Raw genomic sequence first — 144179 nt, forward strand, 5'->3', positions numbered from 1 at the left:
AATAATGAGAATGTACCAAAGAATTTTGTGAGACACTTTTATTGTTATTTGATCTGATCGATATCTACTAATATGATAGTTAGGGTATTATTTTGCAAATTCATGTTGTTTATGATATAGAATATGATAATTGGGACATGCATGTATTGTTTGATACTTCATTCCAATTTGACTCATAATGGTAGATAATTCTCAATACAAATGAGGTAGAATGTTTGATGGTGGTAATAAAAAATCATCTATCAACGTACAACAACAAATATGAATTGTTAATATAATGAATAGTAATGGTATACTAAGATTGAAGATGAAAAAAATGACATACCTTAGCATACGTGACATTGCTACATTAGATCAATCACTCATAACCTTCAAGTTCACCAACAACATTATAGCAAAGAGAAGAGTTGTTTAGGAGCCTTGGTATAGGGGCTTATATGCCTTCACAATTATAGGTATATCAAGACCATCTTCATCATCATTATCAGATGTGCTAATACCATCATCATGAGCATCTTCATCAGTTGTGCCAATACCATCTTCTTCAATCATGTCCTCTGACATATTGTCATCTTCTTCCATGGGAGTGTTACCCTCACCTTGGATATTCACACCTCCATGTTCCTCTAGTTGGAAATCCACATTCACCAATCGACAAAAATTGTAGCTCCCTTCAATGTGACCATGTTACCTATAGTGACTCTGGGCTATTGTGATTAGAATTCTTTGATTCTTTAGGTCGTTGCACTTTTTGCAAGGATAATTATATTTATCATTTTTTCTTTGGAACTGAGACCATAATCTAGCAATTGTCTCATTATTTTTTGGGGGTTCATGTTTTCAAGTGTGGTCTTTCTTCATAGGAAAGTATATATGCAAAATTATTGGACATGATTTACTTAATGTTTATATTTACACATATGGTTTTGAAATAAAAATTTGGTGTAATTAATGTGTATGTATGCAAAAATATTAGATATGTCTTACTTAATTTTTATATCTACACATATGGTTTTGAAAGAAAATTTTGGTCTAATTAATATGTATATCTACAAAATTATTGGACATGTTGTACTTAATGTTTATATTTGCACATATAGTTTTGAAAGAAAAATTTGGTCACCTTGCTCAAATTCACTCATATTATAATTGTTGGTGTAAATACGTATTTACTATTTACACTTACTTAAGTTTACATAGGTTAATGTATTACTTTATTATTTTGCATTATTTTTTTTAAAAATTTTGTGAGACACTTATGAGTTTGTGTACCTTTTTGAGTTGTCATGTTGAAAACATAGAAGTATGCAAATCAATTTTAGCACATGGTGTCTACAACACTAGTGTTTACATCATTCACTGAGTTGTCATGTTGACAACACAGTTATTTGCACTCTCTTTTTAGCACATGTTGTTTGCAACACTGATTTGTGTGTTACACCCTTATAGGTTTATTCTCTCATCATCATACTAACTTCCGTGCATAATGGAGGATAACCCATATTCGGTGGACATGTGCCTAGTTGTATGACTTATTATGTAGTTGATTTCAAGGCATTCTAGATGCATCTCAAAGGCCTTTATATACAGGCACTCCTAGTGTACTCTTAATGCGTATATTGAATTGAATACATTGTTATTTTGATCATACTCCTTTCTAATCTATAGTTGTGCTTATGTTTGAGTTCTTAGTTCTTGGGTGAATTTTCCCTAAGGCAAATTCTTACATGGTATTAGAGCTATATCAAATTTTTATATGGTATCAGAGCTTGGAGATTTTCTCTTCACATAGTTGTTCGAGACCATTATTGCTTTAGCACCTCGACCCGAATCTGGAGTACTACAAAAATTGGGAGCGTCTAGAGTCAGATCTAACCTTGCCATTGCATTTGGAATGTTGATTTAGTGATGATTGACTATAAATTCGGCTACCTTAGGCCAAAGTCGATCGTGAGGCGATTTTTTTTTTGCAAATCAAAACTCAAAGGCCCCAATTTTCAATTTGGGTTTAATCCTTTAGATCTGCAATTTTATTTTAATTCAGATCTATAATTTTTCTATTTCTCTACATTTTTGAATTCTTCATTTTTCAAAAAAAAATTGCTTAGTCAGGCTAGCAAACAATTTTTTTTCTAGAACCAGGCAGTGACACCTCGACTCTGCAAGGTGGAATATTCATATTTGTTGTAGGGCATAATATTCCATTTAATCACAATCAACATCACACTATACTAATTCTGACAGGTTGTACCACAAATTTTGGCTACAAGGAGGGCATTATAATTATGGCTGCAACCCTTGACTACACCGACCAAGCACTAGCGGCCCAATCTTCAACTTTGAGTTGTCTTTGTTACTTACAAATTGCTAGTTGGCATTATTAAACTACTCATATAGCAGTTTCTACATGAATGTGGGATTTATCTCAGCAATTTTTGGTAGATAAAATAGCTCCTATCGGCTGCATAACTAATCTAGCCCTTGCGTTTTCTCCCTCGGCAACAAGTTAATTTTGGTGTCGGCATTATGATTTCAACCATTGCACATTGAGTATCTAGCACCCAATCCCATTGTGGCACATGGCATTTCTATAGTGACAAACACATTTGGACACCGCAACAACTATTGCCCATGTGGCTTGATCCAATTGGAAACCACCTCATTCGAGCTAGCTTGACATACACTACTAGCCAATAGTGACTGTACATCTAACCTACACCCATGTCAGTAGTGATTGGACATACACGTTAGTGTCTAGTCAACCACCATACTTACACAGTGACCTAGACACATCTACATTTTCCATACAGTCTATATAGTTCCATATAGCCAACTTAGTGACTGTATTGCCACGTCACTCAAGTAGTTATTTTTTTGCTAACATTACCATTTCATGAGGTTAAATTTTATAGTCATCTTACTAAGTGCTAAGTGTTCCATTTATTCTCATGAGAGATGGATTCATGTTGAATCACTACTCATGAAACATGGGTCATCGAGTTTGACTCAAAAATCACACAGTTAAATCCTAATATTCACATCACAAGTCGTCTTACTGTCAAAACAAGCCTTTTATAACAAATGTGATGACCATTTGACCCTCAAATTTAAGCACATAGTTTTCCTCCTAGACCCCTCTCCACATTACTTTTTGATTTGGTAGCCTAACTTTGCGAGTCCATAACTTGTCCATCCAAACTCCAAATCAAGTGCAATTATTTTTTAAATTATGTAAAATTTCCTGAACTTTTTAGTGGCAGTGTTCTTTTCTAGTTTTCGTGCAAGGATTTTTCAAAAATTGCATTTTTGGTGACTGTACCTATTCAATCCTACATTTTACAACTTCAAATGCTCCGTATGGGCTCATCTAGTCACCTTTTTAGATTCCATTTATTTTGAAAGTGTGTTATTTTTTGTCTACTTTCCAGATCTACAGTCAAATTCTAGGGTTGTATGGACAAAAATCTCACTTTCAGAATTAGGACTTTTTCTACATTGTAATGCTTTGATTACTTTTCAAAATTATTGTACATCTAAGCTACAATGCTTAGTGACAGATTTGGGCCTCAAAAGGTGGTTGTAAAAAGAAAAATTAGAAGTCCATTTTGTTCATTTTGACAAGTGGCCTAACGTACACACACTACATATAAATTGCCAAAAGCTTCTTATTTTTTTGGGGGGGCGAGGGGGGGGGGGGAGAGGGTCTTTTGATTGAGTGCAAAAGGGGGGGTGGGGGGTGTACTATGTTCTTATGTCCCTCTTGTATGCTCTTTTCATTTTCTACATCATGGGTTCACTTGAATGTCCACTTCTAACTTCACATAATTATTCTATATGGAAAGCTATTACATGGTGTAGATTAATGGAAAAAGGTTACAATCTTTATGTTGATGGTACAATTACCAAACCTACTAATGCTAAAGAACTCATTGATTGGGAAAAAAAAAGACCAATAGGCTTTAAGAATTATTAGGATTTGTGTACATAGAGATCTCTTCTTCCACATTGCCAGTTTCACGAAATCCAGATCTGCATGGAACAAACTTGAATCATTGTATGGTAAGTGGATGAAGAAAATGGATTTCAGATTGAGGATGATCTACTTCTCTTGGATCCAAAGAACTTTGACACAATTCAAGACTACATTAACAGAGCCAATGAGTATAGGGCACTACTTAAAGATTGTGGAAATCCCATGAAGGATGACAAGTTGATTCATTACATTCTGAAGAGGCTACCTTTAGAGTATGTTTCCTTTGTTTTGAGTTTTAATACTCATAGGTTGAACATGGGAATTGCTTACCAGAAGCCTACATTTGATGCATTTGCAGAGATGTTGATTGTTGAACAATCTTACTTGATGGATTTGAGAATTCTTACGACATCAAAGACCAAAGCATTGGTGGCTAGTGATGAGCACCAATCAAGTCAAGGAGGGAAAAGTTATAGCAACAAGAAGAAGAAGCAGTGGAAGCAGAAATCACAATCTAAGACACAACAATCCTCCACACAACAAGGAAATTCTTCTTCCAACAAGAAGGGAAGTAATGAAAAGAAGGACAAACTTTTTTGTGCATGTTGCAAAAAACCAAATCATGATGAGCATCATTGCAAGACTAAAATAATTGATGAGAGCGAAAACCTAATCAAGAAGAACAAAATTCAAGTGCTAGGTACTCCCAAGGATTCAACATCAACCTCTTCAAAGGGAAAAGGCCAAGAATTTATGGCAAACACAAGTTCTTCTTTGAAATGGATACTTGACTCAAGTGCCTTCTATCATATGGGTTCTTCAAAGGAAGAATTTTCTTCATTGATGTAGTCAAAGGTACCACACATCTTCATGGGAGATGATATTAAAATGGAATTTGAAGGGAAAGGACATGTTGAAATGGACAATGGGGAATTTACAGATGTTCTCTACATTCCAAACCTTAGCTTCAATCTCCTCTTAGTTTACCAAATCACTCACCTTGGAGATGGTCACAAAGTTGTGTTCCTTCTAGATTCAATGATGGTGCATAGTCTAAAAGATGATTCATTGGTTGTAGTAGGGAAAGTCAATGATGACAAAAGGCTTTATTCCTTCTCCCACTTTGTGCCTAAATCTCCTTCTTAAGCCTTGTTGAATCACTCTAATTCACAAATCATACTATGGCATAAGTCGTTTGGTTATCTTATCTTTCACTACCTTCAGCAACTTTGCTCAAAACACATGATCACAGGTCTACCTAACATCAACTTTTCTAAGGGTAAGTGTTCATCATGTTTAATGGATATGCATCTTGAGGAGAAGTATGATAAAATCTAGTCTTCTAGAGCACCAATTTTTCTTCAGTTGGTTCACATGGTTTTAGTAGGACCTTTTGTAGTAACTTCAGCTAGCCAAGGTAGCTACATCCTTACTTTTGTTGATGACTTTTCATGATTCACATGGATCTACTTCCTTGATCATAAGAATGAAGTGGTTGATAAGATTCAAGCCTTTAAGACTCATGTTGAACAAAAATCAAGGAAAGCCATCAAGGTTCTACAAATGGACAATGAGAACACATATGTAAACAAAAGACTTAGAGACGTTTACAAACATGAGGGAATTAATCTTTAGAATCCACCAGCATTCAATCTGTACAAGACATATGTTGCAGCACTGAGGATTAGGAATCTTAACTCTATGACAAGTTGCATGATAAAGGCCAAGTCTCTTGATCCTACATTAGAAGTCAAAGCCATCAGTAGTGCTACTCACATACTTAACATGTCTCCTCATAATGCCTTGGATGGTAAGACTCCTTTTGAGGCATAGTGTGGTAGAAAACCAATTGTGAGTCACTTTAGAGTCTTCAGTTGTCTAGCATGGGCAAACCTATCTTCCAAGAGATGCAAGGCACCAACACTTAGGCTGTGTACTTTCATTAGGTATGAAGATAGAATGAAGGAATACAGACTCATGGATCCAGAGACACATGAGATTTTTGTGGAGAAGGATGTAAACTTTGAGGAAAGTTCACCCAACTTATCCTCTACTCCTCTCTACATTTCATATACTATGGAGACTAATAGTGACACCAAAAATAGTGCTTCAATAGATTCAAACATATGGAGTTCTATCAATAGTTGTAGCGAGAAGTCATGACATCAATATGGTCCACATGCATACATTGCCACAATGAAAGGTCCAACATAGTAGGGTATACATTGTCTTCTAGCTCCAGCTTTAGTTGATGACTACATGGTAGACATTGCAGGTTTGTTTGTGGAGTCACACACTACAAACTTGGGAGACAACCTTGATGATTTACATCTTCTCGTTGATGAAGATGATCTTTCTATAGCATTTGTGAGGGCTCATTGTGACCCTCATATCCATTCTCTACATGATCGATCTTTACAAGTTGACATGATTGTGGATTCTTATGAACAATAGTTGTTGGAGGTCTCTTTATTAGTTGAGGAGATAGTTGGCTTATTGGGACAGGTTCAACAGACATCCTTGCTAGCTCTGCATTTGTTCTTTTCAGTATAGTTAGAAGGGGTGACTATTAGCATCAACACAGGGACACTTGAGTAGGTTTTATGGCCACTATACATCTTCGAGACTGTACCTTTTCCTTTGTTTCTTCCAAAGGGGAGGAACATCATCCAACATTCATGGACCAACTTCTTCCTTGAAGCAACACTCACTGGTCGGCATTTTTCACTTTGGGGGGGGGGGGACTACCATGTCTCTCTTCCTCTTCTTTATTATGGAGGGGACTTTTTCCTCTTATGAGGTTTTGTTCTTCTCATTCTTCACTATTGTATATACTAGATGTATGTTGTAATGGGGGGGGTCTTGATTACTCCATCAATCTATGCATCTTGTTTTTTCATCTTTCTTTTTGGGGGAGGGTTTTTCCCATGAGGTTTTCCCTCTTTCTCTACTTTATGAGAGATTGCATTTCATTATGTACATGGGTACCTAACATGGCCTAGTAGCCAAGACCCATTATGCATCTTCATCCTAGTTTTTGTAAGCTTAAGGGCATTCCCCTAAGTTGCACTTAAGGGGGGTGTTGGTGTAAATACATATTCTCTATTTACACTTACTTAAGTTTACTTAGATTAATGCATTATTTTATTATTTTGTATTACTTTATTATTTTATTTTGTGAGACACTTAGGAGTTTTTGTACCTTTTTGAGTTGTCATGTTGACAGTATAGAAGTATGCAACTCTATTTCAGCACATGGTGTCTACAAAACTGGAGTTTACATCATTCACTGAGTTGTCATGTTGATAACATAGTTATTCACACTCCCTTTTTAGCACATGTTTTTACAACACTGATTTGTGTGTTACATCCTTGTAGGCTAATCATCTCATCATTGCACTTAATTCCATGCATAATGGAGGATAACCCATATCTAGTGGACATGTTCCTGGTTGTATGACTTATCATGTAGTTGATTCTGAGGCATTCTAGATGCATCTCAAAGGCCTTTATATAGAGGCATTCCTAGTGTACTCTTAATGCACATATTGAATTGAATACATTGTTGTTCTGATCATACTCCTTTCTAGTCTATATTTGTGCTTGTGTTTGAGTTCTTAGTTGTTGGATGAATTTTTCCCTAAGGCAAATCTTACAATAATCAATGAAAAGTTGTCCACTTACAATGCTATTTGTTAATTGTACAATATACAATGCTCATTATACAATATTTAATCACTAAGCTCATCACCTTGATATTTAATTGTTTTTCTATAGTAATTTTATAGTCAACATGGTACACATGAGATCTTGTTACAACATAGTGGTCTTCTATGAATCATTGTGCCCACAAGGAGTACTTGAGCTCACTCAAGGAGAACATGTTAGCCCAACTTTATAATCAAATTGTTTTATCTCTTAGCTCCTCAAGTACTACTGCACAATCTAAACTTTTTGATTCTTACTCTCATTCACATCTATGATAAATTCTAATGGATAGTTATTGAAACTATACATTTCCATGTTGAAATCAAATTTCAAAGATTCGCCAATGTTTCTTCTTACTAAATCCTACATTCATATCACTCCAAGATTTCCTTTTTTGAGAAAATTAAGAAAAACAAAAATATAGCAATAAATGCAACCTTATACCTTGAACTAATTAATAATTTTAGATGAATTGATTATACAAGTTTAAGATATAACTAAAGCTAACCCTAGAGTTCCTCTAGATTTTATGAGAAAGTTGGCTCTAAAATATTTTTCAGTTATATTTACTTTTAGGATGACATAGTGATGAAAGCTAACTAATTATTGGTAATTTTAAAACATAAAATTTCATTATTTGTGGTTAAAGATTTATTGTTAAGGAAATTGGAAAGGAAGTAAGGACAAAAGTATGCTTTTAGTTTTGAATTTCCATTGTGAGTTGTTGAACTGAATAAGTACCAAAAGAGAGAATGACAATATGCAAAAACTAGAAGGTCCCAGGTCCAAATGTTAGAAGAAGCCAAAAATTTCATTACAAGTATCACCTACCAAAATCTAATCATAGAAACAAAAATAAAGAATTTGTAGAAATGCAGAAGATTGGACAAGGTTCCAATAAACTCAAAATCGTTAAATCTTCCAAAAAATTTGAATTCTTATATGTTCAATGCACAAAAAGAAAAAGTAGGACAGCATATACTTGTAGACATGGGAGGTGTGGACCCAAATGAAGAAGGGAAAAAATGCTATATATTGAAGGCAATACACAAGGGGCTAAAAGAAAACTTGGCAAAAATATCAATATAATATATGCTACACTTAGAAAAGTAGCAAGGATAAAATGTGGCACAAACCATATCTAAGACACATGTAGGAACCAAACTGGTGTATTGGTATTTATTGTAAACATAGATGAAGAACAATTGAATCCCTTGATAATTTTGGGTAAAATATGCCTAGAGAATAAATGCAATCTAAGAAGAAATATCATGAGCAATTTTAATGACCCCCATTGGTTTAATGCTAGGATTATGATTATGAGCTCATTTAATATCAACTTAATACGAATAATCTAAAAAAATGTCACAATAATACTTATCCTACCAAATGAATGTCTTCCATTAAAAAATGAACTTGTTGCCTCAACTTTACATAGTTTTATTGTGACTGAAAGTCATCTATCTCCTTCTCAATCTAGCTACATCTTGGAAGTTTTTTAATTTATCAATTTTCAAACTCTTTAGCATTGGATTGCATGATCTACCCACTTCTAAGAAGATGTTTTAAAGAAGAAGATTGGTCACATAATTCTTAAGATTCAAATTTAAAAATAATGTTGATGAAACACTCGTGAGCCTATTTTCATATGTAATTTATAAGTAGCAAGAAAGAAAATGCACAGACCCACCCTAGGTTTTAAGTCACATCTTGGTAATAAAATTTTATGGATGTCCTCAAGATGAAATGAGGAATTCATATTTTTCTATCCAGATGATCATTTTATAGAAAGATAGGATTCCTTAAAAATATAACTATTCCAATGACATTTAATACCATCAAAATAGTTGAGAAGCTAGAGATCATGATGCTAATGCTAAAAATCATCTACCTATCCCTACAGGTCACTGTTTATGTTCTTGATATAAATGGTCGCAAAGCCATTCTTAAGGTTCATGCAAGCAATAAGAAGCTGGGTAAAGATTTCTTACCTAATGTTGTTGCCATGGGAACACTTGGGTTTAGTGGTGCTGATCTTGCAAACCTCTTGAATTAAGCAACAATTCTTGCTAGAAGACAAGGGCAACAATACATATCAAGTAAGGAAATAGATGATGCAATAGACAAGATTGTGGCTGGTATGGAGGGCACATCAATGATTGGTGGAAAGAGTAAGATTTTGGTGGCTTATCATGAAGCTGGACATGCAATTTGTGCATAGTACACAAAACTAAACATCTATTGGTACTTTATTGTATGCTTTTATGAAGACCCTTCACATATGTTTGGACCACAAGTTGGAAGTTTGATTTACAATAATATATGATATTGATGTGTATTTTAAAGGAAATTAAATCTTGTTTTGGTAACTATTACAAGGCTAGCACAAGCCCCTAGAGATTCAAAAATCAATGGATTATTAGAGTTGATCATTTAAATATATACAAAGAGAGATTTTTTTGCTAAGGGGTGATTGTAAAATATACGCATTTACATAATCAAATATGATTTGAGTGTTGCCAGCCAGTTGGTAGCAACTACTGGATTCTACTGTGAGAGAAATCACCAACATGGATGTCTCTAATATATTTATTTAAACAATTGAGATTGCTTCATAATCATCTTAGCTCTTTAGGGGTTATTTTAGTAGATGCTAGTGTTATTCTTCTAGTCACCAAAGTTTGATTTTTGTCATGTTATCTTTATTTTATATATTTATCTACGAAGGAATGAGTTATTGTTTGATCATATTTATATAATTAATTTATATATTTATTCATTTAGTTAAATCATATTTTCTTATTTATTCAAATGTTGTTAATTTTTTTTTTTAGTAAATAAAATCTTATTTTTCATTTCATTAACTAATTAATTTAAAGAATCTTTCATATGAGATTATGATATTTATGTTGATTAAATTTATGGTAGATGATTATAGTATAATCCACACATGAATGAAGTTCCCATCCTAGTTCATGACACTCAAGTGACTTCAGTTTTGCAATGACCTTATCATTGATAAGTAAACTCAAAATAATCTCAATGCCCACTCTCTAACAATCTATAATCACAAATGTAGATAGTAAAATCATTTTCTGTTCTTTCAATTTTGAGTTGCATACCTATTATAGAGTTTCAAGTGTTTTGGGTGCCTCTTCAAACAATCCTTGAGACTCAATATCTTCCTTGTAGACATGAGTATCTTTAAATTTTGCTGCACCAAAATTGTATGTCCTAACTATTACTCCACAAGCAACAATCTATAGAAAGAAGAGATCAATCTCATTCATTATTGAACACAAATCATAATCCCACAAATATTAAAGAGCATAAGAAAATTATATTTCTTGAAATTGTTATGCCATTAAAAAGATGAAAGCTTTTTGAACTTTGAGCTTCTTGTACATTGCAAGATAATTTTTTTCGAATGCTTAAAACACTTTTGCAGGTCAAAAATGGATCTTGGAATTGCTTGTATTCGTAGAGATTCAATTGAAAACAATTATTTCTAATATATGTTAAAGTAAATTTTTCCATATAATATGGGTCTCTTATTAGAAAACTAATAGATTTATAATGAAGATCTACATTTTTTACTTAAAGTAGTAATAGATATAAGAATATTGAAAATGTATGTATTACAATCTAGAATCAGTCTATCATCTTGTGGTTAGAGCATCCAATGTAGTTCATTTAAGGAAACATGGTAAAAATATACTTAACTTATTACAAGAAAAATAAAACTTCATATACAGTCCCACAATCTCAAATCCTAATCACCAAAATATTTGATGATCTTTCTAGGCACAATCAATCACAGTGTCAATGCACACAGAAACTTATAAAAATAACCCATACTAACTATCAAAGCTAACAAGGTGGTCAGATTTGAATGGGCTAGAACTAGGGCATCAAAGTATACGTGTATTTGTTAGAGGCATGAATCCAATCCAATCAACCACCACCTCCCACAAGATATCTCCAAAATCCTCAGCTCCCACAATCCTAAAATCCTTATGATTATTTAGTTCTTGTAATCCTCAGCTCCAGTAGTACGTGGAGATGAAATAACAAATTAACAAATAAACTTTCATGCTATTTTGTTATTTGAACCTGAGTTAGTCTAAATTTTGACCAAATTGAAAAGCCCTAAGTTGGTCAAAATTTTAACCAACTTGAGCATGAAAACAAAAAAATAATAATGAACAAGTCTCTTCATATGTTGGTCAAAATATGATCTATAATGTACTAGTGAAGCATGTAGAAGTTGCAAAACTATGTCAAAAGTAACTGCTGATATGAAGAATCCCCACTGAAATAGAATCTAATTAGGTAGAGAAGGCTATAATCTACATCAAATCAAGATGCATGCAAAGGAAAATAACTAAGCTCAAAGATATATATTACATGAAACACAAAAGCCTAAAGAGATTATCAATCAAACATGGAAGGCTGCAACCAAAGGAGGAACAAAAAGAAGAGTGTCTATATGGTAAATGATCCATCTCATTGAAGTGCATATGTACCCAACCACAACATCTTCCTGGTACATAGGAATAGATACTAGATACATAGCTCACTCCATTGAACCAAGGAAGCATGAGAAACAAAAGAAGAACCCCCCTAATGTAGACAACGGTGAGGTGACAAGCAACTAGGAAAGTGGGTCAAAACAAAATAGCATGTCAAGGAAACATGATCAAGATGCACAAAAGAGTACATATGTGTGTACTAAGGTGATAAATATTAGAAATGTCATGTGGCTAATGTCACTAAAGGGAAACTTGCTAGACAAAGGAAGATGAAAAATAAAGGTAAAACATCAACCCCACAGGGCACTTTAATTAGAGTAGTGCATGTACAATAAGACACAAGATATTGTGAGTCCCAAGAAGTAAAATAATCTATACAAGAGTCCTCAGATGACATTGCTCAAATCAGAAGGCAAAACAAGGAAAAACCAACTGAAAAAAATACAGATAGAATATGGGAATTTATCTCAGTGCATTTGCAAAAATACATACAAATAATGTCTAATGACATAAGGTTGATACAATAAATAGTACAACCCATGAAAAATCATCTAAAGCAATAAAATTGATCACCAAACCTATAACAACCAAGATATCCACTAGAATACACAAATGCAAAAAGGTGTGTAGAATGTACCTAGAGAAGAATCTAGAAAAACAACTGCCATCAATGGAAGGCACTTTAAAATTCCTTTAAAACGATATAAAGAATTTCCAAATTGGAGATGAGATGCTCAAGATATGTCTCCCAGAGTGAAAAATAGTATCCTTAATCTTGACAGCAGAAAAAGCCATAAAAAAAACCATCAAATTTGAAAATAACATGCATCGGTGGAATGGGCTTGGAACTAGCTTTCCAATGATATCTTGCTTGCAAAAAATAGAGTCCAGATGAGCAAGTTATGACAAAAAATTCACAAGCACATCAAAAAAGACCCAAAAGGGCAAGTAGAGGTGAAGCTCCATTGTTTCCATGCCAGCATGCCTCCATTTCCATACCAAACTATCTTAGTCTCCATGGAAAATTGCATTGGTTTCTATGCCAAAGTGCCTCAATTTTTGTGAAAACATGTACAAACTGTGATGTGAATATCAGGATTTAACTGTGTGATTTTTTGAGTCAAACTCGATGACCCATGTTTCATGAGTACCAACATGTACAAACTGTCTCAATTTGTGTACCAAAAATATTGATTTCCATGCTAAAAATTCTTGATTTTTGCATTGATTTTTTTTAATTTCTAAACTGAAAAATCATGACTTCTGTACCAAAAAATCTCAATTCTCGTACTAAAAAATTTTGATTTTTGAGAAAAAAATATCACAATTTTTATGCTAAAAACCATAAAATCACCAACTCAGGAAATGTGCCTAATATAGGATCATTTTTTGTTTTTTGCCTCAAATTCAAACTATGTCCAAATTGGACAAGTTTATATGAAAATAGGGGGTTTTGGGTGATTTGAGCTCGATGACGAGGTCTCTTTGGGCTCAAAATGCATCAAAAAGGTGACCCCCATATCCAATACAAAAAAACTTTGAAAAATGAAATCCTTTGAAAGAAAAATTACAGATCTGAAACCCAAGCCTAACCTCTCTTAAATAGAATAGGGGCATGAAGATCTTGAGCTCTGATACCATGTTGAAGTTGATGAAAAATCAACCCCATAGCTCCCAAGAATCACCTGTATGCGAACACCTATCATAGGAAGAGAGAAGTAAAAACTAGGGAGGCTAGAATTGCCAGATCCATACATGAGACATTCTTGATGAGCAAAAATAGAAATTTCTATAATCAAAAGTGAATGAGTGTTATAATTATAAAGAGAGGTCATCCTTATAAAGGAGATCGAAACCCTAATAGGTAACTAACCTAGGTTGCATGATAATAATTAATAAAAGAATTAATTATTATATGCCCAAAGTTTAGCTTAAGGAAACTAGAGATAATAAGTGACTTAATAATTAAATCAATATGATTTAATTAATAAGAAAAAAAAATTATTACTCTAACAACCATAAAGTGAGCATGTTCTAGAAAACCTTATGTTTACATAATTTATTTTATAAGCTTCATTGTTTGAACTTTCATCTTTGTGAAAGCCTACCCTAGTTTTGATACTACAATCACATTGTTTTTTATATTAAAAGTAGTCAAAATTGGGGCTGACCTGAACACAAAAAAACCAAATGAACATCAACTGTAAGTCATTACCATCAAATTAGCATACCCCCTTAATATAAAAAACCTCTAAACTTAAGTATTTCTATATCTAAAGCTACTACAGTTTATAGTTAGTAGAATATCGCAATTATATATAGACCTAAACCATTTGGGCATTAACCAAGTCCAACAAGTATTAACATAAAGGGCCCCATGGTCATATAGTAAAACCTTATCATAAAAACAAAAAAAACAAAAAAATAAAGAACTAGGAGCTAACTCCCCTTCTTATCTTTATTTGGGATCTCTAGTAAGAGATACAACCAGTGATCTTCTAGGAAGCCATAGAGAGAACATGTAGTCTCCTTATCTTTAGAATCTTTGATCTCCTCCTTCCCATCCTAAAGAAGAAGGGTAGTGATCACTAAATGCATGACACAAACGTATTGATTTGTCACCCTATCAAACTTTTCCTCCAAATCCTCATTCTACTTGATTAAGGCAATGATGGTTTCTTCCATCTTGGATAAAGCATCCTGCATTGGTGGATGACCATCAAAGGCTTTCTAAGGCAAGGAACTATCTCCCTTATAATTATCTCCTACATGTTCCTTGAGTTGAGTCCCCCCATTCTTAGCAGTCTCTAGATTATGAGTATCAATGCTTAGGTTTCTAATTGTTGAGCCAGCATATCACTAAGTATTTTTGAACTTTTTTCCAAACTTTACTTTCTTACTGGGTATCGGACTAAGTTTCTTAATATCATTTCTCAAACTAGAAAATTCAATTTCTAACTTGAAATAATTTCCAATTTTAAGCCCATTTTTAGAATTCACAACAACAAGTTTCCTCTTAGTCTCTTCAAGTTCAAGTTTCAAGTTAGAAATAATTTCTACTTTATTTTCAATATCTTTCAAAATTTCATTATTTGAAATGATTCTGCAAACAAAGTATTCTAATTGCATGTTTATCATCATCTACAATCTTAGGTATTACCTCAAAACTCATAGTTATTCAAATCATCTACAATCTTAGGTAATACCTCAAAACTTATAGTTATTTTCTACAACATATTGATAGCTTTTAACACACACACACACACACACACACACACACACACACACACACACACACACACACACACAAGGTCAATGTTGTCCTCTATTTTGTTTCTTGATTCACCATTGCTAGAATATGTTGAAAAAGGTCCTAAAGCCATAGAATATTTCATCATAATCAAAATCACAACTATTAGTACTTTCATTTTTTATAACTAAAATTTTATTTTTGTTAGGAAATTTCTTTGCCTTATAACTAGATGATTTCTTAAAGTCATCTTATTTATCTCTATTAGCATTAGGACAAGTAACAAAAATGGGACCATTTTACTATAGTTAAAGCATTTCATGGGTGATTTCTTCTTATTACACTTTTTGATAACTTGAATTCTCCACTATGGGGCCCATATGTGTGCATAGGTGTCCCAAATTTTGTCTATACTCCTATATTGGCTCCTCTCCCATATACCATACAAGGTTTGCTAAAACTTTTGGTTAGGCAAGATCAAGGGACTCCATAAAAGAATATGAGAGATGAATACTAAGGAATGATTGAATAGAATTAGTAGAATTGAATTTACATAGGAGACCCCTTGATCAAATAGGCCAATGTATTACACACAAGGTAATACCTATGACTCCTAAAGACATATTATAATTATTTATATGGGTCGAAAGGGGGACACATTTTATCAAAACATATGTCTCTAGGAGCCCTAGGATCCCTCGGGACATATTAGAATCGTTTATATTGGTTGAAAGGGGCCATAGGATGACCTATGACCCCTTTCAACACATTCCATAACAACATATGTCTCTAGGACCCCTAGGGACATATTAGAATTGTTTATATGGCTTGAAAGGGGTCATAGGATGACGTATGAACTCTTTCAACACATTCCTTGATGACATATGTCTATAGGGGTCCTAGGACCCCTAGGGACATATTAGAATCATTTATATGGGTCAAAAGGGGCCATAGGATGACCTATGACCACTTTCAACATATTTTATTACAACATATGTTTCCAGGGGTCCTAGGACCCCTAGGGACATATTATAATTTTTTATATGGGTCGAAAGGGGTTCGACACATTTTATTACCACATATGTCTCTAGGTGCCCTAGGGACATATTGTAATTGTTTATATGGATTGAAAGGGGTCATAGGATGACCTATGACCCCTTTTAACACGTTCCATGATAACATATGTCTCTAGGAGTCCTAAGACCCTTAGGAACATATTATAATCATTTATATGGGTCAAAAGGGGCCATAGGATGACCTATGACCCCTTTCGACACATTCCATGATGACATATGTCTCTAGGAATCTTAGGACCCCTAGGAACATATTATAATAATTTATATGGGTTAAAAGGGGCCATAGGATGACCTATGACACCTTTTGACACATTTTGTGATGACATATGTCTCTAGGGGTCCTAGGACCCCTAGGGACATATTAGAATCATTTATATGGGTTGAAATGAGCCATAGGATGAGCTATGACCCCTTTTGACACATTTTATTACAACATATGTCTTTAGGAGTCCTAGGACTCCTAGGGACATATTATAATTGTTTATATGGGTCAAAAGGGGTCTTAGGATGACCTATGACCCTTTTTGACACATTTTATTACAACATATGTCTCTAGGGGCCCTAGGACTCCTAAGAACATATTAGAATCGTTTATATGGGTTGAAAGGGGCCATAAGATGATCTATGACCCCTTTCAACACATTCCATGATGACATATTTTGCTAGGGGTCCTAATACCCCTAAGGACATATTATAATCATTTAGATGGGTCGAAAGGGGCCATAGGGTGACCTATGACCCCTTTTGAGACATTCCATGATGACATATGTCTCTAGGTGTCCTAGGACCCCTAGAGACATATTAGAATTGTTTATATGGATTGAAAGGGGCCATTGGATGACCTATGACCTCTTTTGACAAATTTCATGACGACATATGTCTCTAGGGGTCCTAAGAGTCCTAGGAACATATTATAATCATTTATGTGGGTTGAAAGGGGCCATAGGATGACCTATGACTCATTTCGACACATTCCATGATGAGAAATGTCTCTAGGAGTGTTAGGACCCCTAGGGACATATTATAATCATTTATATGGGTTGAAAGGGGCCATAGGATTACCTATGACACCTTTGAACACATTCCATGATGAGATATATCTCTAGGGGTCCTAGGACCCCTAAGAACATATTATAATCATTAATATGGGTCAAAAGGGGTCATAGGATGATCTATGACCCCTTCAACACATTCTATTACAATATGTCTTTAGGGGTCCAAGGACCCTTAGGGACATATTATAATCATTTATATGGGTCAAAATGGGCCATAGCATGACTTGTGATCCTTTCGACAAATTTTATTACAACATATATCTCTAGGGATCTTCGGACACCTACGGGCATATTAGAATCATTTATATGGGTCGAAAGGGACGATAAGATGACCTATGACCCCTTTTAACACATTTTATTACAACATATGTCTCTAGGGATCCTAGGACCCCTAGAGACATATTATAATTGTTTGTATGGGTCAAAAGGGGTCATAGGATGACCTATGACCCCTTTCGACACATTTTATTACAACATATGTCTTTATGGGCCTTAGGACCCCTAGGGACATATTAGAATAATTTATATGGGTTGAAAGGGGCCATAGGATGACCTATGACCCCTTTCAACACATTCGATGACAAAATATGTCTCTAGGGATCTTAGGACCCCTATAGACATATTAGAATCATTTATATGGGTCGAAAGGGGCCATAGGATGAACTATGACCCCTTTCGACACATTTTATTACAACATATGTCACTAGGGGCCTTATGACCCCTAGGGACATATTAGAATAGTTTATATGGGTCAAAAAGGGCAATAGGATGACCTATGACCCCTTTCAACAAATTCTATGATGACATATGTCTGTAGGGGTCCTAAGACCCCTACAAACATATTAGAATTGTTTATATGAGTCGAATGGGGCCATAGGATGACGTATGACCCTTTTCAGCACATTCCATTACAACATATGTCTCTAGGGGCCCTAGGACCCCTAGGGACATATTAGAATCTATTATATGGGTCGAAAGGGTCCGTAGGATGACCTATGACCCCTTTCGACACATTTTATTAGGACATATGTCTCTAGTGGTCCTAAGACCCCTAGGAACATATTATAATTATTTATATGGGTCAAAAGGGGCCATAGGCTGACCTATGACCCCTTTTGACACATTTTATGATGACATATGTCTCTAGAAGTCTTAGGGCCTTTAGGGACATATTACAATCATTTATATGGGTTGAATGGGGCTATAGGATGACCTATGACCCCTTTCGACACATTCCATGATGACATATGTCTCGAGGGGTCTTAGGACCCCTGGGGACATATTACAATTTTTTATATGGGTCAAAAGGGGCCATAGGATGGCCTATGACCCTTTCGACACATTTTATTACAACATATGTCTCTAGGGGTCCTAAGACCCCTAGGAACATATTACAATTGTTTATATGAGTTGTAAGGGGTCATAGGATGACCTATGACCCCTTTCGACACATTTTATTACAACATATGTCTCTAGGAGCCCTAGGGGCCCTAAGACCCCTAGTGACACATTAGAATCATTTATATGGGTCAAAAGGGGCCATAGGATGACCTATGACCCTTTTCAACACATTTCATGATGACATATGTCTCTAAGGGTCTTAGGACCCCTGGGGACATATTAAAATTATTTATATGGGTTAAAAGGGGCCATAGGATGACCTATGACCCCTTTTAACACATTTTATTACAACATATGTCTCTAGGGAATCTAATACCCCTAGTGACATATTATAATTGTTTATATGGGTCGAAAGACTTTCGACACATTTTATTTTAAAATATGTCTCTAGGGCCTCTAGCACCCCTAGGGACATTAGAATCATTTATATGGGTTGAAAGGTGCTATAGGATGACTTATGACCTCTTTCAACACATTCGATGACACCATATGTCTCTAGGGGTCCTAGGATCCCTAGGGACATATTAGGATCATTTATATGGGTCAAAAGGAGCCATAGGATGACCTATGACCCCTTTTGACACATTTTATTACAACATATTTCTCTAGGGGTCCTAGGACCACCAGGGACATGTTATAATTATTTATATGGGTCAAAAGGGGTCATAGGATGACCTATGACCCCTTTCGACACATTTTATTACAACATATGTCTCTAAGGTCCCTAGGACCCCTAGGGACATGTTAGAATCATTTATATGGGTTGAAATGGGTCATTGGATGACCTATGACCCCTTTCGACACATTCCATGACAACATATGTCTCTAGGGGTCCTAGGACCCCTACAGACATATTATAATCGTTTATATGGGTTGAAAGGGTTCATAGGATGACCTATGCCCCTTTTGACACATTTTATGACAATATTATATTTAGTAATAATATAATATTGCATATTTTAATATAATAATAATATATTATTAGATTATATAACAATAATAATCATATATGTTACTAGATTATAGATTTAATAATAATAATAATGATATCTATTATTATATATAATAATAGTCATATAATATTACTATATATATTTAATAATATTATTATTTGTCATATATATTACTATATTATATTTAGTTATAATAATTATTATTATATTTATAACTATATTATATTTAATAATAATAATCATACATATTACTGTAATATAATTATAATTATAATCATATGTATAATAATAATATCAATGTCCACACTTCCCACAAATAAATTTCCCTCTAAAAGACTCTAAAGTTTCCCTCTCAAATTTCCCTCCCTCCAAAATTGCAATTGGAATATCTTTCCACTCAAATTTCTCTCCAAAATTTCAATTGAAAAATCACAGACCTAATCAGATACTCGATTTGATTTCGGGCATTCGATTAGGCTTAGTATTTACCAAGCCTATTTGGTCAACCCAAAAAATGTGTTTGAGAAGGGTTTCACTAACATTAAAACTTTGAGTAGCCATCTGACAATGTCATTTTCATCAAAATTGAATGAAACAAAAATAGTTTTTTTATAGCACTCTCAAGATTCCATCGATATAATTGCTATCAAATTCTAAGTTCTATAAGTATTTATTACTTAATTTTCAATGAAGATGATTGTAAAGTGTTGATTGACATACTAATTAAAAAATAGCTATAACTTTCAAACGATATAACATTTTTTAAATCCAAAAGTTGTATCACATTCTATGCTTCATCTAGTATAAGAAAAATAAAATAAAAATAAAATTTGGTAAATTTTTCTATTAGTTAAGGTTGTTAGACACAGGAGTTTTTTTTTTCGAAAATGTTTTAATAGAAAATTCATATTTAATTATTGATTTAGAATAAAAATACGTAAAAATATGTATCACATCCGAGCATGAGTCTACTTTTTATATCTATAATTATATTTTAAAAAAAATTATAATTTTATTTTGATTAAGGTGGTTAGACATAAACTTACTTTTTATTTTCGCCCTAAAATTTTCGTAGTACTACATTAAAATCCAAACTTTTGAGCAATCACTTTTTCTCTCTCTAGATAAGGCCTAGTAGTTTAGAAACTATATTCAATATCCTATAGATTATTTTCTTGCAACTTTTTGATATAAAGTCCACAACCACTTTAAAATTATGTGTCAAGTTTACATAACCCTGATTTGTTAGTTTTTCACAGCCACTTAAGGCCATAGTTTGGTTGACCATGATCCTACACATACCTGGGAATTCTTGCTAGAAGACGAGGCAAACAATACTTATCAAGTAAGGAAATAGATGATGCAATAGACATGATTTTGGTTAGTATGGAGGGCACATCGATGACTGATGGAAAGAGAAAGAGCTTGGTGGCATACCATGAAGTTGGACATGCAATTTGTGTGTAAGTACACAAAAATAAACATTTTTTGGTACTTTATTGTATGCTTTTATATAGACCCTTCACATATGTTTGGACCACAAGTTGGAAGTTTCATTTGCAATAATATATGATATCAATGTGTATTTTAGAGGAAACTAAATCTTGTTTTGGTAACTGTTACAAGGTTAGCATGATGACCCCTAGAGATTCAATAATCCATGGATTATTAGCTTAGTTGACCATTTAAATATATACAGAGAGAGATTGTTTTGGTGAAGGGTGATTGTAAAAGATATGCATTGATAGAATTGAATATGATTCAAGTGTTGTTGGCCAGTTGCCAACAACTACTCAATTCTACGGTGAGAGAAATCATCAACATGGATATCTCTAATATATTTATTTAAACAATTGAGATTGCTTCACAATCATCTTAGCTATTTAGGGGTTATTTTAGTAGATGCTATTGTTATTCTTCCAGTCACTGAAGTTTGATTTTGTCTTGTTATCTTTATTTTATACATTTATCTATGAAGGAATACGTTGTTGTTTAATCATATTTATATCATTAATTTATTAATTTCTATATTTATTCATTTAGTTAAATCATATTTTCTTATTTATTCAAATGTTATTAATTATTTGTTTTTAGTAAATAGAATCTTATTTTTCATTTCTTTAACTAATTTATTTAAAGAATCTTTCATATGAGATTATTATATTTATGTTGATTGAATCTTTGGTAGATGATTATAATATAATCCACACATGAATGAAGTTCCCACCCTTGTTCTTCACACTCAAGTGACTTCATTTTTGCCAAGATCTTATCATTGATAAGTAAACTCAAAATAATCTCAATGACCACTCTCTAACAATCTATAATCACAAACATAGATGGTAAAATCACTTTCTATTCTTTCAATTTTGAGTTGCATACCTTTTATAGAGTTTCAGGTGTTTTGGGTGCCTCTTCAAACAATCCTTGAGACTCAATCTCTTCCTTGTACACATGTGTATCTTTAAATTCTATTGCACCAAAATTCTATGTCCCGACTACTACTCCACAAGAAAGAATCTATAGAAAGAAGAGATCAATCTCATTCTTATTGAACACAAATCAAAGAGCACAAGAAAATTATATTACTTGAAATCATTCTGCCATTAAATAGATGAAATCTTTTTAAACTTTGAGCTTCTCATAAATTGCAAGATAAATTTCTTTGAATGCTTAAAACACTTTTGCAAGTCAAAAATAGATCTTGGAATTTATTGTATTCATAGAGATACAATCAAAAACAATTATTTCTAATATATGTTAAAGTAAAGTTTTTCATATAATATGAGTCTTTGATTAGAAAACTAATAGATTTATAATGAAGATCTACATTTTTTTACTTAAAGCAGTAACATATATAAGAATATTAAAATGTGTGTATTACAATCTAGAATCAGTCTATCATCTTGTGGTTAGAGCATCCAATGTAGTTCATTTAGGGAAACATGGTAAAAATATACTGAACTTATTACAAGAAAAAAAAAACTTCATACACAGACCCACAATTTCAAATCCTAATCCCCAAAATATTTGATGATTTTGCTAGGCACAATCAATCATAGTGTCAATGCACACAACAAATTATAAAAATAACCCCTAATAACTATCAAAGCTAACAAGGTGGTCAGATTTGGATAGGCCAGAACTAGGGCATCAAAGTATACACATATCTATTGGAAGCATGAATCCTATCCAATCAACCACATACCTCCCACGAGATATGCCCAAAATCCTCAACTCTTGCAATCCTAAAATCCTTATGATTATTTAGTTCCCATAATCCTTAGGTCTAGTAGTGCGTGGAGATGAAATAACAAATTAACAAACAAACTTTTATGCAATTTTGTTATTTGAACTCGAGTTGGTCTAAATTTTGACCAAATTAGAAAACCCTAAGTTGGTCAAAATTTTCACCAACTTAGGCATAAAAACAAAGAAAAAATATTGAACAACTCTCTTCATATGTTGGTCAAAATTTGACCTATAATATACTAGTGAAGCATGTAGAAGCTGCAAAACCATGTCAAAAGTAACTTTTGATCTGAAGAATCTCCACTGAAATAGAGCTTGAGAAGGTAGAGAAGACTATAATCTGCATCAAATAAGGATGCACACAAAGGAAAATAACTGAACTCAAAGATATAGATTACATGAAACACTAAAGCATGAAGAGATGATCAATCAAACATGGAAGGCTGTAAAAAAATTAGGAACAAAAAGAAGAGTGTCTATATGGTAAATGATCCCTCTCATTGAAGTGCATAGGTACCCAACCACAACATCTACCTAGTACATAGGAACAAATATTGAATACATAGCTCACTCCATCGAACCAAGGAAGCATGAGAAACAAAAGAAGAACCTCCCCTAATGTAGACAAGGGTGAGGTGAAAGGCAACTAGGAAAGTGGGCCAAAAGAAAATAGCATGTCAAGGAACCATGATCAAGATGCACAAAAGAGTACATATGTGTGTACTGATGTGATCAATCTCAAAAATGTCATATGGCTAATGTCATAGAAGGGAAACTTGTTGGAGAAAGGAAGATGAAAAACAAAGAAAAAAACTTTAACCCCACATGGCACTTTAATTAGAGTAGTGCATAAACAATAGGACACGAAATATGGTGAGTCCCAAGAATACAATAATTTGTATGAGTGTCCTTAGATGAAACTACTCGAATGAGAAGGAAAAACAAGGAAAAACCAACTGAAACAAAAATACAGATGGAATATGGTAATTTATCTCCCTGCATGTTTGCAAGAATACATATAAAAAATATCTAAATGGACCAAAAAAGACATAAGGTTGATACAATAAATAGTACAAGCTATGACAAATCATTTGAAGTAAAAAAATTGATCCCCATACCTAAAACAACCAAGATATCCAACAAAATGTACAAATGCAAAAATGTGTATAGAATGTACCTGGAGAAGAATCTGGAAAAAAAACTATCATTAATGGAAGGTGCTTTGAAAGTCTTTTTGAATGATATAAAGAATTCCCAAACTAGAGATGAGATGCTCAAGATATGTCTCCTAGAGTGCAAAATGGTACTACTAAATTTGATAGCAGAGAAAGCCATAAAATACCATCAAACCTGAAAATAACATGCTCCAATGGAACAAGCTTGAAAGTAGCTTTTCGACAATATCTTGTTTGCAAAAACTAGAGTGCAGATGAGCAAGTTACAACTAAAAAACCACAAGTAGGTCAAAAAAGACCCAAAAGGGCAAGCAGAGGTGAAGCTCCATGGTTTCCATGCCAACATGCATCCATTTCTATACCAAACTATCTCGGTTTCCATGGCAAATTGCATTGGTTTCTATGCCAAAATGCCTTAGTTTTCGTGCAAATACACCTCAATTTTCGTGCAAACATGAATAGACTGTCTCAATTTATGTACCAAAAATATTGATTTCCATGCCAAATTTTTTTAATTTTTGAACTAAAAAATATTGACTTCAATACCAAAAAACCTCAATTCTTGCACTGAAAAATCTTGATTTTCGTGCAAAAAAACTTGATTTTCAAGCAAAAATATCTCAATTTTCTAGCCAAAAAATCTCAATTTTCATGCCGAAGACCATAAAATCATTGCCTTGGAAAATGTGCCCTATATAGGATCAATTTTTTTTTGCCTCAAATTCAAACTGTGTCCAAATTGGACAAGTTTATATGAAAATAGAGGGTTTTGGGTGCTTTGAGCTCAATGGCAAGGTTTGTTTGGGCTCAAAATGCATCAAAAAATGTGACCCCCATATCCAATGCCAAAAAAATTTGAAAAATGAAATCCTCTGAAAGAAAAAGTACACATCTAAAGCCAATCCTAACCTCTCTTAAATAGAATAGGGACACAAAGATCTTGAGCTCTAATACCATGTTGAAGTTGATTAAAGTTCAACCCCATAACTCCTAAGAATCACCTGCATGCAAACACCTATCATAGAAAGAGAGAAGAAAAACTATGGAGGCCAGAATTGCTAGATCCATACATGAGACATCCTTGATGAGCAAAAAGAGAAATTTCTATAATCAAAAGTGAATGAGTGTTATAATTACAAAGAGAGATCATCCTTATAAAGGAGATCAAAACCCTAATAGGTAACTAACCTAGGTTGCATGATAATAATTAATAAAGGAATTAATTGTTATATGCCAAAAAAAGTTTAGCTTAAGCAAACTAGAGATAATAAGTGACTTAATAATTAAATCAATATGATATAATTAATAAGAAAAAAAGTTTATTACTCTAACAACCATAAAGTGAGCATGTTCTAGAAAACCATATGTTTACATAATTTATTTTATATGCTTCATTGTTTGAACTTTCATCTTTGTATATTTATTTTTATATTAAAAGTAGTCAAAATGGGGGTTGACATGAACACAAAAAACTCAGTTGAACATTAACTGTAATTCGTTACCATTAAATTAACATACCCCCTTCCTTAATATATAAAACCTCTAAACTTAAGTATTTCTATATCTAAAGCTACTATAGTTTATAGTTAGCAGAATATCACAATCATATATAGACCTAAACCATTTGGGCATTAAACAAGTCCAACAAGTACTAACATAAAGGGCCCCATGGGTCATATAGTAAAACCTTATCATAAAAACACAAAAAAGAAGAAGAAGGAACCAGGAGCTAACTCCCCTTCTTATCTTTATTTGGGATCTCCAGTAAGAGACACATCCAGTGATCTACCAAGAAGCCATAGAGAGAACGCATGGTCTCCCTATCTTTAGTATCTTTGATCTCCTCCTTCCCATCCTAAAGAAGGGTAGTGGTCATTGAATGCATGACACAAACACATAAATTTGTCACCCTCTCAAACTTGTCCTCCAAATCCTCATTCTACTTGATTAAGGTAGTGATGGTTTCCTTGATCTTGGATAAAGCATCCTGCATTGGTGGATGACCATCAAAGGTTTTCTAAGGCAGGGAACTATCTCCCTTATGATTATCTCCTCCTACATGTTCCTTGAGTTGAGTCCCCCCATTCTTAGTAGTCTCTAGATTATGAGTAGCTATGTTTAGGTTTCTAATTGTTGAGCTAGCATATCACTAAGCATTTTTGAACTTTTTCCAAACTTTACTTGTTTACTAGGTATCAGATCAAGTTTCTTAATCTCATTTCTCAAACCAACAAATTCAATTTCTAGCTTGAAATAATTTTCAATTTTAAGCCCATTTTTAGAATTCACAACAACAAGTTTCCTCTTAGTCTCTTCAAGTTCAAGTTTCAAGTTAGTAATAACTTCTACTTTATTTTCACTATCTTTCAAAATTTCATTACTTGAAATGATTTTGCAAACAAAGTATTCCAACTGCATGTTTATCATCGTCTACAATCTTAGGTATTACCTCAAAACTCATAGTTATTCAAACCATCTACAATCTTAGGTATTACCTCAAAAATCATATTTATTTTCTTTAACCTACTAATAGCTTTCAACACACATACACTAGTTTTGCTTCAAGGTCAACATTGTCCTCTCTTTCACTGCTTGATTCACCATTGCTAGACTATGTTGAACAAGGTCCCAAAGCCAGACAATATTTCATCATCATCAAAACCACAACTATTAGTACTTTCATTTTTTATAACTAAAATTTTGTTTTTGTTAGCAAATTTCTTTGACTTATAATTAGACAATTTCTTAAAGTCATCTTCTTTATCTATATTAGCATTAGGACACGTAACAAAATTGTGACCATTTTACCATAGTTAAAGCATTTCATGGGTGATTTCTTCTTATTAAACTTTTTGATAACTTGAATTCTCCTCTGTGGGGCCCATATGTGTGCATAGGTGTTCCCAATTTTGTCTATACTCCTCTATTGGCTCCTCTCTCATATACCATACAAGATTTGCTAAAAATTTTAGTCAGCCAAGATCAAGAGACTTCATAAAAGCATATGAGAGATGAATACCAAGGAATGATGTAATAGAATTAGTAGAATTGAATATACATAGGAGACCCCTTGATCAAATAGGCGAAGGTATTACACACAAGGTGGGAATGTGACATTGTGCCATGTTCACTAGAGGTGGATCACTCACCTAAGGTGGAAAAGTAATGGTGACACATCCATTAAATATGGATCACCATCCAAATGTAGAAAAGTGATAGTGTAACATGTCCATTAAAGATGAATTGCTCGAAAGATGGAAATATGATAAAGTAATAAATCCAGCAATGAAGGGAGTCTCACTCAAAGTTAAAAAGTGCTAATACCACTAAAAATACGAATGTTCCTATATGATCCCTAAAGTGTTTAGAATATTAAAAAAAAAGTTACTAAATACAATAATTAAGCACACAATAGTAATAGTAACTCCTATAGAAAGATATCAACACCTTACACCCATTCACATTCACAGGTAATCCTTAAAAACAAACAAAATTATAAGAAAAAAAGAAAGCACAACCAACTAGAAAATAGAAACCTACACACAATATGATATTCTGAATTTAAAATATAATCTTTAATTTATGTGTTGTGTGCCTCAAGACTATCTTTTAACTAGTAACCTATCAACAGCATTACAACTTCTTAACCAGCAGACCATTCCTCCCCCGATCTCCTATAATTCCTCTTCACAGCAGATCGAGCCCAATGGTCCTTCACACCCGCAGATGCTACAGAATAGAGTCTAATCTATCTTCTTTGACAGCTGCGACTTATATCCTCAAAGCTAAGCACTTACAATAAATGACCTTCCAAATAATTATAACAGTTTTAAACCTTTGAATGTATATACTTCAGAAAACTGTGATCCTTTAATTGTCTACCTAGACAAAATCAATCGACAGACTGTGCTACGGCTCTTGAGCCCCCTTCAATTTTCTGCATGCCTCTAACATGGTTTCAATATCAAGATAAATGGCCTTTCCTACAGCGTCAATTTTAAGAGGATCTCCCAACTCTCATATCAGATGAAGAGAAGAGGGGGAGAAGAAAATTACAAACCTAGAAATCATATTAAACTTCATGAAAGATTACATTTGTTTGTCTGAGCTGATGCTCTAATAAACTTCAGAGACTATTTTATTCTTTCTTAACAAATGTTATTACAAACTCGTAGCTTCTTACACCTCTAGGCTCCGTTTGGTTGGGGAAGATGAATTTCTAGCATAACCAGGGTATCTTATAACCAGGTTTTTGAAAACTTGGTTTTGTGGTTTGGAAAGCCAATGGTCCGTTTGGTTGACACGGAAGATGAATATACTGTGGACCCCACAATATTATCAAAAAAATTGTCATAAAATTCAAAACTTGGTTTTAATTTCAAATTCCACATTTTTATTGGAAGAAAGATCTTCCAATTTTTGACCAAAATTGGAAGATGAAATTGAAAACCAGGTTATAATTTTAATGAACCAAACGCCCATGTTTTTCTGCAAACCTGGTTTTACCCCTGATAACCCAATTTTGACCCTCATCTTCCAGCAACCAAACGGGGCCCTATGGAACTAGACACTTGAAAGACTGAAAAGAAAAATGCACAGTCGCTCGAATTACTTTGCATGGGATTGCAGCAGCATATTTCAGTTTTATTTTGATTTGTACGTGGAGACGAGCTAGTTCAGACTCTGCAATAAATTTTATTTTTCTTTCTACTTTTGAAATTGAATAAACAGACCACTAATTCATTGATTATATAGAGTCTTTCGTTCTGGGCTGATCGGCGCTTAGTTCTTGGCACAGATCTTAATCATTATATTATATTTTCAGCTTTTCATTTTCAAAAAAAAAAACAATTTCAGTATATATAGACGTCCTAGAGCGTTGAATTTATGTGTTTCTTGTTTCTTGTTTCATCTGTCTTGCTAATTGCTTCTCCCATATCTCTGAGAAGGCTGTGCATCATGAATTTATCATCGACTATGGTTAAGAGCGATTTGAGCTCAAGATTTTTTATAGCTGCATGAGGATCCCAGTTCATCATTTTCCACTGCCGGATACCATGCTCTGTCTTTTTTCCTATGTACAAGCGAGCGATATCCAAGAAGATGTTTTTCTCTTGAAAGGTTAATTTATCGTAGGAAAAAAACCTGAGCTCGTTAAATATTTTTTGATGGCAGATGCTCTGCGGTGTGTTCAAAGCTTCAGTCCAGCATTCAGGATTGCCCACCTTGTCGCTCAAGAATCCTCCCACTATTTCCAGAGCCAGCGGCATTCCCCCAATGCTTTTCACAATCCTTTCGCTTTGTTGGGCATACTGTGCCTTGTGTTCTGGACTCAAAGATGCATGCAAGCTGAACAAAGTCAGAGCCTCATCATACTCCAGTCCCTCCATCTTGTAAATTCTACGTATCTGTGCCATGTTCAACACGTGCTTATCGGGGGTTGTAACAATTATTCTGCTGCCAGGGCCTGCCCGGATTTCCTCTTTTAGAATCTCCAGCTGCTTGCTATCGGCAACGTTGTCTAAAACTACGAGGATGCGCTTCAGAGCGGAATCCTGTTTTCAACAATCACAATTACAAGTAACCCTAAATAGAAATCGAACATTTTATGGAAGAAAGAACCGAAACCAAAGTTCTATGACATGGACAACATTAATTAGCCCTTGGTAATTCGATAAGAAATTGTTCTAATTGTTAAGAATCGATGCACGAGCCTCACTATCGTGCGCTACTTTTATTCATTTAGTTTATTATAGTTTAATAACTTATACAAAAGAGATTCTTCATTAAAATTTTGGTTTTTTAATTATTCAATTATAGATTAATATAGTATTCAATGTAATTTATCCAGTTGAGGTTTGTGTGTATGAACGAGAACTTCAGTTCCTGTTAGCATCTGTTTATTGAGATCTCCTTGGTAGTGAATCGATTAAGGCTGAAAAAATCTCATAATTGAGGGATAATGTAATCTTTTCTTTGAATCAGAAAGAAAGTTGTTTATTTTTTTGTGCTTTGAGTTATATGTTTTTTGGGATGACTTAAATATCATATACTAAAACTTGATTCTTAAGTTCAGAGTGTTAAATAGTCAAAATTGACTTACTTTTTCTAAGCTTAATTATTTCCTTAGAGTGTGATGTTTAAGGATGTGTGTTTCTAATTGCATGTGTACACAAATCATTTTTTTTCCCTTCTAGTTATATTTACTATTAGATATTTGTTGTTAGAGTGTGAAAACAAGAATCATAATATAAACGAAGATTGCAGCTAATGTTTGAGGGGAAAATTTGCTGCAGATAAAAAAAAACATATTTATAAGCTGGATATAGCTGCAAAAAGATGAATTTAAGGTTTGGAAGTCACTACAAAAGTGCTAAAATTGTTGAAGAAAGTGAGGTGGGTCTAGATTGTTTATTTCACTGGTGAAGATAGGATAAAAGGTTAACAAAGAAAATCTGAGTTTGATATGTGAAAAAAAATGATGAAGAAAAGAGATGTTACAAATCATTAATCAGAGATGGCAGAGATGATAAGGCAGTGAGGAAAATTTGAGTTTGATAAATTATAAAGATTGGTTGAAAAAAGAGATGTTAAAAATCAATAAGTGTAATTCTGAGATGGTAGAAAAGATAAGGCAGTGAGGAAACAAAAGGATCGTTTGAAAAAAGAGATGGTTCTCTGAAAAAAATTGAGTTTGATGTACATGAAAAATACTATTTAAAAAAATTGTTAAAATCCAATGAATATAATACAGAGGGTAAAACAGATAAAGAAAAATATATTTATGAAAAGATTTGTGAAAACATCTTTTTTATTTTAAAGAATTAATAACTGTTAAAAACAAGATCCAGGAAAGCTAAATTTGTTGGAGAAGGAAAATAAACTTTCAAAATCAACATCAGTACTATCACATAGAAAACATTATTCAACTCTCGGTAATTTGATAAGAGATTGTTCTAATAACCTGTGGCACCACTAAACGTCCGTCTTCGGGATGCATATCCTTCCTGCAGTACTTCCTCGAGCGTAAATCTTTCATCAATTGTTTTTGCAATTCCTTTAGCCCGTCCCTGTGCTGCCACTTGGTACTGATATCGAAAAGAAAACAATATGCATCAAAATCTTGTATCATACGGTTGAAAACGGCTTTGGCAACTGTGGTCTTTCCAAATCCATCAGGTCCACATATACCCACTTTAAGTACATCCTCTTTGTTGTCAATGTTGAGCAGCCTTATCACTTCTTCTATCCTCTCGAGCTGTACATGATGCTTTGGTAGCTTTTGATATGGCAATTTACCCAATTCCCCGACAACGTCGGAGACGACCCGTCTCACAAGCCTGCCTTCGTATCCATATGTGCTCTCCAGAGTCCACCCGTTGATATCGGAAACTTTCTTCAACGACTCCCCCCACTGCTCGATCATCGAAACTGGATATCGACCCTTACGGATGTGCTCTTTTAACGCCTCACTGTTTGGGTTTCTCTCACATTCTGCTCTGGCTAATTTGCTCTCTGACGTCTCAGCATCTGCGATTTGTTCACCGGGCGCTTTTGATTGGGTGTGCGCGTGTCGAACCTGGTGCGGGTGAACCACGCTGACGAAGCATAATTCCTACTAAAGATGACGATGCAGATAGCGCTATCCCCAATTGCACGCTTCAAGGCCTCGTCAATACACTCTCCCTTTTCCATGCTTCTCTCGTCCCAATAAACACTTAGCCCTGCATCAGTTAAAGATCCATATAAGTGGTCCACAAAAGTTTTCCGAACGTCGGTTCCTCTGAAGCTCAGGAAAACATTGTGTTTCTTCGGAGAGGCTTCTTCATAATCTCTTACAGAGGAATTCATGATGACTTGATTCTGGGCAATGTTTGAGCAGAATGAAAAATGGTGTTGGATGAATTGCACACTTCGACTCGAAATGCTCATGAAGCAATTGCTCAGAAAAGAATAATCAGACGAACGGAGTGAAAGAGGACAAACCGTTAATCTGAGTTTGGCGAGTATAATCAAGAGCTTTTGACGAGCTTGAGTCCTGTCTTATGTGGTTAGTGAAACATATTGCAGTCTGTTAATATTATAAAGTATTAAATGTAAGCGTAAGAAGGATATTTTTGGGTAAATTAATTGAGAAATAAATAATTTTAATGAAATTTAATAAGTAATAATGATTAGTTAATCTAATATAACAATGTTAAAAATGTAATTTGAAATAATTAATTAGTGTATTAAATAATTTAATTGTAATAATGTAAAGATGAAAAAGTGACAGAAAGCATTTAATAAAATAAAAAATACGGTGAAGAGAACTTTTTCTTTCAAAATAAACTTTTACATTGAACAATTAAATTAATATTATTTTATATTTCTTTTTTTTTTTTTGATGGAAACAACCCGATTACATAGATATTGGCATCTTAGCTATTACATAGCTGATTACAACATTATGAGTAAGCGTATATCTAAACCAAAAGCCGGTCGAACCTAGGCCAATGTCAATCATACCATCATCCTCATCAATTGTGCCCAACCAATTGAGCTACAACCCTTTGGCTATATTTCTTTTTTATACTAAGTACAAAATTAGTTTTTAGTATAAATTTGATTAGCTAGGCAAAACAATAGCTCTTGAATCAAGATACACAACTAAAAAATTTAAAGAGTCTTTCATGAAAATACATAATGTAAAATGTAATTCTACCTAAACAATAGTTTCAAACATGCAACACTTTGTCATTCCTTAGGATGATTGTCCCCTAATTTTCAATTTGATTTGTAATGTATGCATGCACTGCAGAAATTTGTATATAAAGAGTATTAGAGAAGATTAAATGGTGCAATAGAACCAGATCTCGGTCTGCAAGTTTTAAACCGCACCTATTATTTATTTAATTTTTAAAGCTTTTCATCCACACCTATGAGTTTGAATCCACCCCCATTTTTCTTCCAGCATAATGGATGAATAAAATAATGTATCTAGGGGAATACCTGACTACTGGCTTTATCCACACCAGGGAAGAAGAAAAAATGAAAACACATACACTGTACAACTGAAATCTTTATGGCATTTTTTGAGACGAAGGGGAGGAGGTTAAAGATTTGTGATTTGAGAAAAAATTGTGGCTTATTCTAGTTAACAATACGCCTGGTTCGAGACTAAAAATATTAATGCGCTACACAAGTAGCAAATTGAATGGTGGTTTCATTGTCTTTGTGTGAAAGCAAATCGAATGCTAATTAATATGTATTTCCTAGACTACAATCATATTCATACAGTGTCAATCCCATTCACTGCCCATCGCAATTTCAACTTCACATCATTATAGTGTAAGGAAGCAAAGGTGCACGAAATTGCTTCCTACGCTAATCTTTGAGAGGATGATTATGCAAATTCAACTAACTATTGCAGAGATCTCAAGAAATGCATAATAACATAATCAAAATAACAATGAACACATAACACAATGATTACCGTGGGGAAACCCTTCTGAGAGAAAAACCCCACCCTCCAAAACTTGCACAATGTATTATCAAACCAAGATGATTACAACACACTTGCAATGCAAGTTCTTATAGGAGCACATCACCACAACGAACTCAGAGAGACTCCTTCTAGCACCAGTCTTGCAAACTGAACTCAATTACACAAACACCTCCCCAAGCCCTCCTTTTATAGTGATTTTACAACTTGGAAACCACTTGTGGTTTTACAAAACCATGGGAAAAAGTACCATGCCACATGTTACCCATTTTTGACATTTACATTTCCAATATGGAAAAAACAACCAAGTTAAAATAATAATCCTGTCCACAATTTTGTCTCTTAGTCTAGACCCCCATAAAAGTCACAAAATGAGTCATCAAGGCTCTAAAAATGACCTACCTATATTCTACTGTGGACAAGACTCATTTTTGACAACTCATTAACCAATTTCCAATGTATAAACAAGTGGAAAACTTCCACAAACAAATTTTGGGATTTTCCAAAAGAAGATTGCAAGGTTGAGAAACATGTTTTCAACATTCTCCCACTTGTCGAACACCTTGCAAGAGTCAGGGGATCCTAAATATCATGGACTTAATTGCTAGGGGCTGAGAGGTGCATAGACTATGAACACCATCTGAATTTTTTTGTGCTCACGAGCTTAGTTAATGCACCAGCATCATTCACCAAAGTCTCTACCTTTTCCAGCTTCACCTTTCTGTCCTCGATCATATCTCTCACAAAATGATATTGTACATCAATGTGCTTGGTCCTCGCATGAAAATTTGGGTTCTTCGCTAGGCAGATAACACTTTGGCTGTCACTATAAATTGTCACTGCACCCTGTTTGAACTCTATATCTAAACACAATCTCTTTAGCCAGATAGCTTCTTTCCAGGCATGAGTAGCTGCCATATACTCTGCCTCAGTAGTGGACAAAGTGACCACAGCCTGTCGCTTACTCATCCAACTAATTGCACTACCAAATAATGTAAACACATATGCATTGGTGGATCTTCTTCTAGCCCAGTCTGAATCCACATAGCCTTGAATATCCAAGGAATGCTCATTTTTTGTTACATGAAAACATATTGAAAACTCTGAGGTACCCCGCAAGTATTTGAAAACTCTTTTTACTACATCCCAATGTGCTCTTCCTAGATTAGACATATAATGAGAAAGTACTCCCACTGCTTGGGCAATGTCTGGTCTTGTACAGACCATAGCATACATCAAACTTCCAACAACACTCTGATATGGTACTCGACTCATCTCTTCCATCTCCAATGGGGATGTAGGACACTGTGAGCTAGAAAGCTTTGTTCCCATAGTAACAGGGACACTCAATGGTCTTGAATCCTGCATACTAAACGTTTTCAAAATAGTACCACCATACTTACTCTGGCCTAGCCAAAGCTTTCTATTCTATCTATCTCTTATAATCTCCATTCCCAGAATGTGTCTAGCTGCACCAAGATCTTTCATTTCAAACTTTATCAAGAGTTGAGATTTTAACTCTGCAATCAATCATTTTCCTTTGCCAATAAACAACATGTCATCGACATACAAGGCAATAACCAGGAAACCATCGCCATCAGATTTGAAATATATACAGTCATTAGATTTAGATCACACAAATCCCAAACTCAACACATATGTATCAAACTTTTGGTACCACATCCTAGGACTCTGTTTTAAACCATACAAGGATTTCTTCAATTTACAGACCAAATGACTTTTACCTTTCACAACATAGTGCTCTGGCTGTGACATGTAAATTTCTTCCTCCAAATCTCCATGAAGGAAAGCAGTTTTCACATCTATTTGCTCGATCTCTAGATCATAAGCTGTTGCAATAGAAAGCAAAAATCTAATGGATGTCATTTTGGCTACTAGAGAAAAAATCTCACCATAAGAGTGTTTTTTTATAATGAACAAGAAGAGTGTTTTGAGAAACATAATATAATAATCTATAATTAATAAAACTATCCAATTTTTTAAATTTCTAAAATGTGGTATACATAATTCAATTATGTTGCACTTATCAGATTAGTTATTGGATAAATAGTTAATTTTTTCAATAATCACATAAATATAAAAAATATCTTAGATTTGTTAATCAATATAATATCTTTGATTTTATTGTTTAATAAGTTATCTTAGATAGAACTTCTATTTTGAGATTATTTACTTATGAACTTTAAATAAGAGTCAATAGTTAAATACTTTTAAGATAAACACATGTTTCAAAATTCTATAGGAGGTATAACCATTTTTTAGTTGCAATACTTCCCTTAATTTATTAACAATTTTTAATTTTGAGAAAAGGTAGTTCTCTTGCAAGATTGTTTACATATTTACGCCATATTTAACACTATTAATTAAAATCGACATATTGTTTAGTTTTTAAGATTTTATTCTAATATGGTAAAAGGATTATTATGTTATTTGTGCAATAGATTAGATTTGCTTTTTAATTAAAAATTCAAAATATTTTTTTTAAAATCAAATGTTGTCATAATTGAAATAAAAGTTGAAGCACTTACACATGAATTATTAATATACTAGAATTTCATTTTTTACTCTTATTTTAAATCTCGGTAATTAAAAATATATATAATAATTTAACTAAACGAGAACCAAATATTTTAAACATACACATTAAATAATAAAGAATAATTTGATGTAAATGAAAATTGTTTTCTATTTCCCCTTTTGAGTGATACACATCGAAGCTCAATCTTGCTATTTTATTTGCCTTGACTGTTTCAGATAGAACTTATTTGAATATTTGAGATAGGACTATTTAAATTTATGTTAGGGCCCGTTTGGCTGTGGGAATAGGAATAGGAGAATAGGAATACGTATTCTGGAATAGAAAATGGAGCTACGTATCCCTGTTCACTATTTGGTTCAGCCAATATTTGATGGGAATTCGCGGACCCCAAAATTTATGTTTTCTAAAATTAAAAAAAGTGAAATAGGAATACATATTCCAATCACACCTATTTGGGTGGAATTGCAAAACCCCATTTTTGGACCAAAATTGGAATACGTATTCCTATTTTACTTCGTATTCTAATTCTGTTTTGGTGCATCCAAATGAAGAATTCAAATTTTTTTAGATTCTTGGATATTAAATTAAAAGTCATTGGATCAAAGCTTCTTTGGACTTTGTACAAAATAATTTTACAGACTTCCAAAAATACGTTGGATGGTCCGTTGCTCATTTTTAATTAATCTGTCCTACATTGAAACATGCCTAGGACAGTACGTCGTTCATATTCAATTTATCTGGCGCACCCACATCGGGAGGGCACTTTCTGTGAATTTCCCGAGGAAAGGATTGCAGTTACCGATGGCCCGGTCGTTTATCGTTTTCCTTAGATTTAAGATATAATTTGATTTTTCTTAGATTGAATCCGATGAAATCTGAGACATTGAACAGTCCGTCAATTATTGTGAAGATTATTATATGATTAGTCTCCGTTTATCTTCCAGGCCAGTTTTTTATCAGATTAAGACGCCATTAAAACTACGCTTGCTTCCATGTTAGGCTTTGCTTATGAAAAGATTTTAGTCTCTTGTTCGCCAACATGGTTTCGTTTTCTCATTATAAGTTTTCCGAACAAAAAAAATTCCTGTCCAGAACCAAAAAAAAATCATATTTTACCGAGCTTAAGAGGAAAGGATATCAGAAAAAAAATCGTAGACTATTTGATCGAATTCTTAAATGCTATGGAAATGAAATAATATGCGGCCATTCTTAAAAATCAAATATTAAGGAAAATGTTAGATTTATAAATTGTAAGTTAAATTTGATTATTTAATATTTTTAGTGTAAGAGTCAATCTTTAGTGTGTGATGTTTATAGCCAAGGATCTCATCCTAGCCTCTAAATCTAACTCTCTTAATCTACTTCAATTCATCTTTTGATTAGATACATTATTCAGATTTTACGTTGATCTTGAGGAGTCATTTTACATTACATATTTATTATTTGAATCTATGATAATTATTACTCTAATAAAGATATATCCAATTTGATCTATCAATGAAAACCTCTAGCATACATTTAATGGATTTGATGATTTTGTTAGTGAAAAAAATAAAATTAAAACATTTATTTTTTAAATAATAAAATAATTAAGAATGACTAGAGTGAGGAGTCTAGTTGAAAAGGGAGTTCAATCTTCATTATTGCATGTGAAACCATTAGAGTAGAATAGTCAGACTTGAAGGGGGGAGTTTAACCTTCTTTCTCTTGTTTGAAATGGGGAGTTCAACCTTCTTTCTCTCATTTGAAATGATGCATTAGACTTCCCTCTTAAATATCTTGTAAATAATAAAAAATAAAAGCACTATAATTTGGCTTTTCTATTCTAACCTTCTTTGCATATGCATAAGATTAAATCTAATCAATGGATAGAAAGAATTAGTAACTTCACTTAGTAGTTCTTATGATAAGTCATTTATTTATATTATTTTTATGGTTCAATTATGAAAGAGAGACAAAAATCTGCTTGATTCAATTTAACTCAGATCAACATAAGATGGTTACCATAAGATAGTTTTCCATTTACAATTTTATTAAAGAATGAAAACTTACTACATAGGATGAACATTAAGAATAAAAGTATTATTTATATCATTAATTAAATGCTTCCTAAAAAAATTTAGAATAAATAAGATGTGAGGTTTACTTGTTTATCCAATCAAAAGATTTAGCTTTTATCTATATAATTTGTTCTCTAAAATTTAATTATATTAATTTTTAATTAATAAAATTTAAAAATTAAATAATATTTATGTTAATTTAAAAAATAATAATGTACAATAAATATATATACAACATATCAAAAGACAAACAATAAACTAAAAATAAATAAATTTTAGAATTGGCTTTCTCAATTTAATGATTGAAATCTTAAGTAAAATTGAACAAGATAATCTTTTTAAAAAAAATATTTCTTCTTAAGATACGAAAAATTGGTCCATCCATGTTCAAACTAGATATTGTATCACATATTGACAAAGACAACTTCAAGTATGGACTTTCATGTTTAGGCCCATTTCTAAACTAAAAAGATAAATAAAAATGACAAGAAACGTGATAACCTTCACAAAGAAGAAGTTTTTGTGAGAGGGATAGATGAAGGTGGTGATAAAATAAATACCCTAGATGTAAAAGTAAAGAATATATATTAGCTAAATTTCAGACTATCCATGAACACTCAAACATGGGTTTAGAGGATCTCAACCACCAATATGATCACTCTTGACCAGAATCTAAAGAAGAAATTAAAAATATTTACACTTGAGGTCCATGAGAATCAACATTATCTTCTTTCTTTCTATACAAAAAAAAACATTATTATGGTTCTTAAGCTATCTTTATCTACAATCTGGAAATTAAGTACTAGAAATTATACAAATGATGAATTTTCAAAAATAGATAAAATATGTCATGACCACAACAATAACATACATCTAGAAATTTTTATACAGTTCTTGGCTCCTTACAAACCTTGATTTTTCTTTAATAAAAAACACACACAAGAAAATTATTGAACAAATGGACTTGTTCACATTAAAATTTTGTAATCATTTATTATCACCTCAAATTGACTTCATTGGTCATTATAATACCCAAATGAAATTATAGAAACTCAAAGATACTTAGAAGGGTCCAAGACATGTTTTCTTTTATCTTTATAGAAACAATGTCTTTTTCTTAAAACTTCTTATTCGAAAAAATGGAATATGTGAAATGGGAGGATAAAATCTTAGAATGGAACCTCTATTTTCAATTTATTGTTGAGCTTTGATTCCATACAATAGATTTTTTGGCAAGAAAGGTTTGCAAACTATATCATGATTATGCACTTGGTCACAATGTCAACCTCTCTAAAAAGTTTGTAAATTATTGCAAACTTTGTAGGATCTTAAAATTAATGGCATTGAATTATTTCTTGAAAAGGAAACCCTAAAAAGGGCATTAGTATCAACTGTTAGGGGTTAAAGGTGAAGAGGAATCATAAATCTTATGAAAATGGATTTATACTCTTTCCCAAAAAATGGGGATTAAGTGGTAAAACTTATGTATAGCTACAAGTACTACACTCTCAAGGGTCATTATGATGTTTTTCATATATACCATTTTCCTCTATTAACTCGTTTAAAGAACTAGAAAATAATTATTATTTTTCACATTTTACCCAAGAAGCTTTGAATTTCAAGGTGGGGGGTGGGTGTGTAATGCTTTCCTACATCGAGCCTTAGTTCACTACCTTTATCAATTAAACTTGTATAAACCTCCAAGATATAAACCAGCCCAAAGTTGAACCTTATTATTGCAAGGCTTACTAATTTGAACTTTACCAAATCCCCATGTTATTTCCAAAAATAATCTTAGGGAAATGTGGTTTGGGAATCAATTACCTCATAAGACCCCTAGAAATAAAGTGAAACTAAACCCCATCTAGTAAAGATAAAAATTAGAATCCCAAACTATCATGAAATAAAAAGACAAGGGCTTGGCTAAGGAGTTTAGAGTTGTGCTGAAATAAGAAAATGTAAACATAATAAGGTCTTTTGGAGGTTCTAACTAGAAGAAGGGGAAGGATAAACTTAAAGTCGCATGAAAACGCCTAAAAGAAGAAAGGAAGACCTAAAAATAGAAATGGTTAGGATGAGGGTGGTGATGAACAAATGAAGATAACTACAATTAAAGTATAAAGATGAGGTTTGTTAGAAATTTTGAGGTCAATATTTAAGAGAAAAGTACATTAAAGGGAAAGATGAAGTAATAAATATAAATTGGAGCTTTGAAAGGGATCTTACAAATTGTTCATGAAATTAATTGAAAATAATTTGACCTAACATTCAAAAGAACCATATGCATATCCCTAAAATTACTTCAACTCCTATTAAAGAGGATGCTTTTAAAACCAATTCTACTTTTGTAGCTTGGGATTTCAACTCACCCTTGAAACTACATAAAGTAACAAGAGAATGAAAAAAAGTATGTTCAGGATAACAATGATTATCAAAAGGAAGAGAAACAATTATAGTTAATAAAGAGAGATAATACGTAGCTTAATATGTAGTTAATAAAGAGAGATAATACGTAGCTTAATATGTAGTAAAAAATATAAAAATAAAATAGATAACTTGATGTGTAAAACAGAGGAATTGCTTGTTGGGATGCATAGAGTTCTCTATATATTCGTTAGATTTTGTGTAGGAGGATCACAGCAAGAGGAAGATAAATCTAGAAGAGAAGATACACGGAGTGAAAATAAACGGTGAAAAACTATGAAAGGTGAAGGAAAACAATGAGAAGATGGAAGTGGTGCCGTGTCGAATGATAGATTGAACAAAGTTACTGGCAATTATAAGGTTCAATTTTGGGCCAGTTTAGATCTTGAAGGTTAATACAAGTATAATTGATAAAGGTAGTAAATTAAGGCTCGATGAAGGAAAACATATCGTATATGTTGGAATCATTGCTTTTCGGAAAGCACTAATCTTCTAGTGCCTTAGAAACAAACCGGCTTAGAAAGGTGATTAGATTTTTCAATTAAGATAATCCCCATATGAACAAGGCAAGGAAGGATTGCATACCGTGAAGTAAAAGGTGGAGACTTCCACAGGGAAAGTAATTCTGCGCCAGAACTAGAAGGCCTCCATGAAGAGTTCAGCTCCGTAACTTGTACAAAACCTCTTTTGACGAGACGTCCATCGTTAATTCCTTCACCAATACAAGGCGGTTTTCACTCAAAGGGCGCCACAGCAGGACTGCGCCTCAACAGCAGAGGAGAAACGCCACGAAAATCGTACAACTCAAACTTCTCTGCTCCCTCAATAAAAATCATCTTATTTTTAGTAGGAGCGAATAAAACTGTATCATTCTCCTTCTCCGCTCTTCATTTCTCTTGCTTAATCTCTCACGATTTGGAATTGCACATGTGCGCGACTTCCTGCAGACAATGAGGTGACGAAACATAATTTGTGCTAAAGATGACAATCCAAAATAGCGCTATCTTCAATTGCCCGCTTCAAGGCTTCGTCGGCGAGCTCTCCCTTTACCAGTTTTCGTTCGTCCCAATAAATTGTATAAGTTCGAGATGATATAAATAATCCCGAATTTTTTTCCTAATTTCAATTCCCTTGAAAATGTTAAAGATGGGGATGCCAAAAGCGCGGCTTATATCATCAAATTGCATCCTTGATAAAACTGCTGCTTTCCCTTCGCTGCTCGTCTAAAAAAGCGTTTATCCCCGCGTCTCCTTCTCCAGCTGCGGAGGATGATAAAATATCTCAATGAAGAACATCGGAGGATGATAAAGCGACATCATAATGTAGACTTTTGGAAGATGATAAACTGACACCTATGAATTTTAGATTTGCGAGATCTCCAAAGTAACATAGGGCAGATAATATTAAAAACGTCACTAGATTTGAAGTTTGGGATTATATCTCCGCAGACGACGCTTACATTTCCAAGGGCTTCTGGTTTTGTTTTTTCGTTAAAATTAAGTATACAGACTATTGCCAATCAAAATTTTGGAATTCTGTGTATTATTGCCATTTATCAAATAATTTGCAATGCAATGTCTTGGGTATAGTTTTGTCTTGGCTATTTTTGCGGCCATAAATTCTCCATAGTTAGTATTACAAGGCACTAGTTAAACAATCGAAGATTTGCACCGCGTTTACATGGGCACCAACGCTGTCACATCAGATTTGACAGCGAATGTCACATCGTTTTCCCCGCTCTCGGAGGGCCGTAAACATATTTTGAAATAGTGCACTTTTAAAATATATCGAGGTAACTCTACTTCAACTTATTTCTAAAACATCAAGCATTCTTCAATTACTCATCAATATTTGGAAATTTCTAATTATAGAGTTGAAAATATGTAAGTGTATATTTGGCTTTTGACTTTGGTGTTTTTTTTTTGAATTATAAATCGATTGATCAGAAAAAAGGTTACAAAAAGGAGAGAGGGGAAGCATCACCCCACCAAGTCCACTAAAACAAGTAACCACTAACTATATATAGTCATCATAATATAGTAGTTTTCGAATGCATAATACAAAAAAAGGAGAAGCAACAGTCAATGAAGAACATCGATGTGATCATCAACCCAGGTGGTCCATCCTTGATGCCCCTCCATCCAGACAACTTTTTTCCTTTCCAAGACAAGTGTGAAGAGTTCCAGCTAATAAAAAAAGGGCCTCTAGTTTCTCTAATTTCATTAATGAGCTTTTTAAGAGCATTGTCAAAAGCATCTTGGTTATCAGCTATACTAGCCCATTGGAGACCATTGTTCATTTCTTAAATAAACATGGTAGCATGGCCATCACGAAGAATTCTTTCCAACTTTCATCTTTCAAGCCGCATCACACAACAAACTTGCGAGATGATTTTAAAACATATGAGTTTTTTAGAAAACCCTGTAAGAACTCTTCCATTACCTTGAAATTTTTCCTCATTTCTGAAATTCCAAATGAACCAAAGGATGTATGATGAGAGAATATTCTAGAAAAGATTATCATCTTTTTTAAGACCAAGAATAGAACCTGTAATAATGTCAAATGTAAAAACATGTTGAGTTAAAGATAAGCCAAAAAGCCACCAAATTTCTCTAGCAAAAGAACGTTCAAAGAAAATATGTTTCATAATTTCAGGCATGTTACAAATAGTGCAAGTATCATAGGCACCAAGATTAGTTTTAATAGGCAATCTATCCAACATCAGCTGCCACCTAAAACATTTAATTTTGGGAGGGATAGGAGATTTCCAACATTTGCTGAAGATTTTCCACCATATGGGGGTATCGACATTAACATGCCATAAGGAGTTCAGATGATCCAAGATTTGAAGATTTATATTGAGAATCTTATATATGCCTTTGGAATTAACTTTGGGAAGGAGGGAACCATCACCCTAATGAAAGATGAGGCATCTATAAGAGTCCACATCCATGAACCAAGGAAGACTAAGAGAGGAACATGCACTTTTAATCATATTGAAAGCCCTTTTATGAGAAACAGGGATATCAAAATTGCAGCTAAGCATTTCCCAACTAATTAGATTATCATTATCAAGAATGTCCATAAAACACTTGATACCTTTATTCTGCCAATATCTAGTAGAACATCCTTGAGTTAGGGCAAGAGGTTTTTCGATGTGGTGAAGGTTCCACCAAATAGATCGTTCACCATGAAGAGAATTGTAATTATCAAAACTAGAGTTATAGATGAGTCCACGAACGTGCTCCCCAGCCTTTCAAATAGATTTGAAGACCAAAGTACCCTTAATCGAAACCATGAAGTAACCAACCACAAGATTGCTAAAAGGGAGATTCTTCCAAGTTTTGGCCTACTTAGAGACACCTCCCTGAATATTATTTCTAATGAGAACTTTCCATGGTTCCTGACCATCAAGGGCCTAGAAGATCCATTTGGCTGCTAGGGAGATCCCTTGAAGCTTGAGGTCCTTCAAACCCAACCCACCTAGGTCTTTATCCACATGGCAGCAACTCCATTTAACACTATGAGCCTTTCTTTTCCCTCTCCCATTAGACCAGAGAAAGCTTCTGACAGCTTTCTAAATTTCATGAATTTGATAATTACTAAACATCTAAGTAGAAGAGTAGTATATGCTATAAGAGGAGAGGAGTTTTTGACAGACTTGGATCCTTCTAGCAATGGAGAGCACTCTATTATCCCATTTATTGAGTTTCTTAGTGACTTTCTCCTTGATCCAATCCCACATTTCTTTAAGAGAGGGGGGGAAATAGAGAAGGGAATTCCTAAATATGTCACAATTTTATGAGGACCCCCCCCCAAGAGAAGCCAAAGTGTTGAATCCAGATAGGGAACCATCATTCCAACCAAGAAGGATGGACTTAGATTTAGAAATACAAGCACTTTAGGCCTTCTCAAAGAAATCAAGTTTAAGGGTAAGGTTATGAATGTTGTGATTAGATAGCTCTAGAAAAAGATAAGTATCATTAGCAAATTGGATATTAAGCAACTTAGAATCATCAAGAAGAGTGATACCATGAACCTTAGAAGAAAGGGTGTTGTCCCTAAGAAGATAGAAGAGAGCATCGAAGGAAATAACAAAGAGGGCAAGAGCCAGAGGGAAACCTTGCCTAATAGATTGGGAAAGGCAGATGGGGTGGGATAAATTACCATTAACTTCAATAAGAGCAAAAGCATCTTTTAAAAGGACTTGGATAAATCTACAAAATTCCTCAGGAAATCCATAAGCCCTTAGCATAGTAAGAATGAACTCCCATTCAACTCTATCATAGACTTTTTCAAAGTCAAGGAGAAACATAGCAGCATGTTGGTTAGATTCCTTAGCCCATTCCATAGCCTCCCAACTGGTAATAAGGTATTCTAGGATATACCTCCCTTTGATGAAATTAGTCTGGGTTGAGCAAATAAACTTGGGAAGAATATTGACAAGTCTACAAGCAAGGACTTTAGCAAGAATTTTATAGGAGACATTAAGAAGAGTGATGGGACACCCATTTTTTATAAGAGCTTTGTCACCATCCTTGGGAATTAGCTTAATTATTCCCATGTTGATGGAGTTTCCAAGAGTGCCCAAATTGAAAGCCTCTAAATAAAGTTCATGAAGATCTTTAGCAATCCACTCAATATTAGCCTTAAAGAATTCTACGAGAGACCATCAAGGCCAAGAGCCTTGTTATCTTTAAGAGAATTAATGAAATTGATAATTTCTTGAAGGGAAATTTCAGATTTAAGAATAAGGGCATCATCCTCTAAGATTTCCTTAGGAATAATACTTTTTCATTTTTCACGAATTTCTTTGGAGGCATTATCATCTTGTGATGAAAAGAGATTCTTATAGAATTCCTAAAAGGAACAAATGATATCCTTAATGTTAGTGATATCCTTTTTATCAACACAAATTTTGTCAATCTTCTCTTTATCCTGCTTTTGCTTCAAAAGATTGAAGAAGAATTTTGAACCTTTGTCACCCTACTATAACCAGTTCTTCTTGGCTCTAACACAAGCACCCCTGACTTTCTATTGTTGGTGTTGTCTTAGAGCATCTCTAGCAAGCGATACTTTTTTAGAGAGATCTAGGGATGTGGGATTAAGATGGATTTCATGTCCAACAACTTGAAGTTTTTCATTTAGTAAATTTTCTTGGCCCTATAATCCTTGGCCTTCTTTTGACCAAGAGTCTAAAGAACTTTTCTCCAAGAGTTGACATTCAAGCAAGTATTATGGGAGGCGATTTTGTTAAGTAAATTGAAAGATCTAACCATCTTAATGATGATAAGAGCATATTGGTCATGAAGAATGGAGGAGTTAAGAATGAACTTTTTATTCAAGGAATTGCAATAATCGATAGAATTCATAAAAGAGATAGAAGAAATGATAGGAAGGTGATCATATAGGGTGGCAGGGATGACAATAACAGACAAATCCAGCTAATTAGGGGAGAAGGAGAAGTGATTAGCATTAACATAAAATTTATCAAGTCTTGAGTATATCTGGTTGTACCCTTTTTGAAAATTACACCAAGTATACCAAAGATCCGAATTCTCATATTTCTAACCTTCTAGAGGGTCATAGAGGCTCATTTTCTACTTGAGTTGATCCCAATACACATTTTATGGTGATTTCCATTAGAATGGCAAACCCCCTGATTTATCTTCTTGGTTCTCAATCATATTAAAGTCTCTAGCCAATATCCAAGGGATATTAGGGAGACCGCACAACCATTTCCATAGAAGCAACCTATCATTGGAATCATTAGGAGCATACAAAGAACAAACACCAAATTGGGAACTTTTAAGGTCAAAGGTAGCCCAAGAAACATGGTTACAAGTAGAGGTGTCAAAATTTGAGATGTGTCTAGCCCAACAGGGATTAATAAGAAGAGCTACACCACCTTTACCCTTTTGGTGAATAGTGAAAATTTTGATAGCATCTCTTCAAATACAATCTAGAGCACCATTGAGGAGAAAGTCAATCGCCTTAATCTCTTGAAGCATTAGAAATTCAGTGTTCTTTTGACTCATCAAAAATCTTTTGACTATAATTTTTCTATCAAGAGACTCAAGTCCCCTTATATTTCATGATTAATAGTGATTAATATCACTACTAGAGGGAACGATAGGCTCTCTATTCTTCTTCTTGTTTTTAGAATCAAGAGGTCTACCTTTGTTTTTCGAAGAGTTAGGTCCCATTAGAAGGTCCTCTTCATCCTCAAAATATTTGGGTTGAATATCTCTAGATTGAGAGTAATTTATACCATAGATATCATTAATATAGGATCCCGAATGATCCTAGATTAATTTATTTATAGGATCTGATTTGGTATAAATCACCTCAATATAGGAGCTATCATCTAATTCATTTAAAATAGAGATAGTAGGGCTGGGAGTGTTATTATCAGGGGGGTCCCTGTATCTGGAATAAGGTCAGGTGGTAATCTAACCACATTTGAATTATTATTTCCATTAACAAGGGAAGCACACATAATAACATTCCCAATCCTACTATTAAGATCAACTTGTTTCCTCTGAATCAAAATAGACTGAATCAAATTATTTTCAATCATAATATTGAAGTTCTCTAAGTTAATACTATCATTATCAATAGCAGGAACATTTTCAATCAACAAAGTAGGTGAAACCAATGTTGAGAAAGGGTTTGAGTTAAGATTTCTAGATCGAATTTGGTCTAAGGCAAGTTGTTGAGGGTTCTTCCTTCTACACTTTTTATTGTTAATAGTTTGGAAACCATCATTATCAGTTGGAGGAAAAATTTTAGTAAGGGCATTGTGAATAAAGAGATTTTTTTTTTGGACATTGGCAACCTTAGGAGGGAAGGTAGTAGAGGTAGAGAACGACCTCGAAAAAGAGCCAAGGGATGACCCACTATTTTCCTTACTCTTTCCAGGGCTGTCAATGGATTTTTTCTTATTAGGATTATCAGACACAAGAATAGCATTAAGTATGTTCTAAATAGGAGGAACAACTTCATTGTTGGGAGTAGTAGGATTAGTTTCACCTAAATTGGGTTTATGTTTGTTTTTATAAATAATGGGGCAATTCCTCCTAAGGTGCCCTTCCTTTTTGCAGAGAAAACATGCGTTCAACCCTCCAAGGATCTCAATAGGATAGGAGAAGTTGTCACCACAGATATTAAGGTTTAGCCTAAAGGGATATCAACTCTTGGCTTGATTGAGACAAGCATTCTAGCATCCAGGTTTGAAACCAATCTGGTAGTTTCATCCATTCAAATAATGCTACCAAAAGATTCCACTAATTGGGGAAGAAATCACTATAGGAAGGGGGGAACATCCTTAAGGATGACCCATCTTAGGTTGGATAAAGCAAGAACTTCTTCACAAATAGCCTCTTGAGACCAAGCAAGCACCCAGAATGAGGATTTTTGAACCATCCAATACTGCCTTTTTATGGCTTCTAATTGAGACTCGTGGTTGTTGAAGAAAATAACATAAAGCCATTTTTGAATTTGATGATGGAATGAGATCTTAAGCCCTAATTTAAGGTTCCATAAATTATGGAACCAGTCATCCAAGAATTTTTTGGGCGGGCATTTATCAACATCCACACAAGAAAAAAATATCATAGTATCGCTTAACCTAGTTTTCTCCAAGATAATTTCCTTCATCATATCATCATTGGGAGAAAAGATAAAATCTTCCAAGGCAATGGAGGAGTTCTTACCTTGTTTTCCTGGTCCTTCTCCTCCAACCACCTGAAGAAACCTCACATTAGAGGAGACTCCATTGTTGTGTGAAAGTCTTAGCAAGTGGTTGATTTTCTAAAGGGTTATTAGCAACAAATATTGGATTAGCCCCTCCAAACACCATACCAATAGATGTCAAAGGTAAGATATAGGCAGCTATAGCCAGATTAGTGTTTAAAGAAGGCATTCCCACATTAGGGCAACTACATACAGAGCTGTCGGATTCAGACTCCATAAAAGAAAACAATATAGAATAAATAGTCTTTAATTAAGGAGAGAGAAAAGAAAACCATGTGGAGGAGAGATCTCCTCCACAAAATCGTCTTTCTCCCTGAGTCTGTCACATCAAGGGGTTCACAACTGTCTTCCACATTCACTGCAAAAATGCAGTAATTCACTCCAAAATTCGCTAATTGGCTTCTCTTACTTCAAAATACAAATTTTTAATCCTTTTTATATTTCTTTATCTTCTCTTTGATGATTTTTTTTTTTTAAACTTTTAATTATACTTATTGATATAAATTGGGTACATCAAAATAATAAAATAAAATAAAAAATTTTAAAGTTCAAATTTATTACATTAAAATAATTTATTTAATTTTAATTAAGCTAAAGTTAAATATGGAAGTGTATATATATGGTTGAAAATATTTTATATAATTATAAAGTATTAAGTTTGATAAATTTTTATAACTTTTGTATACTTAATGTATCTATATTATAATTATAAACAAATTTAAATTTATATGAAAATGAATTTTTTTCTATTATTTATAATATAGTAATTACCAAGTAATACCATATAAACTAAGTCTAAATGAGGAGTATAGTCAACAAACGATTTGTGGTCCGTACAAATCTTCAATTAAGCATTGAACCATCTACACAAAAATTATATTAGAGCATCAAAAAGGAATAATAACAATGTTTTTAGATGCCCATCCAAGTTGTTCAAGGTAGGGGACCATTATACCACCATAGCTTTAGTTCCTCATCCCTAATCATCATGTTAGGATCCCTCATAATTTTCTTCCATGGAAGTGTAAGCGGATGGGGAAAGGCATTGCTCATTATGCATGGAGTTCTTCCTTTGCTGAACTCCTCTCTACTTCAATAATCACTATTATGCTTTTAGCTTCACAAGAATCAGCTAGTATGTTAACCATTTTGTCCATCCTGGTATTCTTGGTCCTAGGTGTGTACATTGTGGCACTAGTACTAGCAAACTTACATTGTAGAATGCAAGTTTGCCAAAAAATACTAATTTATTTTCCTCTAACAGTTCGATGATTAAGAAGGTGTCATCTGCAAATAGTTCCTTATTGATTTCCTCCTTGTTAGGCAACATAACTCCTCTAACTTCAGGTGAGAGAGACTCATCTCTATGAATGTAATACAGACTATTAGCTATAATAATAAATAATAATGGAACAAGAGGGAAACCTTGTCTTATGTATCTTGAGAAATAGAAGGAATATGATCTTATTCTATTGACTTCCATAGTAGCATGAGCTTCTTTCATTAGGGTGAGTACCATCTTGATAAAATATTTGGGGAATCCTAGACCTTCCATCATCAACTCAATAAAATTCATTCTATTCTATCATATGCCTTCTCGTAGTCAATTAGGATTATTCCTTCTTGTTGCCTAGGATCCATAGCCCATTCCATAGTTTCCCAACATGTAATTAGGTTCTCTAAAATATATCTCCCTTTGATGAATCCAATTTGTGTATGGTTGATAACATATGGAAAAACTTCTTTGAGATGATGAACTAATATTTTTTATAGTATTTTGTAGGAAACATTGAGGAGAGTAATGGGCCTTCAATTCTTAATTAGGTTCTTATCACCTTCCTTGGGTATGAGTTTAATCAGTCCTAAATCAATAACAACTCCTAATGAGCCTTGTTTAAAGCCTTCTTAATACAACATTAGTAAGACTTGCCAAATCCAATCAAGGTGGGTCTTGTAGAATTCCATTGGTATTCCATTTGGTCTTGGGGTCTTATCATTACTCATCTAAGTAATATCTTGAATGATCTCTTCTTTTGATATGGGAGAATTTAATTTATTTTTATCTTCCTCTAATACTCTTTGTGGAATAAGTCCCTTGATTCTAATCCTTTCACCTTCCATATTTATATTTTTCTCTTCTGATGTGAATAATTTTCCATATAAAAATTGAGCAAAGGCTATTGCAATATCTTTGAGAATAATAATTAAATTATTCCCTTCTCTAAGAATTTCAATTTTGGCTCTAGCTTCTTTAGCTATAAGAATCTAAAAGAAATACCTAGACCACTTGTCCTCATGTTATATCCAATTGATCCTTTCTCTAGTCTTTGCCCCTTGAATCTTATCTTTTTGGATCCTTCTCAAAGCATCTCTTGCTTCAACTAAGACACATTGGTGGGATTAATCTTGAGGATTGGATTACAAGGTAGTTTCTACCTCAACTAAGGTGTTATGTAGTGTTGTCTTCTTCCTTCTCATATCCTTAGATTTGTTTTACCTACAGTCTTGAAAAATTATCTCCAACTTTCTATCATGGTGTTCCACCTAGTGAGTACATTTGAATGTGTTACCACATAATGGTTGAACCATCTTATCATAACTGTGGTTGCATTAAGGTCAACATCTTTTAGTTAGGGTGGTGTTAAGTGCAAATCCATTTGACATAGGAACTTCAAATTTTTGGCTATCAATCCAAAAGATGTTGGTAACTATGGGGTGATGATTAGATAATGTAAATAGATATACCCACACATTGGAACCTTTCTCTGACAACTGAAAACTAAACGTATTCTTTTTAACATAGAATCTATCCAATCTACATCAAATTCTATTTTTTCATTTCTAGAAGTTGGTCTAGATATACCTGTTAGAAATAGGGATTATTGGGGGGGTGGGGGTGAATCAGTAATCTACAAACTTTAGTCACCAACTGGATATTATTTCTTAATTTAAACCATACATAAAAAAGTAATAAAGTAATGTTGAACAATAACAATAACCATGCACAAAGATAAATCATAATGTACCATATTTTGTTAACTAGGGAAACCATGGCCAAGGGAAAACCCTGATGGGGATGATACTCACTAGATAATATACTGATATATAAGTTCCTTGTAAGAGGATGGACCCTGTTAGGAGTCAATGAGAAAATTCAGGATAAGGAGTCCTTGTTAGGAGACTTTGAATCCCTGTTAGGGAATTCCAACCCTATTAGGAGTTGTAGTACAATAGATGCAAGATGAGCCCACTGCCCAAACATGCACTTCCAATTACAAGAAGAGCTCACTACCCAAACAAGTAATCGGACTTCCAAAATATAGAAACTTTCTCAGTTCGATCTCAAATCTTGCAATAGCTTCACAAATTTTGCATATATCACTTTCACAAAAGTTTGCATATAGTTGCTCAACATAACTTCTTCAAGATAGCATGATTACACACTTGAATCTGCAAGATGTCCTTTGCATAAATACAATGCCTTTAGACAAATTCTTTTTAGGTTAGCTAAGACCTAAATATACTTTTCCAACTTAGAGTAAACATCTAGGATGTTGGCCCTAATTGGACAAGTAATTATTTTGTAAACAAAATAATCCTTTCCTTCAATTCTATTGTCCCGTTTCATCAAAACACAAATATCTCTGTTTCATACAATCCACACTAACTTTTGAGGTTATACATATCATCATCAATATGTATGCAATCTCCATCTAACTTTGGTAGTCATAACATGATGTCAGCAACAAGTTATAAACAAAACAATACATGGTTGTATACCAAACTCTATACTTAGACAATTTTCTGATTACCAAAAGCTAAGTATCTTTATTTCCAAGGTTTCCTATGAGCATGTAGATCATGTGTTGCCATAAATGACAACAATTACATATCTCCATTATCCAATTGTCAAAATCCTCCCTCTTTGGCATTGATGGCAACAAAATAGGGAAAATTTGCTAAGTAACTTTAACAAAAATACATTCACATTACATATATTACAACTTGTTCATCTTTACATATGATCCCCCTTATAATATATTTTACAATCCTTTTTACTTATTTTAGCTCTCCCCTTTACAATTTTCTTAAGTACTTCTCCCTCTTTGACATCAATGACAAAGCTTAGAATGTCAAAAACTGTCCAAAATTGTTGTCCTTCCTTAAGCTAATAGGATCTTGATGCAATCATCAGAATTTGTTTTCAGACTATCCATACCTTTAGTCCATGTCTCCTTGGTGGATTCAATAGAGGTGAGCATTGCACATAAAGCATATGATGCAATCTCAACTACATTAAGTTTTGAATACAAAAAGTTTGAATAAATGTCCTTGGCCTTGACACATTCCTCCAACTATTTCTCAACAAAGATACTTTTAGAGCAATAGATTCTCTAAAATCTAATATTCTCTTCAAAATATGTTCCTTTCAAAGTTCCAGCTTCCTAATATCATTGTGAATATTGGCCACTTGTCCTTCAAAACCATTAATATTACAAGATGGATGCTGAATCTGGCTAGATAGAGCCTCTAGCTCACTCATCTTTCCTCCAATATGACTGTCAATGTCTTTAGTCAATTTATATGATAGAGTACACTTAACGTACAATATCTTCCCATCTTTTTGACACTTCTTAAGTTCCTTGATACAAGTATCAAGACTTATCAAATCATTCTTAATATTTTGGAAAATGGTGCTAAACAAGTTAGCATCATGTGAAATTTGTACCTTTTCTTATGTAACACTCAAAAAATTAGTAAATTATTCATCGAATGATTTTAGCACTACATGTGCCCTCTATTTTGGATCTTGTCTTGTGTGTTGTACTGCTAGAGTACTATGCAGTCTATCAATAACCTCCATCAAGGTTTTCTATAAGATCTTCACTGTTTTATTCTTCTGAATAAGTTTTGATAGGGATCAGATCAAAGTCCATTTGATCATCATCATCAATTGCTAAGCTGGCAAGTGAAAGTAGAGTAGATGAAATGGAAGGTTTAGTGTCATCCTCCCTTTGCTTCTTGGCTACCTCTTTGACTCTTCTCTCTTTTTCTTCTTTCTTTTCTCTTTCCTTCCTTTCATTTTCTCTCTTCTCTTCCTCTTCCAATTTCTTCTTCTTGTCTTCCTTTGTTTTCTTTCTTATTTCTTCTTCTACTATTCTTTTCCTTTCCTCCTCTTCCTTTATTTTCTTCTCATCCTCAAGAAATTTTTGCTTGGCCTCTTCCACTTTCTTCTTTTCATCTTCAAGTAATCTCTTCTCTTCTTCAATTTTCCCCAGTTTGTCTTCAATATCCTTGGTATTAGGTTCATTAAGTTCATAACCTTCAAATGGATTAGTATCATCAATGTTAACAGTAATATTAGTCTAATCTATTTGCATAGTGTCATTGCTCATTGACACTTTTGAGGTTCTGGGTACTGGTGGAGATGTTGCCTTAGATTTTGTCAACATTTGACTTATTGCTACTACAGTCTAACTTCTTAATTTGTCTTTCTCACCCACCATAAAAAAAAATAGTCTCACTTTATTCCTCAAGTAAGGTGCTAGATTATTCAATAATCTCTTAATCTCTTCTTTTCCATCAGTCTTGCTAATAGTCGTTGGCATAGAATTTCAAAGTTCTAAGTCTTCTTCTCTTGCCAATGCCTTCTTCTCAATAAGTCTATCATAGACTTTCTAGTTTATTGTGCCCTCAATATCCTTCATTTTCAGATTATTTTCTATAATGTATCACATAGTAGAGATATCAATCTGATCTTTCTCAAAGTTGTTATACAAGTCATAAAATTTGTTCATCTGAACAAAGTTACCCTCAATAGCAATAGTTGAGTTTATCTTTTCTATCTTTGACTTCTAGGATTTCTGAGCTTTTCCTGTTGATTGCTCAGTTACTTTCTTTGCGTGCTTAACTTCTTGTTCTTGTTCTTCTTCATCACTAGACTCAACAATTCTCAACAATGTCTTTTGCCTTTTACCTAGTCCGGTGGCTTGTTGCTTGACCCTTTCTATCTATGTGGTGACTAATTCCACCAATCTCTTAGATTTTGTCTTTGGTTCACTAGGTTGCACATCTAACACTGTTGCATACAGAATGCTTTGTCTCTACAATAGATACTAACAAGGGTTGTACATTCAGTATACATTGCTTCATGGTTTTCCTGACTACCTCAGACTCACTCTCAGTCATATAGGCCTCTGATAAAGGTTTCTTCATAATAGATTCAATCTTTTTGTGAGAAGTCTTCTCCAAGAATGCCTAATGATCTAATTGGGTAATCTCATCATATGTTCCTAATCTGTATTAAAAATAAATCAATATATCCATCTACAATATCATGACTCAATTCATAACCTAAGGGATCAAGAAATGTTTCCCGAGGTTCTACTGCTTGTATATGAGTAAAATCTGTATCAACCATAACACAAATGTCATTTTTAAACCTATCTACAATTGTAGGTGCAATTCTGAATCTCTATCTCATTTCATTCTGAAATGTCCTCATTATCAGGTTTCCACTATCTAATATCTTATTTGTAGGATGTCTTTTGCATACTTTTGTGATCTTCTCCATTTTAGATCTATCACTACTCATTGTCTCTGTGATTGATAAATATGGAAATATTTGAAGCACATGAAAGAATATGTGATTGATTAGTGATTGAAATCTAAACACACCATTCTTAGTCCTCTTGATATTTTCAAGGTTCTCAAGTAGTTGCAATCTCAAGATTTCACTAAGATTTACTTGTTCCTTCTCAATACATATCTTATAGACTACATAAATGAATCCGGCTAACAATTCATCAATATTAGAACTTGCACATATAGAGTAGGCAATAATTCTACTTAGGAATCTTACACCATCTTACTTAATGGTGTCGATCACTATAGCCTTTCCATTATATACTACCTTGGTATAACTCTCAACTTTCTTCTTAACTATTTTCTCACCTATAGGTACACTACCTTGTTTGCTAAGACTAATTACCTTATGAATAAGGTTGGCAAAAATATCAACTACACTATCTTGCATCAATAGTTTCCCATCATGTATCCTACTTAATATGATTTGTGTCCATTCATCTATGTCTAATTCATGGTAGAAATGATATTTGAACAAGTCTAATTCCTTCAAGTTTTCAAATCTGGGTTTCATAGTTACATCATGATTGAAAACTTATTCCATGTTCGTGTTCATGTATTCAATTCCAATAGATTCAAATTTACTGAAAATAAGATAACTTCCTAATCCAAATATATTTCATTGTTCAGAGTAATAGATAATGTTGAGTTAGGGTTTCCTTCTATGGGTTTCATGGAAAGAACTTTCAACTTAGGTCTATCTTTGTTCTCAATATTATGTACTACTGACATATCCATGATTCTATCAAATATGAGCTTTTACTGAATACATTTTTAGAAAAATAATAAAATACCTCTTTTCAGAAATAGGGTTTGCTTCAAAATCACCTTGACAAGTTGCTTCTAAGTGATTTTTTCTTTGGATGTATTCGCAATGAAGGGAAAATAAAGTTTGTACTCCATTTATTCCATCAACTTGAACTTGCATTATTTGTGTACATTGCAAACATGAAAAATTTGTCAATTACATTCTGTAATCAAATAACTACTCAAGATCATCTATCTGATCTTTAGATGCCACCTGAGGTTTATCATAGCCTCCTTTCATCATGACAAAGCTCAATGAGACTTCACTCCATGAAATTCTCTACAAAAACATAGTTTTACATCTTCTGCTACAAAATTGACTTTCTCTATAATAACAATAACTCTAAATCCCTTCATAACTTGTTTAGATAAGCACCAGATTACAAGTGATCTTAGATACCATCTAGATGTATCTTGATACACCTTTTCCCAACTTTTCCATCTGTAATTTGATCTCTCAATAATTTTTTCAAATTCTGGTGCTATGAACAAGCTTTATTCAACTTAATTGAATCAAACTTGACAACTGACTTCGATCTTCCTGTCTCATCATCTAACTTATATATTGAGATATCCAATCCTTTTAAAAATGTCTCATTGAGTTCTTCTCAAATTTCACTAACTACATTCCTTTGTTCCTCATTGTCTTTGTTAGTTCTAGAATTCCTCTCACGATTCCTTCTGTCATTTTTGGCATTTCTTCCATCATTCCTTCCATTTCCAAAGTTTCTTACATTGTTCTTTCTATCTCCAAAGTTTCTTTCCATTTTGTAGTACTTTGTTGTATGTCCAAAGTTGTTGCATAACTAACATACTAGTGTTTTGCTTCTAGGATTTTACTAATCATTAGGTGCATGACAATTCCAAGCTATGTGTCCAAAGTTGTTACACTTATAACACACAATCTATCTTCTTTCCTCATAATGTTTTCCTTCTTTCAATGTCCTTTCATTAGATCTGCTTCTATCTGCAAGGTTAGTATTTCTAGACACTCTACTATTCCTTCTATCATTATCATACTTAGGTTTCCTACAATCAATTACTTTATGACCCATTTCATTACATAAAAAAAACTTACCTCTAAATTCATACTTGGTTTCCTTAGGAGATTCCACTTGCTTTGGTTCATCAAAACTTTCAACTTCCTTATGTTGATCAACTTCTTTAGGCTTATCAGAAGATTGATTGGATTCAATCGTATCATCATATTTATCTTTTTCTTTCAGATCTGATCTATTCTCAGGGTTCTTTGTAGATATGTTAAATAAATAACCAAGAGTAGTCTTATCATGAGTAGGTATTTGTATTGACATTGAATCATCAAGCTTTTCTCTTCTAGAATAAAGCTTCTCAAGTTGTTGCTTGCACTGAGTTAATTCACCTTTCACAATAGTATTGTACTTATGAAGTTCTTTGTGATCTTCTTTCAATTTTTCAAATTTAGATGTCTTCTTTGCCTGACTTACTCTCAGATCTACATTCTCAATTTTCAAATCAGACTTAACTTTTCTAGGATCATTTCTCAAGGTCAACTTTAGATTTGTAATCTTCAATTCATGCTTCAAGATCTTGTATTCTATCTTCAGCTTTGAATAATCATCATCACTAGTTTTTGATTTAGTAAGTTCAAGCTTGGATTTGAGATGTTCAATCTTTTCCTTCAATTTCCCAATGTATACTTTGGAGTCTTCATATCTGTCTTTCAACTTGTCTCTTTCTTTAGTAAGGAGATCAATTTGTTCAAGTGCCTCTTCAAGGTTCTTCATCAACTATTCCATATCCATAGGGATCTTACTCAAGCTGTTAAGCCTCTTCAAAGTAATTGTGCTTTGATACAAATTGTTAGAAACAAGGATTTCTAGGGGGGGGGGGTGTGGTTGGTGAATCAGTAATCTAAAAACTTTAGTCACCAACTAGATATTGTTTTTTACTTTAAACCATACATAACAAAGTAATAAAGTAATGCTAAATAGTAACAGTAACCATGCACAAAGATAACTCATAACATCATAATTTGTTAACTACCTGAAAACCCTGGACAAGAGAAAACCTCAGTGGGGATGATACCCACTAGATAATATACTGATATATAAGCTCCTTGTTAGAGGATGGACCTTGTTAGGAGTCAATGAGAAAATTTAGTATAAGGAGTCCCTATTAGGAGACTTTGAATCCCTATTAGGAGATTCCAACCCTATTAGGATTTGTAGTACAATAGATGCAAGATGAGCCCACTTCCCAAACATGCACTTCCAATTACAAGAAGAGCTCACTACCCAAACAAGTAATTAGACTTCTAGAATATAGAAAATTTCTCAGTTCAATCTTAGATCTCGAAATAGCTTCACAAATTTTTCATATATTGCTTTCACAAAAGTTCACATACAATTTCTCAACATAACTTCTTTAAGATAACATGATTACACACTTGAATACCAAAGATGTCCTTTGCATAAATACCATGCCTTAAGATAAATTGCTGCTAGGTCGGCTATGACCTAAATACACTTTTCCAACTTAGAGTAAACATCTAGGATGGCGGCCCTAATTAGACAAGTAATTATTTTCTAAACAAAATAATCATTTCCTTCGATTTCGCTATCCTATTTCATCAAAACACAAATATCTCTATTTTGTATAGTCTATACTAACTTCTAAGGTTATACACATCATCATCAACTTGAATACAATCTCTATGTAACTTTTCTAGTCATAATATGATGTCAACAACAAGTTATAAACAAAATAATACAATGATGTATACCAAATTCTACACTTAGACAATTTTCTAATTACCAAAAGCTAAGTATCTTTATTTCTAAGGTTTCCTTTGAGCATGTACATCATGTGTTTCCATAAATGACAATAATTACATATCTCCATTAGCCAATTGTTAGCAATACCATATCCTCGTATGTTTTCTTTTTCTTCCTGCCAATGGATCAAACAATAGATGTTTACTCAACATTCTATTCCAAAATAACTTCTCATCCATTTTTCACTCAAATTTTCTCCCTTCTATCTTATCTTGTTGGTTGTCTACCATGTTAAATTCACTAGCTATAATCCATGGGATATCATGCATTAGGGACATCCATTTCCCTAGGGAGACCCTATTCAAATAATCATTAGGTGCATATACTAAGCACACTTTAAATCTCATCTCTTTACTATCCAATACCTCCCATACAACTCTATTGCAAGGTGAGGATCCCCAATTAACTACTAGGTTTTTCCACTTAGGACTGATCAGAATTGTAGTCCCTCCTCTTCCTTTCTCATGATTGGTAGAGGAGGCTTTGGCCTCCTTCCAAATGCATTTTAGGGCTATATCAAGCTAAAAACTAGTTGCCTTGATTTCTTGTAGCATTAGAAAATCAATGTCCTTATGTGCTCTGAGAAATCTCTTTATTATATATTTCATGTCGAGAGTTTCCAAACCCCTTACATTCCAAGAGATGCATTTGGCCAATAAAGTTGAGGTGGAAGGGCGGGTTTACCTTTGGGAGACTGAAATATCTTAAAATAATTAGGCAAATGATCTTTCTGAATCTAAGAGTGTTTGGCAAGGGTGGAGGACAATGAAGGTCTACCTCTCTTTCTCTTAGCAAAGTTTTCCCCTTCCTTTTTCATTACAAACACTTCATCTACCTTGTCTTTTATCTTCTTCCTAGGCTGCCAACCTTTCTTTTTGGCATTAAATACAAAACTCTCAGTTTTCAAATCCATTTTTGTCTCAGGGGTTTCAATTTTGTCCTGATTAGACTCTTTCATATCCTGATCCTCATTCTCATCCTCACTTAGTATTCTAATCTTAGAGGCCAATTTCCTCATGATCTCCCTACCTGGTGCACTTGTGTCAGGGTTAACACTAGAGCAAGTATTACTATCAGGTCAAAGCCATTTAGCTTGTCATATGCTTCATAGGAGTCTACTACAGTGACAAGCCCATCACTTCTTATAATTTCTTTAGAATTGCATTATTTGTTAAGTTCAATTGGGTTTGGAGCCATTTTTATGGGTTCATTTCCTTTAAGAAGAGCTTCTACTTCCTCTACGGGGGTAGAATTAGATAACAAATAGATTCCTTTCTAACCTTATAACCCAAACACATTTTTACTTTCTCCAAAATAATCTATTGAGAATTTATAGTTTCATGTCTAGGTCTCTCTTGTGACAATCCTATGGACTCCAGGGATGGTTTGTGATTCGATTCACTAGGTTCCTTATATTTGTTCATATTCTTTCTTGTCTAGAAACTTCTCATCGAATTCATTCATTAGGTATCTTACCTAATCTTCTCCTTGAATTAAATGATCCAACTCATCAATCATTACCTTCAACATGCTTTCCATATCCCATTAAATCAATTGATTCAATTGGAAATCACAATTTCTCATATGCAATCAAATTAATGTCACTTGACCATTACTAAGTTCTGACACTTGTTCATTACTAAAGTGCTCAATTTTTGTAGAAATTCTAGCGCGACATCAACTTGTTTTCTCGGTTGATACTAATGCTCCCTCAATACTAAATTTACTTGGCACTTACTCTAGCTTGGTTGATACTAGCATCACTAGGCATGAACTTCAAAATGTCTTGATCTTTTAATCTATTTCTCGATCAAGTATTACGAAGTGATTTGTCTTGGTTTGCACTGTCAAGACTTGAACATCAACGTGATTTAAACAATCACTTTGTTTTTTCAAAGTCTTACTAATCAAATGTCCATTGTTTCTTTCTTTTCTTAACTCAACCTTTCCTCTAGGTTCTTTTGTTATGAGCAATTTCTCAAATCCTCTTCATCAATCAAATGGATATGACATTTAAACTAGATAACAACATTTCTTATTAGTATATTTGACATCAATGACAATACAAAAAGTGTTCCAATTGTATTTATCCAACAATTTTCACTTCTTTTCTTTATTTTCTCTTCTTTCTCTTCCCACTATTTTTGTTTTTCCCTCTCATTGCCCAATTCCTTATTTATGTTACTAATTGTATGTCCATGTTGGTTAATAGTTTGTTCTCCTATTAGATTTTATAAATTGAATCTTTTAATGTCCAATATTTTGGAGAAGCAAAAGGATGTCACCAACAAATGGGTCATTGTATGTGTTCTATCACTACCCTTTGAATTATAAGGTACAACTCGCTTAGTATTTGCAATGATGTGCAATGAATATGTCTTTCTTAGATCAAAGTTTAGAAAGAATAATTTCTTAACCTAAGAGTATTATTTAGGCTAACCAAATTGATTGTAGACACAAAAAATTTAGGCAAAATAGATTGGGACAACCTATCACACCCAATAGAATTACTATAGTAGGTTATCTTGAGATTTTATAAATCTTACTTCTATTCTAAATGTGAATTAATTATCTCAATGCAAGAGAGGAAGGGAAGAAGAGATGCACATGAGGGCAAATGGAATTGCTTTAACTATTAGGTTTGGATGAAATGGAATCCAACATGTTGCTAATAGATTCATCCATATTTATTCTTCAATTTCCAATGAAACTAATTCTAGCATACCATGGAATAAATAAGAGTGGAAGCATAACCATATGTGAAAAAGTAAATAGAATTACCTATACTATAAATACCATGGTGAAATGAAATCCATGAGATGATCATAGAATCATATGTAAACATCCTTCAACTCTTAATGCAAAACTACTCTACTAATTGAATGGGCAACAAAACATGAAGAGAAAATTAGGTAAATAGAATTACAAAGCCAATTCACCATAAAGTTTTTTGACCTTTGTATTATTATAAGAAATTATATTTATAGTTTTTTTTCATCCCTCAATTCAAGAAGAGAAACAATCACTTAATAGAAAGAAAATATGAATAAAATATGGAAATATCTAATCTACAACATGGTATGGACATATGGCATCTTATCCATTGATGATCTTGACTCCATGGCACTTCTAAAAATACATGGTGATTTTTTATCTTCATGTAGCTCTACAAAAATATTCATTTCATTCATATCTTTCTCTTGACACCAAATCTATATAATTTAGATCTTAACAGTCACATCAAGTTTGAATTCTAGCCATCGATCTTGAATCAACGATCATAATTAAAACCTAGAAATCCTCCTTTATGACTTCTTTCATGGGTCCCTTTGTGTACACATTTCTAATGCTCACTTTCCCGCATTGGTTATCCTCCATGCATCTTCAAAAATTAGGTAAGCAATAATCGTTGATCCTTTAAAATCTAATGGCTGAATGATATCTCCTCTTTTCATGTCGCATCTTTGCAACTATCATTCATACGATTCCTTCCTTGATGTCATGATGTGATGATTGTTTATACTAACTTTCATGTACCCTTCATATTTTCATGACTTGGAACTTCTTCTTATCACTTAACCATGCAATGATGTGATAACCGTGTGAAATTGACTATTATCATTTATCACAACTTCACAACTTGACATGTCTCCATTCAACTAACCACAATGAAGTAGCCATGACTACACATTAACCATGATCAGTCCTTCACAAAAATAAACTAACTTTCATATCAAACCTACAATACTATGATGACCATTTTGAGTTTAATTGTTACTTCATTTGTAAGTTCACAACTCAAAATTTTGACTTATCCATAAACCCTGCGAAGCTGGGAAAAGGAGTTTTCTCTACTTCGCAACCTTGACTTAGAGTTAACTTTAACTAGCTATGGACATGCAATAGTGTGTTTAATCAAGGTTGCATTTAGCCATGCGTGAACTTGTGAATAAAACATATTATCGCTCTTTCATAGATTTAACTCATAACTAACATTAACCACTTGCGATAGTGCAACGGTTCAAAATTTGACTATCTTGGGTTACTTTTCACAAATTCTCCACTTATAGTCTTTTAACTATATTACTATTTGTGAAGTTACAATCACCTTACACTTAACTTTAACTGTTACCACTTTCACCAAGTTGTAACTTAGAATGCCTTGAATGCCTTTTAGCTCGTGACCTTATGAAAACCATTTACCTTGACTATTGTGATCTCTCGCACTTTTGTAACCTAAATTAAGAATTAAACTTAACTCCTTATGACACTACAAATGTATGCTTTCACTCCATCACAACATTAACTCCTGTGAACATGCGACAACTATTTGACTTAACCATCATTGTCTTGCATCTTTGCTACGGTCTGAGAATCAACATTCCTTTCATATATCATGTTGCAAAAACTTCATACTTAACTATCCATCTATGCTCATAGATTCATGATCTTTCATCACATGGAATATGAGTTGTGATGTTGCAAACACCTTTGATTTGATCTTCATCTAGTGGTCAAGGATCTATATCTAAGAGCAATTGACTTTCCATTTGACCAATAGCTTGCATTTCTTTTATTCATTAACATTTCCACTTGTGCATGTAGCTCCTAATACAAATTGGCTTCTCTGCATTCTGAGCTCGATCACTTGTTAGCATCCATTAAAATGAAACTATCACAAATCTTTGTCCTTGAAATCCTTCTGAATCCTTAGATGATGAATCATTGGGTTTTACAGACCTCCTTCTCATCAAGGAGATTCTTATAAATAACCCACAACTCCTAAATCACCTAGCCTTTGACTAGTGCAATGTTTCAATATTTCCCGCATAGGTTATCTTGAAAGGGGATGATGAGAAGAGAGGTCATCCTAGAGTCATTTTATACATAGACTCAAGCTGGACATTGACTTGAATGCAACCTAGAGCTAAAAGGAAAAGGATTGAAAACTAGACAACAACTAGCTCTGACTGGGGATTTAAGCAGGAAAATGGTTAAAATAATCCTAGAAATCTTCGGTTCTACACAACAAGGTGAAAACTTGGCAACCAAAAGGAACAAACTAACCCAGGAGAGCAACAACAACTAAATATGAAAGTAAGCAACTAAGCTAAAGAAAACTACACAAAAAAACCTACCTAACTAACTACTATGCATGGGTTACTTGCTTTCAATTTTGCATTTGACACAACTTCAAATCATGTTCATTATAAGAACATGGCAGGACTTCTCCAGTGGGAAATGCCAACTTGAGAGAGTTTTTCTAGTTCACTTGTATGATTTGAAATGGCCCTTTCCACAAATATTGAAACATGGAATGCATCCCTCTTGGTGCATGCCTCTTATCCCACAACAAGACCGAATCACCTTCTATAAATTTCCTTGGTCTTGCTCTTTTATCAAATAACTTCTTGAATCTTCCTTGGTGTTTAGTGATTTTGTCAACCATTTCTTCCCTTTCTTCCCTCAACTTGGTGAGATACAAAATTCTCTTTCCTAATCCATCTTTGAAAACATCATCTTCAATCATAGTCTTCAACTCATATGAAAAAAGCTCTAGAGGCAATGACAAGTTAGCTTCTACTCCATAAACTAACTCAAAAGGTGAGATACCAATGACTCTTTTCGGTGTGGTTCTATCTTCCCAAAAAGCATCGTGTATCTTTTTGTGCCAACTTTTTTGATTATCTAAGACCAATTTCTTCAAGATATTAATCAAATTCTTATTACTAGATTCAACCTGCCCATTTCCTTGAGGGAAATAATTAGAGAAATGACCAACTTGGATACCATTATCATAAAAAAATTCAATGATTTTTGAGGAAGAAAAATAAGATTCATTATCCATTATCAATTTCATAGGAACTCCAAATTTGACCAATATATGTTCTTTGAGAAACTCACATACCACCTCTGATGAAGTCTTCTTCATTGGCTTGGCTTGCACCCATTTATTGAAATAATTTGTTTCAGTTAGGATATAAGAATCTCCTTTACTGGAAGGAGGATTAATTGGGTCTATAAAATCTAAACCCCATTGATGAAAAGGAGCTTCAATCACCACTAGTCTAAGGGGCAAGGAAACTAGCTAAGGTTTACCAGTAAACACCCTACATTTATCACTATTGGGGACCCACTTATATGCATCCTTAAACATACCAAGCCAATAATAATATTGTCTTAAGATTTTGAACACAGTAATAGTAGAAGAGAAGTATCCTCCACATGCTTCATTATGAAAAGATTTTAAAGGCTTCTCTTGCTACTCCTTATCAACACATCTAAGAAATGTAACATAAATAGCTTTTTATACAAAAAATAAGCATGAATTACATACTTTAAGGCCTTTTTGTTAGATCCCTTCTTTGCTTACCAGTCAATCCATCAGGGAAATCACCATAGGTAAGAAAATATGCAATATTTGAAAACCAAGGATCCTGAAGACTTACCATAAGAACCTTTGGAGTATCTTCTTCTTCAACTTTCTGATCTTCTACCAAAGCTTTATAAAGTGCATTTCCTCTCACAAGTTTGGTTGGCTTGATCTCAATATCATACTCTTGGACCTTCGCTATCCAAGATCCTCTATTATTGCAACCAACCTCTTGTTGTATCAAGATGATTTAACTACAAAATTCAGCACATGTATCACTCATTGAGAATGCAAAATATAAAATCTAATTTTTTTAAAGTTCTCTCACCATTGCATATGTATGTTTCTCTATTTGTGAGTATCTCAATTCCTAATTCTTCAATGGCATACTCATGAAAGTGATTGGGGCCTATATTCCTTCTTTATTTTCTTGCATAAATATATTTGGCATGATATGTTCTAATTCATAACAATATATGATTAATTCTTTAGTGTAATCTGGATGAACAAGAATAGGGGCTTTGGAAATAGCACCTTTGATGTCTTCAAAATCCCTTTTTCCAATATGACTCCATTTGAAAGATTCATTTCCCTTTATCATATCTACTATACACCTAACTATTTTAGAGAAATTAAGCACAAACCTCCTTAAGATATTTACCTGGCCAAAGAAAGACTTTACTCCAATTTTTCTCAATGGCAAACTTAATTGCTGAATAACTTTAACTCTATCTGGATCAATCTTCATTCCTTCTTGAGAGAAAGTGTGACCAAATAGTTTACCTTCTATCACACAAAATACTAATTTCTTGGGATTTAGTGAGACACCATGATCTCTACACCTTCGTATAACTCTTTCTATATCTTTGATGTGATCTTTTCTTTTCTTGGAAAATATCATCAAATCGTCAAGGTATATGACAATGATTTTATGCTTAAAATCACCAAAAGCTAAATTCATTGTACACTAAAATGTTGCACCTACATTAATTAAGCCAAAAGGCATCCTACTATATGAAAAATTACCCCATGGTGCGGTGAAGGTTGTCTTGAACTGATCTTATTCATCTACTTGAATTTGATTATACCCTGAAAAGCCATCTAACATAGACATCATCTCTAACCCTACAATAGTTTACAAGAGATGATCCATGTTGGGAAGTGCAAAGTTATCTTTGAGAGAAGCCTACTTCAAATTTATAAAGTCCACACAAATCCTCATCTCTCCATTTTTCTTCCTCACTAGCACAATGTTAGCTACCAAAGTAGAGTGATGAATAGGATATATGATACTAACCTTTAACATTTTATCAATCTCTTTAAATATTTCTCCTTCAACTATAGGGTTATAGTTTCTTTGTTTCTATTTGAATGGTGTTGCTTTTGGTTTAAGAGAGATTTCATTTTTGAATTTCCCATCCATGAAATTTTTTAAATCCTCATAGCTCTAAGCAAATACATCTTGATATTTAATAAGTAATTTCATAATTTCCACCCCTCTCCTTTGGTGTGCAATAGTTCCCTATGTTTATCATTTTTGGACTAATTTTTGTTCCTATATTAATTCCATCATACTTAGCATAGGTTTTTCCTTTTTTGTTTATTTCTCTCTTAGTGTACACATCATGTCTATCAAAGAGCTTTTCCAAAGAAATGAGATTAAGTTGAATCTTATTACCTTTCAATTGAATTGTATCTAGTTTTGGTTTTCTTTTGTCATCTATTACTTGATCACTACCCGAATAAGTGCTTCCTTCAAAATACAAGCCTACAAAAGGTTATGCCCCTTCAATGAATTTTTGTATGCATTTTTAATCATCAAACACCTACCAAAAATCTTCATTATCAAGAACATTTGGCCTGAATAGAACTTCCACTTTATAGATTTGATCTGTAAAATCAAGATGTGGTAGGAGCAAAGATGCAAAAACTGCCCAAGAATTAACTCTTGAATTGAATTCCCTTGGTACTGCTATAATTGAGAAAGCATCCAAACTCTCAATTTCATCCCACTCCTTATTACAATGATTTTTCAATCTTGAGTTCTTTACCACATATTGGTTTTTGACTTGCCTTACCACCAATTTTGCATCTCCTTGATCTTTGAGTATCTTGATCCCTTTTTGTTTTGCTGTGATTATGCCAAGGAGAAGGGCTTTATACTCTGCATTATTGTTGGTATTCTTGAAATCTAGCTTGTATTCAAAACAAATTTTTTCTCCACTAAGTGATGTCAAAACCACTCCTGCACCTGAACTGGCATGGGCACAACTGTTGTGAAATTCTAAAGTCCACAGCTATTCACTATTATCTTGCTTTGATTCTTCGTGAATGTCAGGAGTATCTAAAAATAACATATAATTACCAAATTGTATTTCTTGATATAATATTTGAGACCTAGGATCATCTGATTTTAGGACAATGAACTTTTCTTTTTCTTCCAATATTAGTTTGTCCTTCTTGTTCCCAACTAGAAAAATAGCATAGGACTAGTCTAATTTTATCTCTCCCCTCATGTATTTGCAAAAAATTATGCTTAGGAGCATTCCATAATTTGCAAGGATGTCTGCCACTAGGATGGTAAGTTTAATCCTTTTGGAAGGGTAGGCAGCTAGACCAACTTGAGTGTCCTTTATTTGTTTGAGAAAGGGTACTTGTTTTGCATCCATTGAGTAATAATGACCAAAGGTGTTAGTTAGTGGAAGACTTAGAGCTTTAGCTATAGATGCAGACATCACATTATCAGAAGCCCCTAAGTCTATGATGCAAATAATCAACCTTTTTCCATTAATAAACAAGGAAATGTAGAAAGGATCTAGTTTTTTATTGGAATAAGTAACTAAGATCACAAACTCTTCTTTTTTTAAAAATTTAGGTAGTGCAAGATCTTCATCAATCAAAGGAGTTCCACTTATAATAGCTTTTTTTTAATGATCAATGTTAACATTAATACTAACATGTCCTCCATCTTTATTATAATTCTCAACTAGCCTTTGCAATTGATGGGGATTAGACTTTAAGTAATCTAGTGGAGATATCTGAATTCTCACCTCTTCACAATATTTTATTATATCAAAGGAATTAGATGACTTGTAGCTTTGTGCTCTTTTTGTGAAGTTGAAGGTACCATGTCATTGTCTTTATTTTCTTTATTTGATGATGCATGATTTTTAGCAGGCACTACATTGGAGTATTGATTCTTATTCTTCTGGATCCTAGTCATGACTATCAACTAAGGTTTTATTCTCCTCCAATTTTTTATTCTAATTCATACTTCAAATAAAAGTTTTTAGAGTTGCCACAAGGAGTATGATCATCTTCACTTTCTAGATATTCCACTGTTTGTTCTTTATTCTCCACCATCTATTTGTACTTGATCATGTTAGCACATGTATCCCCATCATGATCTATCCTTAAGTGGAAAGAACACATGTATTCTATCTCTTTGGAGCAACCTCAATTGCTAACCTCTATTGAGCAAGTAGTATTTGCAACATCTTACCTCTATTTGGATGTCTAGAACCTTCTTGATAAGGCTGATGGAAAGAATGAGTAGGCCTATTGATTTGTTTCTTCAATGGAATAACCTCATTATACAACTTTTGGAGCATGGCTTCTGTGTTATTTGAAGTGCTGGCTGCATTACCTAAGGTTCTAGATTGAAGTTATCTCTTCCATTTACCAAAGGCTATCATGCCATCTTACATCTTGGCAGCTAACATTTGGGTAGCTTGTAAATTTGCTACATTTTCTCTCCTAATTTGATATCCCAAATCAAGAGGCATAAAGCTGATGTAGAAAGTCTTCTTATCATCATCTATTGGTGCACTTGTAATAGGTATTGTCTTGATGAATTTTTTAAACTTTGCATTAAAATCCCTCATAGAAACAAATGGTTCCTTCTTTATTTGTACCAATTGTAGCAACAACACTTGTGCATCTTCTATACTTTTGTAGCATTCTTCAAACCTCTACTTCATGTGATTCCAATCTATGATGTACCTTGTAGGTAAATCTTGAAACCAATCAGCAACACCTATTAGAAAGGACAGGGTTGTCGTTGCACCAAAAGATTGACCTATTAATGCCTGATACAACCAATAGCCTTATAGAGCCATAAAAGGTGGTTAAGCCATTTTGCAAATCTTGTGAGGGACACTGACCCACTTCCAACAATCCCCCTCATAGCATCACTCACTGTGGCTGGTAGGATTCAAATTTGTGACCAAGCTCTAATACCAATTGTTAGAAAAGACAAGGTTGTCATTGCACCAGAAGATCGACATGATAATGCCTAGTACAACCAATAGTCTTATAGAACTGTAGGAGGTGGTTAAGCCATGTTGAAAATCCTACAAGGGATGCTATCCCACTTCCAACAACATCATCTAGAAGAGTATCCACAAACATCCCAATTGCCACATCTTCATGTTGAGGATTCATGACACCACAAGCTTTATGAAAAGAACTTAAATGTTGTTCCATAGAAATTGTGCCATCACCATTGTATATTGGGTAATTTTTCCTTGATGCTCTTAGAAAGTCATGATTAGCTCCAAGAGAAAGAGGACCAATTGCATTTCCCTAAGGGACTATCATAGCTACTGGTATAATGATATGATTTTTTTGGAAAGTGACTGAAATGGGGAGTGTTGCACCAATAAAAAAAAAATAAAAATTAGGAGGAATAGAAGTTCTAGCAACAATGGGAGAAGAAGATTGAATTCTCTTCATTCTAGTAGGAACAACTATAGACAAGTGAGTATCTTGGAGTTTCTTAGCCACATATTCCCTTGTACATGCTCTTCCTTGTTTGCAAATATCTACTAGAATAGGAAAGTTGGCCTTCTTGAGTTCCTCGTATATTGGGTCAATTCTTCCTCTTTCCTTGGCATTCCTAGTATACTTGGAATCCAAGGTGTATCAAATTCTTAGAAAATTATTTTTTGAGTTTACCTTAAACTTGGTGATCAAGGAAACTATACCAATATTCAACTTTGAATTAGCTTCTTCTCTCTAGTAGGTTGAGGTCGTAATACTAGTATTAGATTCTTATGGAAAATAACTTACTTCCACAAGACCTTTCTTGAAACTCAAAATATATATGGAATTAGAGTACAAACTAATTGTGAAGGAAAATTCTTCAGACCTCTTTCATTTGAATTCTCCCCAGAAGAGTCACCAAAAAATGTTGGTTAAGAGCTTATTCTATGAAAAATTCTAATCTAAGAAAGACATAATTCATTGCACATAATTACAAGTCCTAAGGGAGCTATACCTTGTAATTTAGAGGGCAGTGATAGAACACATATAGTGACCCATTTTTTGGTGACATCCTTTTGTTTCTCCAAAACAATGGGCCTTAAAAGAGTCAAATTATAAAATCAAATAAGAGAGCAAACTATTAACCAATAGTCCACTAGACTACAACTTTTTGAAAATATCTACTGTAGATACTCTTTCATCCTCAAGTTTTTTATTTGATTCTTGCAATTTATCCTTGAGTTATTTGAATTTTATATTTGTATCTATATTAACATGATTCATAATATCACTACATTTTTTATCGATTTGTTTCAATTGTTTCTTCAACTTCTTGAGTTCTACATCTCTCTCTAGATTTAAATCACTTAAGAGTTTATTGCTTTCTTCCAAGTATTCCTTAAGTATTTTCTTCTAGAGAGGAAGTACTTGTAATCATCTTCTCTATTTATTGACACCTTCTATCTATTGCTTTCTCCTTTTCCTTTGTATTTTCTACATCTTCTTTTAACTTTTCAATTGCCTTCTCCCACCCTTTTTTCTCTCTCCATCTTGAATAGTGAAATCAACTATTTCAGCTTGATCTCATGATTTCCTTCAATTCATTCTCATAATGTCACTCAAAAACATCTAAATTCTGACACTTTGTCATCACAAAATTATTCGGTTTCTATAAAGCTTTCTGGCTTGGCATCAATTATTTTTCATTTTCAATGCTAATTCTCAGTCAACACTAGATTTTCTTAGCACTAACTATAGCTCAGTTGCCACTAGCATTTCTCAACATTCCTTAGCCTTTTACTCTATTGCTTAGCTTGGCTTAGATTTCTTGACATAAACAATCACTTTTCTTTATCAAAGTCTATCTAATCAAATATCTATTGTAACTCCCTTTTCATAACTCAAAATTTTCTTTAGATGCTATTGTTATGAGAAACTTCTCAAATCCTCTTCATTAATCAAATAGATATGACATTTAGATTAGGTACTAAAGTGGCTTATCAATAGATTTGACATCAATGAGAAAACAACAATTGTTCCAATTGTAAGTTTCCAACAATCTCCCTCTTTGGCATTGATGGAAACATCTCAATATCTCAATATGTAGCAATACCACTTGTTACCATACAATCCAACATATTTCACTCTGATTCTCTTTTCTAATTTTCTCTTTCTGAAAAAATACTCCCTCTTTGATAATATGTCCCTCTTTGATGTCTGTGTGTGTGTGTGTGTGTGTGTGTGTGTGTGTGAGAGAGAGAGAGAGAGAGAGAGAGAGAGAGAAAGAGAGAGAGTGTAGTAATTTCTCCTTTTTTAATCTCCCACTATAGTAATCTCTCCCTCTTTCACAATAATGCCAAATATATTTAACATTTTGAGTTTCAAACTCTTCATACATATAAATTATGTAGATTTTGCATGTCTGGCTAATTCTTGTCATATGTTTATGACTGATGTATTATGATACACTAAAATATCTACCTCAAGAATGTCCCAAAGTAGAGATAGATTGCATCACCATGTAGGATATTCTAATTAGCACATGTGATGCAACACACCTTGTTAGTTTAAGTAGTTGTGGTTAGGGGAATGATCCCTGGTTTACCTCTAAGATATTCACGAGCATCTTTAGGTAAGGGTTTTATCAATCTGTCAACAATTTTTTATTTAGTATTCACATATTCCAGCTTCACTTATTTGTCTTGAAATAATTCCCTTAAATAGTGATACTTGATTGCAATGTGCTTTGTCCTAGTGTGCATCACTAGATTCTTTGAAATATTGATAGAACTTGTGTTATCACAACAGATAACCACTGGATTTGTAATTTCTTCTTTCACACCTTTCAATAATTGTTTGATCCACATAATATTTAAATAGTTTACTACAACTACCACATACTCGGCTTCAGCTATTGATTGGGAAATACAATTTTTCTTCTTGCTTGTACATGACACCAATCTCTTTCCTAGAAAGAATGCACCTCCATTAGTGCTTTTTCTATCATCAATATTTACTACCCAATATGAGTCAATAAACATGTTTAGTTCAAACATATTATTTCTTTTGTAATAAAATCCATATTCTTTCATACCTTTTAGATATCTCATGATCCTTTTCACAGCCATCATGTGATTCTCTTTAGGATTTTCTGAAAATCTAGTGACTATCACAACTGGCAAAGCTAAATCTAGTCTTCTATGAATAACATACTCTAGGTTTCCAATCATGGATATGTATAGGGTCTGGTTCACATTAGTAGAATCATTAGTCTTAGGTAGCTTATGTCCTGTAGACATAGGTGTACTCATTGTCCTAGAATCCTCCATACCAAAAGTCTTTAGTATCTCTTTGATATTTGGATTGTGTAGTGAAAATACCAAACTTTAGTTGACATACTTTTAATCCAACAAAGAATTTGACTTCACCAAACATAGACATTTCAAATTCCTTCTTCATTTCAACAATAAATGATTTGCATAATTTTAGTTGTACATATATTTTTCTCTTATTTTTTAATTGAAATAAGAAGTCATGCAAAGACACTAATATTTCTTGTGATTCTTGTTATTAAATTTTCCAAATTTGATTGAAATCTTGTTATAAGAAATTATCATTTATTTTGAAATGATAGAATATGAAAAATGAAAAGCACCTATCTTAAATAAAGAAGACGTGGAAAATGTTGATAAGAATAATAATCCTCACAATGCAACTAAGAGGGGGGTGAATCAACTTTGTGCCATATTACAAACTTTACGATTCTCAACTAAATCACCTATGAAATATATAGAAATTTAAACCAAGATGAACAAGAATGTGAGTTATATAATTGTAATAGGTACCATGTGTACCTGAGAATTGGTTTATGTAATTTATTATGCATTGAGGAAGTCCTAATAGGCTTAATTACTTTTTGTAACTAATATTAAGGAAAGTAATTCCTTTATTGTAATGCATAGTATGGTGGATAATATAGATGCAATCCTTGATGCTAGATATCACAGTAGAGCTAAATATTTGGTTAGATGCTTTGGTAGAGGTATGAGTGGCATATATGATTAATCATTATACACTTTAATGCATATGTAAAGTAAATTTAGTTGCCATCAAAGGTAGATTTAACCTTTCTCTTTTTTTAGACAATGAGACATATTTATGGTAGATTTAACCTCCCTCCTCCAAGCAGAGTGCTCAAGTAGTGAACCTTTTGTTCTCATGAACTTCTAATAGGGTTGTGAACCTTTTAATAGGGGTCCCACCATTTAATAACAAGGACTTATCCTTTATTAGAGACTTTTATTTTAGCAAGTACTAATATTTTAAATGCTTTGAATTGACTCCCTACTAGATTAGGTCTCTTAGTTCAAGGGGATTTTTATATTAGTACATGATCTTGTGGATATCATCCCCACCAAGGTTTTTCCCTTAAAGGTTTTCCTCCAAAATAAATATTGTTTCATATGTTGTTGGCTTATACCTTGTTCATCTTGGTTTACATTTCTATATATTTCATTGGTGATTTGGTTGAGAATCCTAAAGTTTGTAAATATGGCACACAATTGATTCACCCCCCTCTTAGTTGTATTGTGAGGATTATTATTCCTATAAAAAATTTCCATATCTTCTTTGTTTAAAATAAGTGCTTTTCATTTTTCATATTCTATCATTTCAAAATAAATGATAATTTCTTATAACAAGCTTTCCAGTCAAACTTGGAAAATTTAATAACAAGAATCACAAGAAATATTAGTGCCTTCTCATGGCTTCTTATTTGAAGTAAAAAACAAGTGCCACACAGTGGCATGTATTTGCCATAATTTATAATAGTTTAATTAGATGGAGTAACAAAGTTAAAAATTTGGTAAAATTTGATATAACTTTATTAATATTATAAAACTTGATTAATTTTTAATTTTTTAAAATTATACTTTTACATTAAAAATCTAATTTTGATTTAGAAAAAAAAAATTGAACAAAAAAATTATAATTAAATATAAATGTGATCGTACTATTATAACTAATTAAGTTGTATCTTAAAGTATTGATATTTTATTTAAAGATAAAAAATTGTATTATATATATATGATGAATAGTCCTTTTCTATTAATAAAATATACTAAGAATACAATTCACAAAAAAGGGGCCAGGGGATACAAGATCACCCCACAAAAGAGTTCACATGGCCAAAACCGGACTTAAAAACACAGCCTCAGCTAGAAACAACAACTATTCATCAAAAAAAGAAAAGAATAAACAACCTCAGGCTACCAAGGTAGTGCCAGTCGAGGAAGGAGGATCATCTTTATCAAGAAATCCCCATGGATAAGTGGGATTGTGGGGTAGACTGGGAACATTCTAGCCATCATAAGTAGCAGTAGGATTAGGGCCAGCCTCTGCATCCTAAACCTCTAGCCGCGGAGGAGAAAACGCCAAAGCTAGGTGAGGAAATTTCCTAGATTACACCTGCCAAGGCCCATGAGGAGGAGCCAGGGACTAGCCAAAACCACCGCAAGGTAGAGAAGTAGAGCGGTGCCTCCATCCGCCATCACCACCACTAGGAGAGCAATGGCGAGAAGCTTGGGAGCGCAGTGTGTGCGAGTGGCAGCCTAAGGACTAGCGGTGAGAATAGTGGCCATGAGGCATAGAGGCATCAGTTGAGGCATCCAAAGGAACTCTGGCAATGGTGCAAGGAGCATTGCCCTAGTGATTTAACAATTCTTGTAAGTGAACAACTTCTAGGGAAACTTTATTAGCTTGCACCTTGATCTGCATAACCACATTGTTACAAATGCATGCCTTAGTGTACATAGCAATGTTAACATCCAAAAAACTGTGAGTGAATAGAAAAGCATTCTTATCTTTCCACAGAGAAAACAAAATTTCCATCCTGAAGGTATGCCAAATCTGAGTGAATTTCCTAGGAATTTTGGGGGAATCACCCAACAGGATCATGTGCCATGAAAATGGTTTGGGCTTAAAAGGCTTGAAAAAATCATGAATCCAGTGCCAATAATTTTGAGCATGCTTACAAAACCAAAAAATATGCAAAAAGGACTCAGGTTGACCACAAAAGGGGCATTTGGGATCAAGAACCCAAATGTGCTTGAGCCAAGGCCCCAAGGGAAGACCTTGTAAGGCAAGGCACCAAGAAAAGTGGGCAATCTTGGGTTCTGTAATAGCACTCTAAATGGTGTCAAAATGTTTTCTCCATTGAGAAAGTGAAGATTGCAAATGCCACTGCTGGTTAAGCATGTCAACCATTGAAAGATGGGGAAAGAGCCATCTGTGTCCCATATTGGGCTTATAATTGGCAAATGGTGTGGCAGGATATCACTTTCAATCATGCCACCAAGGCTAAACAGACTGAATCACCACCTTATGAACTAGGTGCACAGGGATGGAAGATAGTAGAATGTCAAAAGTCTTTTGATATGTACTAATAAGGCGGTACTGAACTTGCATACCTTCCCATGACCTGAAACTCATAGTGACTCTTGAAAAGAGATCCTTAGGAGTTTAGATGCCATGTTTGAAAAAACACAGAGTATTGGCACCTTGAATCTTGGTGAGAGGAGTACCCTGAATTGCAAATAGGGGAGACCACCAAATGTTCTGTTGATTCAAGGAGAGCCCATTGCGAAACTCATCTCCAACCCAACAAAGCCACGGCTTAAGAGCTTCCCAGGCTTTCCAGATTCTCTTAATAACAAATGAGCCTTGAATGGCCATTGGTTCACACATAATGAGAAGGGTTTGAAAACCAATCCCCTTCCACACAGACCTGTTAATAGGGAAGCCAAAAAAAATGCAGTGCCTCACCAAAATCTTCCAGGCTTCGTCCCCAAAAATAGCTCAAATAATCCATTTTGCACAGAGAGAAAGGCCCTATTTCTAAGTGGAAAGCAGGCCAAGACCACCAGACTCCCTTGGGAGACAACAAAAATCCCAAGCAACTCTATGAAAACCATGATGGTTAGAACCAGAAGCCCAAAGAAAATCTCTAAGCAAACATTCTAGCTTGAGATAGGAAGCTTTGGAGGGTTCCCAACATGAAGAATAGTACACATGAGTGGTGGCCAGAATCTTAGAATAAAGTTGGAATTTACCAACAAGAGAAAGTGGCTTGGTGATCCAATAGTCGAGCTTTTTGCTAATCTTGGCAAGCACAACATTCCAAAGCTCCACAGAAGAGGCCTGGAAGGCAAAGGGAATGCCAAGAAAGTAGAAGATTTTCCTGTGAGTAACCCATTTCCACTGGAACTAGCTGAGCCAAGGTGGAGCTAACAAAAAAGACTGGCGATAGCAGAGCATTTTATGCCATTGGATGGCAGAGCCATAGGCTTGACAAAAGGTGTCTAGACAATTTAAAGTATTTTTAAATTTTTCTTCATCCTCAAGAAGCATAAGAAAGATATCATTAGAAAAATGACCATTGATTAACTGGGAGGAAGATTCAGGAAAGGAAATTCCATGAACCAACCCTAAAGACACAGAATGAGCTAGTGAATAGCCAAAACCTTCAGTAGCAAGGACATAAAGCACTAGAGCTAGAGGGCAACCTTGCCTGATTGAATGAAAAAGTCCAAAAGCCTCAGATTGTGAATTATTGATGGTAATGAAAGCATTAGCATCACCAAAGAACATCTCCACAGATTGAAGAAAATTGGGACCAAAACCCAGAGCCTGAAGCATAACTAAGATGAAGGGCCATTCAATGTGATCATAGGTTTTAGCAAAATCTATCTTTAAAAATATATCTTGTTACTTGGACTTGCGAGCCCATTTCATACCTTCCCAAAAAATAATGATGTTGTCAAGAATATATCTAGACTTGATGAAGCTAGTTTGCTCAGCCCACAGAATTAAAGGCAACATGTGCTTGATTTTGAGAGAGAGTACCTTGGCAATGATCTTATAAGACACATTCAGAAGGGTAATGGGCCTCTAATTGCATATGTCCTTAGGATCACTAGCTTTAGGTATGAATTTGATATTCCCTTTATTTATTATCGCTCATAAGCTTTTATTATGATATGCTTTGAGATAGACTTTGTGTAGGATAGGACCTATTTTTTCCCACAGGTGTTTGTAAAATTCATAGGGAAAGCCATCACACCCAGGAGACTTGTCATTTTCCATGGAGGAAACTGCCTCTTTAAGGTCTCTTAGGGAAAGAAGTTTCTCACAAAAAGAATATTTCTCAACTGCAAGGCGATTTGGAGTAACAGAGATACACTTTCTGAGAACTTCCTCCTGAGAAATTAAGTTTCCTTGCGAAGCAAAGAAATTCTCATAATGATGAATGAATGCTTGTAGGATGTCAGGGAGACTGGAAAGAACAACCATTCCCTATTTGATCTTTTTAATCCCAACATTGGTATGACGGACCCAGAGAGCCCGAAAGAACTCCTTCAAGGCTTTATCGCCAACCTCCAACTAGTGGAGATGGGCCTTGATTTGAGCTCCGTGGGCAGCATAGTTGTCAGCAATTTTCTTGCCATGGTGAAGCTTGGCAAGGTGAATTTGCAAATCCACATCAAAGGGGTTGAAGGTGAGAGCCTCAAAGGCTTTTTTGAGGGTGAGGGTGTTGGCTTCATAAGAGTGTTTCCTGAAAATTGCCAGCTAGTGCCCATAGATGCGCAAAAACTGAGTAGTTCTGGTAATGGTAGCATTCCACCATTGAATCCATCCCTGCTAGGATGGTGGACATGGCTCCAAATTCCAGATATGTTTGATATGCGAGATGGTGGAAGCATGCAGCATCACAAACATATTGAGGAAGAACTAAGACTTTGCCACATTGGGGACAACTGTTTGCTAAGAAATGACAAAATAGATGGGATAGTGGTCGGATAACGTCACATCTGTCAGGGGAATGACAGGAAAATCTTGATCTTCAGAAAAAGAGAAAAAAGATTACATAGAGATCATAGCATGATCAAGACATTTTAAAATGTGATCAAATTGAGCTTGAAAGTTGGACCAAGTGTGCCAGACACCACTACCCTAGCAGTAGTTTGTATTGGGATAAAAAAGGCCCAATTTATTTCGCATGTAGTACCAGGCTTCTCTTTCCCTAGCTGTCCACCGAAGGGGCAGAATGCCATCTTTGTCAGATGCCACTTCAACCATATTGAAGTCCCCATACATGACCCAAGTAGCAGGAGGCAAGTTTTCAGCTAGCCAAACCCACATCTGGGACCTTTCCACAACATCATTAGAGGCATAAACATTAATGACTCCAAAAGAATGATTGTGAATATAAAACAAAAGCCAGATAATTCTATACGTGGGGTCAGAACCATGCGAAATAATAGCAAAATGAAGGTGAGGTGATAGGAGAGTAACTACACCACGTCGACCAGGTTTATGCTAAGAGGAAAACATAACGCCATCCTACCAAATGATGTGGCACGCAGCAAAAAGTATGAAACTAGAAATCTTAACTTCTTGCAGGTAGAGAAAATCTAAATTACTAAGTCTATGATGGGTGTCCCAGACATAGAATTTCCTAGGGAGGTCTGAAAGACCTCAAACATTCCAAGAGAGGAAGTTCATGAGAACTCTTCCATATCATCCTCATCCTCAAGAGAGGAGTAGCTATTCTGCAAGAAGGTAGAAATCAAGTGGAAGTCAGATGGGAAATCCTCTGACCTTACAGCCTATCGTTTCACTTCTAGTATCTCCGCATGTCTAGGAGGATAGCGAGAATGCCTTGTTGTTGATGGCATGATGGAAGAAACTGCAAGAGGAGCACGAACCCCAGCCAAGGCAGAAACCTTGGCAGCCGCCTTAATACCCTGTGTACTAGTAGGGACATTATATGTTATTCATAAAATATAATCACAAGTTATTGTAAAAGAAAAATATTTTATTAAAATAATTGTATAGTAACATATTATTGATATAATGGTTTTACATAACAAAATATTTTTACATTCTAAAATATGGGGTAGTGCTTCCTCAAAATCTGCTCCTATAAGACCCAAATTTATAAGCCAATGAAATTCAAGTAAAATAAATTTTTAACTTTTAAAAATTAAAAATATCATAAATAAACATTACAAAAATTAAAAGTTACAATTAAAATTAAAAATACATACATCTAATTGGTTAAGATAGAAAAGTTTAATAACTAGTTAAGTACAATTGATTGCAATAGTATAACCTACGACAAATACAATAAGAGAAAAATATATGTCCAACTAAAATTTTGAATTGTATATTACTCTTACAACACAAAAGAAGAAAATTAAAGAAACACAAACTCTACACATTATCTCTTTGCTTTAGTATTATACACTTGTTTCAAATGTGGTCACCAACTCAAAGTTTACAATATCAAAACTGAAAAAATAATTATAACTTTAAACATTAGAAATAACTCAAACTCTACACAATTGGGTTTGAATCCCTTTTATAAAATATAATAATATTCACAATCAATTTTCAAAAATATTTATAACATGATAACTTGAATTAGCACATTCTTTCAAAACAACTTGCTCCTCTTATTGACTAAAATTTGACTTACTTCTAGACCCAATGTTTTAGAGTACTACCAAAAATTGGTAGAGTTCTGTTGAATTGCAAATAAATCTTTATTTAAAATAAGCCTTCTTGTATTTATAGAGGAGAGTGAATGAAAAAAAGTTTGGAGGTTTCTAACTATTTATTGACATATTCAATAAATTGCAGTCCTATCTAATGTAGTTACACATAATAGCATTTTATAATTTTGCATGTGATAATACATGGATATTATTACACCACAGTTGAAACTATATTAAGTACATTGACAAGAGACATATATTATTGCATCATCCTCTATCAAAGAGGTCTTCATTTCACTAACTTTTGAGATTCTAGAATCTTCAAAATTATACATGGGTCAAAGAGTCTTTAGAATATAACACTTTTACCTTTAAATTTGATGACATCAACTAATCAATTGTCTTTATTCTAATCCTTGAATAAAAATTGTTCATAATCCTACTTGTCTTTGTCCTTCATTTATGATATTTTACTTCATTTTCTTGTGTGAGGTAGTCTTGTTTCTTTGTGGATTTTTTTCTATAAAGATAATTTAAGAATTGTAAATCATAAATAAGAGCATCTGTAATGACATTGTGTTGCAGGACCACCTAAGATTCATTTTTGGGTTTTTCTTGTCTAGAATTTAGCCAAGTCTTATTTTCTTGTTTTGGCCTTAGTTGGTCTTTAATGTTTGAGGGCTAGTGGATTTGGTCAGTTCAATCTATGGTTGTCCATTTTGGTATGAAGCGTGTTGGGTTCCTAGGTCTTAGGACTAGGACTTTGGGTTTTTGTGCCCAAAATGATATGAAAAGTTTTCATTTGTGACAGGGATTACTTTAGTGGCTAATCTTTGCCTTTTGGCGATCCCGCCTGATGGGTCAATCGTCATTTGGTAAATATTTATCATATTTGGGTCCAACTACATCACCAGATATTTATCATATTTAGGTCCAACACCTGGGGTGGTCACCCATTAGTTATCACATGATTGGTCAAAAATATTGGTGCAATTGCCAATGTGATATACAGTTTGGATACATTTATTTTAAACATATCGCCAGCCTTTGCATGTTGTTTCTTATTGGCCGATGTTATTTTTCCATTACTACAACCATATTAATTTTTCCTTGGGTTGGGTGTTACCAACCATTTTACCAATGTATGTCAATCACCCACCCCATTTAGCCAATTGTTTCCTACTCTAGGCTTGCATCGAAAGGTGCATTTCACCTGCATTTGACATTCTTGCTTGTTAATCCCACCTAATTCGCCAACCTAGATTGGACTATAAGAAAGTATTATTCTACACAATTCTCTATTTTCTGGTCTAGAGATCGATATTTCTTATTGCTACTGAACTTTCAGAGTGTTGAGTGCATTGGCCATTGACTCGTGGACCCTAGTTTTTGTAAAAGGCAAGTGATTTTTAAATTATTTTGTAAGTGGTACTGGTTTTTTTTTTAGTTTCACTATCCAGTGTCCGCTAGTGACTGGACACCTTAGATGCTAAGATAGCCTATAGGTATTAGGTTTGTGAATTATATTGGGTAGTACCGTAGACTGTAGTACTGTAGTAGTAGTACCCTTTTTTTGAGAATGAATCATATTATTTTTATTATATGTAGTCTTAGTAGTTAAGTCTTTTGGTCAACTAAGTTGATATTTTTTTGCAACCTTTATCAGAGAGGCCACCATTACAAAAACACAGAACCATAGCGGCATATTTTGGTGGTGGAAATGTTGGCAACCTACAAGATTCACAAGTTAGATCTCCAGTGGTTACTGAAAAAGGAGATTCATCACAAGTTGGACCCTTAGACAGTATTGAAGTTCAAGTTGGTGAACCTGATATCTTAGTCAAGGATGAACTTGAACAAGATCTGGAGAAACTTCCCCTAAGTAGGGAGTCACAAACTAAGATTATAGAATTGGAGTCAGTCCTAGACCAGTCAGTTGAGAAAACCAAAATTGATTCCATAAATCAAGTTCATGCACAAAAGGGGAAAAGAAAACTGGAATCAAAGAAAGATCGATCTCGCTGGGATCTGTCCAAAAGGAATTTTTAGTTAAAATGGGTGGAAAAGTACTGGTTCATTGAACCAGTGCCCAATCCAAATGATGATGAGCCTCCTGTAGAATGCAGATGTAAGATTTTCACAGAGATAACAAAGAAGGAGAAGAGGCTGCAACTTAAAATTGATACCATAGAAAAGCATGTCGATAAAGTTTACAAGAAGGAAATTATAGATGGAGTTGATAAATCCGTGCTAACTTGGAAAACAAAGGAGAAGTGTCTGCATATCAGGAATGTTGAAATATACGAGTTACACCAGCAAATATGGGAGAAGCATTCTGTAGTAAAAGGTTCCATTGAAGATTTTATTGGGAAAGCAACGAAAGTGCAAAATATGGCAAAAGTAGTTCAATTAGGTGTAGTCTTTTGTCTATTGAGTAGAGGATGCCCTATGACAGACTACCCTACAATGACTGAATTATTGCGTCTTTTGAAAACTCGAAACTATCCTAACAGTCACTGGTCAATAAACAACGGGTGGGAATGGGCTAAATGTCTTGCGCAGGTTGAAATAGAAGATATGAAGGAATCTATAAAAAACTTAGATTTCATTGCATTGTCTCTAGATGAAGTTACAACAATTGATAATACTTCCTGGGTGTGTATGCATGTTTATACTGTAAACAATCTTTGTTGTCAACCATTTCTACTATCTATTGCTAAATTGAATCGTAGTACAACAACTGAAAACTTATATGAATTATTAAAGACTACTCTAATTGAATCTAGAGGTTTGGATAGCATGGAGATTGCCAAAAATTTGGTGTGTGTTGGAGCAGATGGTGCTTCGGTTATGCAAGGTCATAAAAGCGGTCTTTGCAAAAGGATCAAGAATGATTTGGCACCCTATGCTATTCCCATTCATTACATGGCCCATCAAATGAATCTAGCTTTTGGAATTGTCAGCAATTTTGGTTGTGTATGTAAAGTGGAATCTCTAATCAAAGAGATTTACCAATACTTCTGTCGAAGTCCAAAACGAGTTCGAGAATTTCAACACTTTGTTGCAAGACTTACTGATGGGAGAAAGCTTCTTAAAGACAATGATACCAGATGGATCTCTTTGGATGGACTAGCGCATCAAGTAATGTCTGAATACCCATCATTGCTTGGACTAATCCACTCTGTGCAAGATAGATTCCCTTGGCTATATTCAAGCCTAACTAATGTTAAGTTACTCTTAACTTTAGCAGCTATTCTCCCCATGCTATAGGACATGAGAAATATTATTAAAAAGGTTCAACAAAGAGCTATGTACATTGCAGAATATAATAAGCTGCATAAAATGACATGTAGTAGCTTGGATACTCTGTAGCGATTATTACCATTAAATGAAACAAAGTTTGCAGAGTGATTAGAAATCTCAGATTTGAACAATCCTGGGAACTTTTTACATATTGGTGCAAATGATGAGGTATATGCTAGGGCACGTGGAGTTGAAATACCAATGCAGTACTATGCCCACGTCAACCTCAACAAAGCAAGAAGCAAAGTTGAATCAAAAATAGAGAAGGTACTTTCATGTGTTACAAGTGAAGCCTTCAAGAGGATCAAAGACTCTATGCTTGACTCTCTCAAGCGAGTTTGCTACAATCTGTCATCAGAAATCAGATTTAGATTCCCTCTAGAGGAATTTTTGGAAGCAATGTCAATTATTTTTCCACAATATTGGTCTCTAAATAGTCCAACTAATTTTTGAAGAAGGATGACGACTCTGATTCAACATTTTTGCACACCCAAAGTAATCAATGGAATCACCATAAATGAAATTTTAGATGAAACTCGACTAAGAGATCAATCATACTCTTTTGCAAACATAATGAGGGAACAATATGTTGTTATGGAGAACCCAAATGAAGAGGGATCAGTAACAAAGCTTTGGAAAAACCTTGGTGAGAGAAATCAGTTGAGAGAGGCAATACCAAAATATTTCAAGCTTAACAATTTATGTTTGACAATGATATTGGGTTCAGTGGAGGATGAGAGAGTTTTCAGTACTTTGGGCTTCCTTAAGTCAAAGGTTAGAAAAAAAATAGAAAAAAATTTGGATAATTGTCTGAGGCTCTATAATTCTAGGTATGAGGTAGAAAGTTTCCCTTATGACAGGGCTATCAGCATTTGGAGAAAGCAATGTCAAAGAAGAGGGATTGCCAACATTTCAAACACAAGTAGCAGTGGTAGTGGCAGTGGCAATGGTTCATATCATGATATTAAAAGTCAAAGCAATGAAGATGATGTTGAATTTGGCATGCATAGTGAGTCTGACGCTGACAGTGAATCTGAAGAAAACACAACAAACAATGAAATGTTATATGCAATAAATGAGGAGGATTCTAATGATAGTGATGCTAAGCCAGTCCAGGCAGAATGGCAACTATAGCAGCTTCTCAACCTTCTACGAGAGTCATGTAGTAGGCCAGTAGCTCTGATCTAAGACTCTACCTACTAATTAATTATGTAACATGTTTGTAGAATTTAATTTATAGCCTTCATTCACTGTCCCTTTATAGATGCTTAATTTTATTTATTTATTTTTGAACATGTTGATGTTACAAACTTAGTACTTACATGTCGAGATTTTCATTGATTATATTTTTTTAAAATGTTGAGATTTTCATTGATTCTAGTTTTTTCTTTAAGAAATTGTAACATAATGCATTTAACAGAATAAGCTCCATTAAAAAAAAAATTGTATTATAATTTATAATTACAAATCAGCTTGTAACATAATACATTTAATGATTGTCAATTACAAACATTTACAACCCTTTGCAAATGACTCAATGTCAAATTGCAATGACCGTGAATTCCCTTTTGCAGATACAAGGGAGCAACAATAGTTGTAGGTCAATTTGTAATTGTATATATGATCAGATATGCTAGCTCTTGATTTCTGATATGCCATAGTATGCTATTATGCTAGTGCCTGGCTGCCCAACTATCCTGATATGCTGGCTCTTGATTCCTGTAACAATTAACATTAAAAAAAGTTGAAATTAAATCCAACATTTGAAATTAAAGAGAAACAAGTAACAAAACAATTATAGTTCTATCACTTACTAAGTTGTTACAGTGTTACTACTTAGTGCTATCAGCTATGACTGCCACTGATAGCAACAGTAACAGTTTGAGAAGATGACCTAGCTTCCCTGAATTTCTTTAGGGCGCTCCATTCTACATCATTTGGAAGCCCCATTTTTTTGAGGTTGTAGCTAATTAGTTGTAGTCTTGTCAACAAAAAATACTTCTAAGAGATAGAATCATATGATAGGAGGAATCTATCTATAGCATCACTCATTGTTGACAGTGGTTTGATGCAACTTGCAATTCCCTCTGGAGTGAATTCCTTAGGCAATTCCCCTAAATGAGAATTCATCTTGCCCTGCAACTTTTTCATGTAATTTTCATTTCCAATGAATGTGCTTTCTAAGTTAGCAGGATTTGGTAATCTAACATTTAGAAAGTTCACTATGGTGTTATTCATCTTCATCAACTCTTTGGAAGAAGAATTGAGCGATTCACCAATTTGCGTTACTTCTTCATGTTGAAAGAAATTAATGGCCATTACACATGCATCCAAGTGGTTGCTTATTCCATGGTTTTCCAAATCCATGTCACTAGATCTCTTTAGTTTATTGAGAACTTGGTCAAAAAGATCTTTTAAGGAACTGGTGAAGATTTGTCTTTTACCCTGAAAATCAATTTTTACATTTTCAAAGACAACTCTGAGTTTGTTATTTAAATTAAGCCATTCAACCAAACCATCACTGATCGTCATTATTTTGTCCCAAATTTATTGTTTCATAATCTTAACTGTGTTTATTATAGTATCCTTCACATGATGGTCTTCGAAAGAGGTCGTTCTATTTTCTGCCATTACATTCTCCACCTTTTTCTTCATTTCAGACATCTCTTTTTCACTCTTTTTCTACATTTCCTCTAGTTGCCTTTCCCATTCAGTTGCTCTCTTCCTCTCATCCTCCAATTTCTTCTTCAAATCTTGGATTTTATTTGCAGTAGTTACCTCTTTTTTCTTGTTTTCCTCGAGTTCCCTTTTCAAATCATGGATTGTCTTTGAAGTGGACTCCTCCTTTTTCTTCGCACTATCCAATTCCTTCTTCAAATCATGGAGACTTTGAGTAGACTCCTCTTTCTTCATGTTCTCTAATTCCTTTCTCAAATCGAGGTTTTTCTTTGCAGCTGACTCCTCTTTTTTCTTTGCATTCTCCAATTCCCTCCTCAATTTGTGAATTGTGTTAGTGCTTGCAGTAACACTAGACTCCATTTTCTTTGCATTCTCCAATTCCTCCTTCAAATCACTGATAGTTTTTTTAGTTGACAACTCTCTTTGTTTTATATTCTCCAATTGGTTATTCAAATTGTGGATTGTTTCTGCAATAGACTCCTCTTTTTTCTTCTCATTCCCCAATTCCTTTTGCAAATTAAAAATCATACTTTCCCTAGACTCCATTTTTTTCTTTTCCTTCTCCCATTCATCCTTCAAAATCTTATTTTCCTTGGCAGCAAATTCCAACTCAGTTTTCAATTGATTCATGACCTGTGCACTACTCTCTACAGACTTGAACAACTGTGCAATAGACGCTTGTTCATTCTTAAGTCTTTTTTGGCATTCATCCAATTCTTTAGTCAAATGTTGCACTTGTTCATTCATCTTTTCTTGCTGGACAATTGCCTCTATAGGAGAAGATCTCTTTATCTTGTTTTGCAATTCTTTGAACCTATTGTCTACTACTTTCTCCTTCGCCTTCACATTATCAAGGTCTACCTGCAATTTTTCTATTTTCTTTGTAAGCCATTTGTTTTCCCTCTCCGCTTTCAGAAGTGTAGAGTAGACCATTTTGTTGCTATCTTTTGATATATTGATTTTGTCAATATTTTTCACTTTTGACAAATCCATTTGAATACTGTTAACTTGTATATCGTTATGATTTATTACATTTTGTGGTGGATTATTATCCCTACCCAAGGGCATAACAGCCATGAAGTTCATCATTTCATTGTTTGGATCATATGTTGGAAATATTCTGTTAGTAGATCCCTGACATTTGGCAACTACATCACTTTCCAAAGTCTTCATAATTTGCCTATTTCTTTCGCTTGTTTGTTCAAACTTTGATGCAAACTCATTCAAACTAAAATCTAGGTTTTCTAACAAAATTGAGTGTTTGAAAGGTGAATTATCAACTGTATCGTTGAATGCTAATGATCCTCCATCTCCAGCTAAACTTACGCCACCTACAACTATATTTTGAGGATTGCCAACATACTGAAGATGGCCCATTCCAAATCCTGGCATTTTAGGACTATTTTCAGGGTTTTGTACAGAAGCCACTGGTGCATACATTGTTGAAATAACCACTAACATCTCTTGCGGTGTAATTGTCATAAGTTTTTTTCTTTTTTGCACAAGGTTCATCCATGCTAGTGCCAGTGCCAGTGGGATCAGCTACAACTGGATTTGACAATTTACCAAATAATGTGTTGGGATGACCTTCAGAAGTAGAAGTATAATGTTTTTTGCCCTTTTTAGATGAATCATCTTCAATCTCGAAGCTTCGAATGATTGGTTTACTTCATCTTTTTGGGTGGGTCTGGTACTGGAACTAGATTCCAAATCCCATCACCACTTGCACCAATGGGCCCTATACCTGCATAACCCATTTTTTGTATCATAGTTTCTCCTTTACCATACATTTTTTTAGTAGAATCACTCATTTGAAGTTTAATAATATCTCTACCCCTGGTTGACCTGGAATCCTCAATACCTTGAATGTCAGCATCAGACTGGAGGTCCTCTTGTCTTTGAATATCACTGTCACTGCAACTCTCAAGTTGATATAGTACAGTTGGATGCTCTTTATTCCAATAAGTGTTAAAAAGGTCATCCTCATAAATTTACTCAAAATTTGATGATGTCTTTGGTTCACCCAAATTTTGCCTCATTTTCCAAAACTCAGTTGTCTTGGTTTGACACCACATTTCAGATATGCATGCCTCTTTAATTGCTTTCGACATAGACTTCTTAGAAGGTTCAGGTGCTTTCTCATAGAAATTTAAGTATGTCAGAGGCCCTGATTTGTGTGACTCTGATATGTGAAATTTTGTAATTTGGGATGACAATTGTTTCATTGAAATATTTTTCTCTGCTGCATGTTTTTCCATCTCTTTCTCAACCTCATCCCACAAATCCTTGTTTTTTAACTTTCCTATCAATGGCATCTCCCGGTGTCGATATTTGCTCGCAGAGTTCCCATTGGCAATAAGTCTTGTTTTTATTATGTTCAGTGGATCATAATTCCAGTGACTAACAAAATGAAAGCCAAAAAAAGTTACCAATTCATTTGCCACTTTGAAAACCTTTCTCTCAAATGTGAGGCCTCCAATTGCGAAAGGCAAGGAAGGAAATATCATTTTCTTTTGTTGTCCACTGAAAAGTTCATCTGCACTCTCCATATGCCTTACATATTCCAATGCAAAAACCCTTTCTTTAACATGCATTGGGAGTTTATAGGGTTCAATCGTTAAATCGTAAAACCTTAAGACAATGTACTCTTCCATGAAGAACCAGTCAGCCAATTGAATCTGACCTCCCAATTGAATGCAATCTTTACAAGACACAAGCAATCTAGGCATTGTAGTGCCTGTGATTTTTTGGTAAATAGGTGCCAAAAAGAAGTCTACAAAATGGTTGTAGTTTTTATTGTTAGCAATCATCCTCATCTTATGTGTCCACTCATATACTGGACTTGGTGTCTCTGATTTCTTTAGGGTTTTCTCATCAAACTTATAGACCTCAATAGCAAGCTTGTTGTTCTTTGTCTCAAATATTGGGTGATGCTTTGTTAAAAGAAGGTAGCACAAGTAACTTGTGAACCTAAATGTCTTCGTCTTGCCTATAGTTGTACTTTGTTTAATCATTAGTAATTGTTGTTGCATAGATTCAAAAATGTACCAAAAAAAATCATATCTTACTACTACATTGTCAACTGACTAACCTCGACAATAGATATTATAAATCATTTCAAGAACATTGGCCCCCACTTCCTTGTTACTGTCCAATCCTAAGCAAAATGATAACAAAGAAATAGTATTCTGAACCCATGGCACAAAAATATCATACTGATAAGGAGGCTTATGGTCTTTGTCCAGTGTAACAGTAACACTACTAGTGGATGTTGAGGGTATTAAACCCTTTTTATATGAATCTTGAAAACTTCTTTCCAGATTGTCATAAGCCTGAGCTAGTTTATCCAAGTCAATGCGCTCATTAGAGCTTTCTGTTCTAAACCCTAACCTTAGGTCTAACAGAGTGAAAAATTCAGTCTCAGTTATTGATAAAATTTCCTCCTGAGTGTTTTGGTTTATAATTTCCTTTCTATTTTCATCATAATTCTGAGTGCATATTTACAATTTTAGGGCAAGGGAATACTTCGAGTACAATGAGGTTTGCTAATCTAGTAACCAGAGCAGCTAGTTTATTTGTATATGCACCAATACTGCTGTTATATTTGTAATAAATTCTCCCCTTTTGGGGATCTTTCCACTTACTAAACAATGAATGTCTAATTGCCATGATTCCAGAATCTCCCTGGATAACAGTATCAAAAATATCATGACATTCATCAGTGAAACCTGGGGTTTGTAGCACTTGTCTGAGTTGTATAATGGTGTTCTTTTCCTTTATGGGTGCACTCGTTTTGGAGGTTTTTGACTTTTTTTTGCCCATGCTTGGCTACTACTAGTTATTAGACTTTAGACCCTATTCAAAATAATTATAAACTGTAAACCTAAGACAATTAAAATCAAGATTTTTATTGCTGCAAATTGCAATGGAATTTTTTTGAAAAAAATTAAATACCTAGAATTGAGATTGGATAAATGGTGTTGTCATCTGATACCCAAGTTTCACACTTTCAGTCTTCATAAATCAGAACACAACTGTCAGTCTTTGAAAATTTAAAATTTGAAAACCTTATGGCTATTCTATCGGACTCTCATCTTACATTCCAGAACTCTCAACTTCATACTCTAAAAAGGTAATACTTGAAGTTTAATAGTTAAAATGAAAGTAATAAGAAATTAATGGTTTTAACTTTTATGTACAATGTACATCTAACCGTAATGAATTGTCAAGACTGAAAATCAATATTAAATAATGTAGTGATGTACATAAGTTACACGTGTCATGATTCTAGATGCATCTTGGCAGATGGGAAAGCATTTCCCAAATCGGCCTGAAATTCATCTCAGGCCGTCAATCTATAGACTATGAAATGGTTATTAAATTTATTATTGTTATTATATTATATTATTTATATTAAATAATATAATATAATGATAATAATAATGACCATCTCAATCTGATAGATTGAGATTCATCCTGGGTCGTCGATGACTCCAGAATTATTATTATTATTATTATATTATACCATATAATATTTATATAATATAATATAATAATAATAATATAATAATAATAATAATAACTTGAGTCATTCACGGCCCGGGAGGAATTTCGGGCCGATTTGGGAAATCTTTTCCCACCTGCCCAGATTCATCCAGAATCGTGACACGTGTCACGATTCTGGATGAATCTGGGCAGGTGGGAAAAGATTCCCCAAATCAGCTCGAAATTCCTCCCGGGCCATCGATGACTCGATGGTTCTTATTATTATTATTATTAATATTATATAAATAATAATAATAATAATATTATTATATAAATATTAATAATAAAATAATAATAATAATAATTCTATCGATGACTCGAGTCATTATTATTATTATAATTAAATTATATAAATATTATATGGTATAATAATAATAATAATATTATTATTATTATTATATAATATTATATAAATAATAATAATAATATTATTATTATTATATAATATTATATAAATAATAATAATAATTTTGTCGATGACTCAAGTCATTATTATTATTATATTATATAAATATTATATGTTATAATTATTTATTGTATAATAGAACATATACTATAATTATTTATACTATAATATAATATAATATAATAATAATAAATTTAATAAAATATATAATGACCATCTCAGAGAGTAGACTCAATTTGATAAATTGACATCCCGGGATTAATTTCGGGCCGATTTGGGGAATCTTTTCCCATCTGCCTAGATTCATCCAGAATCATGACACGTGTCATGGAATCCATGATTATCTAAGATGGTCATACTCATTGTTATTATTATTATATTATATAAATATTATATGGTTATAAATTATTATATAATATATTATATTATAGTATAGTATAATTAATTATATTATATGTATATGATATGGTTATAATTACAATTAAAAAATATAATTGAACAAATGCTCTATTTTTATTCATATTTATTATTTAGTTTCAAAATTAAAATATAATATAGTTATAATATCTATAAATTATTAAAATTTAACATATATTGAAAATTCTGATAATTGTTTATAAACTATTCTTCATAATTTAAAAGATTTCATAATGAAAAAAAAGTTAGGAATAGGTGACAAGATAGGTATGAAATAAAAATTTGACACATAAATTATAAAAATTTGACACATAAATTTGAAACAAACTTACAAAGTCGTAGACTAAGAAGAACAACGATTTGAGAAGCCAAAAACTATTATTTTCATTGATAATATTTTAGACTGTACAATGTACATAATACTGATTCATACCTTACATATTCAAAATAACTGATTAAATCACTAATCAGCCTAGTTTTACTATGTCGTAATTTACAAAAAAGGGCAGGGCCCAATCCAAAGAAAAATACAGATATCTTGAAAACATTTTTTTGGCAAACTTTTGCCCTAAACAAAATATTTTTTTTCCCTAAAGGGCCAAGGGAACAAAGAACCAGAGAACCAGGGAGGCTGGAAGCATGAGCGGGCTGAGGGGACAAGGGATTGAAGCCTTTAATTAGAAAGGTCTTCAATTTCATTCATGAGGAATCTATTGGAGAAGATGATGTCACTAAACTCGTCCAGCTATGTGAAGTTCATCTCGCTGACATCATCGTCCAACAACAACCATTTCTACAAAAAATCCCTTCTGAGTCGTGCCCACTTTCAATGGAGAGTTAGTTGTCATTTGTTCATGCCGAGCAAGAAAGGATGCTTATGTATAATGCACCCTATGCCTTCCTCCCAGCACTTGTCTGCTACATCTGCAAAAGGGATGCCAATACCTGGCCTCGGTACCTGCTCGGCCAATACAATAATTTTGACATCATCTTCTAAAAATGTTTCCTTAAAAATGTTACGTAGAAGCATCAACATGTCTATTTTCCTACCTCCAAGGTCAAGAAGAGATGCAAGGAAGCGGGAGGTAATATCTATGGACACACGGTACCTCTTATCATTTTTCAAGAATTCATGGTCGAGTACCATGCATATAGCATGGCGGATAAAATGACTTTGGCCATCTACCTTGCAAACCATGGCAAGGACATCATCAGGAATTTTGCCTAGAAAGGGCTTTTGCAAAGCCATATTAGTGCATTTCAGGTGAATTGGCATATCCATGACTACGATTCAAAAAACTAAAAACTCTGCAAAGTGCAACTACAAACCAAATTCAGATTGAAGAAATTAGAATATGAGAAATGATATTAAAAGAGGAATTGAAGAGCCTATTTAATGCCAGACTACAGTTGCATCTAATTCTTTGGCATTCGTGATCTTCCATATCTTATCTTTTCATATTCCTATTAATTTTCAAGAGTGTGAAACGCCGAAATGTGCTAACATTAATGTCAGACAGTCAATAGTGCCTGACATGATTAATGATTTCCTTGTAAACTTTTCCACGTGTCTCCATTTCGGAAAATTACATGTGACTCCAAGTCTTTTCAAGCGAGTGGCCCTGAGATGCATCTACTATCGTTGATCTCTAACTAATCAACAGTCAATAAAACTATTGTATTTACTATTAACATAACAAAAGTGACAATAGTCGACTTGGTAATTGTGACACTAATGTAATGATGTTGTGACATTATTAATAACACACCTAACACAGTACACAAGTTGAGACTTGAAAGTGACTACTTAGCAGTTAGTATAGTCACTAACCAATACATGTGCAAATTTTGCTTTCAGATTAAACAATTTTTCAGCTTACCACTGAAGATTAGCCAAGACCATTATTATTCATTTTCCTACAAAACAAGTAATTCGCCTTTGGCATTATTAATTAATTTTTGGCAAGGGAAAAAATAGCCATCATTTATATATCTGTTAGTGAAAACAAATATTGATTCACCACATTTAAAATGATCTTTGCTAGGGCAAGAAAAAAATTGCCAACATATAATATTTTATTTCCCTATATGGAACAAAAAAATTGCCCTTGATACTAAAATTTTCCTGCCCCCAAAATGTTGGATTCGCCAACATTTTAGACTTTTTTTTCGGGAGGGGTTTCTTAAATTTATCCCTGATTTGTGATCATATTGATCCTTAGGATGATTTTACATATGGTTGTATAAGGAGAAGGTCATAAGTCATAATCTAGGTGGGAAAATTTTAAAAATTGTAAAAGTTGTCAACTTGGCTTGGAAGTGTAAAAATGAGAAAGAGTATGTAAAATGGTTGTGGAAAAGGCTAATTCATGCCTAAATGGCCTCATTGGACTATTTCTGCCTTACTTGGAATATTCCAAGTCCATTTGGTGAGAAATGTTCTATGTTGCAAAAAGTTGTTATGAAAACTTTTTAAAGTTGTGTGACAACTTTGTCCTAAAGACTAAGTGTCACAAGATAGGACCAGGATAGTTATACTAACTACTTGTATGCCTATAGAAGACCTATAAAAACCCCAGTAAGACATGTCCCAAGGTTGGTTGTCATTTTTTAATCTATTTTGTGCTAAGAGCAACATTTCTATTTAGCATTTTTATCAATTTGACTGTGTATTGAAGACATGTACGCATGGATGGATTGAAGTTGATAGTTTAACTCTAGATTTTTATTGTTTAAGTTTATATTGTTCTTTTTCATTTAGATAGTTATTTGATTTTGGATCTTTAGATTAGGTTTTGAAAATCATATCGAAAATCACAGTTTGTTGTCTTTGGACTAAGGAGGAATAACTATCAAGGTTACATCAAATTGGTATCAAAGCATAAGATTTGGGCTTGTGATTAGATGTTTTCAACTGAATTAGTTGGTGAAGTAAACATGGTAACTAATGAAAATTTGGAAAAAGAGATGGGTGAATAGAAGGAGAAGAATATAGTTCTTGAGGAAGCTTTGGAAGCAATGAAGACTAAGTTAGAAGAAGTTGTTGAGGAAGCTAAGAAGAGGGAACAAGAAGGTGAAACTAATAGTAGGGGTAAAGAGAAGGTGGATGAAGATGATCTTATCCCTCAACTTGACCCTCCTCTCAGTGACAAGCCATTCCTAAAAGCCATCAAAGCCCTAGGTGGTAAATCCCTAAAAGGAGTTCCTTTGTTCACTAGGAAAATGAACCCTGAGTTGGTGATGGAATGGAGAATTATTTTGAATGTGAAGGTATAAGGGAAGCACAAAATTTCAAAGTAGATGAGTATAGGGTATGGAAATCAGCCCTCACATGGTAGACATATCTCCAAGAGAAGAGGGAAAAAGTGGGAAAGAAACCCATAGCAAATTGGAATGCTATGGTGACCAAAATGAAAGAGCAGTATCTACTAGAAGACTATGAGGTAAAACTTCATAAGAAGAGTCAAAGTTTGAAACAAAAAGACATGGACATAGAAACCTACACCGAAAAATTTCACAAATTGTTCTTGAGATCAAGAGTGCATGAAGATGAAGCTATCAAGGTAGCTAGGTATCTAGGAGGTTTGAAATGGAGCATTGAAGAATAAATTAATTTGTGGACTCCTAAAAAAATCCATAAATGTTTTCAACTTGCTTTAAAAGTGGAAGAGAAGAACAAGAAAAATATTGATTCCAATTTTAAAGGTAGAGGTAGACAAAAAGATGGAAGAGGACAAAGAAGCTATGGTGGAAGAGAAACTAATTCTAGGTCTCAAGGGGATGGTAAATTAACCCAACAACAAGAAGGAGGTTTAGGAAGTCCAAGCTCCAATAGGGGTAGAAGCTCTAACACTAGTTGGAGGGGAAGGAGCAACAATCAAGGGAGAGGTTCCTATTTTACCACCATGAAGTGTGACCATTGTAAGTAGTTAGGAAATCCATCCTATAGGTGTATTGAGAAAGGAACAAGTTCCCAAGGGGACACTAAAAGGGTGAATTATGTTCAAGAGGATACTATGAGTAGGGGTGAGCAATTAGAGGTGTCTTCAAAATCTAAAGAAGGAGAGAACTTAATGATCAGAAGAACACTGATCAAAGAGCCAAACAAAGAAGAAACTAGTCAGAGGAGAGAACTTTTTAGGATCAAATGCAATATTATGGGGAAGGTATGTAGAGTTATTATTGATTCAGGCTCTACAAAAAACATCATTAGTGAAGAGGCAACAAATAAGTTGAAATTGGAAAAAATATAACATGCTAACCCATACAAGGTCACTTGGCTCAATAAGAAACATCATGTTCTTGTAGGAGAACAAACATGCATAGAGTTCACCATTAGAAGGTATAAGGATAGGGTACTTTGTGATATTCTTACTATGTATGCATGCCACCTACTACTTGGAAGACCATGAAAATTTGACACCCAAGCTATGTATGATGGAACCAAGAATGCTTATTCATTTAATAAGAGTGGAGTGACCTTCAAAATACCAATGGTAGAAGAAGGAGAAATAAAGACTTCCATACCTAGTGTGCTTATGGTTGATGAAAAAGATTTTTGAAGACTCTAGAAGAGGGATATGGTGTTGGATTTTCCTTGGTATTGAAACCAAAGGTTGGGGTTATTGAAAAGAAGATAGAGATACCCCCTAAATTACAATATTTTCTTGACCAACACCATGATATTGTGAGTGATGACCAACCTGCTACCTTACCCCCTATAAGACTTATGAGTCACCAAATAGAATTTATACCAGGAGCCACTCTTCCAAATAAAGCTTCCTATAAGATGACACCTAAACAAAATGAGTAAATTACAAAACAAATCCAAGAGCTTCTAAACCAAGGCTTGATTAGGAAAAGTATTAGCCCATGTGCGGTCCCTACTATCCTAAAACCTAAGAAAGGAGGAACTTGGAGACTTTGTACTAATTCTAGATCCATAAATAGAATCACCATTAGGTATAGCTTCCTAATCCCAGGGATTTAAGACCTAATGAATTGTCTAGGAGAAGCAAGGTACTTCACAAAGATAGACTTGAAGAATGGTTACTACCAAATCTGGATAAATGAAGGAGATGAATGGAAAAGAGTTTTTAAGACTAAAAAAGGATTGTATGAGTAGAATTTTATGCCATTTGGTCTATCTATTTTTCCATATACCTTCATGAGGATCATGAATGAGGTCTTGGCAAGTTACATTGGTAAGTTTTTTGTTGTCTATCTAAATGACATCCTAATTTTTAGTAAAACTAAAGAAGAACATGTAAAACATTTGAAAATTGTTTTTCAGAAGCTACATGATGAAAAACTAATGATAATATTGAAGAAGTGTGATTTTATGAAGAAGGAATTAGTTTACCTTGGATTTGTATTGTCCCAAGGTAGCCTCGAGATGGATCTGGAAAAGGTGGATGGCATTCACAGTTGGCCTACTCCTAAGACTGCCTCTGATGTCAAGAGTTTCCATGGATTGGCTCAATACTATATAAAGTTCATTAGGAATTTCAATGGCATATGTTTCCCTATGTTGGACATAATAAAAAGTGGAATCAAGACCAAGTTTCTTTGGATACCCCAAGTAGATTAGGGATTTGAGATGCTCAAGAAGAAGATAGCAGTATTACCTACACTTATTTTTCCAAGTTTTGATAAATTGTTTCAAATGGAGTGTGATGCTAGTAATGTAGAAATTGGAGTTGTTTTTAGACAAGGAGGGAGGTTGGTAGCATTTCATAGTAAAATATAAATGAAGCAAAAAGGAAGTACTCCTCTTATGATCTAGAAATGTATGCCTTGGTTAAAGCACTAAAGAAGTGGAGGCACTATTTTCTTCCAAAGGAATTTGTTGTGTACTTTGACAATCAAGCCCTTAGTTTCCTAAACTCTTAAGAAATACTCAAAAACAAACACATAAAGTGGGTAGATTATCTCCAAGCCTATACATTCACGATTAGGCACAAGAAAGGGGTACAAAACAAAGTTGTTGATTCCCTAAGTAGGAGACTCCTTACTATCCAAGAGGTTCAACTCCAAAGCATAGGTATTGAAATTTTGAAAGACCTATATGTTGATGATAAAGGATTTTTTCACATCTAAAAGGTATGCCAAGAGTTCAAGAACAAATTTCATGGTGAGTACTCTGATTACACCTTGCAAAATGAATCATTATTTAACGAGAGTCAAATTTGCATTTTTAAGGGGTCAATGAGGGAAAATCTTATACAAGAGAAACATAATGGGCCCTTAGTGGTCATTTTGGAGTCAATAAGAGTCAGGTGTTGGTCACTATGTTCTATTTTTGGCCTAAGATGACTAAGGATATGAAATAGTATGTGGAAAGTTGTGTAGTCTATCAAAGAGATAAAGGGACTTCATCCAATGTAGGACTTTATCAACCACTACCTATTCCTTATAGGCCATGGGAGTGCATAAGCATGAAATTTATAGTTGGTCCACCCAAGAAAAAACATGGATATGATAGAATTTATGTGACTGCTGATAGGTTCAACAAACTAGCTCATTTTGTGCCTTACAATACTATACATGATTCTTATTAAATTTCTCATTTGTTTTTCAAGGAGGTAGTTAGGATACATGGTTTACCTATGAGCATTGTTTCAGATAGAGACACTAAGTTTATGAGTTACTTTTCAAAGATTCTATGGAAAAAATTGGGTACTAACCTCTCTTTTGGTTCTACCTATAATCCACAAATGGATGGCCCAACAAAAGTGATCAGTAGAAGCCTTGAAAACTTACTGAGATGTCTCACCAATGAATATGGTTAGATATAGGATTAACTCACTAGAAAAAAAAAGTATGCCTACAATGATATAGTGAATAGGTCCACTGGTAAGAGCTCTTTTGAGATTGTCTATGGATTACATCCTAGTGGTATATTTGAGTTAAGGGAATTGAGACAAGGAAATCAGGGAAGTGGACATGAAGAGAACTTTTCTGGTGTGAGTGTTCCAAGGGTTGCTTGCATTGCTTCTTGAGAGACCTAGCTTGTCTCTTCTAGGCACCTATCCACCTAGGTCCTTGATTGGTTTAGGTGATTCACTAACACCAATACAAATTCCTCTCCAAGAGTTTGATCCCTTGTGCTTACCCTCAGAAGACTAACACTTTGTTTTAGTACTCTTCTCCACACCTCACTTAGAAGGATCCAAGTGCAACTTTCTTTCTAACTACATCCCTTGTTATAGGGTCATCCTATAGAAGTCGATGAAAGCCAACTTTACAACTTGCCAAGATCACCTGCATGCAAATAACCTGTTGAAGAGAAACTGAAGAAGGAAAGGTAGGGCTTGGAGAAACTCAACAAAGTGAGAGAAATTATATTACAACAATGAAAAATGAAATTGGTGTAAAATGTGATATGATATGAAATTACAACAGGAGAGCCTATTTATAAAGGCTTGTAGGAAGCTTGTAGAATAAGCTAGAAAGCATTAGAAGATAAGGTTGACAACTAAGCATAAATCCACAAAAGGTGGATTATCCTCCATGTAGACGAGATGATAAGTATGACAAGGTAGGAACAAACTCTTTTGTTGTCAACAACTCCTAGATGACAACTAATAAGTAAATACATTTATCTAAGTAAACTTAAGTAAAGCATAAATAATAATAATTTATTCTAACAACCCCCTTAAGTGAAACTTAGAGGAATGCAATTAAGCTTACAAAAGCTAAAATGAAATGCAGAATGGGTCCTAGCAACTGGGCCATGCTAGGTACCCATGTACAAATGCAAATAAACGCAATGCAATCTCTATAAATTGGGGAAAAGGAGGAAACCCAGTTAGAGAAACCCCTCTCCAAAAAGGGATAGCTGAAAATCTAGTGAAGGACTGAAGAAGCCTCTAACTAGAGGAATGTCCCAGAAAATAGGAAAAAAGAGAAGATCATGAAGAACATCACTAAAGCTTAAAGAAGCCACAAACTCAATCAAAAGGAAACTGCTAATCTAAAGAACCTCCATCGAAATAGAAGGTTACAAACCAAGAGTATCTATATGGTAGATTATCCATTTCACCAAAATACATAGGTAGCTAGCCATTGCAATCGCCTAGTATATAGGATCAAATACTGAAAACATAGCTTACTCCATCAAACCATTGAACCAAGGAACAATGAGAGAGAGGAAGAGGTACACACACCTATAAGGGCATGTGTTATCAACACATCATGGGGCTAACATTGTGGAAGGGACACTCACTTGCCAAAGGAAGATGGCATAAAAATGAAAACAACTAACCCCCCCCCTTGGCACTTTATAATACAATGTGAGTTCAACTATCTCAAAACAACGTTTAGGATCTTGAAATGCAAGAGTGGCACTTTATCTTAGTGTGTTTGCATAAAGATGCTTACAAATGATATCAACAATGATCAAAAAGGGAAAAAAGCTGATACAATAGATCGTATAGCTCAAAAGAAAAGTTCCCATACCATGAAAATGATCCTTGGACCTAGAACACCCAAGATATCCACCATATTGCAAAAAAGAAAAAAAAACATGATAGAAAGAGCATGGGGTAGAATCTAAAGGAAATTATAGCATTTTTGAAAAGTAGATAGAACCACATTTCCAAAATATAACATTTTCAAAAAATGGAGATGGGACACACAAGATATGCTCGCCAGAGTGAAAATAGAACATCCAACTTTGACTGCAAAAATAGGCAACCAAACTATATCAAAACCAAGAAATACCTACAACAAAGTCTCTATCTTAGAACCAACTTTTTGACACTTCTTTTGGATCGGAAAAAGACCTCCATATGCTCAAGTTACATCCAAAAAATCACTAGTAGGTCAAAAAGGGACCTAAAGAGGATGTAGGAGTCCTAATGCAGTGCTAATCATGTGATGTTAGCATTTCACTATGCTAAATTTGATAGCTTGGAGGCCGTCGAGGCAAAAAAAGACTACCACGCGGCTTTGTAAACACATTAAGACTACAAACCTATAATAAAATATATATTATATTTAATATTATATAATAAAATATTTATTATAATTTTATACTTAATTAGTGATTTGATCTTGGGTGTGTTAGAAATTTCTCCTTATAAGCATTAGGCAATGGAACATTATGTTTCTTCATGATAGTCGTCAACTCATCAATCTTTTTATGAAAACACTTATGTTCTTCATCACCCAATTTCTTGCAATAAGCACACTTTTTCTTGTCCTTATTATTGTCCCCTTCTTATTTGAATTCAAGGAAGACTTGCCTTGTTCATTTGATTGTGGTGTTATCTTTTATGCATCCTCTGATGTGTTATTCTTCCATTTCTTATTCTTACCCTTTCCTTTATTTGAAGATTGACCAGCTGAATTTTGAGAACCCTCATTATTTGCTACCAATGCCTTAGACTTTGTCAAATTCAAAATCCCCATTTATTTCAACTTCTTTTCTTCTTTATCCAATAGTTCAACATAATGATCAAAAGATGCTTTTTGATAGGTAGACCCTAATGTAGCCTTTGAGGTGTTATAAGTAGAAACAAATGTGGAGTACTCAGATGGCATGTTATTATGAATGAGATAGATTAATCTATCATCTTTAATAGGACTCCCACAATCATCTAGTTTCATTCTTAATTCATTAATTCATTCACCTTTATGATAAAATCTTGTATGGAATCAAATGCCTTTGGATCTAAGGAGACACGTTCATCTTAAATTTTGAAAACATCTTCCTCAAACACTTTTCCAAATAGGTTTTGGAGGGTATCCCAATCTTCCTTGGATGTACGAGACTTCTAAATCTAATATATGATCTTGTCTTCTACCCCCAAACAAACATCACCTAGGGCTTTCCTATCCATTGTTTGCCAATTAGTGATTTCACTGGCAGATACTTGATCACTTGTTGGTTTAGGAAGGGTACCATCTACATATTGAGAAACTCCTTTATGCATTAAATGACACCACATTTTAATAGACCATCTAGCATAATTATGTGGAGTTAATTTAGAAACTTAAAATTTCCCACGATGCATAAAATGAAAGAAAACTGCAAAAAAAGAGGAACACAACACCAAGAACACCCCCCTTTTCACTCAATCAAGAAAGCTCCCCAAAAAACATGCTTTGTGAACTTTATATGTAGTGCAATTACAATGCCCACTTTCCAATTTTGGCCTACATGGACTTCTAGTTTTTCTTTTCACAAACTCCTTATCGAGTTGAAAACTGGAACATTACAATGTATCTTAGATATACAACAATTCTAAAGATATATCAAAGTATTATAATGTAGAAAAGGACCTAATTCTAAAAGTGACACTTTTTGTCCATACAAACCTATAATCTAATTGTAGATCTGAAAAGTAGACAAAAAATAATGCACATTCAAAAGAAATGGAACCTATTTTCATGTCTAGATGAGCTCGTATGGAGCATTTGAAGTTGCAAAATGTAGGAATTGATAGCTATAGTCACCAAAAGATGCAATTTCTAACAAACCCATACACCAAAAACCAAAAAAAGCTACATCACTGAAAATTTTAGGAAATTTTATCCAAAATTAAAAAAAATCACACTTTAATTGGAGTCTGGATGACTAAGTTATGGCCTCCCAAAGTTGGACTGCAAAATCAAAAATCAACACCACAATCAAATCACCCAAGATCAAGGAACTCAAACACAAGCACAACAGTAAACCAAAGACATGTTCAAAATTATGATCATCCTTTTTGTAGAAAATAATATAGTAGCAATTTCTCACCCTGTCTACATTAAAGGGGGGTTATTCTATTATTTCTAATGCTTCCTTGGTTCAATGGTTTGATGGAGTAAGCTATGTATTTAGTATTTGATCCTATATATTAGGAAATTGTAGTGGGTGGCTACCTATGCATTTTGGTGAGATGGATCATCTACCATATAGACACTCTTTATTCGTAGCCTTTCATTTTTGTGGAGGTTCTTTAGATTAGAAATTTCTTGACAAGGTACTCCCCCCCCCCTCCCCCCCTAAATGTGGTGTGTCGATCAATGAGAGCTGGTCCAATGTAGAAGTTGATCCATGGGCATTGAATAATGTTCCTCCCCTTTTGAAGAAACAATGGTAGAGGTATAGGTGAGATGATTCCCTTATGTGTAGAAAGAATCTCGATGATAAATGGAGTCTCAAAAACCTACTCAACTATCCATGTGTCGATACTGACTATCACTCCTCAAAAACACTGCTGAAAAGAACATGTGCAGATCTAGCAAGGATGGATGTAGAACATGCCTCAAAGAACAAACTATCTCCTCAACTGATAAAGAGACCTCCTACAACTGCTATACATAAGTATCCACAATCACATCAACCTATTAAGATTGATCATGTAGAGAATGGACATGAGGGTCAAAGTGAGCCCTTGCAACAACTAAAGAAGGATCTTCTCCTTCAAAGAGAAGATGTATATCATCAATGATTTCCCCCAAATCCACTATGTATGACTCCACAAAACAACTTGAAATATCTACTATGTAGTCATCCTCTGATGCTGGAGCTAGAAGATTGGGTGTACCTTGCTTTGCTAGACCTATCACTATGGCAATATATGCATGTGGACTATACTAATGCCATGACCTCTCATTGCAACTACAGATAGAACCCCACATGTCTGAATCTATTGAAGCACTATTGCTAGTGTCACTATAAGTTTCCACAAGGTATAATGTGTGGAGAGAATCAGAGGATAAGTTAGGTGAACTTTCCTCAAAGTGTACATCCTTCTCCACAAAGGTCTCATGTGTCTCAGGACCCATAAGTTTGTATGCTTTCACATTGTCTTCATATCTGATGAAGGTACAAGGCCTAGGTCCTGGTACCTTGCATCCCTTGGAAGATAAGTTAGCCCATGCTAGACAATTAAAGACTCTGAAGTGTGTCACAACTACTTTTCTGCCACACCATGCCTCAAAAGGTGTCTTACCATGTAAGGCAAGATGAGGAGACCTATTTAGTATGTGATTGGCACTGCTGATTACTTTTACTTCAAGTGATGGATCTAGAGACTTGGCTTGTATCATGCAACTTGTTGTGGACTTAAGAGTTTGTATCCTCAATGCTGCAACATCTATCGTATGCAAACTAAATGCTTGTGGATTCTGAAGATCAATACCCTCAAGTTTGCAAAAGTCTTTAAGTCTTTTGTTCACATATCTACTTTCATTGTCCATCCTTAAAACTTTGATGGATTTCCTTGATTTCTATTTAACATGAGTCTTGAAGGTTAGAAACTTGTCCAACACTTCATTCTTATGATGAAGAAAGTAGACCCAAGTGTAGCATGGAAATTCATCAATGAAAATAAGTATGTAGCAACCTTGGCTAACTAATGTCACTGTAAAAGGACCTGCTAGTACCATGTGAACCAACTGAAGAACAACTGGTGCTCTTGAAGACTTCCCTTTAGTAGACTTCTCCTTTAGGTGTATATCCACAAAACCTGTTGAATGTTCACCTGCAAAAAAGTTGATTGTAGGTAGATCTTTGACCATTTTGTTTGAGAAAAGTTGTTGAAGATAGTGGAAGGCAAGATGACCAAACTACTCATACCATAATTGGATTTTTGAATTGGATTGAGTCAACAAGGTTGTAAAGGGGACTTGGGCACAAAATGGGAGAAAGAATACAACCTTTTTTCATGATTAACTTTCCCCACTGCAACCACTGAATCATCTTTTAGACTATGTACCTTTATTGAGTCAGGAAGGAACTCAACTTTGTGACCATCTCCAAGGTGAGTGATTTGGTAAATTGATAGGAGATTTCAACTTAGGTGTGGAACATAGAGAGCATCTTTGAACTCTCCATTTTCCATCTCCACATTTCCTTTCCCTTCAACTTCCATTTTTATATCATCTCCCACAAAGATGTGCAGTACCTTTGACTGCTTCAATGAAGAAAAATATCCATTTGAAGAACTCATTGTTGCTTTAGCACCTTGACCTATATCCAAAGAATCTGTATAAATTGAAAGCATTTAGATCCAAATCAGACCTTTCCATTACATCTAGAACATCGATTCAGTGAAAATCAGCTATAAATTTGCCTATGCTAGGCTAAAGTTGATCATGAGGAATTTTTTTTTTGCAAGTGTTGGTATAAATAAGTATTTACTATTTACACTTTACTTAAGTTTACTTAGGTTAATGCATTATTTTATTATTTCTTAGTTGAGACACTTAGGAGTTTGCGTACTCTTATGAGTTGTCATGTTGACAACACTAGAGTTAGAAACTTTAATTTAGCACATGGTGTCTACAACATTGAAGTTTGCATAATTAACTGAGTTTTTATGTAGAAAACACAGTTATTCACACTCCTAATTTAGCACATGGTGTCTACAACATAATTTTGCATGCTACACCTTTGTAGGCTTATCCTCTCATCATCCCACTTACTCATATGCTTAATGGAGGATGACCCATATCTAATGGACATGTGCCTGGTTGTATGACTTATCATGTTGTTGATTCTTATACATTCTAGATGCATCTTAGAGGCCTTTATATTCAAGCACTCCTAGTGTACTTTCATATTAATTAATATCAATCAAATATTGAATGAGTATATCGTCATTCTGATCATACTCTCTTTGGTCTACTATTGTGCTTGTGTTTGAGTTCCTTGCTCTTGGGTGAATTCTACCCTAAGACAAATTCTTACATGGCATTAGAGCATTTAAAGTTGTAAAATGAAAGATTAGATAGGCACAGTCATGAAAATAAGCAATTTCTAACAAATCTGATACAATCAAATTACCAAAGATCAAATCACTAATTAAGATCAAAAGGAGTCTTTCCATCTAAGGCAGGATGAGGAGACCTATTAAGTATGTGATTGACACTACTGATTGCTTCGAATTCAAATGATGGATCTAGAGACTTGGCTTGTATCATGCAACTTGCCATAGACCTAAGAGTTGGATCCTTAATGCTGCAACATCTGTCTTATGTGAACTGAATGTTGGTGGATTCTGAAGAATTTTACATAGTTAAAAATTTTGTAGAGTTAATTTTTTTTAACTCTGCAAAATTAAATATAATATATATTTAATTTTACATCCTCTGATTTTGATAGCATTTAGTTAAAAATCTTTCAAACCAAGAAGCAGCAGGGAGGCTCTGATACCCATGTTCAAAATTTTGTAAATGAATTTTTGTACTATAATTTCTAATGTTATCATAGAATTTTTCATAGGGCAGAATTCACCCAAGACCAAGGAACTCAAACACAAGCACAACAATAGACCAAAGAGATTATGATCAGAATGATGATATATTCATTCAATATTGATTGAAAGTGCACTAGGAGTGCCTATATATAAAGGCCTCTGGAATGCTTCTAGAATGCATAGAAGTCAGCAACATAATAAGTCATATAGCCAGGCACATGTCCACTAGATATGGGTTATTCTCCATTAAGCACGAAAGTAAGTGTGATGATGAGACGATAAGCCTACAAAGGTGTAGCATGCAAAATAATATTGTAGACACCATGTGCTAAATTAGAACTATGAATAACTGTGTTGTCTACATGACAACTCAGTTAATGATGCAAACTCTAGTGTTATATACACCATGTATTGAATTAGAGTTTCTTACTCTAGTGTTGTTAACATGACAACTCATGAGAGTACACAAACTCCTATGTGTCTCACATAAATAAATAATAAAATAATGTAATATAATAAAATAATGCATTAACCTAAGTAAACTTAAGTAAAGTGTAAATAGTAAATATTTATTTACAACAACACCCCCCCTTAAGTGCAACTTACGGGAATGCACTTAAGTTCACAAGAACTAAAATGAAATGCATGATGGGTCCTAACTACCATGACATGTTAGGTACCCATGTACATAATGAAATGCAATCTCTCATAAAGAGGAGAAAGAGGGAAAATCTCATGGGAAAAACCCTCCCCCAAAAAGAGAGATGAAAAAACTAGATGCATGGATGGATGGAGTAATCAATACCCCCCCATTACTACATACATCAAGTATATACAATAGAGAAATGTGAGAATAACACTATCCCAAAAGAGGAAAAGGTCCCCCCCACAAGAGAGAAGAAGAAGAGAAACAAGGTAGTCTCCCCCCCCAAAGATCAGTGATAGTTGCTCCAATATAGAAGTTGATCCAGGTATTGCTGAATAGTGTTCCTTCCCAGAAGAAACAATACCATAGGTACAAATGAGATGCTTCCACTATGTGTGGAAAGAATCCCAATGGTCACTGATGCCTTTTAAACTTGTTTAACTGTCCCTATCAAGGATGAATGTAGAACCTATCTCAAAGAACCTACTATCTCCTCAACTGATAAAGAGACCTCTTGCAACTGTTGTACATAAGTATCCCCAATCACATCAACCTATGAAGATCAATCATGTAGAGAATGGATAGGAGGGTCATACTAAACCCTTGCAAAAACTAAAGAAGAATCTTCTCCATCAAAGAGAATATGTATATCATCAATGATGTCCCCCAAATCCACTATGTATGACTCCACAAAAAAACTTGAAATATCTACTATATAGTCATCCTCTATTGCTAGAGCTGGAAGACTAGGTGTACCCTACTGTGTTGGACCTATCATTGTGGCAATATATGCATCTGGAGTATGCTGATTTCATGACCTCTCACTACAACTATCAATAGAACCCCACGTATCTAAATTTTTTGAAGCACTATTGCTGGTGTCATTATCAGTTTTCACAATGTATGATGTGCAGAGAAGTGTAGAGGATAAGGTGGGTTAACTTTCCTCAAAGTGTACATCCTTCTCAAGAAAGATCTCATGTGTCTTAGATCCACAAATCTCTATGCCTTAACACCATCTTCATATCTAATGAAGGTACAAGGCTGAGGTGGTGGTGCCTTGCTTCCCCTGGAAGATATGTTTTCCCATGTTGGACAATCGAAGACTCTAAAGTGTGTCACAACTAATTTTCTGCCACACCATACCTCAAAAGGATTCTTTTTATCTAAAGTAAGATGAGGAGACCTATTAAGTATGTGACTAGCATTGTTGATTGCTTCAACTTCAAGTGATTGATCTAGAGAGTTGTCTTGTATCATGCAACTTGCCATAGACTTAAGAGTTCGAATCCTCAATGCTACAACATTTGTCTTATGCAGACTGAATGTTGGTGGATTCTAAAGATCAATACCCTCAAGTTTGCAAAATTCTTTAAGTCTTTTGTTCAAATGTCTACTTTCATTGTCCATCCTTAGGACCTTGATGGGTTTCCTTGATTTCTATTCAACATGAGTCTTGAAGGCTAGAAACTTATCCAACACTTCATTCTTGTGATGAAGAAAGTAGACCCAAGTATACCTTGAAAAGTCATCAATGAAAGTAAGTATATAGCAACCTTGGTTGACTAATCTCACTACAAAAGGACCTGCTAGTACCATTTGAACCAACTGAAGAAAAAATAGTGCTCTTGAAGACTTCCCTCTATATAACTTCTCCTCTAGATGCATATCCACTGAACCTGTTGAACATTCACCTGTAGAAAAGTTGATTGTAGGTAGGCCTTTGACCATTTTGTTTGAGAAAATTTGTTGAAGATAGTGGAAGGCAAGATGACCAAACTACTCATGCCATAATTTTAATTCTAAATTGGATTGAGTCAACAAGGCTTGTGAAGGAGACTTGGGCACAAAATAGGATAAAGAATATAATCTTTTGTCATGATTAACTTTCCCCAATGCAACCACTGAATCTTTTTTTAGACTGCATACCTTTACTAAGTCAAGAAGGAAGTCCACTTTATGACCATCTTCAAGGTGAGTGATTTGGTAAATTGAGAGGAGATTAGAACTTAGGTTTGGAACATAGAGAAAATCTTTGAATTTTCCATTTTCCATCTCCATATTTCCTTTCCTTTCAACTTCCATTTTTGTATCATCTCCCACAAATTTGTGTGGTACTGTTGACTTCTTCAATGAAGAAAAATCTCCTTTTGAAGAACCCATATGATATGAGGCACCTAAGTCAAGAATCTATTCCATTGAAGAACTTGAATTTTCCACGAGTGCTTACCCTTTGCCCTTTGAATCTGAAGAAGATCCTTTCTCCTTATAAGCACTAGGCAGTTTAACATTATGTTTCTTCATTATAGTCATCAACTTATCAATCTTTTTATGATAACACTCATGTTCTTCATGACCCAATTTCTTGCAATAAGCATAGTTTTTCTTGTCCTTATTATTTTCTCCCTTCTTGTTTGAATTCAAGGTATACTTGCCTTGTTCATTTGATTGTGGTGTTGTCTTGGCTTTGATACCATGTAGAAGGTGATGAAAGCTAACTTCACAGCTTTGATACCATGTAGAAGTTGATGAAAGCCAACTTTACAGCTCACCAATATCACCTACATGAAAATAACCTACTAAAGATAAATCAAAGAAGGAAAGGTAGGGCTTGGAGAAACTCAACAAAGTGAGAGAAATTATATTGTAACAATGAAAAATGAAATTGTTGTATGTTAGTAAATGGATTGTCCTCTGAAGGAATATATACAAAATAACTCTAAATGCCTAGGCAAGAAGACTAATCAACACTAACATTTGGGTCACTTCACTATTGAATGAGTGCAAGCACCCTTTGAATTTATCTAGGTACAGCTCCCCGTATATGATTTACAAAAAAATTAGATATGGATTCTTTTAACCAAAAAGCATGAAAGGATTAAAAACATCTATCCATAAACATAAAGTAGATGCGAAAACTTAAGAAATTGAAAAGAAAAGAACATCAAATAATAGCAAATGACACAAAGTTCACTTGCCAAAATGTTGCATTACAAAGTGGAAAAAAGTAAGAATTCATTTTCCATTTTCTTGAGAAAGTATAGGAACAAAGCTATGAAGATATCTTGCAATTAAAATGTATACAAGAAACAACGATAGTAAAAGCACATTTTAGAGAAAACTAAAGTGATACAAAGATCATGATTAGTGGAAAGAGGATTGCTCAAACTCTAGATTTTGATATGCAATCAACTTCCAAGTCTCCCCTCCCTAAAGCATAAAAGATACAAGGACCTTATTACACATTTACAATTAAAGTCACCATTAAAGAAAAATGAAACTCCTCTACATTACATTTTAAAACAAGATTTCTCCCTTCTTCAACACATAGTTCAAAAAAAGGGGAAAATGAACACTTGCTCTGTTTCCCACAACCTCACAAAAAAATGTAGCAAAATATGGAAAAGTTTCCCTCCCTACTATAGTGCATATTTTGTTGCCATTGAAGGAAAAAGTGGAACCCTCTTTGTTCGATGCTTTCACCATATATAGAATTACGGGAAAATTGTTCAATTTCTATAACTAATTCTTGGGAATCTTTTTCATTCCCCCTTTCTTTTTCACTTTTTAAGCTTTTCAATCTCACTCCCTTGTATATGGAATCACAGCAATAAATTCATGACTCTCCACAATTGTTTCAGGGCATCTCAGTTAGATTCTCGTTTAGAAAATCATGCACGAGGATAGTTTAAGTTTATTTCTTCATAATTGAGTTATTCACCGTAGATAGAGAGTTCATCTTTAAATGGAAACACACATCTCCCTGATGTAGATTTGGCCATCTTTGACATCTCTAAAGTTTGGGCATGGGGTCAGATAATTATACATGACTTGTAATGGCACAAGACATTTATTGCATGATTCCCTTTGGAAATAGAAATCCTCATCCCCACATTTAGGATACCACATTGAATCTTTTATGATGCTTCCAATACATGGAGTTCAGTTGAAACTCAACTCCTATCCTCGTATGCTAATCATTCACAGTCGGTCATGAGTTTCAGTGCTCCTTCAATGGAAAAAGGAAAAATTAGAATGAATTGAGAATCTAACTAAGAGGGTTCCTACAATAGTACCACTATCGACCAAGTTAGAATATGTCATTCCTAATGAGTTTGACACCAAGTTGTCCCTCAAATTCATTGACTAGTGATCATTCAAGAGTTTCAAAGGAACTTGAATTGTTCCCATAGTCTTGAAAACCAGTGAGAGGCTCTGTGAGAGAAGAACTCACAAATGTCAATGTAGATGGCCATTTTCTTTCGGTAACAACCAGCTCAAAGTTCAAGTTATATGATTTTTTGCAAGAGATACTATCCTTCCAAGGTGCTTGGACACTTATGTTTGTAGAACAATGGTCTTTAGATGTTTTAACAGAAAAAGCCAAATGACATCCCTTTTACTTTTTCAAAATCTTTGCGAATGATGGAAATATTATAGCCATTCTCATTTCCTTTTCTATTTATAGTTTTCCAAGGCCACGTCTAAAATTCACCCATTGAAACCACCTTTTCTTTGACTTGGTACCTATAGGATGCTTCGACTCTTTGTTTTTGTCTCCTATGAATCCATAAAGCCAAGCCTTTGCCCGTTCATTTGCATTGTACTCACATGAACCTCATGTTTGTAGATCATGATTTCTAGGTGCAACCTTCAACATTGGTCCTTTATAATGCTCAAATAGCATATAGTCCTGATGGATTATGGATAGATAGTCTATATGTTTCATAGATATAAAAATGTTGGTTGGCATTGCTTATTCAATCTATGTGTTTAATGCTGCCAATATATATCTATCATTCCTCCATGTCGACATACCTTTATCCTAAACTCAATACTAACCACACTCAGGTAGCAATTTGTCTTGCAACCCATGTGGTTTTTTGATAAGTTAACATTTCATGAATCAGCTTTGGTAATGGAAGTCGCCAAATAGATTCCATCTGTCATCACCTAATCTATCAGAAGAAGAACTTGATTTCTCATTCGAGTAATGTATGTTCGAAGGTCGATGGTCATTTATGGTCAACTTCATGTGAACATTTTCTATTACTCATATAACCAAGTCATTTTAGCATGATTATGAATGCTTAGTTTGACCCATCGCTATGGCTTATGATTTGGGAAGTGCGAGAACTTCATTTTTCACTTCATAACAACTTGAAAGTGGTTTTGGATATTCTATTAGATGATTATCATACTATTACCACACACTAACCATCGATTTAATTCATTTGCAATTATCTTGATATTCTTATGTATGTTATTTAGGAGTCGAGCATTGTTCCATGGTCATTACATCTTTTGCAAACACTCTGTAACTTCCTTCTTATCCTTCCATGTGCTTAGGTCTCTTTCCAATATAAAGAAAAGTTTCAAATTTTTCGAATGCCTTTTGTGCATGATTAAGATTTGGTGCTATATATTCTCATGTTTTCTCCATGGTGGTAAAATTTTGCATACACTAAGTCTCGGGCCGAGTTCTCATTAATTGAAACAAGTTATTTAATGAAAAAAATTTCACCACACCTATTAGGTTCTTTTTATGGACTTCAAGTGTCCATCACTCTTACCTTTACTGACATGTACTTCTAAGTATCTACCATGAAATCCTGAATACTTGAAGTATCAAACTGCACTTCAAGGTCCCTATTTAAGGACATTATGTATGATTCACATTGATTCCATTCCACCATAGGATAGATATTGACCATTTGTTAATGAAATTTTGGCTAGGAGTGATATATATATACTCGAGAGTAGTTCTACAACTGGTGAGTTAAGCTTCTAATTGGGTTAGATTTCTTGATCATTTTGAACCTTATACATCTGAAAGTTCAGGCCATGTAGTTGTAACTTTGAAGATTGAGAATTGAATTGATATAACCTGAATGAAATTGATAAATCTAGTGAAACCTCTTGTGAATTTATCTGAACCTGAATTAAATGATCCTTATACCTTTTCCCTAAATCATTAAAGTTGACAATTTGAGCCTGGACCTTGATTCTGAATCTGCATGTTGAACCAATGAACCACTTTGAACTTCTAAACCACTTTGAACTACTTTAAACCTTAGTTAGAAGTGGTTCAAAATCATAAATTAAAAGTTTCAAAACCATGTCCACATTAGGTACTAACATTGTACAATGTGATGTGATATGAAATTACAATAGGAGAGCCTATTTATAAAGGCCTCTAGGAAGCTTGTAGAACAATCTAGAAAGTGCTAGAAGATAAGGTTGACAACTAGGCATAAATCCAAAAAAGGTTGATTATCCTCCATGTAGATGAGAGGATAAGTATGACAAAGTAGGAACAAACTCTCGTGTTATCAACAACTCCTAGATAAAAACTAATAACTAAATGCATTTATCTAAGTAAACTTAAGTAAAGTGTAAATAATAATTAGTTACTCTAACACATCCAACATCATGAGATGACTGAATTTTCTTCCATTTGTGGCCATTTTGAAAGATCTTTAGACATCTTCCTTAACAATTTTAAGATTTTGACTCAAAAAGCCTAATTAGGCCTAGTTCCAATTATCCCTAGTAATCCACTAATTTCTCTTTCTTGTAGAAACTCTCCAAGAAACCTAATAAATAAATTCCAGACTTGAATACCCTTTTGGATTCCCTAAAATATTTTTTAGGTCTTAAAACCCTTAGTTGTCCATACAAGTGACTCCTATTATGTAGGTCAAATAGGTTTAAAAGGCCTACTTCCTAGGACTAGACCACAAACTTGTTTGGAAACTTTCCTAAATGGATTGGTAGGACCTCAACCTCTAGGAAATGTTAAGATATGACTACTCAAAGATCTATTATGCTTTTGTTGTATATGCCATCATATAAAATGAAACCTAGTGATCCAAAAATGACCACTCAAAGATCCATTATGCTTTTCTTGTATCAAATTCTCTCTAATAGAGCCTCTAGGAACACACAATTGATTCACTTTGAACAAAAGATCACTTTTCAAAGTATACTTAGCATAACTACTATGAAAATGATTCTTATATTTAGCACATACCTTATATATGTTAGAAAAGTCCTCATCATCTGCATATAGATCCTAGAAATGATCTTTTCCCATGCTCTTCTACTGAATTTCTTGGAGTGTGAGTGGCCTTCTAGACAATGCATCTACCACCTTGTTTATAACACCCTTCTTGTGCTTTATATTAAAGGTATATTCTTATAGGTATTTAACCCACTTCATGTGCTTGTGACTTAACTTCTCTTGTGAATTCAAGAAACTAGGTGCTTGATTGTCTAAATACACAATGAACTCCTTGGGAAGCAAATAATGCCTCCACTTTCTTAGAGATTGGACCAATTCATACATTTCTAGGTCATAGGATTAGTATTTCCTCTTGGCTTTACTTAACTTTTCATAATGAAAGGCTACTAGTTTTCCCTCTTGGTTTAGAAAAATCCCAATTGCTAAATTGCTAGCATCACATTTAATGGTGAAAAGTCTTTCAAATCTTGGTAGCATTAAACTAGGTTGTGTAGCAATATTTTCCTTCGGTAACTCAAGACTCATGTTAGCATGATCATTCCACACAAACTTGGTTTTCATTCCTCCTTTGATAGTATCTAACATAGGAGCACAAATTGCACTAAACTGTCTTATGAATTTCCTATAGTATTGTGCCAGACCATGAAAACGTCTTACCTCTGTTGCTGACTTTAGAGTAGGCCAATTCATGATAGCTTCAACCTTGCTTGTATCCATTTTTAGTTGGCCACATGTTATAACAAACCCAAGGTACATTAGCTCCATTTTGATGAACTTACACTTCTCCAAGTTGGTCATCAACTTCTCCTCATGTAGCTTCTTGAAAACAATGTTGAGTTGTTCTAGGTGCTTACTCTTTGTCTTTGTCTAAATTAGTATATCATCTAGATACAAAACTAAAAACTTTCTTATGTAGTCCTTGAGAACTTCATTCATGAGTCTCATGAATGTGGAGGAGGCATTAGACAATCCAAATGGCATGACAAGCCATTCATACAACCCTTCATTGGTCTTGAAGGGTGTTTTCCACTCATCTCCTTCATGTATTCTTATTTGGTGATAACCACTCTTCAAGTCTATCTTGATATAGTACTTGGATTCACTTAGATATTCCATTAGGTCTTTAATCCTAGGAATAGGGAACCTATACCTAATGGTTATCCTATTTATGGCTCTTGAATCCATACAAAGCCTCTAAGTTCCTCCTTTCTTTGGTGCAAGTACAGTAGATACGACACATGGACTAATACTCTTCATAATTAGGCCTTGGTTTGGGAGTTCTTGTATTTGTCTTGCTATTTCTTCATTTTGTTGAGGGGTCATCTTGTAGGTTGCTTTTTTAGGTAGGGTAGCTCCTAGAATTAGGTCTATCCTATGGCTTATAGCTCTTTTAGGAGGTAAGCTTGATGGTTGTCCATCACTTACAATACCTTGGTAAGCTTGCAAAATCCCTTGAATTTGTTTAGGTAACTCTACCTTCTTAGTCTCCTTATCCTCATTTCCCTCCTTTGGTCTCAACACCAATGCAAAACCTACACCTTCACTTTCTTCCATGGTTTGTAGGAACTCTTTTCACTCACTATCAACACATTTGGACCAATTGTCTTTTCTTTAGCATCTTCCATCAATTATTGTATTTTGAAAGTCACATTGTCCTTCTTAAAGGTATAAGAGTTCTTTGCTCCATCATGGATAGCTTGGTAATCAAATTTCCATGGTCTACCTAAGAGAAAATGACATTCATCCATAGGTAACACATCACATAAAAATTTATCCTCATACCTTCCAATTGAGAACTCCGCCCATGCTTTCTCATTTACTGACACATATTGGCCTTTGTTGAGAAATTTGACCTTATAAGGATTAGTGTGGGGTATCCTTGTTAGTTTTAGCTTGCTGACTACTTCCTCTAACACAATGTTGTCAGTAGACCCTAAGTCAATAATGACTCTAGACACTTTTCCCATCATTTTGCACTTTATCCTAAATAAAGATCTTCTTTGACTTGGCTCCTCCTTTACAGGATCTTTGATCAAAGTTCTCCTCATCATGAGGTTCTCTCCTTCTTTTGAATTCAATGGTCTACTATATTAGACTCATCTTGAACTAAGTTTATCCTCTTATGACCTCTGTGTGATGAACCACTTTTCTCTAGACATCTATAAGTTGGGTGCCCCATTTGATTGCAATTGTAGCATTTCATATTGGCAATGTAGTTGCCTCTTCCTCCTTGCCCACCACTTCTTCCTCTAGAATTAGAATTTCTTCCTCTACCACCTCTACTTGAGCTTCCTTCTTGTTGTTCACTGAATTTCACCTCACCTTGAGTCCTTGAATCTGAACATTTTCCACCATAGCCACCTCTTTGACCTTTATTATCCTTGCTCTTAGCTTTATCTTTAGAGGTTTCTTGCTTCCTCTCTCTTTTCTCTTCTATCTTCAAGGCCATTTGATGACATTTCCTAATGGTTTTGAATTTTTCTAGTCTCATCTCCTCTTGAATTGACCATTTAAGGTCATTCAAGTACCTTGCACGCTTAATGCTTTCATCTTCAATTACTTTAGATCTCAAACATAGCTTTTGAAATTCCTCAGTGTATGCTTGGACATCCAAATCTTTTTGTCTAAGATTTTTTTTTCTCCTATGAAGCTAAACTTCATAGTCATCAGGAAGATAGGTTTGCTTCACTTTATTTATCACACCCTTCCATGTAACAATAGGACCTTTTCCATCCTTCTCTCTTTTAGTTTGCACAAACTTCCACCAAGTAAGAGTTGAACCTCTTAATCTAGACTTGGCCACCACAACTTTTTGTGCTTTAGAGATACCATCACATTCAAAATGGTTCTCAATGTTGTCAATCTAGTCCACAACTAACTCTGGATCCATTTTTCCACTAAATAGTTGTACTCCTTCTAGAGCTTTGCCACTCAATATTTTTAATGCCTTCAAGAATGGCTCTTCAAGGAGAATAGGATCAGGGCTTGGTGCTTCTTCTTCCAACTCTAGTTCCTTCTCCCTTGCTTCTTTTTCTTCCTTTAGGCCAATATTCTCTTTTAACCTATCAGCTTTTTCTTGGACTTCACCCAAGAGTTGCTCCATTTGAGCTATTCTTTCCCTTAGTGACTTGTCTTCTTCTTGTTCTTCAACCTTCTTGGCTAAATCAATGTTAGTCACCATAGTTGTATCTTATACTATTCCACTTGGTGTATTATCTCCCATGGATTCTATATTCTGCAACATCCACCACAAGTCTAATCAAACATACTTTGATACCAATATGGTGTGAGTGTTCCAAGGGTTGCTTGAACTGCTCCTCAAGAGACCTAGCTTGTCTCTTCTAGGAACCTATCTAGCTAGGTGCTTGATTGGTTTGGAGGATTAACTTTAAAAAATCCAAACTCATCTCCAAGAGTTTTATCTCTTGTTCTTACCCTCAGAAGACAAACACTCTTTTTTAGTACTCTTCTCCACACCTCATTTAGAAGGATCTAAGTGCAACTTTCTCTCTAACTACATCCCTCATTGTAGGGTCATCCAACATCATGAGATCACTCCATTTTCTTCCATTTGTTTCCATTTGGAAAGATATTTAGACCTCTTCCTTAATGATTTCAAGATTTTGACTCAAAAAGCCTAATTAGGCCTAGTTCCAATTAGCCCTAGTAATCCACTAATTCCTCTTTCTTGTAGAAACTCTCCAAACAACTTGAAAAATAAAATCTAGATTTGAACACCATTTTGGATTCCCTAAAATATTTTATATGTCTTAAAACATTAAGTTGTCTATACAGGTGATTCCTATTGTGTAGGTCAAATAGGTCTAAAAGGCCTACTTCCTAGGACTAAACCACAAACTTGATTAGAAACTTGCCTAAATGGATTGGTAGGACCTCAACCTCTAGGATATGTTAAGATATGATTATCCCCTTCCTATAACTATACTCTTTTTGTATATTACTTCTATCTCCTTCACAAAATCATTGATTCAACACTATCAAACCTCTAACCAGGCCTTCCTAGCTTGCCTAGGGCTTGAGTTTAAAAATAGCTTCCCAAAATTTCACAACTTTAAATCCTATACATATGTACATTGGTGACTCCCCTAAATTTTCCATCTACCCTCAGGTGTTTCCCATAGTTAGATTTCATGGGAGAGCCATTTCTTCATAGACTGGTTAGCATAGATGTGGTGAATAGGTTGTACACAAAACAAATTACTAGAGAAACTAAACTAACTCTACACTCTAAGAATAAAAAATGAAAACACTTAAAAATAATTTGATTACATTAATCTAATGCAAGTTTTACTCCTTCAATCCATATAAAATCACATAAGAATAAAATGGTTGGTCTGCACTATTACTCACATTCACATTCACTCTATTTCTTTTCCAAAACTTCTTACAATGTCTCCATCCCTCGAGATTGAGCCTTTCATTGGTAATAGATGCTATTTTCCTAGTTTTTAGGCCATCTTAATTGATTTTCTAGTCCTCATATTTATGGGATCCAAGGTAACAGAGTTGCATGCAACATTTGCAATAAATTACAAATGTTGTCATGACAACTTTTTAACAACATTTGGCATCTTTGTACTTATGCCATTTCCCTTGTTTCTAGGACCTCTAACTCCTTTAGGTTGATGTATAAACATCATAAATGACCTTAAATAATATTTCCTATCTATCCTATGTGTGATGACACATTTAAAGACTCAAACTCACTACTACTTCTAAACACTAAAAATATGAAATAACTACTAACAATAGCTATTTGTGTGACCTTAGTCCTAATGACTAACTCACTTGACTAACAATGAAAATGACCTTCTAAGGTCAAAAAAAATAACCTAGCCTATGCTCTTGACTTAGCTAGAGTCAAGTACAAGCCAGATAATGGAGGTTTCCTAGGTGTGCTCCTGCACCATTTTCTCAATCCATAAAAGAGATCCATGATAGTGCGAAGAAAATAATAACTAAAATTGTTGACAAGTTGAAGAAAAAGGTGGACACATCTAGGAGAGGTGTTTAGATTCACATAGGTGATCTTGTGATGGTGCCTTTAAAAAAACATAGGTTGCAAAAAGGAATGCCCCACAAGTTAAAATGAGAAGACTAGGCCCTTGTAGGATACTTGAAAAATATGGCACTAATTATTATAAATTTGATTTACTTGAAGATGTAGGACTCTCACATGTGTTTAATGTTGCAAACTTGGTGGCCTATAAATGACCTATCCAAGATGTTGATCAAAACCTTAATGAGGTCACCCAAAAGGTAGATGATCTAAAGTTACTATTAGCATGAATGTTGATGACACTACATTGGGGGAGTATCCTAAGCATTGTAGAGCATTGATATGTTACATTCATTACTATATTTTTCATGGATGTCAACATAGTAGCGATTCTCTTATGATTGGAAGAATAGCAGTCAGTAATGTTAGTATGTGCAGAATTTGATGAAGTTCTAGATGATGTGCAGTGGAGGACATGTTCCTAAGGTTGTCTTGATGATGTGGTTTAAATGATTAAGCCTGATTTGATGTTGTATAGAAGTTGCACTTTATTTACTTGAAGTAGTGCAGAAGACATAGCATCTATCTGGTAGCTTCTGATGTTTGCATTATATCTTTTAGCCAAGATATAATGAGGAGATGCATAATTAGCCAAAGACTCAAGACAATCATGTGATGATGCTAGTGTGTGCACAAGACATGGTTTCACACATGTGAAATTTTGTATAGATTGTGAGTCAACAATGTTATTATTAATTAATTATATTATTTTAATTAATTGGGAAAAGCTTAAGGCTGACTCAAGGAATTATTATGAAGATATGGTATAAAGGAAAGTTTTTTTCCTTGATTGTATAGTAGACCTAAATTAGAGGATCAAGTGGAATGCGAAGTACTAGTGCACAGTTTGAAAAGGAGCAAAATGCTTACTAAATGCATGTAAGTGATCCAAGAGATCATTAGATGTGTAGTATGAGATCTAGTTACAAGATCTAAAGGAGCACAAGTCTGATTGGTAGGATAGAAATAGAGGAAGAAGTACATTTCAGTTCTATTATTCTAGAAGGAATAATACTGAGATCATTTGTATAGTGGGTCTAGTTGTCTTCCACAACTCCTAACAAGGATTCAAAGTCTCCTAATAGGCACTCATATGTAATAAATGTTATAATAGACTCCTAATAGGGTCTATCCTCTAATAAGTAATATTTATATTAGTACATCATCTTGTGGGTACCATCCCCATCTAGGTTGTCCCTCTTATCAAGGGTTTCCCTAGTTAACATATCTGGTGTTAATTGTGTATAAGTATCTTGTTGTGGTTTCAATTTATATTACATGGTTAACTTTGTTTAAGGATAATTTTTGTGATGATAATCAATGGAGAATATGTTCAAGAAATTTAGTTCGAGATTCAATGGGGCCAACTATGATAGTTGGAAGGAAAAGATGAAGACTCATATGTTGTGCATGGGTCTAGGTTATTGGATCTTGAAAAAGAGTGTAAAGACAATTGTGGAAGAAGAAAAGCTTGAAGAATGTAGTGAAGCAGAGAGAGATTTTGTTCATGTGCAACATGAGAGCCAGAGAAGCCCTACTATCAGCTCTTCAAGAGAATGAATATAATCAGGTACAGGCATTTCAAACTTCTCGCAAAATTTGGAAAGCATTAGAAGTTACTTTTGAAGGTGATTATCATCAAAAAAGAATGAAATTACAAAGTTGGATTAGTGCATCTCAAGATGCTAAGATGATGAAAGATGAATCCATATGAAATTATGTTGGTTTAATATTAGAAATTGTTTGAGGTATTCAACCTCTTGGTGGAACTAAACAAGATGATAAGGTTATATGGAGGATCTTGAAAATTTTATCACACCATTCAAGCAAATAGCTCAGATGATTCAACTAGTAATGCCCTACACCATAGATTTCACAAAGGAAACCTTGCTCAGAAGATTAAACTCTGTAGAAGAAAAAATGTGACAATCTAGAGAATTAGCCAGAGTTGAGACAACTTTTAGTGCTATGAAATTTTTACCTAATCTATCAAGAAGTACAAGTGCAAGAGGAGACTTTGCTAGTAGTAGCAGATCTAAAAAAGATAAGAAGATTGAAGAAGGAATAACCCTTCTGGTAAGAAGAGAAAAAGATGGTAAGAAAATATTTAAGTGTTGGACTTGTGATTAATATGGTCATTATGCAGCTAAATTTCCTAAAGAGAGAAAAAGTTTAGAGGAAAATTTAAGCCTAGAAGAGATAAGGATAAAAATTATTTATACACTAATAAGGATGAAGAATATGATTAAAAAGATCAAAGTGAAAGTGATGATGAATTAGGATTTTTGGCTACTAAGGAAGATAATCTTGATAAAGAAATTAGAGAAGAAAGATCTCTAGTTAACCAAGTTCATAAGAAATCATATTGGATAATTGATAGTGGATGTTCACATCACATGACTGGTGATATGAACAAATTTGTCAAGTTCAGAAATCATGATGGAGGTATTGTTAGAGTTGGTAACAATGTAGCCTATCATATTATAGGGATTGGATCTATTACTCTTGATGGAAAAACTAACACTGATGATGTTTACTTTTTTCATGGTCCGAAACATAATTTGTTGAGCTTTGGACAGTTGGTGGATAAGGTATATATGTTATAGTTCACAGAGAAGACTTGCATTATCAAAGACAAAGATGGTAAGTTGATTGGAACTAGAACTAGATCCAGAGGTAATGTATTTCATTTAAATCCTACTAAAATAACATGCTTGGTTGATAACAGTTGGTTATGGCATAGAAGGTTCTGTCAAATAAACTTTGATAATATTATGAAAGTTAGTAGAACATTTGTAGTGAGAGATTTGCCTAAGATTATTAAGCCTACTAATGTTTTATGCAAGGAATGTATTTTGGCTGAGCAAAGAAAAGTGTCTTTTCCAAGCAAGAAATTCTCTACTATAGAGAAATTGGAGATTGTTCGTAGAGATCTGAGTGGTCCTACAAGAACCAGAGGATTTTATGGTGAAAGGTACTTTATGATTTTTTTTGATAATTTCACTAGGATGATGTGGGTAGAATTTTTAAAGAGAAGTCTGAAGTATTTGAAAAATTTAAGATATTGAAGAATAAAATTGAAAATGAATCTAGTGTTAAGATTAGATAGAGGAGGAGAGTTCGCTTCTAGAAAGTTGAACATGTTCTATGAAGATAATGGAATCAAAAGAAATTTATCCTCACCTAGAATACCTAAATAGAATGGGATTGCTAAAAGAAGGAACAAATTAGTAGCAGAAGCAACAAGAGTGATGTTATTTGAGAATAATGTCTCAAAGACATTTTGGAGAGAAGCAATTAACACTACACTATATACTCTAAATAGAGTACAAATTAAAAAAGGTATGAGCAAGATAACTTATGAGTTATGGTTTGGTCACTCACCATCAATCAAGCGTTTCAGAATATTTTGAAGTAAGTGTTGCATAAAGAAAGGTGATGATATTGGTAAGTTTGATCCTAGAAGCGATGAAGATATGTTTCTTGGTTACTCATTTGAAAGTAAATCTTATAGATGTTTCAACTATAGAACTAAGACAATAGTTGAATCCACAAATGTAATGATTGATGAAAAGTTTGGTAATAAAGAGAAGATGGTAGATTATAATTCTGATAAAGAAGAGGATAATTCTTGAATTATTAGATAGAAGGCTGAAGTTATTTTTGAGACTAACAATGAATTGTAGAATGATGTATCTGTTAAGCTTAGAGAAGAACAAAAATCTGAACCTAGAGAAGAGATAAGAGTTAAGATGTCAACTCTACTTCCAGTAGAAACATGACAAAGAATCACCCTCCAGAGTAGATAATTAGTAGCAAGGATAAAGGAGTGATGACAAGGAATAGAGTGAATGAGGAATTGTGTCTAATTTCTCAAGTGGAACCTAAGAGAATAGATGAGGCATGTTAGGATTATCACTAGATGCAAGCTATGAAAGAAGAACTAGACTAGATTGAAAAGAATGAGACATGGAAAATTAGTTCCTAGACCTAAAGATAAAAATACTATAGGAACCATATGGGTATACAAATATAAGATGAATGTGCAAGGAGAAGTTTTGAGAATAAGGCCAAACTTGGTTGCAAAGCTTATTCACAGCAAGAAGGCATAGATTATGAAGATACATATGCACCTGTGACAAGAATGGAAGCATCAAGGATGTTCTTGGCTTATGCAAAAAGCAAGAATTTCAAGGTTTATTAGATGGATGTCAAGTTAGCTTTTTCGAATGGAGAACTTGAAGAAGAAGTCTACATTGAGCAACCTGATGGATTCCCTCTAAAAAAAGATAAAAATTTTGTATGCAAACTAAAGAAAGCACTGTATGGTCTAAAACAAGTGCCTAGAACCTAGTATGCAAGGTTGGATAGGTATTTGTCTAAGCTTGGATTTATTAAAGGTATAATAGATGGTAATTTAAATCTAAGGAAAATTGATGATGGTCTATTTATCATTGTAATATTTGTGGATGACATAATATTTGACGGAAATAATGAAGAAAGTGATAAGTTTGTTGAAGAGATGAAAAATGAATTTGAAATGAGCACGATAGGAGAAACAAAGTTTTTCCTAGGATTGCAGATTGCATAGAACAAAGATGGAATATTTATTTCACAAACTAAGTATCTAAAAGATTTGTTGAAAAGATTTGGTTTGGAGAATTGTAGACCTATTGATACACCCATGATAATTGGTCATAAGTGTTGGAAATATATATGATCGGCTAAGTTACTAAGAGGGGAGGGGTGAATCAGTAACTAAGAAAACTTAATCCTTTATCTCTTCAATTGATTCTTCATATGAAGATCAGCTATGTCACATATATGGAATTGAAGTTCGAGATACATGTCATTTCACATAAGATATACAACTTGATAAGACTCAATAGTGTATCATGTGAAGTAGTGGATGGGTCTATGCAAGATCATGGTTAACCAAACTATGCCTTTAAGTGGCAATAAAAAATTAGAAAATCAAGATATATGTCAACTTGACGTGCAATTTTCTACTTGTTATTAACTTTATATCAAAAAGTTGAGAGAAAATAATCTCTACAAAATTGAATCTAGTTTCTAAACTACTAGGACTTATCTCAAAAAAATTAAAAAATTCATTGGTCAAAATTTTGAATTATAATGCAATATTACAAAAATTTCAAAACAAAAATAAGAAGTAGAAGTATGTTTGACCACCTTAATCAAAACCAAATGATAATATTTTTTAATAATATTCTAGATATAAGTAGTAGACTCATACCTGGATGTGACACATATTTTTGGGTATTTTTATTCTAAATAAATAATTAATAATTAATTTTTGACTTTAGTATTTTTGGAATAAAAAAACTCTCATGTCTGACCACCTTAACTAATTCAAAACTATGTAAAATTAAATTTTTCATTTATTTTCCTTATATTAGAAGAAACATAGAATGTGATGCATCTTTTGGATTTAAAAAATGTTCTACCATTTGAAAGTTACAGTTGTTTTTCAAGTAATGTGTTATTCAGCGCTTTATACATAACTCCATTAGAAAATAAGTAATAATTACTTATTAAAGTCATAATTTGACAAACCTTACATTTATGGGAAGATAAGAATATTCTTAAGAAACTCTTTTCATTTCATCAAATTTTGGTGAAAAAAAAGTCGTCAGCTACATGTTTGAAGTAAAAATCACATAAAAATAGGCCAAAAGCACATTTTTAGGATGTTTTTAAAGTTGACCATATAGGTTTGGTATCAAAAAATATAGTGGACCTTATAAAGATATTTATTGTTTTCATTTACTATCAAGGTGGGTGGAAAAAAATTTGGAATAGATTTTGAAATGGTTTGAGATATTTTAGAACTACAAATTTTTTAGATTGCCACTTTTTGGCACACCATGATCCTGCACATACCCGAATCTTGTGTACAAAGTGGTCAAAAATAATATGTCATTTGACCTTACCGAGTTGATGTTGAATCAGTTCAACAAAACCACGAAAAGCATCAAAACTTCAAAGAAAAACCCTTGTAAGTTTGGTTCATTCTTAACTTGTCTATTTTTCTTTGTGAAAAAGTCCTTCCTACCAAAAGGTATAGTCATGTGGAGAAAGGATATACCTTTTCTTTACCAAATTAATGAATATATAACAAAAATGGGAGAAAACTATGTTAGTATTATGGATAACTATTTTGATGCATTTAAGGACAAGAAGAATAATAGATTCAAAATTCCTAAGAAACGTGTTGAAGATTACAAAGATGATATTTGTTTCATGGTTGATAGTGATAAAGTGTATATACAAGCAGTTAGACCAAGAATTGTATGGGTCAAGCCTCTAGGTTACGAGGTTAATATTTTACCCTAGACTGGTACAATGATTAGAAAGTAACAATGAGGCTTGATCTGATAACAACTTACAACACACTTGCAGATTGTAGATCTCTATTTTCAGTTCTCCATTCTACTTGGCTTTCACACACTTTAGCTCTGAGAGCTTGTTCACCCTTCAAGCATCCATATCCTTAAGCCTTCTTTCTTTGCTTTCCAATAATAGTTTCTTCTCTTAGGTTATTGAATGAAGCAATACCCTAGACTCCATGTCTTCCTTAAGTTCTCACACATGAAAACCTTTGTTTTTGACTAACCAACTCTATAAACAGAAAATTAAGATCTTCTGTTGTTCAACCTCCATCATCCATTTTAGGGCTAGGTTGGATTAGGTAGGATTCAATGAATCTATTCATCATTATAGTTTGTTCCCTTCTAGAAACTTCTCCTTCAATCTTCTTTGAATTTTCCTAAAAATGGTTCATCTTGAATTCTATGCCACTAGCTCATCAAGATTTTTCTTCCACATGGTTCACACAATCCAAGAAATCAAAGTTGTTAACTCAGATTCATCAAATTCATGATCTTTATTACAATTTTGACACTCAACATTAACTTTCTTTTGATGCTCGACACATACTATTTTTCCTAGCATCCACTATCAAAACACTCAACATGAACTAAAGTTTACTAGTGCTCGACATCAACTAAACTTTACTTGGCTTACACTTTAAACACTCGAAATACACTGAAATTTGACTTTTCTGGGATTCAACTAATTTTTTACTCAACTTACATTAAATTTTCTCTGCACCTATTGTGTAGATTGTTAAGCTTGCCAAACACATTTCATTTAACTTGTTCTTCTAAACTTAATTAGTGTATCCATCCTTTGCAACCTTAAGTAGATTATCAATGCACTATAATATCACTATCCTAATTGATCCTTGTACTTCTTTTAGATATCATAACTCAACCTTTCCTCTAGGTACTATTGTTACCTCATTTTATCAAATCCTCTTCATCGATCAAACAAATGATAGTACTCAAATCATCTAAGTAGTTGTCTTACCAACAAGTAGCAGGTTTGACATTAGTGAAAAAACAATGATTGAAACACATATTCATACTTGTATCAATCTATTTTGAACATTTTATTCTTTCATTATGATGTAGAGTGCACATGATAGAAACTTGGGTGACCTTGGTAAATCTTCCAACATACACTAATATGTTGTTCAATGCTGATTATATCTTTCACTCTTCCTTTCCTAGGTTTACTCCTTACTCCTAGGGTCTACCTTCCTTTAAAGACACAACAACTCACAAGGTGATGATTCAAGTCCTAGGGAACTCTAGACATTTTCAAATTATGGATTTATCCTAAATATCAACAATCAAAATACCTTATTAAGTTTGGACACACAAACTGAATTTTGTGGCTTTTAGCCTTCTTGTAAACTAGGTCTATCCAAGTAGTTTTCCTCTAAACCAAGGGTAAGGTTGTGGACTTAGGAAATTTTGAGATGGATTTAGTCTACTCAAATGTAACACTTTCATTTCCCCAAAAACTAAGCACCAATCTTACTCCTGCAACACAAAATACTTGCAAACAACACTTTAGCCTAATTGATCAAGTTAGATTGGGACTTGATAGAAATGCTTCAAGTCGGGTGCATGAGATTGATCCAATGGTTTGGTGGCCTTCTATAGACTTAGTTTGATCCAATACATTAGAATATGAGGACTCACAGCCTCCCTATGATGTTACCACACACAAATAGTTCACTTTTAGGCTAAATATATAGGCTTATTTAGCCTAGGGCATCAAATTATAACCAACCAACAATCTTCCCCTATCCTAGCCTTTTGGAATCATAAAATATAATGTCCTAACTTGTATTTAACCAAGTGGCATTCAATTCCAATGGTGATCTTGAAAGTAGGGCCACATCTCTATTTCAAACCCTAAATTTGAGGGTTTTAGACCTACATTCACACAAAATGTTGTAACTTTCTCTACATAAAATGCTCATTAATATGGGATGGTGTTGCATCATTGGTTGAAGAAGCTCGTCGCAATGGATATTAAAATGTTATGAAAATGGTACTTGATCTAGCATATGGATTAACAGATAGAAAGGTACGTATAAGATTACTAATCATGACCCATAAGTTTAATATCAACTCATGGATCGATGCAAATAATCTTGACATGTTTGAATAATTGCAGATCAAACACAACATAGCTATGTTCTACCATGGCCATAAATTTTTCATTGAAAAGTTAGAAGAAACAAAGAAAACTTGTTCTTCTAGGATAAGTGCAGTCTTTGAGGTTATCAATATTTCATCTAGAAATGACATACATCCTCAACAATCTGAAAATTGATACTATGGCATTTTGGATGATATACTTGAGTACAACTTTAATTCGTTCAAATTAGTTCTACTTTTTCATCAAATGGTATAGGCTATGGCTAAATCAAAATGATCTTGATAGGACTTTTGTTGAACATGATAGTAGATTTACAATGACTAATACAAGGTCATTTGAGCCAGTTGGAGATGAGCCCTATGTTCTTCCAAGCCAATATGAGAAAATATTTTACTTTGGTATTCCACATAAACTAGGTTGGTCATTTGTTGTTAGACATGATCCAAGAGTGATGCAGTACAAGGTAGGAGAATCCCCTAAAAGAGATGTCCAAGCCCCCAACAAACCAACCACACAGCAGAAACACAACAACAAGCAACAACAATGTAAGATCTAATACCAAATCACAACTCTTTATTCATATAATAACTAATTACATGCAATATACCCAGCTGTAAGGCCTTCCAAGTTAGGGCCAAATACAAACAACAATTATAAAACCAGTTCTGTAAGATCTTGCAAGATCCAGTTACCACACACCAATTCTAGAAGGTCTAGATCCATAATTGGATAAGAAGATTGTACCCTCAGGTCCACCAAGAAAACCTCTGGTTCCTAAGTTGCAACCCTAGCTTTTCAAAATTTAAATCTACCCTTCATCCCCTTCTCCAAGCTAGAATGGCAACTCCCTATCCTACCTAAAGACTCCATAAAACCCCTTACTTATAACCAACTAAGCCACAAGTCAGCCCAGTTCATTAAAAACTAAATTAAATCCCTTACATTAAATATAGGTTGAGCCACAAGTCAGCCACAACACTAATTAAATACCCATACACAAATTAAATGCCAAAAGTCAGCTCATAAACAACTTGACACCAATAGAAACCAAGACCAAGTCGAGTGTCAAAAAACCAAGCCAAGCACCAACAAATTCCCAAGCATAGCTAAACTCCAAAGACCATGCCGAGCAACCATAGACCATGCCAAGTTCCTAGACCATGTTGAGTTCCTAGACCATCCTGAGTTCCCAGACCCTGTTGAGTTCCATAAATCATGTCAAGTTCCTAGACCATGCCAAGCTCCTAGTGTATGCCAAACACCAGTATCTACCAAGCTCCACAACACTTACCAAAATCCCTCCAAGCATGTAGGATTGCAAGCAAGCCTAGGATTCTCTTGCATCAAACACCCTAAGTTTGAAAAGATGTTCTAGTAACTAGAAGAACATCTTCTGGGATGCAACACATAAATCCCAAATTTGTTCTTCACATACATATTCTCCAAGTCTTCAACTTGTACACTCTTTCCCTTGTTCCTGCTCTACTTCTTCACACCCATCTTAGGTACACTATAGGTCTTCTTTCCACACTTCATAAAATCTTCCAACTCAACTTGGTTGCCAATATTTAGGTTCCTCCTACCAATCTCTTCATTATGCAAAGGAATCAAGGAAAACTTCCTGCCACATTTTTGAATAGTAAACGCATTCTTGACATAATCATGCACAACACTGCAATCATACTACCAAGGTCTACCAAGCAACACATGACAACTATTCATGTCCACAATATCATACAATACTTGATCCTTATACTACCTAATTTGAAAATCAACAAGGCATTACTCGCTTACTTCCAAAGCATGTTCACCTTGTAACCAACCAATCCTATAAGGATAAGGATGTCTCACTCTCTTCAAACCAAGTTTCTAAACCATATCCTCAATGATAAGGTTATTAGTACTACCACCATCCACAATCACCTTGCAAACTTTATCACCAGACTTACAATAAGTCATGAACAAACTAGTCCTCTAAAAAGATTCCAATGTCCTCTCACTAACCAATACTCGCCAAGCCAACAAACTTTCTCCTTTCTCAAGATAATTGTCTTGAACTACAACCTCATTTACAATAGCAGTTGTCCTTCCAATCAGAATTCAAAAGATCTATGCCCATCTTTACCACATCTAAAAAAATTACTTCAGAATCCACCTCCATTTGTTCTCTTTTTCTTATCAACAGGTTTTGGTTCACCTTCTTCACTTGGTTTAGCTTGTGCCAAGTTATCTTGCTTCTCCTTCCCTCTAGCATTACCTTGAATTTTCTTTTTCAACTTATCATCTACTTTCAGGTCATACTAATAAGCATCCTCAACTGAATAAATATTCAACATACTAACCTCATCCTAAATATTGAATCTCAAACCATTAATGTACTGAGCTACCTTTTCCTTTGACAATTCTCTATGACCAGACTGAATAGTCAACTTGTAGAACTCCTCAGTATAATCTTTCATAGACATGTCTTTCTATTTCAAATTCCACAATCTCTTAAACAACTCAAGTTTATAATTAGTAGGAATGAACTTAGCCCTCAACTTAGTCACCATCAATCTCCATCTAGAGATCTACATTTCACCTTCCTCTTCTCTATCTCTTTGCAATTATTTCCACCAAAGAGTAGCATGTCCCTTCAACTTAGTTTGTGCCAACCTCACTCTGAGTGGATCCTCAATATCCTCAAGCTCAAAGTAGTCTTTGAATTCACCAATCTAATCAATTAGGTCTTTAGGAGTCAAAGTACCTGAGAAATTAGTAACCTCCATCTTATGCTTTAGCTTAAACTGAGATCCAGGTCTAGAAAACTAACTAGCCCTTGTTCTAATAGGTCTCTCCACATGATGAGTTCTATCCTCACCACTAGACCCAACAACTTTAAATTCTTTAGCAACTTCCTCATAACTACCTTCAATACCCACATGCCTAAGTACAACACCTAAAGCACTTACAATTTCAGCAATCATGTCACTCTTCATCAATGCAATCTCATATCTGAACTCTACTCTTATCTTCTCTAAGATCCTTTCTTCCATAGCATCAACTTATGGTATTTTTTGCAGCTCTTGCTCTCTCATCCTGATGATGAATCATGTAGTATGATTCAAAATGTTGATGGTAAAAAATATCAACACAATCTAATCTAGAAGAAATTAAGAACAATCACTAAGATTATCAATTACCTTAGGGTCCAATCTTCTTGGAGGCATCTTGCAAAATTTTAGAAAACCCTAAGTAATAGATCCACCAATCTAGAGAATCAATTAGCCACAAGATCAACCTTCTCTACAAATCCTAGTGTAAACTGCCTTAGCTTCAGCAAAGTATCTACACATTCAGGAACAACCTTCACTTTGATACCATCTGACATAGTGCAAGGTAGGAGAATCCCTAAAAGAGATGTCCAGGCCCCAACAAAGCAACCACACAATGGAAACACAACAACAAGAAACAACAATGCAAGATCTGATACCAAATCATAACTCTTTATTCATATAATATCTGATTACATGCAATATGCCTAGCTGTAAGGCCTTCTGAGTTAGGGCCAAATACAAACAACAATTATTAAATTAGTTCTGCAAGATCTAATTACCACATGCCAATTCTAGCTAGTCTAGATCCACAACTAGATAAGAACACCAAGAAGAATCCACACTTGTACCCTTAGGTCCACCAAGAAAACCTTTGGTTCCTAAGACACAACCCTAGCTTTTCAAAATTTGCATCTACCCTTCATCCCCTTTGCCAAGCTGGAATGATAACTCCACATCCTACTTAAGGACTCCATAAAACCCCTCACTTATACCCAACTAAGCCACAAGTTGGCCTAATTCATTATAAACTAAATTAAATCCCTTACATTAAATATAGGTCAAGACACAAGTCAGCTACAATACTAAATTAAATTCTCATATACAAATTAAATGCCAAAGTTGGCTCCTAGATAACTCAGCACCAACAGAAACCAAGACCAAGCCAAGTGTCAACAAAACCAAGCTGATTACCAGTAAATTCCCAAGCATATTTGAGCTTCAAAGACCATGTCAAGCAACCATAACCCATGCCAAGTTCCCAGACCATGCTAAGTTCCTAGAACATGCTGATTTCCATAGATCATGTCGAGTTCGTAGACCATACCAAGTTTCTAGACCATGCCAAGCTCCCAGTGTATGCCGAACACCAATATCTACCAAGCTCCATGACACTTAACCAAAATCCCTCCAAACATGCAAGATTGAAATCAAAACTAGAATGCTCCTACATCAAAGAGGAAGGCCAATAAAGTATAATGTGATGGAGGAATAAGATACTAAAGAATCAGAAGATGAAGTAAATGATGATCATAAAAAATTGTTACACAATGATGATGATGAAGAAGAAGAAGATGATTCCAATGATGTTGAAAATGATGGTGATGATGATCATGATCATGCTCATGGTGATGAAGATGGTGATGATCAAGGTGATGATGGTCATAATGATGATGATGATGATAATGGTCATGAAGATGATAATGATGATGGTGATGAAGATGGTGGTGGTAACAATGATGCTCAAAGTGACAAGTGCGATGATGGTGACGATGATGATAACATGGATGAAGATGATGATCAATGACATGATCAATGAAATGTATGTCAATGTATGACCAATGTCAAGTATGATGGGGTGGTTTATTTATAGAAATTTATTTGACTTGTATTTTTTTATAATTTTTTTGGGTAAGTCTATTAATTTCATTTCATTGTTGATTGCTAATAATTACTAATCTTTTTCACAGGGTGACATGGATACATCACAATGCATAGATAGGGATGTACCTCACATACTTTTCTTAGAAAAGGTAAACCTTAATTAGTGTAATTATACAAATTATATAGAAATAAATGTTATATTAGTATATTCTTTTCTTTATATATTTGGAGTTATTTTGATGGAATTTTACTTATATTGATTTCACAGCTTGATACTTATTGATAGGGAAAAGTGAAAATGGTAGAAAATCAAATGCAATCTAAAACTTAGGTGACATTTGTAGATGACATTGCATGTAGCATTGACCCCAGCTTCATGGCCCATAAGCTTATATATAAATATAGTGATTAAATTCTTAACCTTTACTTCGACCAAAACATAACCAAAGAGATAGAGGCACTGAAAGAAGAATTGATACTTAGAGTCAATTATTTGAAGGTAAGCTATAATTAATCTTAAGAAATAATAAAAGTTCAATGGATGTTTATATTTTATAGTATCTAATGGATCATGATCTAAAATATTTTGTGTTCATCCTACATGATTTTGTGACACCTGTGGGACCACATGGTCAATATGGTGAGGGTAGTAGTGCACAAGCTTCATGTAGTAACTAATCCTTAAACCTTTCACCATGCATTTAACCTTTCAGTCACCACTCCAATATTGTCAATTTCATTTTCAATAACAAGGATCTTGCATAAATATTCAACTATACCAAGTACAACTGGTAAAACCTTATTTTTCTATATTTTATTATGTGTTAATCATGCATTGTTTTTTTTGTTGGGTGGATTTTATACTCATGGACCCATTTTGTGCACTAATTGATACACCTACAGTTGCTAGAACAATAGAGACCACTACTAGTAAAGCGGGACCATTTCCTAGAGCAACACGTGTGACTAGTGTTGGTTCATTTGCAAGGACATTGTTGCTAAACAAAAAAACTATGTTTCTATTAAAATTACCAAACCTTCCAAGTGCTTTAAAATTGTTATTATTATAGTCTAATTATAGTTTGCTTATACATAACTCACTTTGGATTGATAATCCCATGATTGTTTTGTAGGAAATGATGCTTTCTATGATCATCTTTTTGAAATGTCATCAAAGCTATTTGGACCCACCATACGTAAAAGGTACGTAGTTTCATATAATTGCTACAATATTTTTCTTTTATTCCATTTATTGTACCGTATCAAAGTTATTGATCTAACAATTTTTATTTTTTTTAAAGGTGGAATGAACAAGGTCTTGAATTAAAAAATTAGCTCATTACATATTTTGAGGACCTCTTTGGAAAAAAACATTTTGACACAGTGCCCTAGTTCTCAAAAGAGCATCCAAACATATAAAGACTATGAGGGACCAATATAGAAGGGGTCTAAAGGATAACCCAAAATATGAGCATCCCCTATGATTCCACCAATGGAGTGGAATAAAATCATAGAAGATGCAAAAGAGACAAGGCTACATGGTAAAGGGATTGATCTAGAAAAGGGAAAAAGAAGGTACATCATGATAGTATTAAGTAGAATATAATCATGCACTCATTAGTGATCTTTGTAAATATATAATCTAACATGTTTCAAACTTTTCATAGATTGTAGGACACATCAAAAGCTACAAAAGTGAGACTACAAAAGGTTGGCCAACACAAGCTTGGCTCTGGTGGCTATATGAATCTTCACTTTTGACTTGTAAGTAGCAACAATTGAATTTCATATAATTTATTTTGTATAATTTTGTAAACAATTTTTTTTAATCAAATCATACATGCAAAATTAATGATATTAAAAAAAAAAAACAATGCACAAAATAAAATGTAGAGCCCATAGATGAAGATAAAAAAATTGCCTTGAAGGAAGGCTATAAAGTTGTGGTTGTAGACCTACGCCAAGAATCTAAAAGCCATACCCAAGAATGTGGTGCACCAAATTATGAGACACGGGTAAATTGGTCAAATGAAAAGTAAATTAAATTGGATAGTTGAATATTTTCTTTTTTGTTGTTGGTTTCCAACATAAATTGACTACATAACAATGCACATAACATTTCACTATAGCCTTCAAATCCTATCACAGAACCTAGGTGTGATGAAGACCATGATGTGCATCATAGCCATGGAGGTATTAATTTTCTATTGGAAACTAATTATGCAACTATGAATAGAATTTAACATCTTTAATTGCAATTTGATGTGTAACCTTTTTTTGAATATTTTAGAGCATGTTGAACATCATGGTGAACATGTGGAGCATGTTTGAAGTGTTCAACATGTTGAGGTGGTCAACGAAAGACTTGCATTAGTTAAAAAAGAAAAAGAGTGTGCCAATTTAACCTGTTTACTTGTTATTGCAACAAAGCCCCCTTTAGTGCAGCAGCCCCATGCTCCTCAAAACTAGAGGAGGCATCATAGTTTGACATTATATGTGCCACAAGAGGATGAGAATGAGGAAGATATTGATTCTCCTATCAATCTTTACCTTTAGAAAGCTAAGAAAAACAAAAACAAGAAATGATTTTTAAAAAATGCTCTTTGATAAACCTTGTTTGATTAACTTTGTTGGATAATGAAAGACCATTGTTTTAAGTAATTATATATGAATGTTATATATTAATATTGATTTTTATGTCATGTTAATGAATATTGTTATGTGTTAATGAAGTCTTGATTAGTATTGCATATTAATGAATTTTATATCATATTAATCCATGTTATGTGATTGTATTGATTAAATTTTATAGTTCATAAATGGATGAATGAATGAATAAAGTATGTAAATAGATTTTAATGGAGAATTTAGATTGATGTTAGGGGGATGGGGGTTGAGGCCAGATGAGATTCTACCTTCACCCGTTTGGCCTTCTTAAGTAGAAAATATTACAGTATTCTCGAAACCAAGTGAAGCTCAAACTAACATACCTTCATTAATTAATCAATTTTATTCATTGTAGGTCTTTTAGCTTCAACAACTTTTCCACTTGCCTCATTTTGGGTCTTGTAGCTGGATTTGGATGAAAACACCACAACCCTATCTTAGATGATGGTGCATCTCCCATCACTTTCTACTCTCTTGTAGAAACTTTGAGCTTTGCCAAAAAAATGGGTATTATTCTAAAAAAAGTTCAAAATAAAGAATAGGGAACCCTTTATGTATTTCTCCAAAGAAAATGAAAGATATGAAGGTGATGATGATGTGATTAAAATATAGAAATCAATAGTTCCTGCATTATTAAATCATCATACCTCCTTAACATTGTTAAATGATATTTTGTAGGATGAGTATGAAGTTTTCAAGAAAAGTATAAGCAGAACATTAGAAGAAAAACAAGTTTTGACTAATTCTACTTCTGCTTTCATAGAATAAAAGGCTTGTATGGGTTGCCACCTAAGACTGATTAACACCACACGAAAGGAAGTGAAAGGCAAAGACAAGGTAATAGAAAATCTTTGGCATTAAATTGGTTTAGAGATTGAAGTTTAGTATATGATATGTTGATTTACCAAATTCAAATATTTCACATGGTATAGTGATGTATGATGTTACCTAAGTAGAGATTCTAGACCCTTTAAATGTCCACTATCCATTTGAAATGTAAATTTTCTTTTTTGGATTTGATTGTATATGTTTTTTTAGCATCAATTTTTTGGATCATACTCTGCATTCCATAATCAAGATAAGAGAAAGAAATAATAGAAAAATGAAATGATGATGTGTGATGTTGCCTAAGCAGAGATTCTAGACCCTTTCAATGTCCACTATCTATTTGAAATGTAAATTTTTATTTTTGGATTTGATTGTGTATGGTTTTTTAGCATCCATTTTTTGGATCATACTCTGGAATCCATCATCAAGATAAGAGAAAACAAGAATGGAAAAGTGAAATATGTAGACCAATCCTCTTTTTATTTTTTATTTTCCTTTGGTTGGGCTTGTTCTGTATATTTTCACTTTTCAATGCATTCTTTCATCCTAATGATGGATTATGAAGCATGATCCAAAACATTGATGCTAAAAAAACATACACAATCAAATCCAAACACAAAAATTTTCATATCACCTTATATATTAGATATTTGATGGAACCTAAAAAAATCTTCCATAGCATAACTGCTAACTCACTTTTGACTAGTTGCAAGTGGGAGGGTTGTAGGTGATTTGATGATTTTTTACATTGTTATCGAGCAGTTAGGTTAGGGTTGATATCTTGATGAATGTTTTTGGTCATTATGAGTATTATCAAAACTACATTACAGTTTCATCCATATTTTGATATTGTTAATGATTCATAATATAAAAAATGCATAACAAATTCATCCATATTTTCATTATGTAATTTGATACATTTATATGCATAACAGTTTCATCCAAACCCTACGTTGACTTCTTTGTATATTTCTTCAATGTCCTACCTTGCTTGAACCATCGAATAAGCATTGAAATCTATCATTTGACATTTAGTTTAACCATTAATGAGATTTATTTCATAGAGGCACATCAAAAACCTCAATTGATAGAATTTCTTTTCTCTGTTTGATGTTTCATATATTGCTATAGTTACAATGATTAGGCTTCATCAGTCGGGATACACTATAGTGAACATAGTATGGTCAAAAGAGATGTTGGGTAAGATATCACTATAGAATATAGAAAACTCTTTTATCACTATACAAAGAAGTCCTAATCTTAACATAGCAATGAGAGATGAGGAAATTATATCGCTATGACATAGAGCCCTTTTATTGCTATGCAAAGAAATTGCAAAAACAATATAGCGATGAGCAATAAAGGAGGCTTATTGCTATTACATATAGCAATAATTAACAAATGGAAAATAAATATAATCATTATAGTGATGAGTGATAGAGATGTTGTATCACTATAAATCATAGAAATGAGTGTTTTTTGTGATTAAAAAGGAGGAGATATTGCTATAGAATATAGCGAACTCTTCTATCACTATACAGAGAAGGCCTAATCTTGACATAGCGATGAGAAATGAGGAAATTATATCAAAATGACATATATTGATCCCTTTTATTGTTATATGAAGAAAATAAAAAACTAATATCTCTTGACATCTCTTTTTCTAGCTCAGACATGTCTGTTTTAACACTATTTTACACTTTAAAATAGTTGAAGGTTGCAAAGTGGAAATTTCCTTCTATCTCTAGTTTGCAGTGGTTTATCATTCTTATTTACTTCTAGTTGTGACCATGAAAAATGGGATATCTTCAATGGTTTACAGCTTCGTTACCCTTTTTTCTAACTGCTAGGCCAACCTTGCGATTTCGTGATTCATACTAATCACCACTTTGCAGCTTTATTTCTTTGTTGACCATGCTGACCCATGAGACTAAGATCTCTTCATTCAAACTTTAATCACTTCATCACAACTATTTATTTTTATAGTTGACCACAACAAAATTAGTGATGATAGCACCATTAACCATTTTTGCAACATTACTACCTCAAGAACTAACCACATCCTAGCACTTGTGAAGGTGCAAAAATGCTCATCACAACATTGTTATCTGCATTCTTTACTATCACTTTCACCTGTGAAGTATTACAACCTTTTACACTGACCTTTTTGCAACTTCTTTACAGTTAAGGAATTAACATCTTCATCTTTTGCAATACTGCAATGAATCAAACCCTAACCTTGTTGTCTCTTTGCAACTGCTAGATATATAATATTTTACACATTGAGATGATGCGATAGCTATTTCTTTTAACCGTTAGATTCTCTTTGCTGCTTCACAACTCCAAATTTTAACTCATAGCTTAACCATATGAAGCTGTAATTATAAGCTTTCACCACTTCACTACCTTGACCTTAAGTCAAAATTAATATTTTGCGAAGCTGCGATGGCTTAAAGTTTAGCTATCCTAGCTCTTTGTTGCTCCTTCACAACTTAAAATATCTTAACTACATTTCTAACTATGATGTTGTGATAACCATTTGAAGTTAACTACTACCTTGATTGCAACCTCGTAACTTAAAGCTTTAACTCATCATTTAACCCTGCAAAGTCTTGATTATGAGTGTTTTTGGTGATCAAAAAGGAGGAGATATCACTATAGAATATAGAAAACTCTTCTATCAAAAAGGAGGAGATATTTCTATAAGTCATGGCGATGAGTGTTTTAGGTGATCAAAAAGTAGGAGATAGCACTATAGAATATAGAGAACTCTTCTATTGAAAAGGAGTCAGATATATAATATTTTACACCTTGCGATGATGTGATAGCTATTTCTTTGAACTATTAGATTCTCTTCATGGCTTCACAACTTTAAATTTTAACTCATAGCTTAACAATGCGAAGCTTTGATTATAAGCTTTTTCCACTTCCCTATCTTGACCTTAAGTCAAACTTAATCTCTTGGGAAGTTGCAATGGATTAAACTTTAGTTATCTTGGCTCTTTGTCACTCCTTTGCAACTTAAAATATTTTAACTACTTCGCCACCTGTGATGTTGTGATAACCATTTGAAGTTAACTATTACCTTTATCGCAACCTCGCAACTTAAATATTTAACTCATTATTTCACCCTGTAAAGCCGTGATTATGAGTAATTTTGGTGATAGAAAAGGAGAAGATATTGCTACAAAATATAGCAAACTCTTCCATCAAAAAGGAGGAGATATCACTATAAGTTATGGCGATGAGTGTTTTTGGTGATCGATCAAGGAGACTTATCACTATAGAATATAGTGAACTCTTCTATCAAAAAGGAGGAGATATATTTATAATTCATGGCTATGAGTGTTTTTGATGAATGAAAATGAGGCTTATATCTATAACTTATAGTGGTCATCAACAATTTGGTTAAAATTTTGACCAAAGAAAAATTATTTTTATAAGTCATGGGGATGAGTGTTTTTGATGATTGATAAAGGAGGCTTATTGCTATAGAATATAGCAATAAGTTCTATCGAAAAGGAGGAGATATTGCTATAATTCATGGTGATGAGTGTTTTCGGTGAGAAAAATGGAGGCTCATTATTGTAACATATAGTAATCATTGACAATTTGGTCAAATTTTGACAAAAGAAAAAATTGGTTGAATTTTTTACAACAAAAATAATGACAAAATATTTTGTTGAAAAGTCTAACAATATGAGTCAAAAATTCAACCAATTCGAGTCAAAATGTACTAGTGATGAAAATGTGAGGAGAGCCAAAGGAAAAAGTCTTAGAGGCCAGTTTGATTAGATGGAAATCAGAGAGGATGAAGAAACATCACAAGATTATGTTAAAAGAATCAAAGCAAGTGTAAGTGCAATTAGAGCTTCTAGAGGAAAAAATTGATGATGTGACAATGGCCAGCAAGCTACTCAAAACCCTTCTTCCTATTTATGTAATTAGAGTATCTACAATTCAAGAGATGAGATGTGATCCCAATATTAAGATACATTTGGATGATCTACTACGAAGGTTGACAGCCTTTGAGTAAGATAAATATGACAACTATGTCCCTAATTGCAAGAGCATTGAGTCTGCATTTGAAGCCAAGATTTCACTCAAAAAGAAAGGTGGAAAATCAAAAGGCAAACAATTTGAAAGTGAAGAAGAAGATAGTTTTGACAGTGATCTTGAAGTCATTGAATCCCTACTTGAAAGAAAATATCCCAAAGGAAGAGGAAAGTACAAAGGTAAAATTCCTCTAATCTATTTTTCTTGTAAAGAAGTTGGTCACACTACTGCAAGGTGTCCACACATAGAAGGAAAAGAAGAAAATAAAAGCAACATGTACAATGAAAAGAAGGATTTAAAAAACTACAAGGGCTACAAGGATAAAGGTAAGAAGTCTTGTTTCATGGCTAAAGATTCTAATAGTAGTGATAATGATGAAATGGTTTACATTGTTGTAAAAGATGAATTTGATGATAAATATGATAAGATGGCACTTATTTCTCATGTTAGAAAAAATGATACATGGATCATTGATAGTGATTTTTCTTACCATATGATTGATGATAAATTAAAGTTTGAACATATCAAACACTATGATGATGGGAGTGTCAGATTTGGAAATAATGAACCCTCTTGTATAAAAGGAAAAGGTTTTATTTCACTAACCAATGAACTTAGATCTAACAGTGCCTAATGGGTTGGAGGACTAAAGCATAATCTATTGAGTGTGGAATAGTTGAATAACATTGGATTCAAGGTGGAATTCATGAATGGGAAGGCCAAGCTGCTAGATGGAAAAGGAAATCTATTTGGGTTTGGTAATCAAACAAAAGGTAACTTGTTCTACCTAGATCTAAGTGAAAGTTCATATTTCATTGCTCAAGTAGAAGAAAGTTGATTGTGGCATAAAAGGTTGTGTTGTGTGAAATCTTATAACCTAATCAAGATAAGAAAAAACAAAAGAGTGAGAGGCATTCCTAGTCTGAGGAAACCTGATATGGGCATGTGCAAAAATTGTCAAATTGGAAAGATGGGTAAGACTAGTTTCAAAAGAAAGAACTATCATTCTAAAGAAATCTTGGAGTTGGTTCACATAGACCTTTGTGGACCTATTGGCATAGATAGATACAATGGAGATAAGTATACCATTTTGTTTTTTGATGATTTTTTTAGAATGATGGTAGTAATGTATTTGAAAGATAAGTCTGAAACTTTTCAAAAATTCAAGTGGTATTTGGCTAGAGTTGAGAAAGAAACTAAATTTTCTAAGGTTAGATAGAGGAAGTGAATTCATCTCAAATGAATTCAATGAATTATGCACTGAGAAAGGAATCAAAAGACAACTATTTACCCTTGGTACACCTCAATGGAATGGTGTAGTAGAAAGAAGGAGCAGATCTATCATGGATTGTACAAGAACCTTGATGATAGAAAAGAATGTAGCAATCAAATACTAGAATGAAGCAATTAGTATAGTAGTTCATACCTTAAATAGAGTATAGTTGAAGAAAGACTCAAATTAGACACCTTATGAACTATGGTATGGCTATAAACTCAATGTAAGTTACTTGAAAGTATTTGGTAGCAAATGCTATATCCTAAAGGAGTCTAGGAAAGGTAAATTTGATGTCAAAAGTGATGAAGGAATATTACTAGGGTACTCTAGAAGAAGTAAAGCATATAAATGTTTGAATCTAACAACTCATAAAATCATAGAAACTACAATGTGAAGATTGATGAGCTTGCATAAAAGAATGAAGAAGAGAGTAGCAAAGAACCTAAAGACTACACATGTTGATCTTAGTTTGGTTTTGACAATTGAGTGTCAACACACTCAAGATATTTATTAAGTTCATGCTAAGCTAGTAACACATGTTGAGTATAATATGTATAGATGTCAAGTTGCAATGAGTTTTGAGTCACTCATCTGCCAAGTGAATAGTTGATGCCAAGAAAGTTCAAGTGTAGAGCAAGACAGAATTATAGTAAGTGTCGAGCATAAGTATTATTAAGTGTCGAGTAACACAAAATGAACCTAGTTATTTGTGTTGGCACAAACAACTATGTAAACCATTTTTATGCTAACTTATGGATAGATCTTGAAGCTTTGAAGATAAGATGGTATCTATTTGGTTTTCCTATGCAATCAACATGCAACCAATCATAAAATTGGAAAGGATTAAGTGGGAAAATGAATTAAACTCAGTCATAGATTCATACCTAACCCTAAGCCAGAAAATTCTTTTTAAGGAAGACAAAGCCCCATAATTCAATATGTGTGTGTATGTAAGGAAGTGATGTGAGAAAAGAATTGAAGGAAGTGGAAGGGGTGAATTGATAAAAAACATTCAAGGTGACTAAAAAGTGTGAAAGAATTGTAGAATCAGTTTGTAGAATAGAGGGGAAGATATACAATATTGTTATAGTAGATCAAGAGGATCAAGATGGAAAGAAAAATGATCTAAAATTAGCAAGGCAAAGTTGTAAGTTATCAGTTCAAATATTCTGTTGTTACTTTTTGGCAATTGTATCAGCAAAGTGAAATCCTTTGGACTAAGGTTGATTTAATAATCATTGTAAAATCCTTTAATAGGGTGACATTCCAAGTGAGTGTTCTAAAGTCCTTTAACCAGGCACACTTCTAATAGGGTAGGATCTAACAATCCTTTGTAAGCCTTTAACAAGGCAGACCTTTCATAGGGTAGATCATGAAAATGTTCAAACTATGTAACCTTATCAGGTGGCACTTTATTGCTGTAGTAGTGAAGAATTGTGGGTGTCATTCCCACCCCAGTTTCACCTTCTCATTGGAGGGTTTCTGGGTAATCATATCTAGTGTTAAGTGTTTATGTGGATGCATTTACTTTACATTTTATTTCAATATGTTAATGCATGTATTGGTTAAAGTTTAAATTTTTATTGGTTGACGATTAGTACTTCTTATTCATCCCCCTCTTAGAAGTATATATTTCCCATTTGTATTTTCCAACAATTGGTATTAGAGCTAAGTTCTCATCAAGAGAAGCCTTAAAACTTGGAGAAAAGGCCTTGAAATGGAAGTTTACAAGTTGGGAATGACCATTGAAACCTAGGAGATTGAGATACATTTCATACTACAACAACTGAATGAAGCCAAAGATGCTTTGAGGAGTTCACTAAAGAGAAGGAAAGAGATTGCTATATCAGAAAATGACATACAATACAAAGAGATTGACACCACAAAGTTATTTGTAGCTGGTAACTCTAGTGAATTTGATGCAACAATTGTAGATCTGATGGAAAAGAATAGAGCACAAGCTGAAGAAATCAGAAATCTCAAGTTGGAACAAGAATCACAAGCTATGTTGCTATGTGAGGTAACTAAACAAAAGAAGAAAGCTATGGAAGACAAGGCCTTGATTGAAGAAGAAAAAATATTTTTCACAAAAAAATTGGAGGAAAAGTCAGCAGAGCTATCTAGTATCTCAAACATGCAATTGGACACCCTAAGTTAGATGATGAGTGCTCATCATGAGTTGAACGTTAAGGACATTGAGATAACTACATTGAAGTTGTAGAATGAATAGCTATATAATGATCTAAAAAGAGAAAAGGAGTTTTCTAAAGTTTCAACAAGCCAAATGAAGCCATCAAGTACTTTGAGCAGCTATTGAAATCCCCTAGATCTAGTAAAGATACATTAGGATTGGGCTACATAAGTACTGAAGAAGGAGAATCATCCAAATCTACTGAGGAAAGAAACAATAAAGGTAAGAACTCTAAACATACTTGTCATCATTGTGATAAGAAAGGACATACAACTAATATTTGCAGGAGTAAGAATGCTAGTCAGCATGCTAAGTCAAAGGACATGACTCATTGTCACAAGTGCAACAAGCAAGGTCATTAGGCACATGAATGCAGAACCAAAATCATGCATGCACCAAAATTTGAAGGAGATTGCTACAATTGTCAGAAGTTTGGGCATAAAGCCTTTGAATGCAGATCCAAGTCCACATGGTCATCAAGCAAGCCAACAAAGGTAAAAAGCTATGAAAACTCCTATAACTAGGATTAGAACACAAGACATAGATGTCATTATTGTCAAGAGTATGGACACATCCTTGAGAATTGCATAAGAACACAATTTATTGGTAACTACAACAGATGGTTGAGTCAAACTACATGCTTTAGATGTTTAAAGACTGGTTATATTAGCAAGCATTGCCCAACAAGGTCAAAGGACCCTAACTCAAAGTTCAAAAAAGAAAATGGCAAGGTAGATATTGAATATACTAGAGGAGAGATAAATAAAACATGGAAGAAGAAAGATGGATGCAACACATCAAATGAAGAGATCACTTCACCTGATAGGTCAAGTGGTCACATCTCATCAAATTAAGAAAAAGGAGATATGTAGGACTGATATTTAAAATTTTTTATTATACATCAGTTCCAAAAGAAGTTAGTACTAAAAATATATATTAGCATGAAAAAAGATGTAAGATAATAAGGAAAATCCAAGGTCAACTCTTCAAGTTTTCACATTACTGTCGAGTGTGAAAAGTCCTCTTCAATTGCTGAGTAAGTACTAGTATGTGCCGAGCTATCAACCAAACTTAGTTGAAGTCAAGTTAGTAGCAGCTACCGAGTGAGAGAAATCTCTATAAATTTTGAGTAAAGGTAATTCTAATAGCTGTCGAGTGATGTTAAAACAAATGGATACCTAGTGAAATAGATCGTATTGAAGCTGAGTTTATAGTTGTACATGTACGATGCAATAAATGCTATATTTTGAAAGGGTATAATGTCAAATTTCACATATTTTTCATCATTACAAACATAGAGAAAGAGTGAGTAGAGCAAAGAAGTGATTCACAAGTGAGATCAAAGCATTTGCACAAATCATAGTGAAGATCAAGCATTAGTCCATCGATTTCAAAGGTATTCTTCATCTATCAAGCTACACAGTTTCATATTTGTTAAAACCCTAACTTGAATAATGGCCTCAAGTTCAAAGAATGTAAAGGAGAAAGAAACATTCAACATTCAATTAGTCAG

At 33.9% G+C, this 144179-nt stretch overlaps 1 protein-coding gene across 1 annotated transcript; it reads right to left on the reverse strand.

The window, feature by feature from the left end:
- Positions 1–29246: 29246 nt before the first annotated feature.
- LOC149570726 (disease resistance protein Roq1-like) lies at positions 29247–77911 on the reverse strand. Its single transcript, XM_089817259.1, has 4 exons — positions 77682–77911; positions 32005–32413; positions 31340–31954; positions 29247–29930 (listed from the first exon to the last, which is right to left on the reverse strand). The coding sequence occupies exons 1-4, from the start codon at positions 77909–77911 to the stop codon at positions 29247–29249; spliced, it is 1938 nt and encodes a 645-aa protein (XP_089673385.1).
- Positions 77912–144179: the final 66268 nt, after the last annotated feature.

The sequence above is a fragment of the Cupressus sempervirens genome, chromosome 3, assembly GCF_028749045.1.
Source record: "Cupressus sempervirens isolate cs-2001-9-10 chromosome 3, ASM2874904v1, whole genome shotgun sequence".
Classification (NCBI taxonomy): Eukaryota; Viridiplantae; Streptophyta; class Pinopsida; order Cupressales; family Cupressaceae; genus Cupressus; species Cupressus sempervirens.

Excerpts from the sequence above, each read along its gene's own strand:
- LOC149570726 (XM_089817259.1), bottom strand. The coding sequence starts at position 77,911 with ATGGTTGTTCTTTCCAGTCTCCCTGACATCCTACAAGCATTCATTCAT. Across the intron at positions 32,414-77,681 it reads GAAAATGACAAGTCTCCTGG|GACTCAAGCTCGTCAAAAGC; the intron begins GTGTGATGGCTT and ends CACATAAGACAG. Across the intron at positions 31,955-32,004 it reads GGGATAGCGCTATCTGCATC|GTTCGACACGCGCACACCCA; the intron begins GTCATCTTTAGT and ends CACCCGCACCAG.